Consider the following 111,751-nt stretch of genomic DNA (forward strand, 5'->3'; position numbering starts at 1 on the left):
GACATTTATGATACAAATGTCTTGGCAAGGGGCACCATATTTCTCGGAGGAATGGGGATATACCTTCTTGAAAAATCAAATCATCATCAGGTTCCCCTACACAAATTACTAAAACATGAGTGGAAATGTGAACTGCCACAGTTAAGGTGCCCCTTTGACACTAATCAATGTGGCTAAGTTATGTTCTGTATTACAATTTTTAATCACATCGTTTTGATGCCCATTTCGAGAGAGGTAGAAATCCCTCATACTTAGTAAAAACGATTCCAAATCATCTTCTAAATATATCGAAAAATATGTTTTAAAAATGCTGGAATTGTTTATTGACAACATACTTCTCCAGTGTGGCGTACGTGTTTTTCTGCAAACGATTAGAATTCCAATAGGAACAAATAGGGCTCATCTACTTGTCAGCATCATAGTCCTTCACTATCCTTGTTTCGGGAATTTTATACATCGCATCTACCCTAAATAACTTGAGATAACGGATGTTCCTATTTAAATTCGAACTTGTTCCTAATAAAATTCGACGTTGTTCTCGGTTAAATTCGGTGATGTTCCAGTTAAATTTTCACTAATTTTGTTTAAAATGTGTCATTAATTTCTTTTGAAACCTAAATTTTTCACGAGTGTAGATGGCGCCCTTCGTAAGAGAAAATGCTAATGCCCGGAGTTAATGCTTTAAAGACGCGGTAATTTGTAAAATTTGAACGTGAACAGGCTAACGTGAGTAAATATACATTAAAATTATTTTTTTCCCTTTTGATTCTTAAAATTATTTACAACAAATAACAAAAAACATTAAGTTCTTCCTATTTTGTATAGTTTCTTATAACAGTGTTTGTAAATATTTTTATTTTTATAGTTCAGTATTCAAGATGAACACACAACGTGTGTCTATAGCACAATGTTCAAGATCTTTGTTACTGTCGGTAAAATTTTATTCGTCACAGGTACTCACCTGATTAGGTAGTGAGTTGTGTTCAAAGACCATTTACTTTCATACACACTCAGTTTTTTAAGGCACTGAAGAAGGTCATTTGTTGACTGAAGATTTTGCCCATTATATACTTTATTATAGTGTGTTAACATCTTTATCGGTATCGTTGTACAATCCTTTAGACTTATATTATTATTTTTGTTTGTGCTGCATCGTCATGACTGGAATTCCGATACCCATTAAGTTTGCTGGTTGGCAGATTCCTTTAGACTTTATATATATACATATATAGGTCTGAAAAATTCCCAACGACGTTAGAACTGTCAAATTTGCGATGCAATTTTTTTGTCATTTCCTCCGCGGGACTCGAACTCGTACTGCTGTGACATCTATGGCAACATCGCCTGCACAAAGTCCAGCGCCCTAGACCACTCGGCCAGCTAGGCTATATAAAATATAGCTTTCGCTGGCCGGGTCATTCCTCCTCGTAGGATTTATCTAGGGCTGTAACTTAGTACACGATGTATGGTGGTACGGGACAGTTCATTTAGATGTTAATATGTCGGATAGAGGATCAAATTAATGATGCATGTCACAACAAATCAATATTATACAACGTCTCAGAATGTGACGACTCTATTTGCTACACTATTTTTCAGACCTTTCTATACGTTTATATATCTTCCCTGTATCAATTATCAATTTGATCCGATGGAGCAGTGTAGCAAATAGAGTCGTCACATTCTGAGACGTTATATATACGTCTAAATATGTTTAACATCACCAGAAGATGGTAAAAGTTAAATTGAAAAACTCATAAAACTATATAGTTTTATGCTGAGGAAGGATATCAGTTATTTTATTTAATTTATTGTTATGTTTCGCATCGTTTTTAACGATCCATCACCCCGTAAGGGTGATAGTTGACTATTATTTAGACGATTAATTATGTATATATATATATATATATATATGCGCCCTGGCCGTTTTGGGCGAATACGATATTTTCCGACGTTAGTAGAATTTGTTTGGTCGAAAATATTGATTAAGTTATGAGGCATTTTTTTAATATCGGAGGTTATATAATGTAATTTTTTGCTGGTCAATCGATTGGTCAGTTGTATTTTAAGTTTAATTTGATGAAAAAAAAATTCTCCCCATCAAATTTCGCCCTTATTATATAATACTCAAGTGAAAAAAGTTGTTTTGAAACATGGATATGTTGGGGGAACCAGGAAAAGAGGTTCATTTTTAGGGTAAGTGTAATACATTATCAACAGCAGCATTTTCGTTGAGATTTTACCACCATTTTAATAAAGAAAGACACTTATTCAAAGGATTGAAGAGCAAAATTTTCTCATGAAAAATTCTACGATTATTTGGGACTTGAATGTTCCACAACAGAACCTCGAACGATAGCCACACCCATATGCGTTTTTTTTTTCTGACTGTTATCCGAACATAAGTCATTCCAAACAGGTAACCATCCTTTTGCTATAAGGAATTTATCGGACCTTTTCATAATTGAGGATAATTAAGACCCGAGACGATTTGAATGTGTAATGGCAGTACAGGCAGGTAATCAAGTCAAGTAAACCTTATTTAAAGTCGATAAATCAAACAGGAAATATAAGCTCTGTACAACTTTTGAAATCGTCATAGTGTAATTTTTGCTGACTTACAAAATGTACACTGCTCTCGCAGATTCATCAGCGGTAAGACCTCACTAACCTACATTCAAAACAAGGACGTCCATTTTAAAAACATTTCAGGTCATTTTGTATTGGTCCAAATTTCCTCTGACACTGCAACCCTCTTCTTTTTATTTGGATATTGATATGTCGGGTTGGGGTCAGAATGATGTGCCATACAAAAAGTTGGAGAAACAGCGGTACCGCGGAGTACCGCCCTTCAACTGCTTGTATTTGTAACAACTTTCAAGAATCAAGTTGAAATTGTGCATGTCATATCTACCTAGTTTGATTCCAGGATCATTTTCCTGTATGCTGATACCAAATTTGCTACAAAAATTACCTTTTTTTTTGAAGTTTTGATCATTTTCCATTTGAGACCCTGTTTTGTTGACATTTAAAATGTTTTAAAATTTTTGAACCGTAAAAGAGAGCATGTTACTTTTGGAACGGAAGGGTAGTACACACGTGAGTTTTCTGTGGAATTTTGAAATATTCTGTTAGATTCCAGTCTTAAAAATCGTTTCTGCTCTGTTCCTTCCATAATGTAATTCTTGTAGTTAATTTGGTATTAGCATAGAGGAAAATGATTCCAGAATCAAAGAGTAATCAAGGGAACCAAGGTTATATTGGTAATAAAAAGAATGTAATCTAGGGACAAAGACTAGATATGGAAAACAGACATTCACAACAAAGAACATAGAGCAGTGTGGAAAACAACCGCTCGCCAAATACGAGTAGATGTGTATTTTGGCGAGTTCTCATTTGCTTACACTCGTCAATTTGGCGACCATCAATTGATTGGCAAGGTCCAAGGAAAGTTAACCAGCCAACAGGTTACTTAGTAAAACATCCCTTAACATCATACATTATAAATATGTTCCCTTCATTTTAAGAAGTTTAGCTTGAATATTTCAAGTGAATTTTGGCATGATATGCACAATTTTATTGACTTGTAAAGCATTGTTTACGATCTGCCATTTTAATTTCTGGTAAATGGGATGCGCCAAAACCTAGGCGACGGTCCTGATCTCGTATTAGTGTTTAAACGAAATTATCTTGGTAATTTAAGATTTGTTACCTTGCAAATTAGTTGTTTATTGCTAAAATAAAAATGAACAAGAAATGGAGTACTTATTTTGTTACTGTAAAGTACTTGAAAAACTTAAATGGGAGGGTATATTCGAAAATGGAAAAGTTTTTGATAAATTTAAAAACAAATGAAAAGATAGTTGCAGAAAGACAGGAGATAGTCAAATCCAAGAGAAAAAAGATGATAGTACAGAAAAAAAAAAAGAAAATGTGGGTAGTTGAATTTATATTTGACTAGCAAGATCAATATTCCACTAGCCAGAATGGCAAGTTGGGGAAAAATGGTTTCTCACACTGATAGAGTAACTAAAATCATACATACTAAGTAACAAAAGCAAGTGAAAAACTCGGACTCCACTAAAAATTGGGAGCATGGACCAGGTGCACCGGTAGGGTAAGCGTCCTCTGCTTTTCTAGAAACACCTGCGGAGTTGCTCATAAAAAGTCAAGTCTGGGTAGACAAAAGAGGAAAGGAAAACTATGACCCGTTGAATAAATCAGTTTTCATGGTGCAGATGGATACACCATAACGATCCACGAACTAGGTAGGTGTGACATGCACAATTTCAACTTGAAAGTCATTGCAAGCGGTTGAAGGGCTGTACTCTGTGGTACCGCTGAATCTCCAATTTTTTGTATAACACATCGTTCTGACCCAACCCTACATATCAATATCCAAATGAAAAAGAGGAGAGTTGCAGGGTCAGAGGAAATATGGACTAATTTTGTATGTGGACCATATTAGCTAAAGGATTGATTTAGAGATAAGCCTCTTGGTGACCTGAGGCCAAGCCCTCCAATATGGATTATGGTTATCTTAATTTCCATTGCCTCTTTTTCTCTAGGCAATATTAAAACGCAAGGGTGTTAAGATACTGATAGTGATAGGGATTTTTTGCTAAGGAGAAGAACGCTTCATTGATTTTCCAGATGTCAGAATGACAGGACAGTATTAAAGGGATGGCATTTTTTTTACAAGAAAACAATCGAATGCCATCATACTTGCATTGATATGTTGTGGTTCATACACTACATGAAATTAATTTTCAAACTACATAGGTACCCTATGGAAAATGCATGACTAATAATTGCGCTCTTGTATCCTATAGAGAATGTGTACTATCACATTCACTTTTTTTCTTCATCACTGTTTTTTGGTGCTTAGCTTTCCTGCAAACTCTGTGGTGACTTTGATCATTCTTTTTTTTTTCAAAATTGATGCTTTTTGGGCTGATATTGAGAAAAAGTTTTTCAAAAAGGCTATTTTAATGGGCAATGAGAAGGGATGCATTGAATGGATAGGGGCACGGAAGTCCAAGTCAGGTTATGGGGTCCTAGTAGTGAAATGGCCTGATCGAGAGGGCAAAAGGGAGACTGCACACAGGCTTTCCTACATGATAAGGCATAGGATCACAAGGGATGATTTTCAAAAATCTTTTAATGACAAAGAGTGCAGCCATATCTGCCATGAGAAACTGTGTGTCAAGCCAGACCACATAGCCATATAACAACATGAGTTTAACCAGGAGAGAATTCACTGCAAAAGTCAAGGCCTCTGCTCAAAATCACACAAACCATATTGTTTAATATTTCATTTTATTAATATAAAACTATTTTCTAACAGAAATTCTCCTTTTCTTTTTTTTACACTGTAGGAATGGTCTGTGTGTTTGTTTCGAGAAGAAGGTTTCTGTTCTTTTTCACTTTTCAGTAGCGAGTTTTTCTCATACGCAATAATTTCACTTAATTTTTCATACAGTTTCAGTGATGTCACTAAGTTTTTAAGTAGCTGGCTAATTAGATAAAGTAGGTGGCGAACCCGCCCATTATGGCAGGGGGTCCGGGGGCCGCAAGCGGCCCCCGTAAGCTCTGGGGTAAATGGTGCAATATCCTGCATTCTAGGGCTCTCCTGGGCCATTGTACAGGACAATAAGATTACAATTTTTATACAAGTTTCTGTTTGTTAAGCCTAAAAAATGTGATATTTTTTTAAAATTTTGAACAAATTGTTTATTATTGAAAAGTTCCCCATTGCATAGACCCTTCTTTTTTCCACTTAAGACAAGTGACAACAAAGTAATTATAAATAATTTCAGCTTTTAATTATTTTTTTTTTTCTAAATTGTTTTGCTAACTAGCATAATTAACCACTCCCATATCAATCTTTTCTCTCATTACACGCTTGAACCATCAATCGATCCAATCTTGTTGAAAATTTTGTTTTGACAAAAATGGCACTTGTCATACCCAATGACCTTGCTAGTATTTTATCGAATTAAAATAAGATATTAAATATCATCAATAATATGATTGTTAATTTATATCTACCATTGTCACTGTCAGTCTTTTTGGCCTTAGCTGGCCCTGGTGACAAAAAACTACAGATAGATGATTGTCCCTGTGTCACAGGCTTTGACCTTTTACGGCCCGACATGTTGCTTTTTGCTGACCGGAAACGAAGTATTTTAAGTTCAATAAAAATAAGAAAGTCTATATTTAGAAACAGGGAAAAAACGCGGACTATTTATTTTAGCAATCGAACAATACATTAAAGTCACACCGATGCGTCATTCAAGTGCAATCTTTAATATTTGTGGATGAATATTGTCAGTATATTATATAAAGAGGGTCTTGAAGAATATTTCATGAATTTTATTTTTGTGGGGTACGAAAGTAGCCGGCGACGTTTGAAAGAGTAGGCGGCGATTTTTGCCGGCTGCTGGCTTCTAATGACATCCCTGAGTTTGTACAGTTTTTCACGTTTTTCACCTCTATATTTCTTGTATTCCATTGTTTGCTTATGCTGCTTTTGTAAAATGTCTAATTTCTGCACACTTTTTAGAGCCTGGTAAGCTGTACTCCCAACTGGAATGTCACAGTGTAAGGCACTACACAACTCAAGGATGGATTCACCTGGACCAAGATTTACACTATGGATGGCTGAGTGTGCCCTTCCAGAATAGTTCTTTTTGTACATTACATTTGAAGGTAAGGAACGCCTTATGCTACGATTCACACCCTCGACAAAGTTAGTGTTCATATTAAGCCTGGTCTTCTCAAGTGCTTTTGGTCCGAGGCACTTATTTACTGCGATACGAATAAAATCCATGTTTTCATGGGTATGCATGATTTTGAATGTCTTTGGTAGTAGACTTCTCTTCTTGAGCCACTCACTCTTGCCACATACAAAAGAATGTTTCTTGCATAAGTCATGTTTTCCCATGTAGCACCGTATAACTGCATCAACTGTATGAGACATCTTTGATTTAACTCTTTTAAAATTTCCTCCGAATTGCTTAGTACATACCGCAACTTCAGAATTGCACCTTTCAGTTAAGTCTGTTGCAAAGTTATTCAGTAGCTTTTGGCATTGCTTTTGTGTCCGTGCTGGCATGATTTTTAGGAGACTTTTGTCTTTTTCCACACTTTTCCGCATATTTACCGACAAATGCCTGGTATCAATGAAATGCTGAGGCTCAGTTTTTGATTTTCCCTTCTCATACAAATCAACTGCAGCTCTGTAAGCTGAACTGTCTGGGTCAGTAACTAAATAGTCTACTTCTATGTTGTCTTTTAAAAGGTTTTCAAGGCACTCCCTGGCCCATGCATATTCATCACCAATGCTCTTCACCATTGGAATATTAGCACTGCATTCATCAGTACATTCAGACTGGAGTTGGCCTGAGTCAAAAATCAATATCTAGTGAAGAATGCTCTGAACAGAGCTTATTTTTGTCAACCAAATTAACAATTTTATGTTTTTTTGTTACATTTTCAGCTGATTAGCTTGTTGGAACGGTGTGCGTCCAATTCCTGGGTTGGGTCTGTTGCTGTACATGCCATCCATTTGAACACTAATACATCTTGGATTTTTCTTTCCTCGGAGGCGGTTTATTTCAACTAATTCTTCCCTTCTTCTTTTCATGTCTTTTTTACAACTTGTACAATGTTTTTATATACTTTATTTGTCCTTCTTTGCAGGCTAGAGGCTGCTGGAGTTGAGATATTGCCACTTAGAAAGATTTTGCACAAGCTTGTAGGACAAATTGGAGTCTGACTCAGGCCAACTAGTACACCAGTTGTTAGTTTTGAGGGTTTTCTACCCGGTCTGCCGGTTTCAAGTTCCTCATACTGTGTATACATCTTCGAAAAGTATTTAAACGATGCGCAAATAAGTCAAAATCTTGATGAGAAACCTCTTTTTTCTTCTTTGTCCAAATCGTATAGTAAAATACCATCACAGTCTGGACTTTTCATCATATGCTCTCTAAATGCGCAATTCCACATGTTTTCTGACTTGTAAAGGCACAGCACTCTGTGGGAATCAGAATTCAACCTGAAAATAAGAGAAGAAACCATATTTTATGTCCTACTAACACTAAAGTTATTTCTATATTCAAATGCAATTTACAGTTATCTCCCCCTTAATTTTAATATTTTTTTTTAATGGAGCATTTATGTACATTTGGCTGATATCTAGTTGATTTTTTCCTACTTTATAACTTCAATAAAGGTTAATTACTATACAAAGTGCAAGAATTTGTGTTCTTGGAAATAAATTAGCAAGTTTTAAGGAAAAACTAAATAGTTTGAAAATTGTGCACATATGGCATATATTGTTTTTTTTTTTTTTTTTAATCTACATTAATAAGCTGTTTGATTGTAAGTTAATTACGTTATTTATTATTACATGTCCTACCTTTTTTTTTTTTAGCTCCTTTCTTAGATTTCCTAGCAACAGGAACAGATTTAGATTTGGTCGCAGTAACTTGGCCACACAACTGGACTGCTCTGCCTTCTCCTCAGGATCAGTGTATGGATCATTAACAACCAGTTCATGAGTTTTCCTTGTAAGTCTAATGTATTTAGGTGTTTCTAAGTCACTTTTCACTGTTGAAAGTTTAGTCCTTGCTTTTTTGTGAGGTAAATTCCCAGATTTAAATGTGTATTTATTTCCTTTTTTGAATCCTGACATTTTATAAATTTGAAATGTTGACTCTGTTAATTTAGCATTGATAAGTGTTGATGTGCTCTGATGCAAGTTTATTTTATACACTTGTTTTGCAGTACAGGTTGATGTGAAAAGTTCAGTCTTTGCACTATTTACAGGATAAACAACAGGTGCCCCCCCTTCAAACATATAAAATTCTTCAAAGATGCCATTTGATGATCTCATGGCTCTTCTATAGTTATTATGATGACAAGCAAAATTTGTTGCTGTCATTCTGGTACCTCTTATCACCAACGATTAAAAATTACATGATAAAGTTAGAAAGTGGATCTTCATTTCACTTAATTTAGAAAGTTTTGAACCTTTTTTCCATTTTTTTTGTATTTTTACTATTAAAAGGGTAGATTCTACCCTTAATAAATTTAGATTTCAACTTGTACATGCATAAAAGGAGTATTGCTTAAAGTGTTGGAAAACATAAGTGAGAATAATTTCTAAGATATTTTAACAAGAAATTTTCCATTTTTAATTTTTGATTTTTGCTTTCTGTGGAAATTTTCAGCACTGGCCGCAAACTCGCACTCCAACCTAAAAAGGGAATATCTCGACTAAACTTTTAACGGATTTTCACCTAACTTGGTTTCTGTACTTGTGTTAAGATGTGCTTTATAAATGCGAACTTGAGTACTGATTCTTAACCGCTTCATGTTTTGATAGGATACAAATGCGCAATTATTTGTTTACATTCTACTGGGAACTTTTTTACTCCAACATGGTACTGAGTACTGAATACAAGGTGGTACCTGATTGGTTGGATATGGCTTGAAATTTATTTTCATTTCAAAACTTACCCATTTATGATTGATTTTATTTTGGTAATAATTAATAATTTGTTATAGGGTTGAAATGATTTCTCATAAATGAAATCTAGGTGCTTCATTTTTTTCCAGTGTATTTTGTGCTGAATTTTCAAGAGTCCATAACAACTGAAATTTCGATCAACTTTTGCCGCATGACCATATACTTTTTTTTGTGCAAATAAAAAGTATGCTTTTCTAGTTTTAGGAACTGAAACCCATTTTCTGCTAATTTGTGTGGTTTTGTTGAAATTAATTTTCAAACTACATAGGGACCCTATGGAAAATGCATTACGAATAATTGTGCTCTTGTATCCTATTACAGTTCTCGATGGATGATGGGAATATTTTACACATATCATGTAACATAAACAAAATTCAGACACAGCTGACAGCTGCAAATAAGACAATGATTGCCTTTCCTATCATGGAAAAGCTATGCTTTGATGTGGATAATACATTTGGAGTTATATTTTTTTAGGCGAGGTAGGTTCTTGACAACAGCAACAGTGGAACAACGGAGATACACGTACCTGTACATACATCCATGTGTTTCCTGAAGTTTTTAAAAATCACATTCACTGTTTGAAATAAATGTAAGTAAAAAAAAATAGGAAAAGGCTTGAAAACTATCAGAAAAGATGAATTTATTTTTACAAAACGTAATCTTAACCTTATTATATATATATTCATCCAATAACAGTAGAGGCTAAAAACCACTAATTCCACTTCCCATAGGCTTCTATGCTAATTTCACAATATTCAATGGCTTCTCTGGACTTTACCTTAACTTTAACCTGCAGAGGACTATATATCAGCATGATTCTACATATGCCAGCTCACAATCCTCTGAATGGCATGTGGGGTTAGCTGACTTGCAGTGCAGTACTGGTCACCGGAAGTGAAGTGTCTATAAATAGCATGGGAAATCCCAGTGTTTTCACAAGATAGGGGTATATTTAGAAATCATTATGGAGATTAGGCTTCACATCACAAGAAGCAAAATGCGCCTATAAAATGTACAGAAATGTTTTTCCTTTCAGAAACTGTTTAAATTTTTTAAATGAGATGAGAACTATTTTCACAGCACTATGAGGAACAGGGGTAATTTCTGCGTAGAACTATTTTTGCGTACGTTCCAAATGCTCATTGGTTGAATTGGTGGTCTGTAACCTAAATAGAGCAGTCTACATATGAAGATACATGTATATATATTAAATTAAACCTTGTTCAGACACATATTATGTGACAGGATAAATAGTAGTTATGCAAGGGAGAGTGTACATTTGTATTACTTGTACAGGGCACAATGACCAGTTTAGTTTATTTACATATATGTACAAATGTGTATTAATTCCTACATGTATCAATGAAAAATCATGTGGAGTAGATGTAAGATAGAAATAATGTCAATTGTTAATAAATAGACCAAGAATTAGTTTGCAATTCTAACTATTGCTTGTCTTCTCTGTTTGTCCAAACTTTAAAAGTTTTATAGAATTTTATTATCCAACATAAAATGTATAGAAATGCCCATCATTTACAACTGGTAGTTACGATTTGGAAATTCCTACAGCCGGTCACTAGGAAATCACAGCCATGCATTACTAATTTTAGTATGGGGCATTAATAGTTTTTCTTACCTTTAATAAGTGACAACTTTAAGTAAGAGTGATCTAATTCAATTACATGTAATTAGATTAGGAGATTTAAAGTTGTTGAAAGATGGTACTGGAACTGAGTATATTGAATTATTAGGTATGTTTAATCTTGTACTAGAGATTAATTATTATTTTCTTTCTTTTTTTTTTTTGGGGGGGGGTGATTATTAGAAACAACACCATCATGATTTATTTTCATAAATATTTGATTCATCGAGATACAGACTTATTTCAAATTAAGGTGAAATCATATGTTTCAGTAATAGATATAAAGTTGGTTAAAAAAAGTATCAATGCAAAGCTTTTTCCATATTGGCCCTGTAATATGCCCTTTTTATTAATAGCCTCGGATGGCTGTAATGGCCATTATTAGTACCTCGGGCATGTAACAGGGCCAATACAGAAAAAGCCATACATTAATACTATATTAACATGATGCCCTTATTGTTTGCCTTGTGCAGTCAAATATGGTAAGATGCCCTTATTGTTTGCCTTGTGCAGTCAAATATGGTAAATACATGTAGATTTGTGATATTAAATATCTGAAATCTACACATTTCATCTTCAGTGCTCTTAGTAATAACACAAATTGTATGTCTTTAAATGACATGAAATGTAAATACTTAATATGAGTTTGAATTAAAAAAAAATATGATAATATCTTGAAAACTATAATAGATAGAATGAAACTTTTGATTGACGAAATGATCCTCATGATATGCCCTAACAAAGTCTTCATGGAGTCATACTTGTCCAACACCATTTTGTTACAGTTATTGCCTTTGAAAGCAAAAATTTAAACAGATGAGGAATTTTGGCTCCTGGGAGCCTCTTGTTTATATGTTCCAGGCTCATCCATTATTGAGTCATAAGTTGTAAAATTCCTGATTGTAGAAACAATTCTTAACTTTTTTTCATTTTTTGTGTCTTTTGTTTATCATATTCATATTTCTCATTTTGTCTTTTCAGCTTGGTGACTGGATACAAATTTGTCGGAAGTGGCAAGATTCCCCTGGTCCATGATTAATCCTGCTTGCACTTGTAGTCAGACAGTAGTTTGAATTAATAGGAGCAGAACAGATCCTCAGGTGAGTGGATTCTTTTGGATCTGACTTTCCATAGCCTCGGTTTACAGCCTCACACTTAAGTGTCACTGTCCCAAAACGAGTCTTAACGAAGTTTGTCCGACCAAATCTAATGTTGATTATATTACACCCAAGTCTCTTATCATCCTCTGTCATGTACAAGCATTTTGCTTCCACATCTGGCATAAAGTCTTTGCCCCAGTGATCTTGCTCAGTACCTTTACATACATAGGAGTATGATTTGTACTTTTCTAAACAATGTCTTGTATAACACGCAATGATACTATCTGTTGCATAGCTAAATCTGTTTACAAGTTTGTTCATATCTCTTGCAAACTCCCTAAGACTAAGAGCGAAGTTGAACCCTTTGTGCAGCTGTTGCTTAAGTCAAAAGCGAATCGTTTTTTTTTTTTAGCATTGTGCAATCTGTTTTAGTTACAAACTGTAGCATCATTTCATTAAATTTAGCATTGTCACAGTCTCGCATTTGTGATTTGGCTAAGTATCTGGTGTCGCGACGGTTCTCAGGTATGATAATTAAATTTTCTTCTTGTTTCCGGCTAAATCCTCTGAACGTATGACTATCACCATCTGTTGTTAATTGTCCAAATATAAATGGTCATTTAGCATATCACCCAGTATTTCAAAATACCTCTCTTCATTGCCTATTGTAGCACTCCATTTCATGTTGGCTGAACAGTTACCAGGATAGCCTGGGCACTCTGGATCTCGTCCAAGTGATCTTAGATTGCTTGCTGTCTTACAAAGTATGTTTGCATCATGAAACTATAAGTTTCTTCTTTACTGTTACATTTCGGCTAGTGAGCTTCTAGCTTGGGTAGAAGGCTGAAACTGTGTTGTTCTATGGTGACAAGAATTTTTTTTGTATTGTGTGTCAGTTTCAGCTAGTATAGGTGTGTTTTCTGGGAACCCATATCTTCAAAGTGCCATTTTTAGCTCGCCTGGCCAAAGACCATATGTGCTATTGCCATCACTTGGAGGCATCATGAAACTATAAGTTTCTTCTTTACTGTTACATTTCTGCTAGTGAGCTTCTAGCTTGGGTAGAAGGCTGAAACTGTGTTGTTCTATGGTGACAAGAATTTTTTTGTATTGTGTGTCAGTTTCAGCTAGTATAGGTGTGTTTTTAGGGAACCCATATCTTCAAAGTGCCATTTTTAGCTCGCCTGGCCAAAGGCCATATGTGCTATTGCCATCACTTGGAGTCCGTCGTACTTGTCCGTCGTCGTTAAACAATTTTTCAAAACTCTTCTCCTCTCACACTACTTGACCAATTGGTACCAAACTTTGTATGAATATTCTTTGGGGTATCCTGCATAGAATTGAAGTGGGGATTTTTGATCCATCAAAAAAAAAGGCCTCCGTTACTAAAAATAGAACATAGGGGTCAGACAGTAGTTTTTTGCAAATATCTCCAAAACTGTAGGTTTAGCTGATTTAAAACATTTTCATTTTCATATGATAAGCCATGTTGGAGTTATTGCTCTTTTTCAATGTTTTTTTCTATTTTTAATGTTATTTCTTTAAAAAATCTTCTCCTTTGACACTGCTTGACCAATTGGTACCCAACTTCTAATGAGTGTTCTTTGGGGTATCCTGCATAGAACTGATGTGGGGATTTTTGATCCATAAAAAAAATGGTCCACGTTAATAAAAATAGAACAAAGGGGTTAGACAGTAGTTTTTCACATATATCTCCAAAACCATTAGGTTTAGCCAAATTCTTTCAAAATATGATACGATCCTTATTTGTAGGACTACAAAAGTCTTCAGGCATAAGAGTTGTTAGATGCCTCCTTATAAGAGTTATTGCCCTTGACAGGGGAAAATGACAGGTTTTTATTTTTTCAGTTTTCAGCCAATGTCTTGAAAACTATGATAGATTTTAACTTTCATTTGCTGAAATGATACTTATGATAAGTCCTATCAAAGTTTTCTTGAGTCAAAATTGTTGGGGAATTTCTTGTTTAATTTATTGCCCTTGAAAGGCAAAATTCAACCAGGTGAGCGATTCAGGCTCCTAGGAGCCTCTGGTTTTCAGTGACTTGGCCACTGTTGACCCTGATTTGATCAGACTACACACAGTCTGATGATAGAGTTGCCAGTGCCCTTGTTGACTTTATGGATTGGTCGTATGGATTCAACTGGAAAAATTTCTCGCATAGTTTATATTTGCTGGTACAGTACTTCTAATAGCGTGATTAAGGGGCTCAACTTATATGTAGCAAGCATCACTTTATCTAGGCGGTAGTTTATAATTTGTTGTAAAACATGTTTGGACTTCTCATTTGATTCAATTTCAAAATTTCCCTGCTTTAAGTAAGCATTTTTTTCAATCCAAGTCTTAGATTTCTTAATTTTTGAACATGCAAATAAATAAAGTTAACATTTTGAATGGTTACCACAGGAACAGTTCACTATGATACTATGGCATCAGTAACATATGATAGTTTTGATAGAGCCCCATCAGGAATTTTGTAGTGTCATGTATTCTGCTTGTCACCTTGCTGCTATGTCAGAAGCAAACAGCCCATGGAGGTGTTTTTTTTGGGGGGTTTTCAAGCGAGCTGGCATTATATCACACACACTTGACAGATTTGTCACATACTTCCTATGGTTGGCTGACATGGGTCTTTTGTTGAGGTAATGTACTGGTTCAGTTGAAGTAAGACCTTTGTTGACCATGCTTTCTGCAGCATTATATGCACTACTGTCTGGATCTGTGGTTACTTCATTAAGCTCAAACCCATCTCGCAGTTCTTGCCCAGGCTTGTTCATTTCCAATACTGTCTTGCATGTTAATTTAGTTTTTAGCTCACTTGGCCAAAGGCCATGTGAGCTTTTGCCATCACTTGGCGTCCGTCGTCCGTCGTCCGTCCGTCCGTCGTCCGTCCGTCCGTCGTCCGTCCGTCGTCCGTCCGTCGTTCGTCCGTAAACTTTTACATTTCAATCTTCTTCTCTGAAACCACAGGGCCAAATAAAACCAAACTTGACACAAATGTTCACTGGTATGAGGGCATGAAAGTTTGTGATTTTGGTGCCGATCGGAAATTCAAGATGGCCGCCACCGAGGATCTTAGTTTAACATTGGACCCTATGGGAAAAACATGTAAACATCTTCTTCTCGGAAACCACTTGACCAAATTAAACAAAACTTGACACTATTAAATGTTCACTGGTATGAGGGGATGAAAGTTTGTGATTTTGGTGGCGATCAGAAATTCAAGATGGCCGCCACCGAGGATCTTAGTTTAACATTGGACCCTATGGGAAAAACATGTAAAAATCTTCTTCTCGGAAACCGCTTGACCAAATTAAACAAAACTTGACACAAATGTTCACTTTTATGAAGGGATGTAAGTTTGTGATTTTGGTGCCAATCGGAAATTCAAAATGGCCGCCACTGAGGATCTTACTTTAACATTGGACCCTATGAGAAAAACATGTAAAAATCTTTTTCTCGGAAACCGCTTGACCAAATGAAACAAAACTGGAAACAAATGATCGTTGGCATGAGGAGATGAAAGCTTGTGATTCTTTTGCCATTTCAAAATGGCTGCCACTGTGGATCTTAACTTAACCAAAGTTTCCGCTCGAGAAAATATACATCTAGAGGTCGCCACATGATCTTCAACAAGTGGGAAATTTCCTCCATGTAGCAAGCTCTAAATTGCCCCAATAAAAACAAAGTGGATAAATCAGTGAACACAATACTGAGGGGGGGCTGGAGGGAGTCTGATCCCGGAATCCCGACTTTATTTTTACTAAATCCCGAAATCCCGAACAACAATGGAACTTAAAAACTGCTAAAATCCCGATTCCCGGTGGATCTATTTCCGGAAATCCCGGGCTTAATTCTCAGAAATCCCGAAATCCTGAGCTTAAAAACCTCTGATCCCAGCATCCCGAAAAAGGTCCGGCCCTTCCTCAATACTATATCAGTTTATCATTTATGGTAAGAAACTAAAATGTTTTAAAAAAAGACAACTACATGCCAGTGACTATATTTCCTGCCTTGGGACAGGCGCAAACAATATGTAGCGGGGTTAAACTAGTTTTGTTGGATCCAAACCCTCCCCCTCTATATGGTCAAAGGCTAAAATAAATACAAAGTTAGACACACAGTAAAAATCAACCTGAAATACATCCAATTCATTAGAAAAGTACCTCAACAATTATTAACAATAACATAGAAGACAAACAAATGAGGTATAAACAATGAATGCTTGCAGTTACTGAAAGCAAGCTCAGGACACAAATAAGGATGACAAATCTTCAAGCCTCCCAACACAAAAAATATCAGTTACAAAACTTCCAAAGGATTTAGAACTGCAACATCATAGACTATGTTGGTCTAGCAAGAAGTTGTGCAATGACTAAAATGCTAAAATATGAATGATTAAGTTATAATGTAATGATCTAATAAGAGTATCAATATTTTTTCCTACAAAGACAAGATTTAATGATCTGACAACAATGTCGAATTTATATCCTTTATGAATCAGTCTATTTAAATAATTCTTAAGATTTGATGGACATTGTTTGCATTTATGTGCCTTGTAAACTATATTTCCATACAAAACTGGATGTGAAATGCCTAGTTTAATAAGATTAGTTTTTTAGCAAAGTAATCATGTTGGAGGCTAAGAAACGCTGTGTTTTGCAGAAATTTCATGGATTCCGCAAAACAATGGCAATTTCTGCATTTTTAAAGGCCTGGTTCCGGATTTTAGTATGTTGGGGTTGCAAACTATGCATTATGTCCCCTTTCCAACCTGTCCCATGCAATAATTCCTGTTTACCAATGCTTTAAATTGCAAGAAAATCTTCATCTAAGGAAAATTCCTTGTAAATTTACGCAAAATTATATGAAATATTTAGCAAGTAATTAAACCAGATGAGCGATACAGGTTCACGTGAGCCTCTGGTTTACTGTATGCTTTTTCTTTTTTATGAGCACAGCTTTGATTTTTGATTTGTGGCTACAACATAATGTTTGAATGTTTCATTGTCAGTTACAGAGAAGTTAGACTGTGTTGCTAGTTGGAATGGCGTTTTTCCAATACCTTAATATATTCTGCTGATATAGATTCCATCGGCCTGGACATTTTTTGTCTTAGGATCCTAGCCATGTAGTCTTTTCACCCTTTTTACCTTTTCTCTCTGCATTTTCATGTCTTCATTTTTCTTTTCTGTTATTTTAGCCACTTAATTTGATCTATACTGCATACCTGATACAGATGGAGGGGGGATATTTGATGCCATACAAACTTGATGGTAACTTGATGTACTTATTGGTGTGTGTTGAAGACCCACTTGCCTGCCTACATTTACATGTATTTTGGCTGCACGACGACCGTGCTTGTTGCTTTCAACGTCTTCGTACAAGTTAAAGGTTTTTGATTTGTATTTGCACTTAGTACACTTTGCCACTTCTGTTCAAGCTGAATCCCATTTCTGTTCTTTCAATAAATCCTGTCTAAGTAACCTTTTTACTTCGGTGACATTTGTATGTGCTCCCTAAATACTTTATTCTACATGTCACTATTTTTTCCTATTGTTACAGTTCTATTTGTCTTTCTTTCAGATCTGTAGGCACAAATAAAAGTTTTTACTATAAATTTCCTTCTAATTCAATTTTAGAAAGGATTTATTTTTCGTATAATCAATCAGTTGAAAAATGGTCTATTTAATTACCTCCCTTGTTTTCATTATTTTTTTTATCATGCACCATTTACATCATATGCTCATATTTCTGTTTTCCATATCTACTTTTTATAGTAATTTCATAACTGTATTTCTTGACAGTGAATAAAAATAAAAGTTTTATGTAGATTTCTCTTGTTTTTAAGGATTTCAAAAAAAAAATGGGGGGGGGCTATTTTCATGTGCTCTACCATAGACATTTGAAAAACTCCAAAACTCTCTATTTTACATGTATTGAAAAACTTTCTTTTTTTACATGTATAAATATGGCTTTCATATATCAAAGTACTTCTGAATAACTTATTTAGTTAGATTAATGTAAAGATTTGTCTTGTGCAGTCTTAATTTTATTCTCAGCACATTTTCCACTTCAGTCTTAGCTGCCTGATTTGTACACAACAACTGCACAGATGTCATGGAGACTGGAATTTCTGTTGAATGTTTGCTTGTTGGAGATTTAGTCAAAAGATCATATTCATCCAGTGTTAGTTTCACAAAATTAGTCACTTGTATTTCATATACTTCAGAATTTGTATGTGTAAGCCCTTTATTGTGGGGTGTGTTTCCATTCCTAAACTTGTATTTTTTCAAGTGAACAGCATAGTGTCCCTTTTTTAAAATTTTGTCATGAAATTACATTGTAAAATTCTAGAAACAATATTTGATTATCATTACCAGATATTCTTGTGCCTTTTTTTTTGGTTAAGTGGTTTTCTTCAAGAAATCAACAGAATTTTTTTTATATTGAAAAGTCAGGGGTTGAAAATTCCTAAAGCCCGATGCCCAGGACTAAAAAAAATGCACCTCGGGACTTGTCGTTTTTCAATGAAATAAGTCTGTCGGGCATGGCAAATCTAAAAAAAATAGAACTAATTTTTGAAAGATTTCGTTGTCATTATTTGGACCATGTTTCTTGATCTATTCCCTGACCTTTAAATAGTAATAACTTTATTTTTAGAATGGGTATTTACTAGATCGATCTATTGATTAGTCATTCTCAAGTCTGAATCACACCTGCGCTTGATCAGACACATTTTTTGACATGCTACAAATTTTATTAATCAAGCGCTGGAATGATAAAGATCAAATTTTGTTGATAATTTTTTGAGGATAAGATCGTTGCTCAATTATAATTTCACGGTTAAAAAAAATGCAGAAATGGAAAGCTGATGACAAGGCATCAGATGTGGAGATGGAATCAATTGACACTGTGTCTTCTTCCCTGCAAACCTAGAATTATACATAAGAATATCAGATAACAAAATTGCATTTATATTGATTGGGACTTGACATAATATTGTTCAAGCTTAGTGTACAAAAGATGAAAAAGTCCAGGGCTCGGGTCTTCCCAAAAAAATGTTCAACCCCTGAAAGTTTTGCTGAATAATATAAAATTTACTCTGGCCACAAGTGGAGGCAAGATACTAAATAAAGCATAATATTTGGTCTTTGAATATAAAAATGAGTAATTTACTGAAAAATATTTAGGTTTGATGGAATTTGTTCCCTTATAGGTATAAAACCACTAAATATTCATGAGATCAACAAGCACTGCCCATTTTGGGGAGAAAAATTTGAGGTAAGGAAATGAGTGCCAGAACTTAGACCATTGAATAACACTGCTTGGTTTGAATTTTTTTCTTACAGTACTTTCATTTTTCTAGTAATTTTTATTTTTTTTTTTTTCAAGAACTGAAATATTTTTTTTCACCAAAGATCTAAAGAATAGGGATGTCCTGTATAGAAACACAGTGCTGAAATACATTGTTTACAAACAAGCCATGTGAATTGCCAAAAAGTTCTGCATGACCATATAGTTTGACAGCGGCATAAGATGAAACTATATATCTTTTTATCTAAACAATATATGAAAAATCCAGGTTTTGAATGGTAAAAAAATATGGGTGTTGATTTTGTGATGGCTAAGCATAGAAAGTAATGGGAGTTTTTTTTTTCAGAATTTATACCTATAAAGGAGAATGTTTGGTAAGGACCCTTTTTTGCCTCTTAATTTGGGCTTTTTTGAAAATTTGATTATCTGATTTCTAAGTAATAGCAGTATAGTAAAATGGTGGCAAACACTGAATTTAAGATGTTTTTGACAAGATTTATGATTTTATTCCAGAAATAACAGTGTGCATTTATGAGACTTTTACAAAAACCTTGAACATTTCTGCAATTTTTACGGTGATTTTTGTGTGGAGCGGAAGTTGCCACACATCTGTTGACTCAAGATATTTTTACACGAGTTGTAACTGACAATTATACACAAAATATATGAAGCAAGAGATTCAACATGCATGTGGCCATTGTTCAAAGAGTAATAAACTACACAAAATTTGGTGTTTTCCAGCCTTTTTAACAGATTTTTCCAATCTCGGTCAAGTTTGAAGGGCTTATATGTTCAAATTATTACCATAAACCAATCAAATCAACTATAGAACACATTAAAGAGCTTGAGAAACAATATTAGAGTTTCTTCATGTAGACTTTGTTTTTGAGGCCAAATTTTGCCCTTAACAAACCAACTTCTTTGTCGGCTACAACCTTATTTCCCATGGAAGTTATAAAAAAAACTTGTAAGGTATTTCAAAACATATCACATTTACTCAAGATTTTTTTAAAAAATTTATCGCAAACTTTGCCTGTAGTAATAGGTACAAGTATTGTATTGATATTCTTGAGCGGGTCTACGTCAAAACATGGAGGCTAATAAAATAGTCAGAGTTCCTTTTATGTTTTTTTTTTTTAAACAGCTGCATGTAATTTTTAACTTGAATTTTGGCCATATTTAAAGATGTATCCAAGTAGATAAAATGTGTGATTTTTATATACAGATTCAAAGACAGGAAAGAGGAGGTATGTCCAGTTGATAAGGAGTACTGCAGCACAACACCACCAAAGTGAAAGTAGAAAACATGTGCTTTTGACTTTAAGGTTTGACAGTTTCCCAATCTTTGTGGATTGGTCTAGGTTTTTTAAGTTAAAATCAAATTTCTTGAAACATTCTATATGCATGAAAGTTGTACATGTATCATAATTCAAGATATTGATCATTACAATATAATTACAAATTAACATATCAATGATATAATTGATACACACTTTTTATATAACATCATAAGCAACATAAAATTATGGATAAAATAATAATAAATCATCATGGATACGAGACTAACTAATTACCTCACTTATGTTACATTCCTTATGCATTTCTTCCTCTCTGATAATTTCAATAGAAGAATTTGTTTTTTCCTACCTACTGACCTAAGCTTTAAATCATTGGGTTGAGAAACAGCAAACAAACATATTTTTGTGTTTGGGCTGATATAGAATTTTTCTGTGTATGTGTGCACACTTACATTTGAAAGTAAAAATCACTCACCTAATGCATTTTTGCTATTCTTAATTGATATTTTTTCTAAAAATAATATATATTTTTGAGGATTTTGGTCACTTAATATCAAATTTATTCATGTTTGCCATGTTGTAGAACAATTTTAATGCAAATTTCTATTATGACGAATATTGTAGTTGTTGACAGGTCTGGAATATCTTCTTTTATCATACTTTAGTGATATTTCTTGCAGTAAACCATAAATTGTTCATGATTCAGTCTGAGGCCTAATTTGCATAGCATAATGCATAGAATTTCAAGTATTGTGGTATAATTTTGGCAAATTGTGTTTTATTTCATGTATTAAAAGTAATTATCTGTTTTTTATAGGATCAAGCAATCAATGATAGATGTCAGTTGCCAGGTTGTTTAGGTTAAACTGAACAACTGTGCCCTGCAGCAGCACCATAGGTTTATGTATTTGGAAACTGTTTGAAAATAACATTCTTAAGAGATTTTTGTAAGCATTTTTATTTGTTAGCATATAAAGCACAATCAAATTGTGTAGTTAAAATGTTGATTTTCTACTTTTCCAGACAAAAGAACTGCATTTTAGTAAAAAATGTGTTTTTCATTGCTTAATTTACCTAGTAGGTTAGAAAGCAAGAGATGAATAAAATAAGTAAATTTTACAGTTTTGTTTATGTATTGGGGATATGTTTTTTATAAGAAATACACTTCTTTATCAAACTAATGATGAGAGAGTTCAAGGATTATAGTGGAAACTAAAAGAATGTAATTCAGAGACAAAGACAGGCATGGATAACTGACACACAACCAAGAATAAAAAATCACTGAAATATTATACAGCAGTCCCCCTTTCTAGGGCCCCTCATTTGAAAGACCACTCCTTTCTCCTGGCCATATTTCTCTTGCATTAACTCTTTTATATACTAATTAACCCCTTTTTGAAGGCGACCTTTTTTCGGCCAAAAATATCCTTTGTCCTCTCAAAAACAACCATGCTGTTGTTTATTGACAACTTTGATAACAATGATAAACCAGAAGTTTGAGACCGGATGTTCAATAGTTTGACCTGAAAGGTTAAAGTTACACTTCTGTGATTGCACAATTGGTAAACAAAGATGACATCTGTTAAAAAAAATGAAAGTGTTGACACTCGAAAACAAAGTTAAAGTCATTAAATTAACTGAAAAGGGTCACAGTTTGAGGAAGCTGGCGGCAGATTTTAAGGTGTGTAAAATGCAAATTCAAAATATTATTTGGAAAAAGGAGAACATTTTAATTATGAAAACAGTCTGACATCAGTTCATTTTTCAAAGTAAATCTGATACAATGTACACGTTCAAGTTCTTTTAATGAATGCATCTTATGTTTAAATACATTGTTATATTTTAATGTGTCATACTTGCATTTTAAACAGATAATAAAAGGCATTTTAATATTCATAAAACATGTAACAGACATTATCTGGATTATACATAAAGGTCCTACAAAAGAAAAGCAAATCTGTTACATAAGGAACATTTTGTATATATTTTCAGCCATTTTGATTTTCAGATCAATTCCTTTATAGAGACCACCCCTTTTGTAAAGCCTCTTTTATGTTGCAAATTGGTTGTTCTCTCAAGAGTGGGACTACTGTACATGCAAGGTAAAACAGAAGTAAATAAGCATCTAAGACTCCACAAAAACTGGAAGCATAACCATAGTGCACTGATATGGTAAGCATCCTCTGTTTTTCTAGCAACACCCGCTCAGTTGCTCATAAAAAGTCAATTCAGGGAAGAAGAAAAAAGAAAGAAAAACTATTGGCATTTTGTACAAATAAGTATTCATTGTGCAGATGGATTCACTACAAGTTCATGACAGCCATAAGTAATATGGTTTTATTTTGTTCAGTTTTCATTATTTATGGATTGAACTGCATTGAATTTATTTCTTTTTTTCAGGAGGGAAAAAAGCTGTCTTCCTTGATGTGTTCAGTGATTGTAATATTCCCAGACAAGGGTCAAACTATAGTATTAGACCTTTGTAAATATTTATTTGTGTCATAAAATGGATGTATTTTTTGAAAAAAAAACACTTTTCCTATTTGTTCACCCAGGCGAATGGAGGAAAAATAGCATTTATTTTCCGGCATTAGGTTGATCAGTCACGTACCCTGTTCAAATGAAAGGAAGAAGAACTTTGGAATAACAGATTGGTATACTGACACAGTTTGTAATGAGCATTTTTCTCTCAGATTTTTAAGGATAGAAGTTTAAAAAAAATAGGTTTATTTTATTTTAGAAAATACATAGAATATGAAATTTTGATAGATTGCATATTACAAATGAGTGTGGAAAAAAAAACTGCTGAACTTCTGGTACCTTTAAACTTCTGTATGAATGGCGATTCATGTCACAATAAGGATATTTCTATAACGATGCTTTTTAGCTCACTTGGGGTCCGTCGTCGTCGTGGACAAATTTTAAAATATCTTCTCCTCTGAAACTACTAAACTGACAGGTTTTAAACTTTGCATGATTATTCCTTAGGGTGTTTTGCACAAAATGATCGTTGGGATTTTTGATCATTGAAAAAACATGGCTGCTGTTACTAAAAATAGAACATAGGGGTCAGATTGCAGTTTTTTGCAAACAACTCAAAACTCGTTGCCTTTAGCAAATATCTGGCACGAATAAAATTGTTCAGCATCATGAGATGGACCTATGCCAAAATTTTCAAAATGATTGGTCAACTGATGTAGGAGTTACAGCCCCGGAAACAGATTTTTTTTTTGAATTTTTGTATGTGCAACTTTGAAAATCTATTCAAAATCTATTGGACAGAATTCAATGAAATTTGGCATTTATGTTTCTTAGGGTATTCCACACAAAATGGTTGTTGGAATTGTTGATTCATGAAAAAACATTGCCGCCGTTACTAAAAATAGAACATAGGTTCAGATGGCAATTTTTTGCAAATAACTCAAAAATCGTTGCCTTTAGCAAATTTCTGTCTGGGTAATATTGTTTAGCATTATGAGACAGACCTATGACCAAAATTTTCAAAACGATTGCTCATACGGCCCCTGAAACAGTTTTTTTTTATATTTTCGCATATGCAACTTTGAAAATCTGCTTCTCAAAATCCATTTTACAGAATTCAATGACAGTTAGCATACATGTTCCTTAGGGTATCCCACACAAATTGACCGTTCGGATTAAGACGGGTTTTTGAGAAAAAAAAAAAATTGTTGCCTTTAGCAAAATTCTGGTTCAGGCCATGAAAATGCTATGAAAAGCATTTCCTGCATTTGACAATTTAGTTGATTTTAACTTAGCCTGTCTCATTCCTCAAGTTTTTCAAATAAGGAAATGGTTAACCAGGTGAGCGATTCAGGCTCTCTTGAGCCTCTAGTTTCTTTCGTGATAGTTTTAACTACTTACTGGAATTAACATTAAATTAATTGGTAGTAGCATTTGTTTAAAGTATTACAACACTTTGAGGGAATGGGGTTATTTATATAATTTAAAGTATGTTTCTCGCAAGTATCATGATACTTGATAATTGTGTAATGATAATAGTTGAACGTATTTGTATTCCACTTATTTTAAATAAATTGAAAAAATATATGTTGCCATTCCCCTATCTTTTACCTTTACTTTTGAACAACACTTACCAAAATCCATCCACGTTTTTTTTTAAACCCTTAGCAAAGTTACCCTATTTTCAACAAAGAAATTTGAGCAAATTGACCAATAAGTGGTCAAATACCACTGGCAGTGTTTTCAGTTAGTCCTTCGATAGGCCTCAAAGTTATTTAACTCTAATGTCTTAAAGTGAATTAATTTGTCAATCCAAATTATTTGGCCATTTCTGTTACACTAAAAAATAACATCAGAAGGAGAAAGAAGACTTTGCCTTAATTGTAGTCATACACAAATCAAAGTAGTTCTATCCCCAGGTGGCACTAAAAAGTTCAGTTAAATATCACTAGAAAATAAACAACAAAAATCTTCTAGTAATTTTGTGTGAAGCGAAGAGCTGAGAAAAGAAATAATGGTAAAAATTTCAACCATTTAAATAACTGTAATTTTAGAATCTGATCATACATCGATTTCTAACTGTAGGTCAAGGTCTGTATAATCCTTTATCTCAAAGTTTTTTTGTTTTTTTTTTTGGGGGGGGGGCATAGATGCTATGTATCAAATATTAAATTAGGAATTTTAAAGATGATACGTCACTTATATAGTGGAAACTGAAATTAAAGGTTCTAGCTAAACGATATTCTTTCTTTCGAATCAGATCAGCTATAAAGTCGGCCTCATAAGAGTGATGAAATAGGTCAGCTAGTAGAAGAGTACAATTTGTTCCCACTGGAATGCCCACCATTTGTTGAAAAAGGCGTCCACCACAGTGGACATATATGTGTTAAACTTTCATGTACCAACTTAGAAGTACCTATACAAGGGAAACTCGTATTAAATTACGGAAATCAAATTGTCTACAGACTCCAACTACACACCTTTAACATAATACATCCAAATTTGTTTTGCAGTCGTATAAAAATGGTAAGTCTAAGTATTTCACTAACTGAAAAATGGACTTAATTATGTAAAAAAAATAACCTTAATTTGTCTCCTGATCAACCAAAAAATAAGGCATGTGTAACATAATTCAGTAGGTAATCTTGAAATAATATTCAATTTCTTATTTTATGTAATATGAAGAGTAAATATTTGATACAAAATGGCTTGCTTAATGACTTAGACTGTTTTTGTTTGAAGGTTGTAGCTTATGACTATTCCTCAAATTCAAATCACTGTTTAAATCTAAGTGACGCGTAATGTCAAATATAGTTCACTTAACCTAGAAAACCTGGGAGGGAAAATGTTGTATACTTATCTAGCCATTCAAATATTGTGTTATTGTTTAAATCAGAAGGATACATCATGCGTCTGTTCTTAAGAAAGCGTTTTTTTTTTTTTTTTTTAAAGGCATATACCTAGAAAGTTGTGATATGTAATTAAAGCGGTGAAAAATTGAACAATATCAAGGATCTTGAATGGATACAAATGTTTCCCTTCTATACATCCATTAAATCATTCATTTCCCTCACACCTTTTTCGAAACCTACACTTCACATGGTCATATTACTTGGAATCATACTTCCCTTACCAAAATATGCACATCACATCTGATGCAAACTGCACTCTTTGCTTTGTTATAGTCCGTGAAATAACACTTTCCGGTCAAAACCCATTCATGCTCATAACGTCTGATGCGGATCCTGCGCTTGAAATGGCCGTTTGTCCGAAAAACTACCCAAAACCAAAATATAGCCTGGTTATGTAATCTGATGCGAATTGTATGCTTGACATGTCCAAACTCTTTTAAACAGATGATTCGAAGCCTACTCTTCACATAGCCAATACTACTAACATTGCACTTTCCTTACCAAAGTATGCTCATCATATCAGATCCCAACTGTACCTTTAACATTGCCATAGTCCGTGAAATAGCACTTTCGAGTCGGAACTCATTCATGCTCATTACATCTGATGCGGACTGTAGTCTTAACATGGCCGTATGACAGAAACACTACCCAAACAATTGCATGCTTATCACATCATATAATAATTTTACATGGCCCAACTGTTTCAAAAATTTTATTCTTGCTAAAATCATACATGCTCATCACTAAAAATGCCAACCGTTTTCTTAATAAGGCCAAAGGACTTAAAATATAATTTTCCTAACAATTACGTACACGATCATCACATCTGACGGAAACCGTACCCCTGACATGCCCGTATGACAGAAAATCTACCCAAAAATGCATGCATATCACATCATATAAGAATTGAACGCCTAACATGGCCAAACTTTCAAATAACTTATTCCTGCTAAAATCATATATGCACATAACTTTAGATGTCGACCGTTTTCTTAATATGGCCAAAGTACTTGAAATATCATTTTCCTACCCAAAATCATTAATGCTCATCACAATTCATGCGTACAGTTCTCCTTTAAATAGCCATTATACAATTCCAAAGATAACAATACTGTGTGAAATATCCCTTTCGTACCTTAATTCTCCATACTAATCACATATGATGCGAACTGAACTCTTAACATGGTCATACTATCTGAAAAAGCACATTCTTACTAGAATCATACATGCTCATCACATCTGATTTGATATGTAACCTAAGTATGACCATGCTACTTCAAATAGCATTTTCCTACTTTGATCATACATGTTCATCACATCTGATTCGTAATGTATCTGTAATATGATTTTAATACTCGATATAACATTTTCCTGCCAATAACGTACAGGTTCATCACATCTGGCGCAAACCGTACCCCTGACATCCACGTTAGACAGATAAAACTACCAAAAAATGCATGCTTATCACATCATATAAGAATTGTACGCCTGATATCGCCAAACTGTTTCAAATAACTTATTCCTGCTTAAATCATATATGCTCATAACGTAAGATACCAACATTTCCTTAATATGGCCAAAGTACTTGAAATATCATTTTCCTTCCCAAAATCATTAATGCTCATGACAATTGATTCGTACTGTCCTCACTTAAATAGCCATTTTACAATTCCAAAGATAGAAATACCATTTTTGTACCTTAATTCTCCATACCAATCACATATGATGCGAACTGAACTTTTAACATGATCATACTATTTGAAATAGCTCATTCTTAGCAGAATCATACATGCACATCACATCTGATTTGATAATGTACCCTACGTATGACCATTCTACGTGAAATAGCATTTTCCTACCTAAATCATACATGCTCATCACATCTGATTCATACAGTATTCTTTATATGACCTTATGACTCGAAATAACATTTTCCTACCAATAACGTACATGATGACCGCATGTGACGCAAACCGTACACCTGACATGCCCGTATGACAGAAAAACTACCCACAAATGCATGCTTATCACATCATATAAGAATTGTACGCCTAACATGGCCAAACTTTTTCAAAAATTATTCCTGCTTAAATCATATATGCCGATAACTTAAGATACTAAACGTTTTCTTAATATGGCCAAAGTACTTGAAATATCATTTTCTTACCCAAAATCAATATTGCTCATGACAATTGATGCATACTGTTCTCCGTTAAATAGCGATTATACAATTCCAAAGATAAAATACTGTGGTATGAAATACCCTAAATGTGACCGTACTACTTTAAATAGCACTTTCCTACCTAAATCAAATATACTCATCACATCTGATTCCTAATGTACTGTCCATATGACCTCACGACTCGAAATAACATTTGCCTACAAATAACTTACATGATCATTACATCTGACGGAAACGGTACCCCTGACATGTCCGTATAACAGACAAAGATAGCAATACTCTGTGAAATACCATTTTCGTACCTTGATTCTCCATACCAATAACATATGATGCGAACTGTACTCTTAACATGATCATACTACTTGAAATAGCACATTCGTACCAGAATCATATATGCTCATCAAATCTGATTTGATATGTGTCCTACATTTAACCATGCTACTTCAAATAGCACTTTCCTACCTAGATCATACATGCTCATCATATCTAATTCGTACTGTATTCTTGATATTCCTTACGACTCGAAATAACAATTTCCTGCAAATAACATTCATGATCATCACATCTGACGGAAACGGTACCCCTGACATGCCCGTAAGACAGAAAAACTACCGAAAAATGCATGCTTATCACATCATAAAAGAATTATACGGCTATCATGGCCAAACTGTTTCAAATATTTGATTCCTGCTAAAATCATACGTGCCCATAATTTAAGACGCCAACCGTTTTCTTAACATGGTCAAAGTAGTTGAAATATCATTTTCCTTACCAAAATCAAAAATGCTCATGACAATTGATGCGTACAGTTCTCCTTTAAATAGTCATTATACAATTCCAAAGATGGCAATACTCTGTGAAATACCATTCTCGTACCTTAATTCTCCATACCAATAACATATGATGTGAACTGTACTCTTAACACGATCATACTACTTGAAATAGCACATTCGTAACAGAATCATGCATGCTCATCAAATCTGACTTGATATGTATCCTAAATTGGACCATACTACTTCAAATAGCACTTTCCTACCTAAATCATACATGCTCATCATATATAATTCGTACTGTATTCTTAATATATCCTTACGACTCGAAATAAAATCTTACTGCCAATAACGTACATGATAGTCACTTCGGAGGGAAACCGTACCCCTAACATGGCCGTTTAACAGACAAAATATCAAAAAATGCATGCTTATCACATCATATAAGCATTGTACGCCTGACATCTCCAAACTGTTTCAAATAACTTATTCCTGCTAAGATCATATATGCCCATAACTTAACATGCGAACGTTTCCTTAATATGGCCAAAGTACTTGAAATATCATTTTCCTACCTAAAATCATTAATGCTCATGACAATTGATACGTGCAGTTCTCCTTTAAATAGACATTATACAATTCCATAGATAACAATACTCAGTGAAATACTATTTTCGTACCTTAATTCTCCATACAACTCACATATTATGCGAACTGAACTCTTAACATAATCATACTACTTGAAATAGCTCATTCTTAGCAGAATCAAACATACTTATCACATCTGATTTGATATGTAACCTCAATATGACCATACTACTTGAACTAGCACTTTCCGTCTTCAAGCACACATACTCATCATATATGATTAGTAATTTATCTGTAATTAGATTTTACGACTTGATATAACATTTTCCTGCCAATAACGTACAGGATCATCACATTTGACGTAAATCGTACCCCTGACATGCACGTATGACAGAAAAACTACCCACAAATGCATGCTTATCACATATAAGAAGTGTATGCCTAACATGGCCAAACTGTTGCAAATAACTTATTCCTACTAAAATCATATAAGCCGATAACTTAAGATGCCAAACGTTTTCTTAATACGGCCAAAGTACTTGAAATATCATTTTCCTACCCAAAAACAATAATGCTCATCACAATTGATGCATACTGTTCTCACTTAAATAGCCATTATACAATTCCAAAGATACCAATACTGTGGGAAATACCGATTTCGTACCTTAATTCTCCATACCAATAACATATGATGCGAACTGAACTCGGAACATGATCATACAATATGAAATATCACATTCGTACCAGAATCATGCATGCTCATCACATCTGATTTGATATGTATCCTAAACTGGACCATACTACTTCAAATAGCACTTTCCTACCTAATCATAAATGCTCATCATATCTAATCCGTACTTTATTCTTAATATGACCTTACGACTCGAAATAACAATGTCCTGTCAATAACATACATGATCATCACATCTGACAGAAGCGGTACCCCTGATATGCCCTTATGATAGAAAAACTATCCAAAAATGCATGCTTATCACATCATAAAAGAATTGTACGGCTATCATGGCCAAACGGTTTCAAATAAATAACTCCTGCTAAAGTCATTAGTGCCCATAATTTAAGACGCCAACCGTTTTCTTAACATGGTCAAAGGACTTGAAATATCATTTTCCTTACCAAAATCAATAATTCTCACGTCACTTGATGCGTAGAGATCTCACTAAAATAGCCATTATACAATTCCAAAAATAGCAATACTAGGTGAAATACCATTCTCGTACCTTAATTCTCCATACCAATCACATATAATGCGAACTGTACTGTTTACATGATCATACTACTTCAAATAGTACATTCTTACCAGAATAAAATAGGCTTATCACATCAGATTTCATATGTACCCTAAATATGACCATTCTACTTTAAATAGCATTTTCCTACTTAAATCATAAAGGGTCATCTTACCTGATTCGTACTATATTCTTAATATGACCTTACGACTCGAAATAACATTTTCCTACCAATAACGTACATGATGACCGCATGTGACGCACACCGTACCCCTGACATGCCCGTATGACAGAAAAACTACCCACAAATGCATGCTTATCACATCATAAAAGAATTGTACGCCTGACATCTCCAAACTGTTTCGAATAACTTATTCCTACTAAAATCATATATGCCCATAACTTAACATGCGAACGTTTCCTTAATATGGCCAAAGTACTTGAAGTATCATTTTCCTACCTAAAATCATTAATGCTCATGACAAGTGATACGTGCAGTTCTCCTTTAAATAGCCATTATACAATTCCAAAGATAACAATACTCTGTGAAATACCATTTTCGTACCTTAATTCTCAATACAAATCACATATGATGCGAACTGAACTCTTAACATAATCATACTACTTGAAATAGCTCATTCTTAGCAGAATCAAATATACTTATCACATCTGATTTGATATGTAACCTAAATATGACCATACTACCTGTACTAGCACTTTCCTACTTCAACCACACATACTCATCACATCTGATTTGTAATTTATCTGTAATTAGATTTTACGACTTGATATAACATTTTCCTGCCAATAACGTACAGGATCATCACATCTGACGCAAACCGTACCCCTGACATGCACGTATGACAGAAAAACTACCCACAAATGCATGCTTATCACATATAAAAAGTGTATGCCTAACATGGCCAAACTGTTTCAAATAACTTATTTCTACTAAAATCATATAAGCCGATAACTTAAGATGCCAAACGTTTTCTTAATGCGGCCAAAGTGCTTGAAATATCATTTTCCTACCCAAAATCAATAATGCTCATCACAATTGATGCATACTGCTCTCACTTAAATAGCCATTATACAATTCCAAAGATACCAATACTGTGGGAAATACCAATTTCGTACCTTAATTCTCCATATCAATCACATTTGATGCGAACTGAACTCTTAACACAATCATTCTACTTGAAATAGCTCATTCTTAGCAGAATCAAACATACTTATCAAATCTGATTTGATATGTATCCTATATTGGACCATACTACTTCAAATAGCACTTTCCTACCTAAATCATACATGCTCATAATATCTAATTCGTACTGTATTCTTAATATGACCTTACGACTCGAAATAAAATTTTACTGTCAATAACGTACATGATAGTCACTTCGGAGGGAAACCGTACCACTAACATGCCCGTTTAACAGACAAACTATCCAAAAATGCATGCTTATCACATCATATAAGCATTGTACGCCTGACATCTCCAAACTGTTTCAAATAACTTATTCCTGCTAAAATCATATATGCCCATAACTTAACATGCGAACGTTTCCTTAGTATAGCCAAAGTACTTGAAATATCATTTTCCTACCTAAAATCATTAATGCTCATGACAATTGATACGTGCAGTTCTCCTTTAAATAGCCATTATACAATTCCAAAGATTACAGTACTCTGTGAAATACAATTTTCGTACCTTAATTCTCCATATCAATCACATATGATGCGAACTGAACTCTTAACATAATCATACTACTTGAAATAGCTCATTCTTAGCCGAATCAAACATACTTATCAAATCTGATTTGATATGTATCCTATATTGGACCATACTACTTCAAATAGCACTTTCCTACCTAAATCATACATGCTCATAATATCTAATTCGTACTGTATTCTAAATATGACATTACGACTCGAAATAGAATTTTACTGCCAATAACGTACATGATAGTCTCTTCGGAGGGAAACTGTACCCCTAACATGCCCGTTTAACAGACAAACTACCCAAGAATGCATGCTTACCACATCATATAAGCATTGTACGCCTGACATCTCCAAACTGCTTCGAAAAACTTATTCCTGCTAAAATCATATATGCCCATAACTTAACATGCGAACGTTTCCTTAATATAGCCAAAGTACTTGAAATATCATTTTCCTACCCAAAATCATTAATGCTCATGACAATTGATACGTGCAGTTCTCCTTTAAATAGCCATTATACAATTCCAAAGATTACAATACTCTGTGAAATACAATTTTCGTACCTTAATTCTCCATATCAATCACATATGATGCGAACTGAACTCTTAACATAATCATACTACTTGAAATAGCTCATTCTTAGCAGAATCAAACATACTTATCACATCTGATTTGATATGTAACCTAAATATGACCATACTACCTGTACTAGCACTTTCCTACTTCAATCACACATACTCATCACATCTGATTAGTAATTTATCTGTAATTAGATTTTACGACAGGATATAACATTTTCCTGCCAATAACGTACAGGATCATCACATCTGATGCAAACCGTACCCCTGACATGCACGTATGACAGAAAAACTACCCACAAATGCATGCTTATCACATATAAAAAGTGTATGCCTAACATGGCCAAACTGTTTCAAATAACTTATTCCTACTAAAATCATATAAGCCGATAACTTAAGATGCCAAACGTTTTCTTAATACGGCCAAAGTGCTTGAAATATCATTTTCCTACCCAAAATCAATAATGCTCATCACAATTGATGCACACTGCTCTCACTTAAATAGCCATTATACAATTCCAAAGATACCAATACTGTGGGAAATACCAATTTCGTACCTTAATTCTCCATATCAATCACATATGATGCGAACTAAACTCTTAACACAATCATTCTACTTGAAATAGCTCATTCTTAGCAGAATCAAACATACCTATCAAATCTGATTTGATATGTATCCTATATTGGACCATACTACTTCAAATAGCACTTTCCTACCTAAATCATACATGCTCATAATATCTAATTCGTACTGTATTCTTAATATGACCTTACGACTCGAAATAAAATTTTACTGTCAATAACGTACATGATAGTCACTTCGGAGGGAAACCGTACCACTAACATGCCCGTTTAACAGACAAACTATCCAAAAATGCATGCTTATCACATCATATAAGCATTGTACGCCTGACATCTCCAAACTGTTTCAAATAACTTATTCCTGCTAAAATCATATATGCCCATAACTTAACATGCGAACGTTTCCTTAGTATAGCCAAAGTACTTGAAATATCATTTTCCTACCTAAAATCATTAATGCTCATGACAATTGATACGTGCAGTTCTCCTTTAAATAGCCATTATACAATTCCAAAGATTACAGTACTCTGTGAAATACAATTTTCGTACCTTAATTCTCCATATCAATCACATATGATGCGAACTGAACTCTTAACATAATCATACTACTTGAAATAGCTCATTCTTAGCCGAATCAAACATACTTATCAAATCTGATTTGATGTGTATCCTAAATTGGACCATACTACTTCAAATAGCACTTTCCTACCTAAATCATACATTCTCATCATATTCATTCGTACTGTATTCTTAATATGACATTACGACTCGAAATAAAATTTTACTGCCAATAACGTACATGATAGTCACTTCGGAGGGAAACCGTACCCCTAACATGCCTGTTTAACAGACAAACTACACGAGAATGCATGCTTATCACAACATATAAGCATTGTACGCCTGACATCTCCAAACTGTTTCAAATAACTTATTCCTGCTAAAATCATATATGCCCATAACTTAACATGCGAACGTTTCCTTAATATGGCCAAAATACTTGAAATAATCATTTTCCTACCTAAAATCATTAATGCTCATGACAATTGATACGTGCAGTTCTCCTTTAAATAGCCATTATACAATTCCAAAGATACTAATACTGTGGGAAATACCAATTTCGTACCTTAATTCTCCATATCAATCACATATGATGCGAACTTAACTCTTAACATAATCATTCTACTTGAAATAGCTCATTCTTAGCAGAATCAAACATACTTATCAAATCTGATTTGATATGTATCCTAAATGGGACCATACTACTTCAAATAGCACTTTCCTACCTAAATCATACATGCTCATAATATCTAATTCGTACTGTATTCTTAATATGACCTTACGACTCGAAATAAAATTTTACTGTCAATAACGTACATGATAGTCACTTCGGAGGGAAACCGTACCCCTACCATGCCCGTTTAACAGACAAACTATCCAAAAATGCATGCTTATCACATCATATAAGCATTGTACGCCTGACATCTCCAAACTGTTTCAAATAACTTATTCCTGCTAAAATCATATATGCCCATAACTTAACATGCGAACGTTTCCTTAGTATAGCCAAAGTACTTGAAATATCATTTTCCTACCCAAAATCATTAATGCTCATGACAATTGATACGTGCAGTTCTCCTTTAAATAGCCATTATACAATTCCAAAGATACTAATACTGTGGGAAATACCAATTTCGTACCTTAATTCTCCATATCAATCACATATGATGCGAACTTAACTCTTAACATAATCATTCTACTTGAAATAGCTCATTCTTAGCAGAATCAAACATACTTATCAAATCTGATTTGATATGTATCCTATATTGGACCATACTACATCAAATAGCACTTTCCTACCTAAATCATACATGCTCATAATATCTAATTCGTACTGTATTCTTAATATGACATTACGACTCGAAATAGAATTTTATTGCCAATAACGTACATGATAGTCACTTCGGAGGGAAACTGTACCCCTAACATGCCCGTTTAACAGACAAACTACCCAAGAATGCATGCTTACCACATCATATAACCATTGTTCGCCTGACATCTCCAAACTGCGTCGAAAAACTTATTCCTGATAAAGTCATATATGCCCATAACTTAACTTGCAAACGTTAACTTAATATGGCCAAAATACTTGAAATATCATTTTCCTACCTAAAATCATTAATGCTCATGACAATTGATACGTGCAGTTCTCCTTTAAATAGCCATTATACAATTCCAAAGATTACAATACTCTGTGAAATACAATTTTCGTACCTTAATTCTCCATATCAATCACATATGATGCGAACTGAACTCTTAACATAATCATACTACTTGAAATAGCTCATTCTTAGCAAAATCAAACATACTGATCAAATCTGATTTGATGTGTATCCTAAATTGGACCATACTACTTCAAATAGCACTTTCCTACCTAAATCATACATGCTCATCATATCTAATTCCTACTGTATTCTTAATATGACATTACGACTCGAAATAGAATTTTACTGCCAATAACGTACATGATAGTAACTTCGGAGGGAAACTGTTCCACTAACATGCCCGTTTAACAGACAAACTACCCAAGAATGCATGCTTACCACATCATATAAGCATTGTACGCCTGATATCTCCAAACTGCTTCGAAAAACTTATTCCTGCGAAAATCATATATCCCCATAACTTAACATGCGAACGTTTCCTTAGTATAGCCAAAGTACTTGAAATATCATTTTCCTACCTAAAATCATTAATGCTCATGACAATTGATACGTGCAGTTCTCCTTTAAATAGCCATTATACAATTCCAAAGATAACAATACTCTGTGAAATACCATTTTCGTACCTTAATTCTCCATATCAATCACATATGATGCGAACTGAACTCTTAACATAATCATACTACTTGAAATAGCTCATTCTTAGCAGAATCAAACATACTTATCAAATCTGATTTGATATGTAACCTAAATATGACCGTATTACTTGTACTAGCACTTTCCTACTTCAATCACACATACTCATCACATCTGATTAGTAATTTATCTGTAATTAGATTTTACGACTGGATATAACATTTTCCTGCCAATAACGTACAGGATCATCACATCTGACGCAAACCGTACCCCTGACATGCACGTATGACAGAAAAACTACCCACAAATGCATGCTTATCACATATAAAAAGTGTATGCCTAACATGGCCAAACTGTTTCAAATAACTTATTCCTACGAAAAACATATAAGCCGATAACTTAAGATACCAAACGTTTTCTTAATACGGCCAAAGTGCTTGAAATATCATTTTCCTACCTAAAATCAATAATGCTCATCACAATTGATGCATACTACTCTCACTAATAGCCATTGTACAATTCCAAAGATACCAATACTGTGGGAAATACAAATTTCGTACCTTAATTCTCCATATCAATCACATATGATGCGAACTTAACTCTTAACATAATCATTCTACTTGAAATAGCTCATTCTTAGCAGAATCAAACATACTTATCAAATCTGATTTGATATGTATCCTATATTGGACCATACTACTTCAAATAGCACTTTCCTACCTAAATCATACATGCTCATAATATCAAATTCGTACTGTATTCTTAATATGACATTACGACTTGAAATAGAATTTTACTGCCAATAACGTACATGATAGTCACTTCGGAGGGAAACTGTACCCCTAACATGCCCGTTTAACAGACAAACTACCCAAGAATGCATGCTTACCACATCATATAAGCATTGTACGCCTGACATCTCCAAACTGCTTCGAAAAACTTATTCCTGCTAAAATCATATATGACCATAACTTAACATGCGAACGTTTCCTTAATATAGCCAAAGTACTTGAAATATCATTTTCCTACCCAAAATCATTAATGCTCATGACAATTGATACGTGCAGTTCTCCTTTAAATAGCCATTATACAATTCCAAAGATTACAATACTCTGTGAAATACAATTTTCGTACCTTAATTCTCCATATCAATCACATATGATTCGAACTGAACTCTTAACATAATCATACCACTTGAAATAGCTCATTCTTAGCAGAATCAAACATACTTATCAAATCTGATTTGATGTGTATCCTAAATTGGACCATACTACTTCAAATAGCACTTTCCTACCTAAATCATACATGCTCATAATATCTAATTCGTACTGTATTCTTAATATGACCTTACGACTCGAAATAAAATTTTACTGCCAATAACGTACATGATAGTCACCTCGGAGGGAAACCGTACCCCTAACATGCCCGTTTAACAGACAAACTACCCAAGAATGCATGCTTATCACATCATATAAGCATTGTACGCCTGACATCTCCAAACTGTTTCCAATAACTTATTCCTGCTAAAATCATATATGCCCATAACTTAACATGCGAACGTTTCCTTAATATAGCCAAAGTACTTGAAATATCATTTTCCTACCTAAAATCATTAATGCTCATGACAATTGATACGTGCAGTTCTCCTTTAAATAGCCATTATACAATTCCAAAGATAACAATACTCTGTGAAATACCATTTTCGTACCTTAATTCTCCATATCAATCACATATGATGCGAACTGAACTCTTAACATAATCATACTACTTGAAATAGCTCATTCTTAGCAGAATCAAACATACTTATCAAATCTGATTTGATATGTAACCTAAATATGACCGTATTACTTGTACTAGCACTTTCCTACTTCAATCACACATACTCATCACATCTGATTAGTAATTTATCTGTAATTAGATTTTACGACTGGATATAACATTTTCCTGCCAATAACGTACAGGATCATCACATCTGACGCAAACCGTACCCCTGACATGCACGTATGACAGAAAAACTACCCACAAATGCATGCTTATCACATATAAAAAGTGTATGCCTAACATGGCCAAACTGTTTCAAATAACTTATTCCTACTAAAATCATATAAGCCGATAACTTAAGATGCCAAACGTTTTCTTCATACGGCCAAAGTGCTTGAAATATCATTTTCCTACCCAAAATCAATAATGCTCATCACAATTGATGCACACTGCTCTCACTTAAATAGCCATTATACAATTCCAAAGATACCAATACTGTGGGAAATACCAATTTCGTACCTTAATTCTCCATATCAATCACATATGATGCGAACTAAACTCTTAACATAATCATACTACTTGAAATAGCTCATTCTTAGCAGAATCAAACATACTTATCAAATCTGATTTGATATGTATCCTATATTGGATCATACTACTTCAAATAGCACTTTCCTACCTAAATCATACATGCTCATAATATCTAATTCGTACTGTATTCTTAATATGACATTACGACTCGAAATAAAATTTTACTGTCAATAACGTACATGATAGTCACTTCGGAGGGAAACCGTACCCCTAACATGCCCGTTTAACAGACAAACTATCCAAAAATGCATGCTTATCACATCATATAAGCATTGTACGCCTGACATCTCCAAACTGTTTCAAATAACTTATTCCTGCTAAAATCATATATGCCCATAACTTAACATGCGAACGTTTCCTTAGTATAGCCAAAGTTCTTGAAATATCATTTTCCTACCCAAAATCATTAATGCTCATGACAATTGATACGTGCAGTTCTCCTTTAAATAGCCATTATACAATTCCAAAGATTACAATACTCTGTGAAATACAATTTTCGTACCTTAATTCTCCATATCAATCACATATGATTCGAACTGAACTCTTAACATAATCATACTACTTGAAATAGCTCATTCTTAGCAGAATCAAACATACTTATCAAATCTGATTTGATATGTATCCTATATTGGACCATACTACTTCAAATAGCACTTTCCTACCTAAATCATACATGCTCATAATATCTAATTCGTACTGTATTCTTAATATGACCTTACGACTCGAAATAAAATTTTACTGTCAATAACGTACATGATAGTCACTTCGGAGGGAAACCGTACCCCTACCATGCCCGTTTAACAGACAAACTATCCAAAAATGCATGCTTATCACATCATATAAGCATTGTACGCCTGACATCTCCAAACTGTTTCAAATAACTTATTCCTGCTAAAATCATATATGCCCATAACTTAACATGCGAACGTTTCCTTAGTATAGCCAAAGTACTTGAAATATCATTTTCCTACCTAAAATCATTAATGCTCATGACAATTGATACGTGCAGTTCTCCTTTAAATAGCCATTATACAATTCCAAAGATTACAGTACTCTGTGAAATACAATTTTCGTACCTTAATTCTCCATATCAATCACATATGATGCGAACTGAACTCTTAACATAATCATACTACTTGAAATAGCTCATTCTTAGCCGAATCAAACATACTTATCAAATCTGATTTGATGTGTATCCTAAATTGGACCATACTACTTCAAATAGCACTTTCCTACCTAAATCATACATTCTCATCATATCTAATTCGTACTGTATTCTTAATATGACCTTACGACTCGAAATAAAATTTTACTGCCAATAACGTACATGATAGTCACTTCGGAGGGAAACCGTACCCCTAACATGCCTGTTTACCAGACAAACTACACGAGAATGCATGCTTATCACATCATATAAGCATTGTACGCCTGACATCTCCAAACTGTTTCAAATAACTTATTCCTGCTAAAATCATATATACCCATAACTTAACATGCGAACGTTTCCTTAATATGGCCAAAATACTTGAAATAATCATTTTCCTACCTAAAATCATTAATGCTCATGACAATTGATACGTGCAGTTCTCCTTTAAATAGCCATTATACAATTCCAAAGATACTAATACTGTGGGAAATACCAATTTCGTACCTTAATTCTCCATATCAATCACATATGATGCGAACTGAACTCTTAACACAATCATTCTACTTGAAATAGCTCATTCTTAGCAGAATCAAACATACTTATCAAATCTGATTTGATATGTATCCTAAATGGGACCATACTACTTCAAATAGCACTTTCCTACCTAAATCATACATGCTCATAATATCTAATTCGTACTGTATTCTTAATATGACCTTACGACTCGAAATAAAATTTTACTGTCAATAACGTACATGATAGTCACTTCGGAGGGAAACCGTACCCCTACCATGCCCGTTTAACAGACAAACTATCCAAAAATGCATGCTTATCACATCATATAAGCATTGTACGCCTGACATCTCCAAACTGTTTCAAATAACTTATTCCTGCTAAAATCATATATGCCCATAACTTAACATGCGAACGTTTCCTTAGTATAGCCAAAGTACTTGAAATATCATTTTCCTACCTAAAATCATTAATGCTCATGACAATTGATACGTGCAGTTCTCCTTTAAATAGCCATTATACAATTCCAAAGATTACAATACTCTGTGAAATGCAATTTTCGTACCTTAATTCTCCATATCAATCACATATGATTCGAACTGAACTCTTAACATAATCATACTACTTGAAATAGCTCATTCTTAGCAAAATCAAACATACTGATCAAATCTGATTTGATGTGTATCCTAAATTGGACCATACTACTTCAAATAGCACTTTCCTACCTAAATCATACATTCTCATCATATCTAATTCCTACTGTATTCTTAATATGACATTACGACTCGAAATAGAATTTTACTGCCAATAACGTACATGATAGTCACTTTGGAGGGAAACCGTACCCCTAACATGCCCGTTTAACAGACAAACTACCCAAGAATGCATGCTTATCACATCATATAAGCATTGTACGCCTGACATCTCCACACTGCTTCGAAAAACTTATTCCTGCTAAAATCATATATGACCATAACTTAACATGCGAACGTTTCCTTAATATAGCCAAAGTACTTGAAATATCATTTTCCTACCCAAAATCATTAATGCTCATGACAATTGATACGTGCAGTTCTCCTTTAAATAGCCATTATACAATTCCAAAGATAACAATACTCTGTGAAATACAATTTTCGTACCTTAATTCTCCATATTAATCACATATGATGCGACCTGAACTCTTAACATAATCATACTACTTGAAATAGCTCATTCTTAGCAGAATCAAACATACTTATCAAATCTGATTTGATGTGTATCCTAAATTGGACCATACTACTTCAAATAGCACTTTCCTACCTAAATCATACATGCTCATCATATCTAATTCGTACTGTATTCTTAATATGACAGTACGACTCGAAATAGAATTTTACTGCCAATAACGTACATGATAGTCACTTCGGAGGGAAACTGTACCCCTAACATGCCCGTTTAACAGACAAACTACCCAAGAATGCATGCTTACCACATCATATAAGCATTGTACGCCTGATATCTCCAAACTGCTTCGAAAAACTTATTCCTGCGAAAATCATATATACCCATAACTTAACATGCGAACGTTTCCTTAATATGGCCAAAGTACTTGAAATATCATTTTCCTACCTAAAATCATTAATGCTCATGACAATTGATACGTGCAGTTCTCCTTTAAATAGCCATTATACAATTCCAAAGATAACAATACTCTGTGAAATACAATTTTCGTACCTTAATTCTCCATATCAATCACATATGATGCGAACTGAACTCTTAACATAATCATAATACTTGAAATAGCTCATTCTTAGCAGAATCAAACATACTTATCAAATCTGATTTGATATGTAACCTAAATATGACCGTATTACTTGTACTAGCACTTTCCTACTTCAATCACACATACTCATCACATCTGATTAGTAATTTATCTGTAATTAGATTTTACGACTGGATATAACATTTTCCTGCCAATAACGTACAGGATCATCACATCTGACGCAAACCGTACCCCTGACATGCACGTATGACAGAAAAACTACCCACAAATGCATGCTTATCACATATAAAAAGTGTATGCCTAACATGGCCAAACTGTTTCAAATAACTTATTCCTACTAAAGTCATATAAGCCGATAACTTAAGATACCAAACGTTTTCTTAAAGCGGCCAAAGTGCTTGAAATATCATTTTCCTACCCAAAATCATTAATGCTCATCAAAATTGATGCATACTACTCTCACTAATAGCCATTATACAATTCCAAAGATACCAATACTGTGGAAAATACAAATTTCGTACCTTAATTCTCCATATCAATCACATATGATGCGAACTTAAGTCTTAACATAATCATTCTACTTGAAATAGCTCATTCTTAGCAGAATCAAACATACTTATCAAATCTGATTTGATATGTATCCTATATTGGACCATACTACATCAAATAGCACTTTCCTACCTAAATCATACATGCTCATAATATCAAATTCGTACTGTATTCTTAACATGACCTTACGACTCGAAATAAAATTTTACTGTCAATAACGTACATGATAGTCACTTCGGAGGGAAACCGTACCCCTTCCATGCCCGTTTAACAGACAAACTATCCAAAAATGCATGCTTATCACATCATATAAGCATTGTACTCCTGACATCTCCAAACTGTTTCAAATAACTTATTCCTGCTAAAATCATATATGCCCATAACTTAACATGCGAACGTTTCCTTAATATAGCCAAAGTACCTGAAATATCATTTTCCTACCCAAAATCATTAATGCTCATGACAATTGATACGTGCAGTTCTCTTTTAAATAGCCATTATACAATTCCAAAGATTACAAAACTCTGTGAAATACAATTTTCGTACCTTAATTCTCAATATCAATCACATATGATGCGAACTGAACTCTTAACATAATCATACTACTTGAAATAGCTCATTCTTAGCAGAATCAAACATACTGATCAAATCTGATTTGATGTGTATCCTAAATTGGACCATACTACTTCAAATAGCACTTTCCTACCTAAATCATACATGCTCATCATATCTAATTCGTACTGTATTCTTAATATACCATTACGACTCGAAATAGAATTTTACTGCCAATAACGTACATGATAGTCACTTCGGAGGGAAACTGTACCCCTTACATGCCCGTTTAACAGACAAACTACCCAAGAATGCATGCTTACCACATCATATAAGCATTGTACGCCTGACATCTACAAACTGCTTCGAAAAACTTATTCCTGCTAAAATCATATATGTCCATAATTTAACATGCGAACGTTTCCTTAATATAGCCAAAGTACCTGAAATATCATTTTCCTACCCAAAATCATTAATGCTCATGACAATTGATACGTGCAGTTCTCCTTTAAATAGCCATTATACAATTCCAAAGATTACAATACTCTGTGAAATACAATTTTCGTACCTTAATTCTCCATACAAATCACATATGATGCGAACTGAACTCTTAACATAATCATACTACTTGAAATAGCTCATTCTTAGCAGAATCAAACATACTTATCACATCTGATTTGATATGTAACCTAAATATGACCATACTACTTGTACTAGCACTTTCCTACTTCAATCACACATACTCATCACATCTGATTAGTAATTTATCTGTAATTAGATTTTACGGCTTGATATAACATTTTTCTGCCAATAACGTACAGGATCATCACATCTGACGCAAACCGTACCCCTGACATGCACGTATGACAGAAAAACTACCCACAAATGCATGCTTATCACATATAAAAAGTGTATGCCTAACATGGCCAAACTGTTTCAAATAACTTATTCCTACTAAAATCATATAAGCCGATAACTTAAGATGACAAACGTTTTCTTAATACGGCCAAAGTGCTTGAAATATCATTTTCCTACCCAAAATCAATAATGCTCATCACAATTGATGCATACTGCTCTCACTAATAGACATTATACAATTCCAAAGATACCAATACTGTGGGAAATACCAATTTCGTACCTTAATTCTCCATATCAATCACATATGATGCGAACTTAACTCTTAACATAATCATTCTACTTGAAATAGCTCATTCTTAGCAGAATCAAACATACTTATCAAATCTGATTTGATATGTATCCTATATTGGACCATACTACTTCAAATAGCACTTTCCTACCTAAATCATACATGCTCATAATATCTAATTCGTACTGTATTCTTAACATGACCTTACGACTCGAAATAACATTTTACTGTCAATAACGTACATGATAGTCACTTCGGAGGGAAACCGTACCCCTACCATCCCCGTTTAACAGACAAACTATCAAAAAATGCATGCTTATCACATCATATAAGCATTGTACGCCTGACATCTCCAAACTGTTTCAAATAACTTATTCCTGCTAAAATCATACATGCCCATAACTTAACATGCGAACGTTTCCTTAATATAGCCAAAGTACTTGAAATATCATTTTCCTACCTAAAATCATTAATGCTCATGACAATTGATACGTGCAGTTCTCCTTTAAATAGCCATTATACAATTCCAAAGATTACAATACTCTGTGAAATACAATTTTCGTACCTTAATTCTCCATATCAATCACATATGATGCGAACTGAACTCTTAACATAATCATACTACTTGAAATAGCTCATTCTTAGCAAAATCAAACATACTGATCAAATCTGATTTGATGTGTATCCTAAATTGGACCATACTACTTCAAATAGCACTTTCCTACCTAAATCATACATGCTCATCATATCTAATTCGTACTGTATTCTTAATATGACATTACGACTCGAAATCAAATTTTACTGCCAATAGCGTACATGATAGTCACTTCGGAGGGAAACCATACCCCTAACATGCCCGTTTAACAGACAAACTACCCAAGAATGCATGCTTACCACATCATATAAGCATTGTACGCCTGACAACTCCAAACTGCTTCGAAAAACTTATTCCTGCTAAAATCATATATGCTCATAACTTAACATGCGAACGTTTCCTTAATATAGCCAAAGTACTTGAAATATCATTTTCCTACCCAAAATCATTAATGCTCATGACAATTGATACGTGCAGTTCTCCTTTAAATAGCCATTATACAATTCCAAAGATTACAATACTCTGTGAAATACAATTTTCGTACCTTAATTCTCCATACAAATCACATATGGTGCGAACTGAACTCTTAACATTATCATACTACTTGAAATAGCTCATTCTTAGCCGAATCAAACATACTTATCACATCTGATTTGATATGTAACCTAAATATGACCATACTACTTGTACTAGCACTTTCCTACTTCAATCACACATACTCATCACATCTGATTAGTAATTTATCTGTAATTAGATTTTAAGGCTTGATATAACATTTTCCTGCCAATAACGTACAGGATCATCACATCTGACGCAAACCGTACCCCTGACATGCACGTATGACAGAAAAACTACCCACAAATGCATGCTTATCACATATAAAAAGTGTATGCCTAACATGGCCAAACTGTTTCAAATAACTTATTCCTACTAAAATCATATAAGCCGATAACTTAAGATGACAAACGTTTTCTTAATACGGCCAAAGTGCTTGAAATATCATTTTCCTACCTAAAATCAATAATGCTCATCACAATTGATGCATACTGCTCTCACTAATAGACATTATACAATTCCAAAGATACCAATACTGTGGGAAATACCAATTTCGTACCTTAATTCTCCATATCAATCACATATGATGCGAACTTAACTCTTAACATAATCATTCTACTTGAAATAGCTCATTCTTAGCAGAATCAAACATACTTATCAAATCTGATTTGATATGTATCCTATATTGGACCATACTACTTCAAATAGCACTTTCCTACCTAAATCATACATGCTCATAATATCTAATTCGTACTGTATTCTTAACATGACCTTACGACTCGAAATAACATTTTACTGTCAATAACGTACATGATAGTCACTTCGGAGGGAAACCGTACCCCTACCATCCCCGTTTAACAGACAAACTATCCAAAAATGCATGCTTATCACATCATATAAGCATTGTACGCCTGACATCTACAAACTGTTTCAAATAACTTATTCCTGCTAAAATCATACATGCCCATAACTTAACATGCGAACGTTTCCTTAATATAGCCAAAATACTTGAAATATCATTTTCCTACCTAAAATCATTAATGCTCATGACAATTGATACGTGCAGTTCTCCTTTAAATAGCCATTATACAATTCCAAAGATTACTATACTCTGTGAAATACAATTTTCGTACCTTAATTCTCCATATCAATCACATATGATGCGAACTGAACTCTTAACATAATCATACTAGTTGAAATAGCTCATTCTTAGCAAAACCAAACATACTGATCAAATCTGATTTGATGTGTATCCTAAATTGGACCATACTACTTCAAATAGCACTTTCCTACCTAAATCATACATGCTCATCATATCTAATTCCTACTGTATTCTTAATATGACATTACGACTCGAAATAGAATTTTACTGCCAATAACGTACATGATAGTCACTTCGGAGGGAAACTGTACCCCTGACATGCCCGTTTAACAGACAAACTATCCAAAAATGCATGCTTATCACATCATATAAGCATTGTAGGCCTTACATCTCCAAACTGTTTCATATAACTTATTCCTATTAAAATCATATATGCCCATAACTTAACATGCGAACGTTTCCTTAATATGGCCAAAGTACTTAAAGTATCATTTTCCTACCCAAAATCATTAATGCTCATGACAATTGATGTATACTGTTCTCACTTAAATAGCCATTATACAATTCCAAAGATAACAATACTCTGTGAAATACAATTTTCGTACCTTAATTCTCCATATCAATCACATATGATGCGAACTGAACTCTTAACATAATCATACTACTTGAAATAGCTCATTCTTAGCAGACTCAAACATACTTATCACATCTGATTTGATATGTAACCTAAATATGACCATACTACTTGTCCTAGCACTTTCCTACTTCAATCACACATACTCATCACATCTGATTAGTAATTTATCTGTAATTAGATTTTACGACTTGATATAACATTTTCCTGCCAATAACGTACAGGATCATCACATCTGACGCAAACCGTACCCCGGACATGCACGTATGACAGAAAAACTACCCACAAATGCATGCTTATCACATATAAAAAGTGTTTGCCTAACATGGCCAAACTGTTTCAAATAACTTATTCCTACTAAAATCATATAAGCCGATAACTTAAGATGCAAAATGTTTTCTTAATACGGCCAAAATACTTGAAATATCATTTTCCTACCCAAAATCATTAATGCTCATCACAATTGATGCATACTGTTCTCACTTAAATAGACATTATACAATTCCAAAGATACCAATACTGTGGGAAATACCAATTGCGTACCTTAATTCTCCATACCAATCACATATGATGCGAACTGAACTCTTAACATGATCATACTACTTCAAATAGCTCATTCTTAACAGAATCATACATGCTGTTCACATCAGATTTGATATGTACCCTAAATATGACCATACTACTTCAAATAGCACTTCCCTACCTAAATTATACTTGCCTATTACATCTGATTCGTACTGTATTCTTAATATGACCTTACGACTCGATATAACATTTTCCTACCATTAACGTACATGACCATCACATCGGAAGGCAAGCGTACCCCTGACATGCGCGTTTGACAGAAAAACTACCCAAAAATGCATGCCCATCACCTCATATAGGAAATGTACGCCTAACATGGCCAAGCGGTTTTAAATAACTTATTCTTGCTAAAATTATACATGCCCATAACTTAAAATGCCAACTGTTTTTTAACATGGCCAAAGTACTTGAAAAATCATTTTCCTACCCAAAGTCATTAATGATCATGACAATCAATGCGTACTGTTCACCCCTGAATTCCAAAAATGATAATACTGTGTGAAATACCCTTTCCGTATCTTAATTTTCCATACCAATCATATATGATGCGAATAGAACTCTTAACATGATCATAGTACTTGAAACATCACGTTCTTACTGGAATCGTATATGCACATCACATATGATTTGATATGAAGCGTAAATATGAAAATATTACTTGAAATAGCACTTTCCTACCTAAATCATACATGCTCATCACGTATGATTCGTACTTTAGTTTTGATATGACCTTTCGACTCGAAATAACATTTACCTACCAATAACGTATATGATCATCATATCTGACGCAAACCGTACCTCTGACATGCACGTATGACGGAGATCTACCCAAAAATGGATGCTTATCATATCATCTAAGCATTGTTAGCCTAACATGGCCAAACTGTTTCAAATCACGTATTCCTGCTAAAATCATGCACGCCCATAACTTAAGATGCTGACCGTTTTCTTAATATGGCCTAAGTACTTGAAATATCATTTTCCTACTCAAAATCATTAATGCTCATGAGAATTGATGCGTTCTGTTTCCTTTAAATAGCCATTATACAATTTGGTTGATTTTTGTGATTTTTCAAATGCTTCTCCTTTATGTAGGAAAAAATTACTTGTAATATATTCATCAGATTTGAAGGATATATAAAACCATCTAAGTGTGAACGAGTTCCATATTTTGGATTATTGTAGATGGCTGCCATTTAAAATGGCCGCCATCTAAATTAATATGCCCCACTGGAAAATAATGTAAATTTCATCTAAATTTTATAAAACGTGGTATATAGGCTTGACATTGTACATTGAATTTAATTTTTTTGATTCTGTGATCATGCGTGGAACATGAGGGAACTTGTATGTGACTTGCTTTCAAGCACAACTTAAAACTTGTTTTATTTTATTTTTAGGGGGCTTTTGTTTCTTCTTTTTTGTTTTTATTTTTATTTTGTTTTGTCTTTTATGTGGATTTTTTGTGGTTTTTTTTGTGAGAAAATTGTGTGTGGGTCCTGGCTTTACTATTTATGTACCATTAGGTAAAATCCGTGGTAATGTAAATTTGACGCTCGATCTGCAAACTCCAGTAGATTGTTTTTGAATGGCACCTTGAGGTACAATGTCAAAGAAATATATACACTTTTAATAAAATTATTGATTTGATGTCTTGAAAATGCTTGTTTTGGTCCCTTATTCCTTACAGTTAAGTAACAACCCAAACCAAAACTTATCCCAGCTTTCCTTTTGTTTTAAACTTGTACATTGTAGAACAAATTTATCGTCCAGAAAACATGTTTCTACCAACACATACTGAATGATTAAACAACACATCAATTTCAATTTCATAAAGATCTTTATTTTTTTAAGTGATTTCTTCTGTGTGTAACTTTCTATTTCTTTACGTTTGTGTATTGTAAATTTTAGTGTTCCTGATGCTATCTTGTAAAATGATTTCCCACCATTTCTACATTTGGTATCAATATTTATATCAGAAAATACTAGTTGTTTCCATTGCAAGTCATTTATAGGAAAACAATACAGAAACCCACGCTACAAAACTGTAAGTGAAATATCTTTTGTCTTTCTTTATGTATGGATTTTTTGTGAAAACATGTCTATTGCAGACCTATTCGATTTGTTTGATTAAATATGGTTTAGGTATATTATGCCATTTGGTGTATTGATTTCAACACGTCTGAGTACTAGATATCAACTTATATGACTTAATATATTAGACTGGCCGAGATGTAAAAGGAGGAAGTTTTAATTAAGGTATGGATGACAACAAACGAGTCCTTCCGTAAGTTAAGATATGAAACTACCTTACTCTACATTCAGTTTGTTTTTCTCTTTCAGAACTATTTGGTCATTTGGCCAGTATTTAATCCATAAATTGTGGAAAGTTACACCGGATATTACTCCCTGTAAGACTGAAATCAGGCTTTCAGTACTTCTTATGTTATATTTTAGATTTGTGGTATATACCGTACACGGACTTCGTCCCCTATCGATTGATATCTCTGATACATAACACGTAAACTACCACAACATGGGCTTTAAGTGGATTTTCATATAAAGGCGACGTAAGCAGGATAAGCTTAAATAAATCAGAGTGATCATTTTTTTTTATTCTAAGAACAAAATACACATATCAACTGAAGTGCGAATATTATGAAGAAGGCGAAAGTACATTGTGAACAGTTAACAAATTCAAAAACCATATTACATGTAGTAGCATATACTTCAATACATGTACATGTAATCTCTTATTACATTCCCGAAGTGGTTTTCAAATAACATTTCCATATAAACTCAACATAAGGAAAATGTTCACATGCTTTCATGACTAGTTAACATTTGCTTATGGAAATAAGACCTGCTATTAAACATGACTGCAGAAAAGATTTACAATATAGTCGTTCTATCCTTAGAACTTCGAGACAAGTCAGGCTTCGTCAGAAATCGTACGGAACAAAATATATATGAGTTTAAGACATAAAACATTATCATTATAATACTACAATTTAAATTGAACAATTGTGTAACTCATTTATTTTGTATATAAAAGTCTATATTTAGCTTTTAAGATATCCTGATATACTTGAACTAAGAATGATACAGATCGTTTGGTTATTTTAAAAACTATTACTATGGACACTTTACCAGTACTAAAGGAAGACTTTGGTACCCCTTATCAGTTAATATTATTCTACAGTTACCCAGTTCCACGTGGATTTTTAACAAATATCAGTATGAAACATTACTGGGTTGGAGCCACATGTATAAGTGACAGTAACTGGAGTCTTATAACTTCATTTGCAATTGTTATCGTACATGTACAACAGATCTGTTAAAAATGACAGGGTGTCAATAATTCTAGTGATTATTATTTATAAATGCAAATACAGGAAGATATTTTCAGATGTTAACATTTCCAACGATTTATATTTTCCTATTTCCAATTTCAGGAGCTTGACACTGAGTCCTTCAAAATGAAGTGCAGTATTTTATGACACTGAATGAGATTTAAGAATACATGGTAATTTGGATGCTACTGAAAAGCCCTTTGACTAAAAATAACATATCACAAAATAAAAGTGTCATTTGGTCTTACTGTAAAAAAAATAGTACATATACATTAGGATCGCGTCTTTTTTATTGTGCAGATGTACACTTCTGTAAAACAGAAGACGAAGGAAAGAGAGGCTGCGATTCATCAGTTGGAAAGAACAAAACTGATCACAGATTTATTTAAAGACAAAACAATTTGAATATTTTCATTCTTCTTGTAAGAGTCAACTGTCAAATAATGGGAAAGTTGGTAAAACATATGAAGATGATAAGACTAGAATATTATTCTCTATATGAAAGGGAGATGGCAAGTAGGATCATTAGCTAAATGATCTTTGTGGATTTTTTTTTTATAACTTTTTGAAAAAAAAATGTAAATATTCAAAATCATTAAAACATCTGAGTTTATGATAACAAATCAAATATAAAACCAGTATAATTCCATATATCTAGTAATTTGATAGAAGTAATGAAACTCTTATTTTCATCAGTAACAATACTTCATAAAAAATGTTGCAGTAGCGCTACAACCAAAATGAACTTAGTTTTTTCACGGAAAACTTGTTTTAGTTTAAATTATGAATTACTCCATCTTGAAAGCATGACAATTTACTCGTCGTTTGACTAATTACTTGTTGCATAATAGTTTCTTCGACAATAAGAGAAATTTGCTGTTTCAGAACTTAATTGCGGTGAAACAATGGCGTCTAGGTAAAGCAGGTCTCAAGTTTCACAATGTTCATTAGATGATAGGAGAAATGTACAGTTACAAAAGACTTGAATGGACTTAAGATGACATGTTCCACTTGAACTGTACTGCTTACAATAACAATCATAAATGAACATCCCAATTTTAACAGTACTATAATATTCTTTACATTATATTCACCACATAATAGTTCATGTATTACAAAAATAAATAAATAAATGAAAAATGCAAGTTCTGTAAAGCACAGCAGTTACTATAATGTATGTGATGGTAGTACACGGGCTACAAAGTTACATCACAGCTAATTTTACATTACAATTCTACATTTTTTTACACATTGTGATTGAAATAATGTATACAAATGCATTAATTTCAGAATTTCTGAAGAAAAAAAAACTGTTCATATAATAATCATGGCATCAGAATAGGTAGGCAGAATGTATATTTTGTATATAAAAATACTTTTAGTAATGTTATCAATACTAATATAAAATCAAATACAATTTATTGCATCATAAACTGAATAACGTATTAAATTCATTTATCCACAATCATTATTAACAATATTACAATAATTACATATAGAGTTCTTGAAGTTCATGACTTTTCCAATATCATATACTTTGAGCAGTAAATCAAAGACTACAACGATTAAATTTCTGTTTAGTCCAAATATCCTTTTTTATTATTTCAAAACATCTTTCAACACTTATTTCTTTGTAAAGCAATCCAAAATGTTCAAAAGAAAATACATATCAACCAATATTCCATCAAAGAAACTTTTTCTGTTATAAATCAAATATAATACATGTATATAAAACAACTAACATGTAAATTACTCCACTGGTTTCTCTTAAATACTTTTATTAGAAATCGCAACCCAGGGCAAAAAAATTCTGGATATAAACTTTCTCAGAACTTGGAGACAAGATAGGCTTCATGCACATTCACAAACATAAATTTCATAAAGGGACATATATCAATTGTATTCAATTATTAACTGTTCATTTCATCTTGTTTGTGGTTTGAAGAAAGATGGTCCTAAATCAAGTACAAAATCTCTCAGAACCTGGTGACAAGTCTGGCTTTGTGCACATTCATAAACAGGAACAAAAAATAATACAAAATTCACAAAAGAACATACATCAATTGCATTGAATTAAAAACTGTTCCTTTCATCTTTTTTGTGGTTTGAAAAAAAGATGATTCTGAATCACAGAACACAAACTTTCTCAGAACTTGGCGACAAGTCCGGCTTCGTGCATTTATAAATCTTCAATTATATTAGAAATTGTAGTTTACAATTATTGAGCATATTATCTGATAAAGCAATATCAAGTTTTACTATCAAGCAGTTTTACTTATAGTGGATTTAAGATAAACCCCCTTAAAGAATCCTAAGCATGTTCGCCTCTATTTGTATTTTATAATTAAGTCAGTCAGATAGATTTTCGGATTGTGGTGCTACAGTGCCATCGTACGCTAACCAGGCAATGGACATTAATGTTGTGTCACAGACTAATCAACATGGCGTTCATTCCACAGCTACTGATGTTTCTAACACTAGAAAAGAAGTTTATGTCAATGTGTCGACCTCAAGCTCTATGACAAACATAACAAGAGGCTCCCAGGAGCTTGAATCTCTCACCTGGTTAAATTTTGTCTTTCAATGGCAATACATTTATCACGAGGTTTACTAATAATTTTGGCCTATGATGACTTTGATGGAACTGATCATAAGGATCAATACAAGGCTTAACAGATGAAAATAACGAAAGGACCACAGGTAGATCTCATCATGCTGAACAGTTTTACTCGGTTATAATTTGGCTAATGGGTTTTGAGATATATTGAAAAACTACAGCTTGACCCCTGTTCTATTTTTAGTAACGGTGACAAAGTTTTTTGACGGATCAAAAATCTAAACAGAACTTTTGTGCAAGATACCCCAAGGAACATCAATACTAAGTTTGATTCCAATCGATCAAGTAGGGTAAGAGGAGAAAATTTTTTTAAAGAAATAACATTAAAAAAATGAAAGAAAAAACGTCGAAAAAAGTGCAATAACTCCTAAATGGCTTGACAGATTAAAATGAAAATATATATGCAATATATAGTCTAACCCCTATGTTCTATTTTCATTACCGGCGGCCATGTTGTTTGACGGATCAACAATCTAAACACAACTTTTGTGAAAGATGCCCAAAGGAACATCTGTGCAGTTTCATATAATTCCGCTAAGTAGTTTCTGAGAAAGGAGAAGATTTTTTAAAAAAATTGTTAACGACCACGACGACGGACGACGGCGACGGACGCCAATTGATGGCAATAGCTCACATGGCCTTTGACCAGGCAATACATCGTCGGGTGAGATCGCGGTAGTGCCGCTGAATATATCAAGTGGGACAACACCTATAGTCAATGCACACGTCAACATGACATTGCATGTATAGAATAACATTTCTGAAAGTCTCCTGCATAGTACAATTCAATTATGTCAGCAGTCTTTACAAAAGTTGAAATCCAAATCAAACGATATTCAAGTTTTTCGTTTGCAAGTCAACATAAACAGAAGGAAGCAATTTTTGTTAACAATTTTGATTTCATATAAATATATATTAGTGAATAAATGTAACAATAAAATTTATGTCGTATTATAGCAGATTCATTTAGCTTTCAATGCATGTTCATTTTGAGTAAATTAAGTACATGTACATACAGATAAATACAAAAGGAAAAACAAGAATATACAGATCTCAAGGTATCACAAGTGTTTATGACAATCAACAGATTTTAATGTTTTGATGATGTTCATCTCAATCACTTTGGTATAATATGATATTTTAACACAGTAAGGAGTGCCAAGTTGTATATGAAAGCCAGTAAAACTAATATGTATACCATTTATCAATATTTCCAACATCCAGATCTAATGACATAAATCTTACTAACTTAAAAAATATGATGGATTGAACTACAAGAGCCAAATGTTGATAATCACTCAAAATATTCATACATAAGTAACCTGACAAAATAGAATATATTAAATATAACAAGTTAGAAGACCATAACAAAATACGTATGAACTATAAGTCTTTATGGTACAGAATATGATCATTTTCTTCCGAGTTGCTCATTTACTTTTGTTACTTTGTATGTATGATTTTAGTTACTTTATATTCTTTGTTGTGTATGTCTGTTTTCCATGTCTGGTCTTTGTCCCTGGATTACGTTCTTTTGATTACCGCTATAACCTTGGTTCCCTTGATTACTCTTTATAAGTTAAGTTGTATAACTTAAAGAGTAAAAAAAATTACAAGTTACAAGCAAGTTAGAGCAATAAAGGATTCTTCAATAATATTTGTTTTTATTAATATACGGTGTATAAAAATCAATTGCACTTGGAGATAAGTACCTACATTGAATCATAATACTAAGAAAACAATATAATAAATTATGAATTAACACATCATATGACATGACATAGCATTATAAAGATGTTCACTGCTCATGTCCAGTCATTTTTATGTCAGATTGTTGTACTCCTCTACCCATTTCATTGCATTGATATTTTATACTTAGTGATCCCCACTTTTATTTTCATAATTTGATTAAACACATCTTAACATAATATTTCGACATTTTTTTATGAAATTCTTGTTATTTCTTCTGCGTATAAAGCCTTTTAAGACAAAACCTATGGAAAATCATGTGAAATTTTCCAAGGCTTATGTTTCAAAAAGAAGCACACTGACCCATCATTTTTTTTCTACATTCTAGCATAAAAAGATCTTAACAGATTTTACAACCCTCTAAAATCCTTATAATCTTTAAACACAGCAGTGAATATCCTTAAGGAAAACAAAACAAATAGATTTTTTTCTCAGATTAGCTCTAATGTTCTATGTAAGCAGTAGGTTCATGACCTTGTAAAAGGGATTACTGATAGTAATTTCTTATTAACGCATTAGGTTAACCATATGGCAATATTCCAAGTATTAAACAGGATCCAGCTTTTCAGAAGTACAAATACTCTTTCTGCAATTTAATTGTTGTAGACAAGCGATAAACTTATATTTTAAAAGTTTTCAAATTATCAAGTAAATGGAGCATTTTGGCACTTTTCAAGCTTTAAGACAAAGGAGGCACAACAGGAGAAGTTTTGTGCAGATGGGCTTCATTTAAACAGCCAGCTGTTATTACTCAGTGCTGTTTCGATTTGTTACCTTGGTAAACTATGCAAGACATATTAATAGTTTATTATAGCAAGACTTATTTGCCTAGCCAATTTCAATTTTAAGTGCAATCACTTTACTTTTGTTTTTATAACAAGTTTAAAATTAAAAGTCTTTTTGTTTTTTTTAAGTAAAAGTATATGATACTCCAATTATTAGTTAAGTAGGACAAATTGGTATAATGTAAAACAGATTTCTACCAAGAGAGCTCTATAAATCACTCACTAAGCTAGCTAGATTTGTGTTGAAATTGGAACTGGTCTATTAAGAATCAGTTACAGATTACACAGCCAACCTAAGATTTTTATTTCCATTTTGAGATAAGGTACATGAAGAGTTATCGTTCTTTATTTGCTTTGATAAAGTTGATGTTAGTTTGAGATTAATGTATTAAAAACACAGATTGCAAACTTTGCAATAAAATAAAACAAAATACTCCTACCCGTCTCTTTGAAATATATTTGTAGTTATTGATATATTAACTCAATATAAAAAAAGAGCCATTAAGCAAACAAAGACCATCCAGCTCTTGAATGGTATAAACTTGTCATTTACACCATTTACAATCTTCCCATTCCCAATTGTCCTTAAACCCACCCCGCCCCCATAGAAACCCCCCACCCTCATGAAATCCCAATTGCATATTTCTTATCAGTTATTTTATTTTTCAACATTTAAATTATCATTTGTAATTTCATATTAATGAATACTTTCCCGTTCAATTTCTCTTCCTTTCCATTCAAATTCTCCACCCCCCCCCTATATAAATACCCATCCCCAATCCGCATTCTCCATTCATCCATATGCCATTAAATGGGAAATTTTCTGTATTCTTTCAATATTTGAAATCACAAATCGATAGATTTCCAATGTACGCATACAATTACTGAAATTCTGTACACTTTGTACATTTACAAAATGGCTGACGGTAAGCTACATACCTATTGTGAAATCCTGTAGCTCGATTATTATTATTTAAAAAAAATGTTCTAATTATAATAGCTTCTATCAAATTTGTCAATAAAAAACGCTGGTATTCTACATTCTTTATACTTTTTTTCGCTAAATCTACATAGCCATTTATAATTAAGGTATACATTTTTTTTAAGTATTCCTTCTTTTCCGTTCAATATGCACAATATCCACTCCCCATCCATATTCTCCATTCATTCATATACAATAAAATGGGAAGAATTTTCTGTACTCTATCAACATTTAAAATAACAAATCGATGTGGCTGAATGTACAATTAAGACCAAAAAAAAAAAAAAATAGATTTTATGATACCACAACGAGGTTGAATTACATAAATGCATCTCGCAGCTATGACGATGATTTTGGACATATTAATGTCTATAATATGCTTCTACCGAATTATTTCTCTTCCCAGCTTTCTATGTAGGAGATAACTTATAAAATTACAATATGTCCAAAATGTTCAATAAGTTCGATTAAACATTAAATGTAAGATTCCAGAATTTTTAATTATTGAAAAAATTGATAAAAGCTATCATAAATGGAAAACGCTTATATTCGGGCTGCAAGATTTCAGACCTGGTATGTAGCTTACTCTCAGCCATTTTGTACATGTACAAGGTGTACAGGATTTCGGCATCAACGAATATATTGATTTTGGACTAGAGAATACAGCACTTCATCAATGGAGTATAGAAGAAAACACCTCTCTGAAGACAGTTAAATTGAATTATCATCCACCTGCAAGATATTTGAAGAATTGTGGTCCAAATCTAAGTTTATTAAAATGCTGTTTCGACGGGAGGAAAATATTGTATATGCCAATAATTTGAGCCTTCCTTCATTCCAATATATGTTCGATTGTATTAAGAATAATGTGTGTCGCAAATTAGACGATTTTTTGCTATAGTAGGCATTTCATGCTATTTCATGTCGGAAGAGTCAGTGCTTGACTATATTTTAGCTATGATTCCACCGTCAGAAAAGAAGTTATACTTAAAAGCAATCCATACCTTAATTAAAAAATGGCTATGTAGGTTTAGTGAAAAAAGGTATACACTTTAACCTTTGTTCAATAAACAAACTAACCCTTATTATTTAAAGCAAACTTCAATAAAACAATATGAAGTAAGTTAACAAACAAAGCCTTCTTGATGGCTTATAAAAAAACTATTTTGAACCCACAATTAGGTATTAATTAATAAATGCATCCCGCTATTAAGATTAGGATGTTGAATATTTCAATGTCAATATTATAATCATATCGAAGCATTTCCCTTCCCAGCTATCTAGGTAAGAGGTAACTTACATTATGTTCAAAATGTTCAATGATTTCTTTACAACATTATGAAAAAAAATCTTTTTACTTTGTTGATTAGAGAAAATGTCTTCTGAATACTTTAATCTGCAGAGTTCATTATTGTTTTTTTTCCAAAACTGAAGTATTCTTTGTGATCAGAATTAAATTGGTAACAAACAAAACCAAATGTATATCTCAAATAATCAATATGATCATTGAACAGAAAACTTTCGTTTATACCTAGGCAAAATCCGTGTGTTGTTCACAACTGGTGCAATGTGTGCCATCTTTCTGCTGTCTTGTGGAATAATATAAATGGAGAATTTCTATCATTATCTGTCTATACGATACAACTATCTTTGTCGTTTAATCCATTATATTAAAGATCGGGAAGGACATTTTCCAGTCATTGAGAGGACGGCACACAAACAAATCCTATGATCATCGTGCATCCTAACATAAAATAAAATATGAAACAAACAGTGTCACACTTATTCACAATTGATCTTTGACGATATACACATATATATATATGAAATCCATATCTCTCAAACCTGTGCATTGGGGACAAAATCAGAATATTTAAAATTGCGTGTATGTATTTTAATGGTTTTAAATTGTACCAGAACAAAAATGGATTGATATTCATTTTGACGAATCTGAGTTTTGTGAATACATAATTGTCAGGACATGTAATGTAGAATGTGTCGTGAAAAAGATATCACGCTTCGTAGAGACATTTATAATATCCCTGTTTACATTAACTGACATTTGTATGTAATGTGAAATTCGAATTATGATCTGACGATGCTAAAGTACATTATTGATTGTTTGATAAGAAGAAATGCTATATAGAAAAAAGCAGCCCTATTAGGGTATACAAGAACTTATGTTTTAGTGAATATTAGAAAGCAACGCCATTATGCAAATATTCTCTAGATTTCGCTCAGGACTTTAGGGAAACCTTTCCTAGAAATGTGCTAGAAACATAATTTTACAGTATATTTTAAATCAGGCCTTTATATAAAACAATAAGTATTCTTTTTTTTTAGGATATAAATATAAGTTTCTATTAGCCATTTGTCCTATCTATTCAACATTGTACTTCAATTTACCTGTTTTTTTTTAGCATAAAATGAAGTAGATAGCTATCCCAGTTGCTTCAGTTTCTTCATTTTCAATTCTTTTTTTTTAACAAATGTTCCAAATAGACAGTGTCATTTTCCTCGACTCTGCAAACAAAAAGAATTCTGTTTATGGAAGACAAATATATAATATAAATTTCATAATTTGTATTCAACAACACAAGACAGGGATTTTTGTTGAAAAAATTTATATTTTTCAAAATCAAATTCTAACCTAAAATGGGTCATTTAGGCATCGGCCCCCAAGATGAACTTTTTGAAAATTTTGATCTGATTTCGTTTTTCTAAATTCTCTTTCAAAAATTTACTTATATGAAATTTGATTTAAAAAAAACAGACAGTGATTTTCGTGCTGAGTAAGTGTTTCTATTTACAAATGATTTTCAAAATAAGACCAAAATATAAATTTAGGCTGAATAAAGCACCTCAGTGACCGTTTCGAAAAATGATAACATTCAATAGTGATTGAATTGATTAATTAATTCAGCAACGATGTTAGAATTGTAATACACAGATAGTGCTTTAATTGTACAAGTAATCAATCATTTTTTTGTGAGCGATGTACATTGTTAAAAAGTCTTTATGTTTGGTTCAATGTACAGGAGATTTTTTTTTACTTATACTTGGCATTCATGACGTTAAATTTAAATTGTAATTCGATTAATTACAATTGCAAAATATATGTAATTCATTTAATTAAATGTCCGAACTCATGTAATGGCAATAATAATTTGACTGAAATATTATTCATATATTAAGTTTTAATCAATTATTATCAACCCTTATTGACAGTTTTTTTTTTTTCGATCGAAAATAAGGTGATTTGTAACTCATATATCCTTCGATTTTACATACTCGTACGAAACAATTTATTCTTTCTATTGTGAATCTATTTTTGACGACCATACAGTTATGACATATTTCAGTCTGAAATGCGTAAATGTTCATCTTAAAAAGTCACTTTGAAATATGGCATTTTTCGCTAGATATAGAGGGCATTTTATCGATATAACTAATGTAGTAAGACAGCAAAAACAAATTTTATCTCATTGGATTTGCGATGCAATTAATGACAAGATGACGTCATTCAATAATTGTGAACAAACATTTGTTTAAAAACATTTTACCTCTATTCACAAGGCGTGATATAATGCAGACCGCAATCTTTCATGTCTATGAGATTTTATCCATGTGGTGACATGTCACTTCATTATAGAATTAAATAGTTACGCCTACAACTCTGAAATAGTTTTGTTCTTCATAGTCGTTTTATGGCATATTTATTTACATGGGTCAGATAGATAAAAGGCGCTTAACAATCTAAACCCCGTCTTGTTTGTACGCTTGTTCAAAAAAATCTAAGGACATTTTACAAAATATGAACCACATCCTTGTGTATCCTATCCATGAATAGATTTGTTTTTATCAATTAACGTGGATATTCGAGTCACACGATTGAAAGCAAATATTTAGAATTATGTATTTTCTACTTTATGTATCAAGTATTTGAAAACCCAAACTTCGACTAACTCAATTATATAGGAGATTTTGTTTTAACTGACGCACATTATTTTCATTCAAGTTTGTATCATCAATTAAATGGTTAAATTGAGATACACTAAATATTTCAAATGTCTTCTTTTCTGTACATTAATTATATATTAATGATGCCTCCTTTTTTTATTGAAATGCCTAATACCTACAATTACTCCCCAACTTGTTAGGAGGGAGACATGCATTTTGGAGAAAAAAAAATACAAACTAAATATTTTTACCGGTCATTATTTTTGCCATACAATCAACCATGTAAACGCGATATTGGCAACGTCTAAGGACCGGATGTGCAGATTTTTTTCTCCTAAATGAAGATTTTAGAGAATTAATGTGATAAAACTCAAGTTTTGGGATATTCCGACGAATAGGAGACATGGGAGCATGGACCAGGTGCACCGATAGGGTAAGCGGCCCCTGCTTTTCTAGAAACACCCGCCGAGTTGCTCATAAAAAGTCAAGTCCGGGGTAGACAAACGAGGAAAGGCAAACCATGACCCTTTGAATAAATCAGTTTTCATGGTGCTGATGGATACATCATAACAATCCACGAGTTCATGATGACGACCATAAAACTTCTGAAGTGATGACTTCAATCTTGTAGCAATATAACCCTGTTCCAGAAGCCTATTTGTCAGACTTTTAGCGCGATACAAAAAGTCTGCGTAGTTTCGGCAAGCTCTGGCATAGCGTATGAGTTGTGATATGAACACTCCATACACAGGAGCCGAAGGGATGTTGCCACAGATGAAAGGAAAGTTGACAATTCTGAATGAAAAGTAATCACATTTGTGGTAAAGTTTGGTCAATAATTTTCCTTTACCATCGATTTCGAAGTGTAGCTCAGGAAATTAGAGCTTTTCATAGAATTTTGATGGCAAGTCGAATGTTATTCTTGTAAATTAATTGATAATATACGTTTAATTTGCTCCTGGCATAATTACAAGCAATCACCATCTATACCCCCTACGTCACGTAAAGTCTACAACAATTCGTCAACGGAATCGAATTTTTTCTTAAGCCCATTAATTGCTTCTGCAACACTTGCTGCGGCTATCACTGATGGTTTGTGCATAATAAATCCCATTTCAGTAAATTGCATACGTAAATGAATTTTTGAGCATGTCTTGTCTCGCAAATTAACTGCAATTGTCATTAAATTCAAAAAATGATCAGAAAATCAGTAGGTGTAACGGATAACAATCCCCAGTTCAGTGTTCTCAAAACTGATGATTCCATTGCATACATGTCTTTCAGGGTGAAATAATTTCCTGCACATGAAATAAGTTTTTGTGGTTTTATTGGATCTGTTTTCCCTAGTTTTGATGCAACAAGTAATCCAACAGCCCCCAAAAGTTGCAGTTGTGTCCGATCAATATCTATCAATGACATGTACCTATCAATATAATTCACTGCTAGAAGTGCTACATTATCCGTTGATTCTTCTTCTTCACATAATTCAATCATCCATTCGATTGTCAATTACGTACGTACGGTTTAATGTCTGTTTGAATAATTTGAAAATAGTTTTCTTTTGGACGATACCTGCCCTCTGTGGCAAACAAAGTTGTCAACACTTTTCTTCCGACAGATGCGATATTTCGTTGACATTGTACTGAACCGTTTGAAATTCAAAGGATTTAAAGTTGGTGCATACAGGGTTATCTAATTCAGATTCATAACATTCTAAATCCATTTTCTACATTATAGTTTATAAAAATAACATCAATAAAGTCTCGTCAGCTCACGAGGTGTGCCAGTTGCAAAACCAAAATAATCCAGCCCATATTTATAGTCTATTTCCAACATTTAGAATTATTATTGTGAACAATCAACAAATCAAGAGTGCATAAATGCACTCGTAAATATCGGATATTTCCTTGCTTTTATTATGATTATATCAAAACTTTCCTATCATTCTAGGTAAAGGTGAATCAAAATTAATTGTCCATCATAAGGTACTGTATAAAATGATTTAACAAATAAAATTTAATTGGTCAAAAAGCCACTTAAAAGCGCTTTAACAGAAATCGTTCGACGTTCTCAAGGCAGCTAGCAATATAATCAGGACGCTCTTAATTATGCAAATATGATTAGCCTTACAGCTATTATCATTAAAGTAAATCATAATGTGATCTTAAAGTCAATAAGAAGCAACACTGTTGGTCCATTTTTATCTTTTTCGTAACATATGGATGTTTATATCAAATCTCTTTTTATAAGTTTAAAACAAAGTGAGATGAGTATCAATTAATGTTTGAATTGATAGATTGAAAGGCCACAATTTTATCCATTTAAGATCTCTTGCAAAGTTCTATACCTCAACATTTTTATTACACATCACACCATTCCCTATCCCAGTTTTCTACATTGAAAAAGATTAAGTACATAAGCATAATGTACATTTCAAATTAATACAATAACACAATATTTGAGTAGTCAACACACCTCAGAGAGAGCAAAACGCCCTAGAGAAAAAAAAAATTAAATATTGTTCACTGTAAAATATTATGTCATGAATACTATCTATGGATGTACCAGTATACAAAATGTCCCCTCCCCAGCTAGGTAAAGGAAACTGTACACATTAGATGTGATGTTTTCGGTGGGAAAGTGCTATTTCACATAGTATGACAATGTTATCAATAGTGTTCGAAATAGATGTGATGAGCATGTATGATTTAGGTACAAATGTATCAAATATAATGGGCATATATATTTATGTTGGAAAGTGCTGTTTGAAGAAGTTTGGCCATATATAATAGGAGTGCTGCTGGCGTCTTTTGTGATGGGCATGTACAATTTTGTGATGAAAAGGCTGTTTCAAGTAGTATGACTATGTTCAGAGTACAGTCTATTTCAGATGTGAAGAGGGTATATGTTTGATTTGGAAAGTGATACTGCAAATAGTACGGCCATATGAAGAGTACAATTCACATCAGATGGTTTCTTTTCAGAAGAAATTACTAGTCTCAGTAGTAAGCCAAATTATGCCAACATTCCGTATTATATGTGATGACTTCGTACTTGCCATTTCAAGTAGTATGGTCATGTTAAGTGTACAGTACAATCAGATGTAATGGGCATGTTTGATTTTGGTAGGAAAGTGCTTTTTCAAGTGGTATGGCTACATTAATAGTAGGGTTTGAATAACATATGATGGATATGTATGATTTTGGTTAGGAATTGCACTTTGAAGTAGTATGGCAATAGTTATAGTACAGTCCGCCTCAAATAAGATGAACATGTATATTTTAAGTAGGAAAATGCTATGATAGGTATTATGGCTATGCTAAAAATACGGTACAAATTTGATGTGGTGAGTGTAAATGTTTTGGGTAGGAAAGCGCTAGTTCAAATAGTACCGATATATTTTGAGCACATACGAAAAAGATGGAATCAACAAGTACACTTTTTGTATGAAAACCCGTTCTTACGTTGCCACTCAAGGTTTAGAGTACATTAGGTATGGTTCGCTATATCAAGAGGACGATACAAATCAGATATAAGAACATGTATAAATATGTATGAATTTAGTAGGAAAGTACTATTTTAGCTACCTGCCCATGTCAGCAGTAGACGTCAGAGAAAATGTAATGACTATGAATATTTTGGGGTAGGAAAGGGCTATTTCAAGTTCTTTGGCTATATTGAGAGAGAAGTCGGCAACTGATGCGAGAATCACATATGTGTTTGGTAGTTAAGTGCTATCTCAAGTGATTTGGCCATATGATGTGTACTGTCCACATCAGATGTGATGTTTTCGGTGGGAAAGTGCTATTTCACATAGTATGACAATGTTATCAATAGGGTTCGAAATAGATATGATGAGCATGTATGATTTAGGTACAAATGTATCAAATATAATGAACATATATATTTATGTTGGAAAGTGCTGTTTGAAGTAGTTTGGCTCTATGTATCAGGAGTGCTGCTGGCGTCTTTTGTGATGGGCATGTACAATTTTATGATGAAAATGCTGTTTCAAGTAGTATGGCTATGTTCAGAGTACAGTCTATTTCAGATGTGAAGAGGGTATATGTTTGATTTGGAAAGTGATACTGCAAGTAGTATGTCCATATGAAGAGTTCAATTCACATCAGATAGTTTCTTTTTAGTAGAAATTACTAGTCTCAGTAGTAAGCCAATTTATGCCATCACTCCGTATTATATGTGATGACTTCGTACTTGCCATTTCAAGTAGTATGGTCATGTTAAGTGTACAGTACAATCAGATGTAATGGGCATGTTTGATTTTGGTAGGAAAGTGCTTTTTCAAGTGGTATGGCTACATTAATAGTAGGGTTTGAATAACATATGATGGATATGTATGATTTTGGTTAGGAATTGCACTTTGAAGTAGTATGGCAATAGTTATAGTACAGTCCGCCTCAAATAAGATGAACATGTATATTTTGAGTAGGAAAATGCTATGATAGGTATTATGGCTATGCTAAAAATACGGTACAAATTTGATGTGGTGAGTGTAAATGTTTTGGGTAGGAAAGCGCTAGTTCAAATAGTACCGATATATTTTGAGCACATACGAAAAAGATGGAATCAACAAGTACACTTTTCGTATGAAAACCCGTTCTTACGTTGCCACTCAAGGTTTAGAGTACATTAGGTATGGTTCGCTATATCAAGAGGACGATACAAATCAGATATAAGAACATGTATGAATATGTATGAATTTAGTAGGAAAGTACTATTTTTAGCTATATGTCCATGTCAGCAGTAGAAGTCGGAGAAAATGTAATGACTATGAATATTTTGGGGTAGGAAAGTGCCATTCCTAGTTCTTTGGCTATATTGAGAGAGAAGTCGGCAACTGATGCGAGAATCACATATGTGTTTGGTAGTTAAGTGCTATCTCAAGTGATTTGGCCATATGATGTGTACTGTCCACATCAGATGTGATGTTTTCGGTGGGAAAGTGCTATTTCACATAGTATGACAATGTTATCAATAGGGTTCGAAATAGATATGATGAGCATGTATGATTTAGGTACAAATGTATCAAATATAATGAACATATATATTTATGTTGGAAAGTGCTGTTTGAAGTAGTTTGGCTCTATGTATCAGGAGTGCTGCTGGCGTCTTTTGTGATGGGCATGTACAATTTTATGATGAAAATGCTGTTTCAAGTAGTATGGCTATGTTCAGAGTACAGTCTATTTCAGATGTGAAGAGGGTATATGTTTGATTTGGAAAGTGATACTGCAAGTAGTATGTCCATATGAAGAGTTCAATTCACATCAGATAGTTTCTTTTTAGTAGAAATTACTAGTCTCAGTAGTAAGCCAATTTATGCCATCACTCCGTATTATATGTGATGACTTCGTACTTGCCATTTCAAGTAGTATGGTCATGTTAAGTGTACAGTACAATCAGATGTAATGGGCATGTTTGATTTTGGTAGGAAAGTGCTTTTTCAAGTGGTATGGCTACATTAATAGTAGGGTTTGAATAACATATGATGGATATGTATGATTTTGGTTAGGAATTGCACTTTGAAGTAGTATGGCAATAGTTATAGTACAGTCCGCCTCAAATAAGATGAACATGTATATTTTGAGTAGGAAAATGCTATGATAGGTATTATGGCTATGCTAAAAATACGGTACAAATTTGATGTGGTGAGTGTAAATGTTTTGGGTAGGAAAGCGCTAGTTCAAATAGTACCGATATATTTTGAGCACATACGAAAAAGATGGAATCAACAAGTACACTTTTCGTATGAAAACCCGTTCTTACGTTGCCACTCAAGGTTTAGAGTACATTAGGTATGGTTCGCTATATCAAGAGGACGATACAAATCAGATATAAGAACATGTATGAATATGTATGAATTTAGTAGGAAAGTACTATTTTTAGCTATATGTCCATGTCAGCAGTAGAAGTCGGAGAAAATGTAATGACTATGAATATTTTGGGGTAGGAAAGTGCCATTCCTAGTTCTTTGGCTATATTGAGAGAGAAGTCGGCAACTGATGCGAGAATCACATATGTGTTTGGTAGTTAAGTGCTATCTCAAGTGATTTGGCCATATGATGTGTACTGTCCACATCAGATGTGATGTTTTCGGTGGGAAAGTGCTATTTCACATAGTATGACAATGTTATCAATAGGGTTCGAAATAGATATGATGAGCATGTATGATTTAGGTACAAATGTATCAAATATAATGAACATATATATTTATGTTGGAAAGTGCTGTTTGAAGTAGTTTGGCTCTATGTATCAGGAGTGCTGCTGGCGTCTTTTGTGATGGGCATGTACAATTTTGTGATGAAAATGCTGTTTCAAGTAGTATGGCTATGTTCAGAGTACAGTCTATTTCAGATGTGAAGAGGGTATATGTTTGATTTGGAAAGTGATACTGCAAGTAGTATGTCCATATGAAGAGTTCAATTCACATCAGATAGTTTCTTTTTAGTAGAAATTACTAGTCTCAGTAGTAAGCCAATTTATGCCATCACTCCGTATTATATGTGATGACTTCGTACTTGCCATTTCAAGTAGTATGGTCATGTTAAGTGTACAGTACAATCAGATGTTATGGGCATGTTTGATTTTGGTAGGAAAGTGCTTTTTCAAGTGGTATGGCTACATTAATAGTAGGGTTTGAATAACATATGATGGATATGTATGATTTTGGTTAGGAATTGCACTTTGAAGTAGTATGGCAATAGTTATAGTACAGTCCGCCTCAAATAAGATGAACATGTATATTTTGAGTAGGAAAATGCTATGATAGGTATTATGGCTATGCTAAAAATACGGTACAAATTTGATGTGGTGAGTGTAAATGTTTTGGGTAGGAAAGCGCTAGTTCAAATAGTACCGATATATTTTGAGCACATACGAAAAAGATGGAATCAACAAGTACACTTTTCGTATGAAAACCCGTTCTTACGTTGCCACTCAAGGTTTAGAGTACATTAGGTATGGTTCGCTATATCAAGAGGACGATACAAATCAGATATAAGAACATGTATGAATATGTATGAATTTAGTAGGAAAGTACTATTTTTAGCTATATGTCCATGTCAGCAGTAGAAGTCGGAGAAAATGTAATGACTATGAATATTTTGGGGTAGGAAAGTGCCATTCCTAGTTCTTTGGCTATATTGAGAGAGAAGTCGGCAACTGATGCGAGAATCACATATGTGTTTGGTAGTTAAGTGCTATCTCAAGTGATTTGGCCATATGATGTGTACTGTCAACATCAGATGTGATGTTTTCGGTGGGAAAGTGCTATTTCACATAGTATGACAATGTTATCAATAGGGTTCGAAATAGATATGATGAGCATGTATGATTTAGGTACAAATGTATCAAATATAATGAACATATATATTTATGTTGGAAAGTGCTGTTTGACGTAGTTTGGCTCTATGTATCAGGAGTGCTGCTGGCGTCTTTTGTGATGGGCATGTACAATTTTATGATGAAAATGCTGTTTCAAGTAGTATGGCTATGTTCAGAGTACAGTCTATTTCAGATGTGAAGAGGGTATATGTTTGATTTGGAAAGTGATACTGCAAGTAGTATGTCCATATGAAGAGTTCAATTCACATCAGATAGTTTCTTTTTAGTAGAAATTACTAGTCTCAGTAGTAAGCCAATTTATGCCATCACTCCGTATTATATGTGATGACTTCGTACTTGCCATTTCAAGTAGTATGGTCATGTTAAGTGTACAGTACAATCAGATGTAATGGGCATGTTTGATTTTGGTAGGAAAGTGCTTTTTCAAGTGGTATGGCTACATTAATAGTAGGGTTTGAATAACATATGATGGATATGTATGATTTTGGTTAGGAATTGCACTTTGAAGTAGTATGGCAATAGTTATAGTACAGTCCGCCTCAAATAAGATGAACATGTATATTTTGAGTAGGAAAATGCTATGATAGGTATTATGGCTATGCTAAAAATACGGTACAAATTTGATGTGGTGAGTGTAAATGTTTTGGGTAGGAAAGCGCTAGTTCAAATAGTACCGATATATTTTGAGCACATACGAAAAAGATGGAATCAACAAGTACACTTTTCGTATGAAAACCCGTTCTTACGTTGCCACTCAAGGTTTAGAGTACATTAGGTATGGTTCGCTATATCAAGAGGACGATACAAATCAGATATAAGAACATGTATGAATATGTATGAATTTAGTAGGAAAGTACTATTTTTAGCTATATGTCCATGTCAGCAGTAGAAGTCGGAGAAAATGTAATGACTATGAATATTTTGGGGTAGGAAAGTGCCATTCCTAGTTCTTTGGCTATATTGAGAGAGAAGTCGGCAACTGATGCGAGAATCACATATGTGTTTGGTAGTTAAGTGCTATCTCAAGTGATTTGGCCATATGGTGTGTACTGTCCACATCAGATGTGATGTTTTCGGTGGGAAAGTGCTATTTCACATAGTATGACAATGTTATCAATAAGAGTTTATTTCAAGTGATATGGTCATGTTGAATCAGATCGGATCGAATAAACAGCTTTAAACAGGGTTATAACTTTCTTTTTTGAATTGTTAGGTCGTGTTAAGTGGATGTTCGAATTAGATTTTACGAGCATGAATAATTTGGGTAGGGAAGTACTACTCCAAGTAGTATAGCTATGTATAGAGTATATAATAAACATGTTGAATTGGATTAAATTAATATTTGAAGGAGAATGACTATGCTAAGAATGCGATTAGAATATGATGTGATGATATGGAAAGAAATGAGTTTTCAGTAGTATGGATGTGTTGAGCGATCGGTCATCATCAGATGTGATGTGATATTATGATTTTGGTAAGAAAGAGCTCTGTCAAGTAGTATGGCCATATTTAAAGTACAGCCCACATAAGATGAAATCAGGATGGATGTTTGAGTAGGAACGTGCTATTGTTATGTTAATAATACGGTATGAGCCTTATGTTTTGGGTTGAAAAGTGCTAGTTTACGGTAAAGCTATGATAAGAGAAGAGTTCAAATCAGTTTGATAAACATGAATGATTCTGAGTTAGAAAGCGCTGTTTCAAAGAGTGTTATCATGTCAGGAATATAGTTCACTTTACGTCAGATTTAATAATTATGCATGTTTTGAGTTTAAAAGTGCTATTGAAATATTTAGATTAAAGTTTTAATCTGATGCAATTACCATGTGTACAAAAACTTTATCTCACCAAGGAACGTGCTATTTAAAGTTGTTTGGCCATGTTAAGAGTAGGTTTTGAATCAGATGTAATAAGCAAGGATGCTTTTTGTAGGAAAGTGCTGCTTCAAGTAGTATGATCATGCTAAAAGTACGGTTAAAATCAGGTGATTGTTTGTGTAAACATGCTATATAATAAGGACGTGTAAAGAGTACAATACGCGACAGATGTGATAAGCATGTACATTAGGGGGTAGAAAGTTGCTTTGTCAATTAGTGTCGCTACATCAAGAGTATAGTCTGCATCAAACTTGATGAGCATATATGTTTTGGGTCGGATAGTTTTTGTTTAAGTGAAATTAACATGTTTAAAGTAATATTCGAATAAAATTTCATGAGCAGGAATAATTATGCGTATGAAACTGTTATTTTAAACGTAAGGCCATGTTAACAGTACCATATGCAATAATCATGCACATTAAGGGTATGGAATTGCTTTCCAAATAGAGTGACCATTTTAAGAGTAGCGTTTGAATCGGATCTGATGTAGGAAGGTCATATTTAAAGTATCAAATATGGTGAGCATGTATAATTTAGGTAGAAAAGCGACGTTCGTAAGTAGATTGGCCAACTTCAGAGTACATTCAATCAGATGTGATGAGCATTCATTTATTTGGTAGGAAAACGTATTTGCACATAATGTTGCCATATACCGTCATTATCAATTACCATTTATAATTTTGGGTAGGAAGTGCTATTTCACGCGAAATGGCCATGTTTATAGTAGGTTTCCAATAAGATGCGATGAACGAATATTACTTGGGCAGGAAAGTACTATGAACATTTCAGAAGTACTATCTGTAGCAGTTATGATGAAAATGTATGTTTTGGATAGGCAATTTTTTTTCAAGTAGCATTGAATGTTGCGGATACAAACCGCCTCTGATCAAAAAAGCATGTTTGTTTTCAGTGGTATTATGTTGTTTTTTTTTCATGTGGTATATGTATTTCATTGTAAAGAAAAAGGTTTTCAACATATGTCATAAGAATGCACGTTATTATGGTCATGTTAATTGTACGGTTTACAACAGCTGTGATGTTTTGGGTAAAACGCGCACTTTCATGGTAAGAGCACGGTACAAATCGAGTGTGAAGAGCATGTATGATAGGTAAACGGTACTTCATGAAGTATAGCTATCTTAAGATTGATTGATTGATTGATAGATTTAATGTTGGAGTCTAACTACTGAGCAGCGACATTTTAGGTATATCCAGGCGATGAACATGAAATGAAGAATGGGACGGGACACAAGGATGATAGAGTCGGCAAAGTTTGATAGCCCCTGGGAATAGGGAGAGGAGGGTAGGGTTGGGCAATTCATCCTCCTGTGGTGGAGCGCAATAGTTCCTACTCCGATAGAATACCATAGAAGGGTTCTTTAACATGCGAGGAACAAGGCATTTTTTCAAACACGTTGCACCACTATGGTTTGTGGCCAGGTTTTCCGTATTATTGCCTGACGACTCCAGCATGTGGCATGCCTAGGGTACACCATTCCATCATTCGGGCACCACTTTAGACTTCATACAATTATGCCTCTTGAACAAAGGTATGTTGCTAACAAAATACTCCAATGTCAGATTATTTAAAAGTAAACATTTAATAGTATAAAGATGCTAACAATGTTCCGCGTTAGTGATCATAACTTGGAACTGGAACATGGTAGATATAAAAATATACACCGTTAAAAGAGAAGTTGACAAATATGCAAAGTTTTAAATGAGTTTTCAATTGCAAAATAAATGAGGGGTTAAGGGCAAATTAAAAAAAAAGTTTCGTCAGATAAATTCCCAGATTTTCGCCAACTTGACTCTTTTGATAAACCTATTCTTATTCTAAATTAAGATATGGGTGAATTACCCATTGTTGTAGATTTAATGAAGCAGTCTTTAGAAGTGTGAAAATGAGGTCCACATTGGTTAAGTGCATACGTATTTAATCATTTTTTATTTCATTTCTATGTTTCAATAGCTTAATATGATATAGTGTTTCTTTTTATATTGTATTTGTTTCTTTACTTATCCCATAAGGGGTCAATAAAAATATTAAAAATATTAACTAAATCAATAAAATGATGACTAAAACATACATTTTATTCAGTTATATTAAACGCTCTTTTGTAGAAATTCTTTTGAATTCTGAACAAGTTTAATCTAATATTGGTCTGAATTGAAACTTGTAACATTAATATCACAGTGCAAGGCAAAATAAACTTCACTCCCCATAGTGCTTATTACCAGATACCCTCTTTTGTAACGTACTAGGTGTTTTACTAGTTTACAATTTGACCTTGATATGAATGATGAGTGATTTCATATCATTGCAAGCCTCGTTATTTTTATTTTTGGAAGGAAATGGCTGTCAATCAACATTTAAGCTTTGCATTTCAGTTCAACAATGAACGTATGTGTTTGATTTACTACAACCCTAAATAATAGTTGACTGGTGTGTCGTAATTCATAGTTGTAGGTAGAATTTTACTATCTCGTTACTACCAATACATTTGAGTTCAAAATTTGTCATTCATTCAATTGCTTGCTTTACTTGAGACTGTTAATCAAAACTTCTTATCTATTGCTTAGACATGAAAATCAGTTCAATATTTGGTCTAGTACACAAGTTACAGAAAAAATCATTTCGTAAAAAGGTTAACTGTTATTGACTCTTGAAACGCACACGAGGGCCGATTGCAGTGTAAGTTTTATAATTCAACAAGGACATCATAATTTGCAAGTATACTTGCAATCTTGGTCGGCCGAAGATTTAAACAAAACAGGCATAACGACATGTATATGCAAATGGTGTTTCAAAATGTGAAAACAAATACTATGTGTGTTAACAACAAGCGGGTTACGCAGGGTCTTGTACAAAACTTTGTATTGTACACTCAAGAAAACTACAATTTAATATTCATTGCAGGATGTTGCTACGATCAAATTTAAAATAAAAGGCAGGATTGAAATTATCAGACAATAAAAAGTCATAACAGTCATAAAATAAAGAAAGGCAGGACTGATTATTGTTAATATATATTTTTGCCTATATTTAAAAATTTATTCATTTAAGAGTCAACTTAACATGTAAGGTTGACTGTACGATTCATGAAAAATGGTATAATTTCCGTGTGCGAAATGTAATTTAGTAATCTGGTGAGAAGTATACGAAATATCGCATATTGTTCAAAAGTTTTACAATATTGTTTGATGTCAATGATTTGAACCGTTTCGTCTAACAACCACTTTCACATTGAAACAAAACATTTATTTTTATAGTTAAAGTAAAATCAAAATCAAGGCAGATATGATATATTGAAAATGTAAATATAAACAAGCTTAATATCACCTCTGTTTTGTCCCTGATGTTGGGTTAATAAAAAGTAACACGGATGGTTCGATTGATCGTAGCACAGTTCGTATGCTTGTACTACCTTATACAAAGATACATGTATTAAGATCCTTCAAAACATCATTAATAATTCTCTTAATGTTAGTGGTGCGTTTTGTTATATTAAATTGCATGATTTTATACTAAAACAAGCCGTCTGATATCTCACAAGCTGTCTTTGTCAATGGCACTTGTACATAGCTTTTTAGCAGATCGAATGCACTGACAAAATGTGCAATACCAATACTATCAGTGTGGTCGTCTTTTATAGGGAACGGATATGAGTTAAACTTTGAAAGAAAGTTAACCTCACAAAACACCCTAAAAATGCAAACGGTCTTTTAGGTTTAGGGAGCTTCATTCACTGGTACTTGGCCCAATAATATATTTTTATAGCATATATTAAATCTCTATTCTCACGACTTCCAGCTATAAAGAACAGCCAGTATAATGTTGCTGTTTTATAAAAACAACATCAACATTAAGGCAAGCAGCTATCTTAACAAAATCTGGCACACATGCATGTTTAAAAATTTCAAAGGTGGGTCTCATTCAAAATTGTAACACTTATAGTGCAGATGAGCTTTGCTATGTGCAAAAAAATAATGTCAAGTATCTAATCAAAATATGGTCTGTTGGGGAGCGTTCAGTCATCTGTCATCAGTAATTACATTAAGGTTGTATTTACAGAGACCAGTTATTCATTCCTTAAATTATAGTGTAGACATGTTGTGATTAGAATGACAAGTGAAATGTCATCAAATACTTCAGCAAGTTTGTTTTTATGTGATGTTTTTTACAGGCAGGGTGTTAAATGTTAAATTCTAACCCATTGATTTCTGATCATATCAATGGAATACCACATAGTTAGTTTTTTAGTAAATGTCAAAAAGTTCAGTCAACAAGCGAAAAATTACGATTTCAATCATTTAAATTAAACGTTACAAATTCCATGATTAAAAATTTCATTGAAAATGTTAATATCCATCGAGTCCAATGTACTATTTAACACTTAATTCAAGGTACAAATGTATGTATATAAGTCTAGTATTTAAAGAATTAAAGCACTTTTATAAAATAGCTCCCCCCCTCCCAAAAAAAAAACAAAAAAAAAACACTGATGAGTCGATTAAATTAATTTGAGTGTAAGAAATCCAGCATTTAAGTACAAAGTCAAAAATGTTCTAAAAATACTACGAAAGTTCTGGACCAATTTACATCATTGTAATGCATCATTAAAGAGTCGCGAAAAACAGTACTTGTTTGGTTATAAAGTCTAGAAAAAATCATTTATAAAAATAATATATTTACAATATTACTATTTTTGTATTTAGCAATAATAATCAAACAAGTATAATAGTAGCTAAAACATATTCACCTTGAATGTAATAAACATATATAGCATTCTAACACCCCCTAAATACAAATCAAAATGCTATAAAGCTTATAATATTGTAAAACATTCTTTTTCAATATTAATTTCTACCTAAAATATGGAATTGGTTGGTTTAGAAGATCTGGCCTCTCCTTGCACAGGACAGCTCCAACATAAACGTCGCTTGCGTCTACAAAAAGTATGAAAACATTTTCTTAATCTGGAGATATTAAAACCGGAAAACTAGTCAACAGTGATTTTATATTTTCAACAGTTATCTGGCATTTGCCATTCGACCGAAAGATGGGATTCTCACTAAAACTAAGAAGTTGTGTTAAATGTTCAACGGCAGTAGCAAAATTAGAAAACAAATTTCTATAGAAATCAAACATGACCATATACCTCATTATTTGCGTTGGAGTAACGAACTGAACAATTGCTTCAACTTTAGCAATAAGGGTTAGACATGTTCTTGACATCTGCACCATGAAAACTGATTTATTCAACGGGTCATAGTTTTCCTTTCCTCGTTTGTCCCGGACTTGGCTTTTTATGAGCAAGTAGGCAGGTGTTTCTAGAAAAGCAGAGGACGCTTACCCTACCGGTGCACCTGGTCCATGCTCCCAGTTTTTAGTGGAGTCCGAGTTGCTCATTTGCTTTTGTTACTTTACTTTGTATGTATGATTTTAGTTACTTTATGTTCTTTGTTGTGTATGTCTGTTTTCCATGTCGGGTCTTTGTCCCTGCATTACATTATTTTGATTACCGCTATAACCTTGGTTCCCTTGATTAATCCTTGACCTATAGTATGCATTAAGTAGTCAACTGTTGATTTTCAAACTTCGAGATTAACAGTGAGATTAGCAGTTGATAACTTATCAGAAGTTCCCTCTAAATATTTGATGGGATCAGACCACCTATAACCACACACAATTAATCATCAATATACATGGTAAACAAACTTACACACTGTGCATCAAACAGTCACATGTGACGTGCTATTAGTATCTAATATTTCCAACAGTCCAATGACCATAAAAGGGACGACAAAAGATTTTCTCAAACTAGTCAAAAAGGAAAGATAATAGTTGACCGACGAAGAACATAACATAGTTTTATCAGATGCTCTTGTTTCCGTTAAAAAGGTGATTTATTGTCATTAAACAGTCCTAGTTTATACATCGCATCTTCCCATAAGAACCTGAGATAAAGAATACTAACGACACTGTTGATTCGGCCTTATATCTTGACTTACACGTACAAATCGATGGTAAAGGAAACTATTGACAAAGAATACGACAAACGCGATGACTTTTCTTTCCGTATTGTCAACTTTCTTTTCAATTTCAAACTTTCTTTGCAACATTTCTTCAGTATTTGCGTATAAAGTTCACAAATCACAAATCATAAGTCAGAGCTTGCCGTTCCTACACAGACTTTTTGTATCACTCTATAATTCTTACAGTTAGACTTTTGGAACATGGTTACTGATGCTTCCAGATTGAAGTCATCACAACAAAGTACATGGTCGTCATCAGGTACTCGTGGATAGTTACTGTGTTATCTGCACCATAATAACCTATTTGTTGAACGTCTATTTTTTCTTTTTTTTCGTCGACCTCGGACTTGACTTTTTATGAGCAACCAAGTTGGTGTTTCTAGAAAAGCAGAGGATGCCCACCCTACCTGTACACCTGGTCAATGCTCACAGTTTTAATTGTAATCGATAACATTCTTTTGATTTCCGCTGGAATCCTGGTTCAGTTGATTACTCTTTCTATGCATTTAAACAGTAGAAACCGTATTTCAATTGATTACAGAAGAGCTCACTGAATGTGTATTAATCTAATACTTACAATGTTTTATACTAGCAGTTACTCAACCTTATGAAACCATAATTCAACTCAAAAAAGTATAATTTGAGGATTTCTTCCGCCAAAATCCTGCAAAAAAATTCGATATCTATATAATGTTATTCTATTCCAGAATTTATTGAAAGCGAAATTCATAATCATTCCGGTATAAGGTTTAGCACTGTGTTAACAAGATGAGTTTATGTTTAATATCTAGCTAAGAATGACATACAGTAAAAGGAAACAATGATTAACCCGAAATGACTGAAAGGTAAGATAAATATGCAGTGACAAAGTACTTTTTGTTGATAACAACACCTTGATTCTGCACATTTAGAGCAAGTACATGTTTTTATATCAGTTTCTCCCAAAAAGGTATAGTGTGAATGCAACATTTTTTTTTCAAAAGCACTAAACAATAATTTATTTACTACCCGTCATATGCTATCTTGAAATAAAAATAAGGAATGTCGGATAACTTTTATAAAATAATGTATACAGAGGAAGATGTTTACAAAATGCTGGAATTTTTAATCGACAACATATTTGTCCAGTGTGGTGGACGTGTTTTTCAACAAACAGTCGGCATTCCAATGGGAACAAAGTATGCTCCTTTTCTTGCTGACCTATTCCGTCAATCTTATGAGGCTGTCTGTATAGCTGATCTGATCAGAAAGAAAGAATATCGTTTGGCTAGATCCTTCAATCTCAGTTTCCACTATATAGATGACGTATTATCTTTAAACAATCCTAATTTCGGGGATTTGATACATCGCATCTACCCAAAAGTACTTGAGATAAAGGATACTACAAACACTGTGAAGTCAGCCTCATATCTTGACCTACACATAGAAATCGATGATAAAGGAAAACCATTGACCAAACTTTACGACAAACGTGATGACATTTCGTTCAGAATTGTCAACTTTCCTTTCATCTGTGGCAACATCCCTTCGGCTCCTGTGTATGGAGTGTTCAAATCTCAATTCATACGTTATACCAGAGCTTGCCGAAACTACGCAGACTTTTTGTTTCGCGCTAGAACTCTAACAAATAGGCTTCTGGTACAGGGTTATGTTGCTACAAGATTGAAGTTATCACTGCAGAGGTTTTATGGTCGTCATCATGAACTCGTGAATCGTTATGGTGTATCCATCAGCACCAGGAGAACTAATTTATTTGACGGGTCATAGGCTTCTTTTCCTCGTCCGTCTACCCCGGACTTGACTTTTTATGAGCAACTCGGCGGGTGTTTCTAGAAAAGCTACTCTACCGGTGCACCTGGTCCATGCTCCCAGTTTTTAGTGGAGTCCGAGTTCCTCATTTACTTTTGTAACTTTGTATGTATGATTTTAGTTTCTTTATGTTCTTTGTTGTGTATGTCTGTTTTCCATGTCTGGTCTTTGTCCCTGGATTAAATTCTTTTGATTACCGCTATAACCTTGGTTCCCTTGTATACTCCTTCATAACGAATCGTTGGCTTTAGTAGAAAACAAAGAAAATAAAAAGTCAAAGAATTGTCCCTAACTCTTAGTAATAACACTTTCAAATAAACTCATATTTGCCCATGAAGATAACATCTTTTTCGTTTTCTTATAAACTTACCATTATATAATGATATTATTACATCCAGTGCAAAACATTTTATACATATATGTTGGCGATTCAGAACATCTCAAACTGTCATGAATATGCCTATTTTCTGTTCAATAACACATCAGAATAAAGGGCTTTGTAGTTGATTTCTGCTGTAGTGCAAAGGACGGATACTTACGTTTTAACACAAGGGTTGTTGAAATTTTAATGCTTATCTTTGTTTAGCCCAAAAGAGTCTATTTTGAAGAAAGATTTCGCCCAAGTCCTTAAAAAGATACTGGATATTCATATCATGCCTTCGCTTTCCGATTATGTTTTGAAAGAAATTATTGTATACACTGATAGAACTACCCGCTGTAAAATGATTTTTTTTACCTTAATAATATGGTAACGAAAGATGATTCTCCCTATGACATGATTTAAATTTAAAGTAAATACATGTATGCAATTAACCTTACGAAACTATGTTTCGCACAAAAGAGCACAGTTTTTGAGTATTTGTTTCGTCCAAGTCTTGAGAAAAAATACAGGATATTTATATAATGCCGTTGTATTTAAGAATTTACTCAAATGAAAAATATACTAATTCTGATATAAAGTTGAGCATTGCATTAAAAAATGAGTTTGTGTTTAATATCTAGCTAAGAATGAAATACAGTAGAAAGAGTCAATAATTAACACTAAAATGGTTGAAAAGTAAGATAAATATGCTGTGACAAAATAGTTTTTGTTTACAACATCGAGATTCTGTACATATAAAGCAAGTCCATGTTGTTTTTTTAATTCAGTTTCTCTAAGAAAAAGGTATAGTGTGACTACAACATTTTATTTGAAAAAAAAAAAACAAAAACAAAAAAACAAAAAACAAAAAACAAAAAAAAAACACAAAACAAAAAAACACTAAACAGTGATTTAGTTCCTACCCGTCATATGCTATCTTGAAGTACAAATTGAGAATGTCGGATATTTTTTATAAAAAAGTGTTTTCATTACGAATCCAAAGCTTTAATAAAAAACAAAAAGAAAATAAATAGTGGAAGAATTGTCCCTAACTCTTAGAAACTAATCTATCAAAGTAACTCATATTTGCCAATGTAAAAACAGTTTTTTCGTTCTCGTATAAATTTACCATTATATAATGATGTTATTACATACAGTGCAAAAATTTTTATGCATATATGTTGGCAATTCAGAACATCTCAAACTGTCATGAACACATAAGAATTCCTTAATAAAGTGATTTGCAGTTAATTTCTGCTGTAGTGTAAAAGACGGATACTTACGTTTTAATACAAGGGTTGTTGAAGTTTTCAAGCTCATCTTTGTTTCGCCCAAAAGAGTCTATTTTGAGGAACGATTTCGCCCAAGTCCTTAAAAAATGCTGGATATTCATATCATGCCTTGGCTTTGCCATACTTGTTTTGAGAGAAATTATCGTTTACAACGATAGAGCTGCCCGTTGTAAAATGATTTTGTTACCTTAATAATACGGTAACAAACGATGATAAGATTAAAATTTAAAGTAAATACATGTATGCAATTAACCTTCGAAACTATGTTTCGCCCAAAAGTGCACCGTTTGAGTATTTGTTTCGCCCAAGTCCGGAAAAAATGCTGGATATTCATATCATGCCTTGGCTTTGCCATACTTGTTTTTTGAGAGAAATTATCGTTTACAACGATAGAGCTGCCCGTTGTAAAATGATTTTGTTACCTTAATAATACGGTAACGAAAGATGATATGATTAAAATTTAAAGTAAATACATGTATGCAATTAACCTTCGAAACTATGTTTCGCCCAAAAGTGCACAGTTTGAGTATTTGTTTCGCCCAAGTCCGGAGAAAAAATACAGGATATTCATATCATGCCTTTGCTATCCGATACCTGTTTTGAGAGAAATTTTGTATACACTGATAGAGCTGCCCGCTGTAAAATGATTTTTTTTTACCTTAAAAATATGGTAACGAACGATGATTCTCCCTACGATATGATTGAAATTTAAAGTAAATACATGTATGCAGTTAACCTTACGAAACTATGTTTCGCCCAAAAGAACAGAGTTTGAGTATTTGTTTCGCCCAAGTCCTGAGAAAAAATACAGGCTAATTTCATGATGCTATTGTATTGTAGAATTTTTTGAAATGAAAAATACACTAATTATGATATAAAACTGAGCATTGCATTAAAACATGAGTTTTCGTTTAATATCTAGCTAAGAATAAACTTTAGTAGAAAGAGACAATGATTAACCCTTCAATGGTTGAAAAGTAAGATAAATATGCATTGACAAAATACTTTTTGTGAACAAGAACATCGAGATTCTGCACATATAGAGTAAGTCCATGTTTTTTCTTTATATCAGTTTCTCTAAAGAAAAGGTATAGTGAGAATATAATATTCTATTTTCAAAAGCACTAAACAATGACTTATTTACTACCCGTCAGATGTTATCTTGAACTACAAATTAGGAATGTCGGATAACTTTTATAAAAAAGCGTTTTCATTACGAATCCAGGGCTTTAATAAAAAGAAAAAAAATAGTGCAAGAATTGTCCCTAACTCTTAGAAACTACTCTATCAAAGTAACTCATATTTGCCAATGTAAAAACAGTTTTTTCGTTTTCGTATAAACTTACCATTATATAATGATGTTATTACATACAGTGCAAACATTTTATACATATATGTTGGCGATTCAGAACATCTCAAACTGTCATGAACACATAAGAATTCCTTAATTAAGTGTTTTGCAGTTAATTTCTGCTGTAGTGTAAAAGACGGATACTTACGTTTTAATACAAGGGTTGTTGAAAGTTTCATGCTCTTCTTTGTTTCGCCCAAAAGAGTCTATTTTGAGGAAAGATTTCGCCCAAGTCCTTAATAAAATACAGGATATTTATATCATGCCTTCGATTTCCGATACTTATTTTGACAAAAATTATTGTATTTACTGATAGAGCTTCCCGCTGTAAATTGATTTTTTTCTTTGATTTTAATCAAGTAGAAATTATCATATTGTAACGAACGATGATTCTCCCTAAGATATAATTAAAATTTAAAGTATGCAATCAAGTTAAAATACTTTCATCGGCAATATTGAAATTCTATACATAGTGTATGCATTCTTGCTACTTTCATTTCAAAATTTACAAATTGTTTCGAAGCCAATAATCAATAATTACTTACTCATAACAGATGAAAGTTTGAATTCCTCATTACACACACATATCGGGATAATGTAAATAACAAGAAAATCTAATTATCTCTACGGCTAGTGATAATTCATTCCAACAAAGAAATTTAGCAATAGAATTTTCTTAAATTCTAACACATTCACCATTACATGCCCGGACAATTATTTATTCATCAACCTAATATCTTTCAGCATCCGTCAACAAATCAATTCAAAACTTCTAGTACAAGATATACTTGAAAGTTAACGCCTATTGTTTTGTTATGAAACAACCTACAAAAACTAATGCACAGATATGGGATCTTCTAAGAGAAGTCACTCGGATCAAATAAATATTTTTTTTTATCATTACATGTATGTCATCTCCAAGAATCATGAGCTCGAACGAATCGATACAAAACCAACATTTTATTGATCAAACATATTGTTGTTAACGGTTTCGGCCATTCTAAACATCTCAAAATTTGATGAGAACGCAATGTTTTTGTGCATTAAAGCATTAGAAGTCATCTAAAATAATATATGCATTGCAGTTGATCTGTGCTGAATTGTGTATATGTATCATATTTATGCTTACAATTAAAAGCTGTTCAGATATATTGTAAAAATATGTTTCGCCCGAAAGAGCTTATTTTAAGGAGAGGATTCTCCTAACTCATGAAAATGATACAATATATTTTTTTATAATTTCATGAAAACGCAATGTTTTTGTGCATTCAAGCATTAGATTCCGTCTTTAAATTTATTGCAGTTGAGTTTGACGAATGTGTAATATTAGGATACTTATAGTTTAAAACTCACAGTTCACTGGGAAGATTGTTCCATAAAGTAGCAGCTGCCTTGTCGAACCTACGATCACCGTGCGATTTCGTTTTCACTCTTGGCGTTTCAAGTGTCACAGATTTCTGGGAGCGTAGTGATCTTGATGGGCGGTATAGACTCAGAAGCTTTTGAAGATATGCTGGAGCTATACCATGCACATGATGCAGTGCTATAAAAAAGCATAAGATCAGTATGTATTGACATCGGAATTCAACAGGTAACCAGTGTAGGTCAATTAAACCAAGTGCTATTAGGTTATATTTTCTGCGCCGTAATATCAATTTGGCGGTAGCATTCTGAACTCTTTGAAGCTTGTTCAAGCTACTAGATTTCACGCCATATATAAGGGAGTTGCCGTATTCCAATCTCGATGTTAGAGTTTTGCAAGCACTGTCCGTAATGTAACAACGAATTCGGTCAATCTTTGCCCAAGTGTATCCGATAGGCTAAGAAAACATACAATGAACTCTGGACCCAAAAACAGGTCCCTGCTGAACGCCAAAGTTTAATTTGATCGAATTGGGTTGGATGGCTTCCTCGGATACTTGTTGAGTCCTTCTTTGTAAATACGAGAGAAACCATGAAAGAGCAGAATTTGCCGTAACGTCGTAATGTGCACGTAATAATTATGGGTTAATCATTGTTTCTTTTTTACTGTACGTCATCCTCAGCTAGATATTGAACATAAACTCATGTTGTTAATGCAATGCGAAACTTTATATCAGAATTAATATACTTTACATATCAGTAAATTCTGGAATACAACGGCATGATATAAACATCCTGCATTTATTTCTCAGGATAAGGGCGAAATAAATCCTCAAATTCTGCTATTTTAGTCGAAACATAGCTTCGCAGGGTTTTGTATCTGTTAGAATATGAGTTTATTGATCTATTCTATCACTGGCATTTTTAACACAGTAATGTTATGTTTTGAATTTTTATTTTTTAATGGAAACGTTTTTTATTGTTTTTAATTCTTTTTATTTCATTCAAATGATAAATATATATATATTTTCTAGATATTTTTACTTTAGCTATAATTTTTAGATTCAGTAATTCATTCTTATCTTGGTTGAGCTTTAACAGCTTGCTCGTCATGCATGAGCTGATGTCCTCAACATAAGCTTCAATTCGTGTGGATATTTCGGACCAGTTGTCAATTGGTTCAATTACTAAATATATCTGCGAATCATTAGCGTAACAATGAGCATGTCATGTTGTCTGAAAATTTCTATCTAATATGTTTATACTATTTAAATAATGTTTTAATAATTAATCATGCTTTAATTACATAATTTATAATTATGTTTTGTTTTTGTTCGTCTTTTTTTACTTTACAAATTTCTATATCTTAGATACATAATTACTGTTCTGAAAAATATTTCTCTTTTCACATTCTTTTGTATAATTGTAGGTGTTGATTACTACATACTTTGTATTGTATATCATTTGTATGCCGTAAAGCGCTTAGGGTAAATGCAGTTTAGATTGGCGCTATATAAATATTGTAAATAATAACTAAAAAAAATGGTGTTGTCATCACCAAGCTAATAGCTTAGACGAATGATTTATTTAGTATGCCTTAGAAGAAAACCCGATAATAAACAAGAAAAGTCTGATACATTTGATTACAAAGAAATAATTATATCAGTACGAATTTGTGGATAATAATGCATTACAAAACATTATTTATCCTACTTATTTCTCCATTGCATACCTCATAATTCGTTGACTTGAATTTTATATTTTTTCTGGCACAAAAGGAAGTGTAATCAAGAGAATCAAGATTCTAGCAGAAAACAAAAGAATATATACCAGGGACAAAAGCAGACATCAGTAACTGACACACACAACGAAGGACATGCAATAACCAAAATAATACTTTACCCTTAATGAAATGTTTTATTACAAATACTGCAACGACTAATGCAAGTGTAGCCTAGGTTATAGAATTTAATCAATCATAAATCGAAAAAAATAAAAATATGATAAAATTGTGTTTGCCATTGTTCAAATTGATATTATACTTGATATATTTGTGGAAAACGAATGCTTTATTCATTATACCTATCTGATCAGTATTGCATTTTATTATTCATCAAATTAAAAAGAAATAATAAGTTTGGAATGCAATAACGCGACAGATTTTTATTCTAACAAAAAAAAAACTTAATTAAACACAAATGCCCATTTACATGTGTATAGGGAGCAGCAGAAGATTTGACATTCTTTCAATCAAACTTGTGAAGGATCGTTGTCTGATACGTAGTTATCTAAAGAAGAAGCATATACTTCCCCGGGTTGTATCAACCCTAGTATTATAAATCGTTTGTTGTATTTCTTATAAGTTACAAGTAATGATAATGCGACAGTAAACGACGCCTACATGATTCAGAAATGCCTCAGTAAATCTGCTTGTAACGACACCGAGTCATCGATCTCAAGTTTTTTTTCTCCGTGGTTATTGAGTAAAGTGAGAATTTTCCTACTAAACAATGGACTCCTACAAAGCCCACAATGTAGCAATTGGTTGAATATTGCAGTTTATTTATACACCTGTCATCTCCGGTAGCCTTGATAGAGAATAATATTAATTTTCTAAGATATCTTTATCTTATATGACCGTAGTTGTTAATATTTTGACAAACATTTCTCTTTAATTACTTCTTCACATATCGACTGTACACGCTATGCAGTTTGACGACTAAATTGCTTAATGACATTCCTTTCATTATTAATTATTTCAACATTTCTTTCTGTATCTATTTGAAAGTGTAACATATCTATGACATAACATCTTGTTGTCAGAAAACAAGGACAAAAAGCAAATTATGTGTAAACAAAACACGTCAATATTTTATAAATTTGGTTTAACTAGGTCAACATAATACATTATTATAGAAAGTTTTGTTATTGATTTCTATTTCTCATTGTCCCTAACTCTCAGAAACTACTCTATCAAAGTAACTCATATTTGCCAATGTAAAAAACAGCTTTTTCGTTTTCCTATATACTTACCATTATATAATGATGTTATTTCATACAGTGCAAAAAAAATTATACATATATGTTGGCGATTCAAAACATCTCAAACTGTTATGAATACATAAGAATTCCTAAATAAAGGGCTTTGCAGTTGATTTCTGCTGTAGTGTAAAAGACGGATACTTATTATTATTATTTTTATTCTTTAATTCAGTTTCCCAAAGAAAAAGGTATAGTGTGACTACAAAATTTTATTTTCAAAAGCAATAAGCATTGATTTATTTACTACCCGTCAAATGCCATCTTCTACTAAAAAGTAGGAATGTCAGATAATTTTTATAAAGAAAGTGTTTTCATTAGGGCTTTAGTGGGGAAAAAAAGAGAATAAATAGTCGAAGAATTGTCCCTAACTCTTAGCAATTACTCTATCAAATAAACTCATATTTGCCAATGTAAAAAAAACAAAAAACAGCTTTGTCGTTATCTTATAAACTTACCATTACTTAATGATGTTATTTCATAACATCACAAAAATTTTTACACATATATGTTGGCGATTCAGAACATCTCGAACTGTCATGAACACATAAAAATTCCTTAAGAAAGTGGTTTGCAGTTGTTTTCTGTTGTAATGTAAAAGACGGATACTTACGTTTTAATACAAGGGTTGTTGAAATTTCCATGCTTATCTTTGTTTCGCCTAAAGAGTCTACTTTGAGAAAAGATTTCGCCCAAATCCTTAAAAAATAGAGGATATTCATATTATGCCTTCGCTTTCCGATACTTGTTTTGAGAGAAATTATTGTATACACTGATAGAGCAGCCCTCTGTAAAATGTTTTTTTTATGATTAAAATTTAAAGTAAATACATGTATGCAATTTAATAAAATTACTTCGTTCGGCAAAATTGATATTCTGTACATAGTGTATACATTCTTGCTACTTTCATCTCAAAATTTACAAAATGTTTTCGAAGCCGAAAAACAATAATTACTTATTCATAACAGATGAAAGTTTGGATTTCTCATTTAACACACATAACGGGATAATGTAAATAAATAGAAAGTCTAATTATCTCTACGGCTTGTGATAATTCATTCCTACAAAAAAAAATTAGCAATAGAATTATCTTAAATTTTAACACATTCATCAACCTTATATCTGTCAACATCCGTCAACAAATCAATTCATAACTTCTAGTACAAGATTTACAAGGAAGTTAGCGCCGATTGTTTTATTATGAAAACTACAAAAACTGATGCAAAGATATGGGATCATTTAAGAGCATCCATTCTGATCAAACAAAACATATTTTTATTAATGTCACCTCTGAGAATTATTAACTTGAACGTAACATTATTAAAATACAAAAAACAACAATTTAGTGATCATTTATTGATCAAACATATTGTCGCTAACGATATCGACTATACTAAAAATTACAATATTTCATGAGATCGCCATGTTTCTTTGCATTTAAGTATTAAAAGTCATTTAAAATAACAATTGCATTGCAGTTTATTTGTCCTGAATGTGTAAATGTATGAAACTTATGCTTACATTTAAAAGCTGTTCAGATATATTGTAAAAATATGTTTCACCCAAACGAGCGTATTGTGAGGAAAGGATTCGCCTGAATCCTGAAGAAGATACAATATAATTTTAAAATTTCATTAATACGCAATGTGTTTGTGCAACTAAGCATTATATACCTTCTTAAAATTTATTGCTTTTGGGTTTAACGAATATATAATATTAGGATACTTACAGTTTCATATTCTAACAGATACGATACAATACATTGCGTAACTATGTTTCACCCAAAAGAGCATAGTTTGAGTATTTGTTTCGCCCAAGTCCTGAGACAAAATAGAGGATATTTTCATAATGCCGTTGTATTCAAGAATTTACTGAAAAGAAAAATATACTAATTCTGATATAAAGTTTAGCATTGCATTAACAACATACGTTTACGTTTAGTATCAAGCTAAGATTACATACATTAAAAAGAAACAATGATTAACCCTAAAATGATTGAAAGTTAAGATAAATATGCAGTGACAAAATACGTTTCTTTTGAAAACGACATCTTAATTCTGCACATTTAGAGCAAGTACATGTTTTTATATCAGTTCGTCCCAAAAAGGAATAGTGCGAATGCAACATTTTCGTTTTCAAAAGCACTAAATAATAATTTATTTAATACCGGTCAGATGCTATCTTGAAATACAAATAGGGAATGTCGCATAACTTTTATGAAATAATGTATTCATTACGAATCCAGGGCTTTAGTAGAAAAAAAAATGAATAGTCAAAGATTGTCCCTAACTCTTAGCAATAACACTTTCAAATAAACTCATATTTGCCAATGTAAAAAACAGCTTTTTCGTTTTCGTATAAACTTACCATTATATAATGATGCTTTTACATACATTGCAAAGATTATTATATATATATTGGCGATTCAGAACATCTCAAACTTTCATGAAAACACCATGTTTCGGTTCAATAACGAATTCCTTAATAAAGTGCTTTGCAGTTGATTTCTGCTGTAGTGTAAAAGACGAATACTTACGCTTTAATACACGCGATTTTGAAATTTTCATCCTCAACTTTGTTTCGCCCAAAAGAGTCTATTTTGAGGACAGATTTCGCCTAAGTCCTAAAAAGTACAGTATATTCATATAATGCCTTCGCTTTCCGATACTTACTTCGAGAGAAATTATTGAATACACTGATAGAGCTGGTGTTAAATGAATTTTTTCTTCGATTTTATCATGTGGTTAAGAAAAATGATTCTCCCTAAGATATAAGTAAAATTTAAAGTAAATCAATAAAATTAAAATACTTTCTTCGCCAATATTGAACTTCTATACATAGTGTTTACGTTCTTGGTACTTTCATTTTAAAATGAAGCAAGTAATCAATAATTACTTTATCATAACAGATGAAAGATTGACTTTCTCATTACACATTAATTTCGGATAATGTAAATAAAAGGAAATACTAAATATCTTTATTGCTCGTGATAATTCATTCCTACAAAGAAAGTTAGTAATAGAATGATCTTAATTTCTAACACATTCACCATTACATGTCCGGACAATTATGTATTCATTACCCTCATTTCTGTCAATATTCGTCAACATATCAATTCATTACTTCTAGAGCAAGATATAAGTCAAAGTTAACGCCAATTGTTTTATGAAGAAAACCACAAAAAAACTAATGCACAGATATGAAATCTTTTCACAGAATTCATTCAGATCAAACGTAGTATAGATTTTTTATAACTACAGTTGATTTCTGCTGAATTGTGTAAATGTAAGATAATTATGCTTACATTTAAAAGTTTGATTTTCTCATCACATAAAAATGTCGGATAATGTAAAGAAAAGGAAATACTAAATATAGCTGCGGCTCATGATAATTTATTCCTACATAGAAAATTAGTAATAGAATGATCTTAATTTCTTTCTCATTCACCATTACATGCCCGGGCAATCATGTATTCATCGACCTCATATCTCTCAACATCCGTCAACAAATCAATGCATAACTTCTAGTACAAGATATACTTTAAAGCTTACGCCTATTGATTTATTATGAAAATCACAACATCTAATGCACAGGTATGGGATCTTTTAAGAAAGTCACTCGGATCAAACAAATATTTTTTTATCACTACATGTATGTCATCTCCAAGAATCATGACCTCGAACGCATCAATATTAAGATACAAACCCAACATTTTATTGATCAAAAACATATTGTCGTTAACGGTTTCAGCCATTCTAAACATCTGAAAATTTTATGAGAACGCAATGTTTCTGTGCATTAAAGCATTAAGTTATCTAAAATAATATGTGCATTGCAGTTAATCTGTGCTGAATTGTGTATATGTATGATACTTATGCTTACATTTAAAAGCTGTTCAGATATATTGTAAAAAAATATGTTTCACCCAAAGAGCGTATTTTGAGGAGAGGATTCTCCTAACTCATGAAAATGATACAATATATTTTTTTTATAATTTCATGAAAACGCAATGTTTTTGTGCAAGGACAAAAAGCAAATTATGTGTAAACAAAACACGTCAATATTTTATAAATTTTGTTTAACTAGGTCAACATAGTACATTATAGTAAATTTTGTTATTAATTTCTATGTCCAAATAAGGACTAAACGTCATTTGTCTGTTAGATATTTCCAACCAATCAATGTTTCTGTGCATTAAAGCATTAAGTTATCTAAAATAATATGTGCATTGCAGTTAATCTGTGCTGAATTGTGTATATGTATGATACTTATGCTTACATTTAAAAGCTGTTCAGATATATTGTAAAAAAATATGTTTCACCCAAAGAGCGTATTTTGAGGAGAGGATTCTCCTAACTCATGAAAATGATACAATATATTTTTTTTTATAATTTCATGAAAACGCAATGTTTTTGTGCAATCAAGCATTAGATATCGTCTTTAAATTTATTGCAGTTGAGTTTAACGAATGTGTAATAATAGAATACTGACGGTTTTAAACTCGCAGTTTACTGGGAAGATTATTCCATAAAGTGGCAGCTGCCTTGTCGAACCTACGATCACCGTACGATTTCGTTTTCACTCTTGACGTTTCACGTGTCACAGAGTTCTGGGAGCGTAGTGATCTTAATGGGCAATATAGAGTCAGAAGCTTTTGGAGATATGCTGGAGCTATACCATGCAGTGCTATAAAGCATAAAAGCATAAGATAAGTTCGTATTTTCATTGGAATTCAACAGATAACCAGTGTAGGTCAGTTAAACCAAGTGCTATATGGTCATATTTCCTGCGCCGTGACATCAATCTGGTGGTAGCATTTTGAACTCTTTAAAGCTTGTCGTATTGTGCATGTAATAATTATGGGTTAATAATTGTTACCTTTTTACTGTATGCCATTCTTAGCTAGATATTAAACATAAACTCATGTTGCTAATGCAATGCTAAACCTTATATCAGAATTAATATACTTTACATATCAGTAAATTTTGGAACACAACGGCATGATATAAACATCCTGCATTTTTTTTTCAGGATAAGGGCAAAATAAATCTTCACATTGTGCTCTTTTAGTCAAAACATCTGTTTGTTTGTTGGGGTTTAACGTCCGAGCAGCAATATTTCAGCTATATTCAGACAATGAACATGAAATGGATGATAAAATGAACATGAAATGAAAAAAAAAAGGATGGGTCACAAGGATAATAGGGTTGATTGCCACAGGAAAAAGAGGGGATGGGTAAGGTCGGGCAATTTGATATTTTTCTGGTTCAAAAGGAAGTGTGATCAAGAGAACCAAGATTCCAACAGAAAACAAAAGAATGTATACCAGGGACAAAAGCAGACATCAGTAACAGACACAAACAACGAAGGACATGCAATAACCAAAATAATACTTTACCCTTAACGAAATGTTTTATTACATATACTGCAACGACTAATGCATGTTTAGCCTTGGTTATAGAATTTTATCCTTCATAAATCGAAAAAACGATCTTATAAAATTGTGTTTGCCATTGTTCAAATTGATATCATACTTGATATATTTGTGGAAAGCGAATGCTTTATTGATTATACCTATCTGATCAGTATCACATTTTATTATTCATCAAATCAAAAAAAGAATTAAAGAAGTTTGGAATGCAATAAGTGCAATATTTTTATTCCAACAAAAAAAAACTTAATTAAATACAAATGCCCATTTACATTTATATTGGGAACGGCAGAAGATTTGAAATTCTTTCAATCAAACTTGTGAAGGATCGTTGTCTGATACGTAGTTATCTAAAGTAGAGGCATATACATCCCCGGGTTGTATCAACCCTAGTATTGTGAATCGTTTGTTGTATCTCTTATACGTTACCAGTAATGGTAATGCGACAGTAAACGACGCCCCTGTGATTCATAAATACCTCAATAAATCTGCTTATAACGACACCGAGTCATCGATCTCAAGTTTTTTTTTCTCCGTGGTTATTGAGTAAAGTGAGAATTTTCCTACTAAACAATGGACTCCTACAAAGCCCGCAATGTAGCAATTGGTTGAATATTTCAGTTTATTTATACACCTGTCATCTCCGGTAGCCTTGATAGAGAATAATATTAATTTTCTAAGATATCTTTATCTTATATGACAGAAGTAGCTAATATTTTGACAAACATTTCTCTTCAATTACTTCTTCACATATCAAAACGCTATGCAGTTTGATGATTAAACTGTTTAATGACATTCCTTTCGTTATTGATTATTTCAACATTTCTTTCTGTATCTATTAGAAGGTGTAACATATCTATGACATAACATCTTGTTGTCAGAAAACAAGGACAAAAAGCAAATTATGTGTAAACAAAACACGTCAATATTTTATAAATTTTGTTTAACTAGGTCAACATAGTACATTATAGTAAATTTTGTTATTAATTTCTATGTCCAAATAAGGACTAAACGTCATTTGTCTGTTAGATATTTCCAACCAATCAAATTGTGTTGTAATCCGATATACGCCCCAAAAAGTATATGTTACATTTTGAAACTTTATGTGTTTAATAAAATGTTATTGTTTTTGTGTTTATTTGGAAAAAATCATTACCAAAATGTGATTCTGTATTTTACATCGGTTAACAACTGTCTCTACAATATATATATATAAAATAAGAAAGAAATTAATGAATTTGTAAAGTTCGCTCAACGACGATTATTCACGTATTGACGATATAGGCAGGTATGCAGATGAAAGGGCATTAAATCGAAACGCGTGACTAAATCAGTTTCAGGTTAAGATATGTTATAAATTGGCACACTGGGTACTCACATGCAAAAGGAAAAGGCATAAAAACATGTAAAAGAACTTAAATTACACACTTGAAAATAAGGGCGACACCACTTTTTTCGCCTAAATCAAAGTTTCGCCTAAAGTCATATATTTTGAGTAAAATTTTTCTCCCAAAACGGCAAGGGCGCAAATATATATATATATATATATATATATATATATATATATATATATATATATATATTTAAGTAATTTAAAACATTTTGTTGTTATAATAATTTTTAGTCACACTTTGTGAATTCAGTATGCCTTCGTTTGATGTAGAAATAAATACTAAACTGCAACAGATCTTATTGAATACATGTAAATAATTTATCGGGTAATTGTAGATAAAAAACTTGCCAGCGACAAGATGTGCTGAACTACCTCCGAATTCTGTGTACAGTTAACTTATATTCAAAACTGACCGAAAATACATGTATATTGTATAAACATGCATCGATAAAAGTTATATTTTACCTAATTCCGAAAGAAATTTTCTGTAGAATAAAAAGCTCCAGTAAACACCCATTAACCATGTCCGTATTCTATAATGTCGCATACTTGTTTTTGATGCAGTTTTTTATAAATTCATCAAATAAAGGATTGCAAACTGCGAAATGCGTTTGCAGATAATGATAAATGCTATCCGACACCGTGCAAAAAAGCCGCACCAATCGAGTTACTTTCCCGATAAATGCAAGATGTTTATTAAACTCTCAAACATGGTACATGGAAACCACTAAAAATATAAAAGTATTACACACTTATCAGTAAGAATATCCTGTGTCAAATATTGATCTACTTTTCTCTAACAGTTGTTATAATATACTGTATACCGAACAAACCAGTCATATGTGTAATACCTCATTTATTCAAAGCATTGCAAAATCAGGAGGGGGGTCATATTACATTAAAAAGGTTGGTCCGATCCAGATTTGTTTCACTCTTCGGTACGTTGACTAACTTCAGCGTGTTAAATACTCTCAGACCCACATAGGGTACATTTGTATTAGTGTGAGCCAGGAAATTAACACAGCCGCTTGGCTGTTATATGTAGTAGGACATATCTGTCGGAGTTCTTCGGTAAGGTTTCACGAAAGCTGGCTCTGCCAATATCTACTAATCAAGATCTCCGTAAGAGACGCTCATTAAAGACCAAATAAAATGTATACATGTCAAGTAAAAACGATTCTTACCAAATGCCCATCATTTTGCTTTAAATAGATTAAATTCTCAATTATAAAGGGGATAAACACACTTAAATAAACATTAACATTACCTACATGTGTATACATGTAATAACATAATTATGTAACATATGTGACATGGTTTTAATATCTAAGTTTGAAGAATTATTTAAATGAGGAAAATAATAAATGCATTCCCCACATCATTATTAACCTAGACCTCGCTTATTTGGTATTACATTTTGAATCCTATACAATATTTCAAATTTATATGTACTGCGCGAAATTGTCTGTAAATATGTATAGTATTTAAAGACATGTAGATGTAATCGGATTGTGCGCTGTTTATATCATTTATAAAACCATAACAAGGGCCATTCCCGATTATTTTTTGTGTTCATATATCAAGTGTTTTATAAATATTTTTAAAATATTGTTTTTTTTTCTGATCTTGGGTTTTGTATACCCCGCCACGCGAAATGGCGAGGTATTATGTGCATCAGATAACTGCTTTGAAGCTATATATAGTATTTTAAGTACCATGCAATTCAGGGTAAGTTCAATATACAATGCAGGTATTATTTAAAAAGGTCAATTTTTCAGACGTTTTACAATTGTTGCCTACATGCATATGAGAGATAAATAGTACCGTTTTACCTAAATGGAACCGGCAGGGTGCAAATTCTAACACTTGCCAAGTTGTGGGGCATATTCTTCTATCCCTTTTCTTGCAGTTGGTGGTATTGTACAGAAAATTAATTTAATTCATTACAATAAAAGTGTGACTTGGTGCATTGCATGCACAATGGACCAGTATTGCAGTAACCAATCTTCAGGACTTGTAAATTAAGTAAAATCAGTTTGTTGTCATTTCACACACACACACACACACACACACACACACATATATATATATATACAACGTCTTAGAATGTGACGACTCTATTCGCTACACTGCTCCATCGGATCAAATTGATACAGGGAAGATATGTAAACGTACAGAAAGGTCTGAAAAATTCCCAACGATGTTAGAACTGTCCAATTTGCGATGCAAATTTTTGGTCATTCCCTCCGCGGGACTCGAACTCGTACCGCTGTGACATCTATGACAACACCGCCTGCACAAAGTCTGGCCAAGTGGTCTAGGGCGCTGGACTTTGTGCAGGCGGTGTTGCCATAGATGTCACAGCGGTATGAGTTCGAGTCCCGCGGAGGTAACGACAAAAATTTGCTGCGCAAATTTGACAGTTCTAACATCGTTGGGAATTTTTCAGACCTTTCTTTATATATATATATATATATATATATATATATATATATATATATATATATATATATATATATATATATATATATATATATATACACATAATGAAGCATGAACAATGTTGTCCTTAACAACTGTGCAAAATTTCAAAAGAATTCATTAAGATTCTCACTCAATTTTTCACCCGGATACAGGTGAAAAAAGGGGGAATGGTAAAGAGAGAAAATTGCATAACTTGAAAAGTGTACTTTGGTTTAAGCTGAAAATTCAACTCATGCACAGACAGACACGCAACCGCAAAATTGTTCTTAGAGTATCATATACTACCATTGCCATTACTTGTGGTGATGTATTTAAAAATATGTCCCTGTTGTTGCTCATTTTTTTTCATAATTTTAACTTTAAAGTTTGTGCGAAAATAAGCATTTTGAGAAAAACCCAGCTTGTGTAGAGTAATGAAATCAAGTGAGGATCTAAAGCTTTCTGGACATCTTAAAGCATGCATTTTGCATGCATTTTGTTTAAGTATTGCCCATATTTACATGTGAGCTCTTTACTACCAACAATCAACATCATTTAGTTTCACCTATTATTTTAAAATTTTACTAAATAAGACTGTGTTTACCTTTGTGCACCTCAATGACATCGATCTGTAAAGTGTAATATATTCCTGGGTTTATGACAAAGACCAAGATTTCAGACAAAATTCTTTATTATTGACAGACCTAATTGTCCAAGGTCAAGAAACAAAGCAGAAAATAGCAAAATCAGAAGTAAATATACAGTAAAAAACGAATCATAACGTTAAAACTTGCATTGAAAAATCAGAATTCCGATATAAAGTTAATTCAGGTCTGTCTGTATGTAGATTGGTGCATAGTATAACAATGTTTCCCAGAGCACAGCTAGCATTACAATTTAGAAATGTTTACATGTTGCATTCCTAGTTTGCAGGAAAGCATCAGTTACAGTATGGGATAAAGGTTAACTCAGTTACGGGTTAAAGGCAAATTAAGGCAAATCATTGACTGTCACATTCATACTCATAGTATTATTGTGAGTAAATGAACACTAGTCACTTTTTTTTCACAATTCTTGAAGGAGTGAGACATTGTTTGTTTGTTTTTTTGTTGGGGTTTAACGTCCGAGCAGCAATATTTCAGCTATATTCAGACGATGAACATGACATTGATGATAAAATGAACATGAAATGATGATGATGAAATGAAAAACGGATGGGACACAAGGACAATGAGGTCGACAAATTTTGATTGCCACTGAAAATAGGGAGAGGTGGGTAGGGTCGGGCAATTTAGCCTCCTGTGGCGGAGCCCTATGGTTCCTACTCCGGGAGAATACCACAGTAGGGTTCTTTAACGTGCGAGGAACGTGGCATCTTTCCCAACACGGTGCACCACTATGGTTTGCGGTCAGGTTTTCCGTATTATAGCCTGACAACCCCAGCATGTAACACACCAGGGGTACCCCATTCCACCACCTGGGGCACACATCCCAGTTGCTCTGTGGACAGAGCGCCCTAGCCCCCGGCTAGGGTTCTGAGCACTATTTAATCGCCTTTTACGACGAGCTTAGCGCTGCTGCAGGCCTGTTCTTTTAACACCCGGACCTGCACGGGGAAGGAGTGAGACAGGGTGTGCTTTTTGTCGGTCTTGTTGTATTTGTCTTTGTTAACGATCTGTTGTATGATACTGAATGTTCAAATTCTTATACCGGTGTCATATGATATTTTAAACCCCGCGAAATATTGACCCCAGGGTTAAAATATCATATGATATCTTAACTCCGGGATCAATATATCGTATGAATTATTGATCCCCAGGGTAATTTTGACATAACCCCCTTTATGATATTTTAACCCCCCTGTAGGGGGTCAATTTATCACAGACCAGTAATTAGTATAGCACAACAGGAGGTTAAAATATCATAACAGGGGGGTTAATTTATTGCGGCGGGGGGGGGGGGGGGTTAAGTATCGTAGCAGGGGGTTTAAATGTCATAAAAGTAAGGGTAATTTATCGAAGCAAGGAGGTTAAATATCGCAGCATGGGGCTAAAATATCATAACAGGGGGGTTAATTTATCGCAGTAGCGGATTGAAATGTCATTACAAAGGGGGGTCATTTATCGCAAGAGATGTTAAAATATAGCAAAAGGGGGGTTAAAATATCATAACGGGGTTAATTTATTGCAGCAGAACAGTTAAAAAGTCACAGCAGGGGGTTCAATTCATCGTAGCATGGGGGTTAAAATATCGCAGTGGAGGCGCTAAAATATCATAGCAGTGGATTAATTTATTTCAGCAGGGGGGTTAAAATATCGCAGCATGGGTCTAAATTATCATAAGGGGGGCGGTAATTTATCGCGGTAACGGATTTAAAAACAAACAGGGGGTTAAATATCTCAGCAGGGGGTAAAATATCATAACGGGGGTTAATTTATCGCAGCAGGGAGGTTAAAATATATGACTGTTTATGTTTTTTTAAGACCTGTATTTTCTGTTGATATAACTGACTCAATATTATGATACACCAATATTACAATGCATTTCTGTTTTTCTTAAATGTTACAGATTATCCCAAATGCAAATACATAGCTTTGCTAAGTGCAGCATGATAGAACTGCAACATGTTGAACTTAGAACAAGGGTGGGCACAAAATTTGTTTTTGACAAGCTTCAACATGTAGGAACCTATTTAAAAAAGATTAAGACAACATATTTGAAGTTTTTCCACACTGTTTCTAAATAGATGGTAGAGGGCAAGATAGTTTTGGTAGGTCTTTGCCCCACCAATTTTGGAAATAAAGGGCTAAAAAGGGAGAAAATTGGTGTTATCATTAGAATTGATAGGAAAGTTTATTGTTGATTGATTTTTATGATTCAGATGTCAGTCAGTTACTTTTGAAATTCTGTTAAACAGGTTACAGGTTAGGCTTATCATTAACCGATTTGGAGTCAAAGGGGTACAAAATTGGGTCACACACCCCCAAAAAATCAACTTTTTTAGATTACCTCGCCAAAGGCCAAGTAAGCTATTGCCATCACTTGGGGTCCGTTGTCGTCGTTCATCGTCGTCGTTAACAATTATACAAAACTATTCTCCTCTGAAAACTACTTGTCTAATTAAAACCAAACTTGGTATGAATGTTCCTTGGGGGTATCCTGCATAGAACTAATGAGGGGATTTTTTATTTGTCGAAAAAAAAACATGACCGTCGTTACAAAAATAGAACATAGGAGTCAGACAGTAGTTTTTCGCATGTATCTCCAAAACCATTAGGTTTAGATAAATTCTGACTTGGGTAAAAGTGTCTAGCATGATGAGATCTATCTGTGGTCAAATTTTTGTTGTAATCCTTTAGGCCATGTCAGAGTTATTGCCCTTTTACAACGAATTTTGCATTTTTAAATGTTATTTCTTTCAAAAATCTTTTCCTTTGACACTACTTGACAATTGAAACCAAACCTTGTATGAATGTTCCTTGGGGTATCCTGCATAGAACTGATGTTGGGATTTTTGATTCGTCGAGAAACATGGGCGCCATTACTAAAAATAGAACATAGGAGGCAGACAGTAGTTCTTCGTATATATCTCCAAAACCGTCAGGTTTAGTCAAATTCTTTCAAAAGCTGAAATGAACCTTATTATTAGGACTACAAGTCTTTAAGGATAAAACTGTTAGACGATTCCTTGTAAGAGTTATTGCCCTTAAAGGGGGAAAATAACTTTTTTAAACTGTTTTCGGTCAATATCCTGAAAACTGTGAGAGATTAAAAAGAAATTCTATTGTTGAAATGATCCTGATGATAAGTCCTACCAACGACTTCTTGAGTCAAAATTGTTGGACAACTTCCTGTTAATCTTATTGCCTTTGAAAGTCTAAACTCAACCAGGTGAGCGATTCAGGCTCCTAAGAGCCTCTTGTTTATTTTGGAATATATTTGTCTTTCATTCTTTATGAAAATCCCTGGATGTGTTCAGATATCTCAGGCCGTTTTCAAGTTATAGAGGGTCAATGTGCCACACCAAAAAAAATAAGTTTTTAAATTTTTGATAATTGACTTTTTTTTATTGGATTCCAGATGAAAAATTCCGCCTGGGTTTTTTAATTTTGGATATATCTCTTAGTTTTTTTAACTATAAGGGCTGCTCCCCGACCCAAAGAAATCAACTTTTTAACTTTGTTCAGATTTTGATTGTTCTTTCATTTTCAATCAGATTTCAGATATCTCTTAAATTGTTCAAATAAGGGCCAAAGGGGACCATGCCCCCAAAAACAATCATTTAAAACTTTTTGGTCAAATTTAAAAGAAAATTTAATATTATTTTCCTCTTGAAAATTCAGATATGGAGATATCACTTAAAATTCTATGAATTTTAAGGGGTCAAAGGGACCATGCCCCATAAGATTTTTGCAAATAACTAAAACAATAGCTGGGTTAAGCTTAAGTCTGGCAGGGAGTAAAATATTTCTGCATGATGGGATGGACCTTTGCCAAATAAGTAGTGCACAAATGGTCCCCAAGGGAAATCCAATAACTTGACAGTAAACAGTTTTGCCATAGCGTATGAAAACATTGTCTTACAGGTATTCGAGTGCTGTAAGCATTTCAAAAGAAGTACTTTTCATGCTTTTCGTAGCTAAAAAGATCTAAAAGTATTGGAACAAATATATTTATGAGATTATTTGGAAGTGCAGTGTCTAAAGTTGAAAAATAAAAACATTGAAAAATTGTTTACGACACACACGACGATGGACACCAAGTGATAGCAATAGCTATTAAGGTCTTTTAGGACAGGTTAGCTCAATATGTCCACTTCTCAGTAAGAGGTCTTTCAACTTTCTATACATGTTTTATTCTTAACATGTATTTGCATTCTGTGGTGAGACAGTTAACTTGAATATAAGTGAATAGTTGTACGAAAGGATTCATACCATAAAATGATGGCTATGTGTGAAGCTAGGGTCATAACTTGAACCATTTGAGAAAAGAAAACAAAAATGGGCCTGCAGAGAGCATTTTCCTGGTGTTCCCAATGTCTTGCATAAAAATTAATAGATCTATATCAGACTTTTTTGTATTGCGCTAGAACTCTAACAAATAGGCTTCTGGAACAGGGTTAGGTTGCTACAAGATTGAAGTCATCACTACAGAAGTTTTATGGTCGTCATCATGAACTTGTGGAACGTTATGGTGTATCCATCAGCACCATGAAAACTGATTTATTCAACATGTCATAGTTTTTCTTTCCTCGTTTGTCTACCCCGGACTTTTTATGAGGAACTTGGTGGGTGTTTCTAGAAAAGCAGAGGACGCTTACACCACTGGCACACCTGGTCTATGCTTCTAGTTTTTTGTGGAGTTGAGTTACTCATTTGCCTTTGTTACTTTGTATGCATGCTTTTGGTTACTTCATGTTTTCTGTTGTGTATGTCTGTTTTTCATGTCTTGTCTTTGTCCCTGGGTTACATTATTTTGATTACCGCTATAACCTTGGTTCCCTTAATTATTCTGTGCATAAGACCATTAAACCGAAAGAGTATGTTCCATTATTTATGGCCACAGAAAAGAGTCTTATCCAATAAAAATTTAAAGCACCAAACATGTATATATACCATCCTCCGTTTGAAAACAAAACAATGAAAACTAAGTGTAAATAAAATTGACATGCCAACCTTTATTGCTGTATCCACCTGATATGAACTCTTTCGTTTTCAGTGCATTATTTTCTCAAATTCTGATAATAAATTTAGTTAAAACCATCTAAAAAAGTGAGACGAGACGACCCTATGTCTGGCTTTCTTAAGTAACCATTATGTTCATTTTGTAAAATACTATTAAACCGGATCAGTTCAGCAAATTCATTTTTCCTTGAACTCTGGCAATACCTTTTTTTCTATTTATGCTTAATAAAAAATAATGAATTCCCGTTTGAAACCACATTGCTAATGACAGACATCATGAGCTCTTGAAATGTTAAAATCTGGTGTGTTTCAACATATTGTGTCATCTATTACTATACTGTTTTACTTGTTTCATGCCTTATAGGTAGTAAAGTATGGACCATTATGGCATTTGCTATTGTATAATCCTAGTAAAAAGTTTGATCCCCTTGATTTCTTGAAAACACAATCAAACAACTTAATCTCATATAGCCCAATTATTGCACCTAGCAAGGAAATGTATGCTTTCAGGCGAAGTAGATGACGTAGCATAAAGAATAATATATATGACTTGAAAACGTACACATGTCCCAGCTTTCGCTGAAATAGACGATGTAGAGGATGGTGTTGCTGATGGCCCTGCTACCTAAAGCCCAAACAATATAGATGACTTTGCCACCTCCAATACCACGGACAGTGCAGAGGCAGACCCTGTAAAGGAGGTTGTATTTATTTTAAGAAAGCAAATGAACTTAAACTTGCCATGTATCTTAATATTCAATAGGTACAAATCAGTACATTTTGTGAATATTCAGAAAAAAATATGAATGGACAAAGGGAATATGTAAAAACAACAAATTTATATCTTATGATCTATAGGTCTTCTATCAATATTGATAATAATTTTTTAGAAATATCAGCCCATATTAAAAAACCTCTAAGTATCTCTTCTAATCTCGTAAATCTAAATGCCGCATGTACCTCTGGATTATCAAATGACATATTTCTCAATATTAGTGAATGAATGGTATAAATTGTGTGACATTTTGGAAAACTACTTAACCTCAATATATTTTTTATTATTTTAGGTTGTAGTAGATGGACTGATTATCCAACCCTCTAAAGGAGTTGATGATGAAAAAGATGAGAATGAATCAGAATGTAGTGATGTGGAGGATGATGCGGTTAATAAAATGAATGATGACGAACTTGACAAACTTTTGTTTTTTTATTCTGGAGAAAAAACAAAATAAAAAAAATCAACAAAAATTTTTTTTTTTCTAATTCAAATCTCACAAAAAATGGTGTTTTTCAAAGTCTTTAAAAGTGAAAAAAAAGTGTCAGGAGAGTGCTAGAATACATGATTTGGCTTCATTTACCCCAGAGCTTCTGACTTAAGAGGCTCCCAGACCCCTGGCCGTCCACATTTGTCGGTCCACTTGAAAGTTTTCGTTCCAGTCATTTTTTTTAACTGGACCAATGTCCACTGCCTTACTATTTAATTTCTTTTACTGCACCTAACAATTTTATTCTATAGACATACGCCTTCCTGAACCTAGACCTTAATTTGAATTATCTCCCTTTAGATTCAAATTTCGTCATGCACTTGGTTTCAGAAGTGTTGTGTTTACAAGGTTTTAACATGCGAGACCCTTAGTTTGGACTATCTCCTTTTGGCGTCCTCTGACTTATTATATTCCTTCATGCACATCTACACATGATGCCGCACCTTCCCATAAAATTTCATAAAAATTTCCCATAAAATCATAAAAAAGAGGGGTTTAGGAGGAGCTGTGCTTACTTAATTTGGATAATATCCCTTTGGAGTCCTCCGACAGCAATTATATTCCTTCATGTACATCTACATATAATATGCAACGAATCCTATAAAATTTCATCAAAATGCCTTAAGCGTTTAGAAGGAGTTGTGCTTTAAAGACATGTGGAGCTGACAAAAAATGTATCTAACCTACACTTTTGCTCAATCTGGTATAAACAAGTGAATCTGCAAATTGGAAGTCACCATACCCGATGAATATATGAGTATGCTGATATGCAAATATGCATAGGGCAAAAGCATAGCTTGTGATGAAGTTAAATGTAATTAAATGAAATAGCACAAATATTAATCTAATCAAATTAATTAACCGGATATAAATAATGCCTCTAGAGAAATAAAGTACTTCTTAGGGGACAGCTTGATACGTACGTAGAGGTCAAACCCTAAACAGTTGGAGCAAGCGTGGACACATTTGACCAGAACAAGTCGCTTTTTGGCCCTTACTGCAACATGGTTCTAATTAAACCTGCAAAATCAATCCAAAAGTCCCTACATGGAAAATACATGCTTTTAGTCCCCCTTTTTGGCCTCTAATTTCTGAAAGGTTCATGTTTTATCACCACAATCAGTCCAAGTCTTGACTATAATGGTAGAAAATATAATGGAACAATATCATAGAAATTCCTATGCTTCCATTCGAACTATTCAGATTAATTCTTTGAAAGGGTAATCAAGGGAACCAAGGTAATAGCGGTAATCAAAATAATGTAATCCAAGGACAAAGACCAGACATGGAAAAGAGACATACACAACAAAGAACATAAAGTAACTAAAATCATACATACAAAGTAACAAAAGCAAAGGAGCAACTTGGACTCCATTAAAAACTGGGAGCATGGAACAGGTGCACCGGTAGGGTAAGCGTCCTCTGCTTTTCTAGAAACACCCGCCGAGTTGCTCATAAAAAGTCAAGTCAAGTCAATTAGACAAACGAGGAAAGGAAAACTATGACCCGTTGAATAAATCAGTTTTCATGGTGCTGATGGATACACCATAACGATCCACGAGTTCATGATGACGATCATAAAACATCTGTAGTGATGACTTAAAATAAGAAATAAATTTAGCTGGAAATATTATTAATGCCATCATGTCAATTCTGAAATAACTTGTATCTGAATCTATTTCGAAAGAATGACTAGTGGAATTAATCAAGTAATGAAATTGCTCGTTCTTGTTTTTCTGACCTAGTTAATATATTTTGTTAAGTACACGAAACCTAAATTTTGTATCACAAAACACCCCCTTTTTAGTAAACAGCTGTCCTCAGTTGTTTAAAAACACAAGAATCCATAAAATCATCAACGTACATGTAATAAATCTATAATAACTACATAAATGACAGCTTAAGGTATATATACATATATAAGATAAATGTTCAGAACAATTATTATTTTTTTAGTGTGAAGAAGTACAAGTTAACATGATATATACATAGAATAAACAATATTTGTAATAATGTCACATAGGCAAACACAAATATATAAATAATAACATAAATTGGATGTCGTCAATGAAATTACAACAACTGAACGAGTGTCGATGCAACTGCGTACAATACCACCTACTCGGAGCGTGTTCAGGAATGAACAGACTCCTTGTAGAAGACCGCAAGTAAGATCAGCGATGACAAGTATGCGCAAGAACGATATTCGTTGTTTGTGCATGTACAATCAATTACAAGTATATTTTGTATTATGAATATGAGTATAGGAAAAATATAACGTCTATGAATTATGTGTAGTCAAAGGCTAGCCATCCATGATGTAGTAAGGAAAGAACGTGTAGAAAGTAATTATCATCCTGGGATAAAAATCAAATCTTTAAATTTTGTTTGTTTTAGAAATTGTATATCATCTTCTTTAAAATGTAATTCACGCCGATGTGATTTCAAACAAGATGGGTAATTGCAACTCGGAAACACTGTCAGTCTGTAATTAAATAAATCTGGCGCTATGGAAGCATACCCTTTTGTTAATAGGAAATGAATGAAAGGTAAGTATTCCTTTCCATCTTTGTAGGATAGATATTTTTTTTTAAATCACCCAAAACAAACTGTAAATCCTCACTAGAAGTGCCTGAGAAACCACAAAATATGACAATGTATACACTGTTATTATTAAATTTAAAATCAAACGAAAAAAAATAATTTTAAAGCTAATTTATGTCAGAATACAAACAGAATGTAAAGATGGATAGATTGAGTACATTGGCGGACTTATCTTTCAGGACATAGTGTCATCATTATTTCCCTTTACAAAAAATATTATCACTGGAAATATCGGTCGAGTTTTTCTTTGGCTCGTTCCATTGAATCGGATATCTTATACCATTGTGAGTTGCTACTATATAGGCGAACAATGGATGGGATAGTATGGTTCTGATCTTTATAGAATTAAAATATGAAATGTTTTTTTATTGATGGAACACGTATCGAACGACTGGATGTTCTGTCAATAACTGTAAAATTTGCCCATTCTACACTAGGTCTCGGGGGAAACGATAATATTAACTGAAAATTGTCGACTGAATCAGGTAGATTAAAATGATAAGAAGTTATACAAACCGGAAATGTTAGGAATGACACTAAAGCACATTGTTTTCCATCTATAATTTCGAAACAAGTCATGGTCTGGGAGGCAGTCATTTCGATATTATATTCACTTAAAATGCAGATTCCTAATAGTATCAAAAAGGAACCTGCGAACAGTACGTGATCCCATTCAATATTATAGCGGATTGTTTGAGCCCATTGATTTATTCATGGTGTCTCGGTGGTAGGGAAAGTGAAGATAAAAGAATCCTCTGCGCGTAACGGTTTATGAAATGTTAATGCGGCAGCGATAATATGGAATTTGTAAATGAGGTAAACTGTAGCGAGTGTGTTTAGAAAGCCCAAGAAAAAAGCTACAAGTGACAACAAATCATGAAGAGTCGGCCAACTTTTGTTATTATCAATTTGTAAGATATTGGGTTTAATTTCCTCTTGAATAAACCTAAAATCACATCTGTTTGATTGAGTCATGGTTATCGAAATAGATATCTAGGACACAATCATTAGTGGTATTATTAATCCGGTGGAAAGTAGGTTTAGAAAGACAGTGTCTAGGGATGGTATCGGTGCATTTACCAATAGTATAACTTGAGAGGTTGGCATACAATTGTTTATCTTCTGTGATTACTAAATAGTCCGGAAGATGTTTAATAATAATTGACTGTGTAGTGGTATTATGGACAGGGACATGAAAGGACGAAATGTGGAAAACATGGTATTTCATCTTAATAGTTATAACAGGGAATTGTAATGATAGGTGAAGTGTTGTTGTATTCCTGGAAGCTACAAATTTACCATATTTGTAGTAGTAAACCGGGTCCGTTGTTAAGAGTGAGTAGCCTGTAAAATTGGCTGATCTTTTGATAGATCCTTAATTGCAATACGCACATCATTGATATAGCTCTCTACAACCCGAGCGCGTTCTGTATGTTCGGTAAGTACTCTAATATAATTGGTGAAGAAGGATGAAAACTATGCTGTGACAATACCGAGCTCTTTACGAATTAAATCTGGAGGCTATTCATAGGTAAACCTTGAAATAAACGGGTAACACGCATGTCGAGTAAGGAATGAAGTCACCTCCATACCGAGCAATTATTTTATTTGTTTTGTTAATAAATCGATGTGATTGGCTAGTCTATTGAACAATAAAGCGAGTTGTAAATCTAAGGCCCCAAACTAAATAAAGTAAAACTATTCATAAAAGACGAAAACCGACCTAATCATTTAAAAATACCAAAAAAAACGCATGAAAATAAAGAAAAAAAAAACATATGTCTTTATAACACGAAATACACCCACTTTTAAATCTATTCATTTTGTCTTGTAAATATCTGTAGTTTTTATATGAGCATTCCAAATGGTGAAATTGGTTTTCAACCAAATATTAAGCCCCAGAATTGTAATTTTAGGTAGAAATTAAGACCATGTACTAACTTTCTCTTCAAACTGGCGAACGAACGGACATGATTAAACTAATATGATCCCATGTCATATTTATCATTTATAAGGCATATACACGTCTAACTTAAATATCCTGCTGTTATGATTCACTACATGAAGAGAGTGGCATTTACCTGTTTTCAGGTTTATTCCAAGATTTAGTGTCCTTCTTACAATTTTACGAACTAATATTTTATTTTATTAGTGTTCAATAACCGCAAGAAGACTTACTTCTATATTCGGCTTTGAAGGCCGATTCTTTTATGTTTTTTATCAATTCTGACAAAGGCTGCGATGCAAAAATGTTGCCCTATTATTTGGGATTTTGTTTGTATTCATTGTGTAGTTTCCTTTTTAAACGTGGCTATTTTTATTTATCATTCCCATTTATCAATGAATCACATATATAGGAGGTATGTTTGTTACCCTAAAACAACCCTGTACACGACATTTTGTTAGTTTAAACATATTTTATTTGTAATAAACAAAAAGGATTGGACAAAAGTAAAACATAAAAACATACTTACGAGGTCCTCTCCCATATACAATATTTTGTCAAACCGAGCATGCATCAATTACATTGTTCAAATACTAGATAAAAAATAAAGTGAAAAATAAGACATAGAAGAGAAGAGTTTGAGAAAAGGAAAGAAAAACATAAGAGAGTTGAGAGGAATGTGGTGATGGTGAAGAAAACACAGGAATATCACTATTTCATCAAGCAACAGGAAATCTTTTAGTTTCTTTGACATGTTTTATTAAACGAACATTTTGATCATAAGTTAAATTTGGATTTCCATGAGTCAAAAGATTTACATTCAATGGCAAATCATCGTGCAGCCAACTAATGTTATTCTTAAGGATTACTTAAGGTATTCGTGTAAGGGACAGTCAAGAAAGAACTGATGAGCATCCTCAACATCTCCGCATCTACATAAAGAACTACTTACGATATTGACTCTATATAAGTCATGGTTTAAAGAAGAAGCAGAACATCTTAATTGTGTCCACATAATATTCAATTCTCGTTCACCAATATAATAAATTAGGTACCAGTGGTTTGTGTGTATCCTTCTTTAACTTTAAAGTTGGAAATAGTGTCTAATTGTGGATACATCAAGTTTATTCCATTCTTTAATAGTAACAGGGAAAAAAGACTCGCTTGTTACAGATAATCTACAAAATGGCTGTGCTATGTCATCTCCGTTTCTAAGGGGATAATTAGTACGGGATTGTACTTTGGGTGGTATTATGTCAACCAAATAAGATGGAGCATTTTTATGTTTAATGTTGTAAATCATTTGTAACTCTCTTCTTTTGCGTCTAATATCTAGTGGTTCCCACTTAACTTCTTGATATATTTTTTTTCTATCTTTGTAACAATAGGTAAACCCGTGACAACTATCGCTGCTTCTAATTGAAGTCTTCCGAATTTGGAAGTATTACATACACCACAATTATTCCAAACTTTAGGTGCATATTCAAGTAAAGGTCTTATATATATTAAATATAACTTCTCTAAAGTGTTTCTAGTAAGTTGATACTTCAACTTCCAAAGAATATTTAGATGTCGTTTAACACTAGCAATACTATTTTCTACATGGTTGTTCCACTTGGCATTACTGCTAAATGTTACTGCTAAATGTTTATGTTGGTTTTTGATTTGAATGTCTATTCCATTCAAGAAAACGTGAAGTTGGGAGTTTCATAATTGGAGAATATCATAATTTCGGTTTTATCTGGATTAAAGGACATCAGTTACTTTTTGGACCATTCATCCAATTCACTCAGATTGTGACTGATTACAGAGAGGATCTGTTCACTGTCCGAATCTGAGTAATTGAAGGAAGTGTCGTCTGCGAAAAGTCTGCACAAGGATGTCAAGGATATACAATAAAAAGAAGATGTTCAAGTACAGATCCCTGTGGAACACCAGCTGAAAGATGGCAATCATCTGAGGATGCTGTATTCAACATTACCTTTTGACGTCTATCATCTAAGTAACTTTTAAACCAACTGAATAAATTTCCTGAAATACCATATGTTTTAATCTTTTTTAATAAACCTTTGTGCTAAACTTTATCAAACGTTTTCAAAAAATCACAAAAAAACAAAACAGTTCATTTTCTTTTCTCAAGAGAATTTAAAATGTTACTGTATATCTCAAGAAGTTGATGCACGGTAAACTATTTTGGCAGAAAACTAGATTGGTACTGATAAATTAGCTTATTACTATATAGATGATTATATACATGTTTAAATATAATTCTTTCCATGACTTTGCAACACAACTTATTAACGATATTGGTCTATAGTTTGAAGGCAAAGAGGGGTCTCCTTTCTTGAATAAAGCAGTAACATTTGCCATCTTCCAGCTAGTTGGGTATTTGCATTGTTGGATTGATTTATTAAAAAAATTTCTTTAAGGGGATAGCGACTTTTTCTGGACAAAGCTGGAGCATCCTATGACTAACAATATCTGGTCTCGATGCTTTGTTGGGTTTTAAGATCTTTAATATATCAACGATTTAGTTTTCATCTATTCTAATATTTGAAATACAACTATTTGTCCCACTTTCGAAATTTGATAACTAATGGTTTTCCTCCTCTAGTTTTGAGAAAATATTTATTCAGTTATGTACATTTTTCATCATCTGTGTATACTATGTCACTTAATGCATCATCGTTTATTATATTTTGAAGGGGCGGGATAGAATTTATACCTTTGTTTGATTTTATCAGCATTTTCACAATCTTCGAATACGCTTTAGGATTATTTACATTTTCTAAGATATAATTGTCAAGATTACTTTCAAATTTACCTATGGCAGCTTTTTTTTAAATTATTGACTCTGTTTCTCTGCTTCTTGTACCTCAGAATATCACTTTCAATTTTTGATTTCAACGCTTTTTTTCTAGAACGGTCAAGCTTTCTAATTTCCTTTCTAAGTTTGTTATTAAACCAACATTTATCATTTTTTTTCTAATGATAACTTCTTTGGTTGGAATGCACTCCTTCGCGATGGACAGAAATGTTTCCGTAAACATTTCTGTGATAACATCCACATCTGCCCATCGGGAAGGAGTATATCCCAATCCAAGGCCTCTAGTTTCTCGGCAAATTTTTGTTTGTCAGTTTGGTCGTAAAGCCGGACAAGAGACAGGATCTTTGCTTGGACATACCAAATATACAATACATGCGTCGTGGTCACTTACAGATCTGGGAATATCAAAGACATCGGCAATGGTGTACGATGCTGTGTCGCTTATAATAATAAGATCTAATAAAGATCTTCGATTATCAGTTGTTCTAGTAGGCTTGTTAATCACATTTGTAAAATTGAACAGATTTATTGTGTCAACAAGTCTATTGTTATCAATCATAAATAGATTCGAATTTAAATCACCCGTGACCACAATGTTTTCAGTGAACTGGTAGCTCAACCCTATCGCATGATTTAATCGTGTAAAAAAATCAACATCAGTTCCCAGGGCACGATAAATATTACAGAGTACAAATCTTTGACCCTTTGCGCTGATCTCAACCCAAAGTGTTTCGTCGATATCATTTTCTAAAATATTCAGTTATTTTACACGAATATCGCCTTTTGTATATATTAATATACCGCCACCAAAGTTACTACGATCTTTTCTGATGACGGATTTAGAAAAGGATTCAAGAAGTATATCTTCATCTTTTATATTTGGATCTAAGTGTGTTTCCGTTATGGTTATGATATCCAAATCCTCACAGAACATGTTTAAAACATCTAGTTTGTTCCGAATACTTTGTATACTAATGTTACATAGTGAAAGGGAGTTGTCGTTACTGGAGGAGCTAATAGAAAACTTTGAGGAGTTAATTATAGGACCTGGATTCATTTCAACATTTCCTTTAATGAGAATGAAGTGTAGTACAAAAAGCAGGAAAAAAAACTATGTCTACTTTGGGGTGTACTGATTGAAGAAATGAAAGGCCGATGACGAAAAATGTACAATTAAAATTAATGAGAAGCTGATCAAGGTAGGTTGAATTTCTATAATTTAGGGATATTGATTTAATCAGTTTTCTGTTGTTAAATAAACCAATGGCTGCTCTGTAAGATCATTACCTGCCATCTTACACAGAGACAGAAGTTGCAGATATGATGATATAACAGCTACTGTCAAAGAGTATTACACATGTCAATTCACCATCACCAACTTTAGAAACATAACATAAAACACATACATTATATACAAAGCAAATTACAAAGACTTGAAGAAAATACATATATAACATATACGTCATAGAGCCTGAGTGGGGATTGGGATTTGACTATGTAATATATTTACATATGTATTTAGGGACTATCATTGTTTTAGCTGGGAGGCCTAGGGGATAGTCATTTAGAATTGAAAGTTGGAGAAAAAAAACAAAGAACCACTCGCCTAAATATAGGGATATTTTTAGGTCCCCCTCTTCAAGCTAGGGAAAATACTTTATCCCTCTTTTTCATTTATAGTTGAAATACAGATATGTAAATTGCGGTATACCCAAAGTAAAAATTCAGCGTCAATAATATGATGGGTGGACAGATACCGAGTGTGTTTCAATATTGGTAGCCATGTCATATTTGTTGGTAGCTTCATTACAATGAGGACATGCAAATATAAGACTTTTTATATAATTATACACTGTCATGAGTCTTTTTATATA

General features: G+C 33.1%; 1 protein-coding gene and 1 long non-coding RNA gene across 40 annotated transcripts; one reads left to right on the plus strand and one right to left on the minus strand.

Annotated features, from left to right (window-relative positions):
• The first annotated feature begins 2,038 nt into the window (after positions 1-2,038).
• On the plus strand, positions 2,039-52,982 carry LOC148603958 (uncharacterized). 28 transcript variants are annotated; one of them, XR_015916524.1, is made up of 14 exons: positions 2,262-2,518; positions 6,566-6,711; positions 7,705-7,875; positions 8,438-8,573; positions 10,013-10,127; positions 11,231-11,289; positions 12,162-12,280; positions 17,503-17,693; positions 18,379-18,488; positions 20,842-20,941; positions 21,732-21,861; positions 23,315-25,921; positions 50,782-50,894; positions 51,780-51,909. It is a non-coding gene; the product is annotated as an uncharacterized LOC148603958 (long non-coding RNA). The 28 variants fall into 28 exon arrangements; XR_015916514.1 differs by lacking the exon at positions 11,231-11,289 and adding an exon at positions 52,968-52,982 and having other exon boundaries at positions 2,265-2,518; positions 51,780-51,850; XR_015916513.1 differs by lacking the exon at positions 11,231-11,289 and adding an exon at positions 52,563-52,638 and having other exon boundaries at positions 2,265-2,518; positions 51,780-51,850.
• LOC148603959 (uncharacterized) lies at positions 50,919-91,723 on the minus strand. 12 transcript variants are annotated; one of them, XM_088552340.1, is made up of 12 exons: positions 88,802-90,188; positions 87,995-88,085; positions 86,879-86,964; positions 83,218-83,407; positions 82,013-82,099; positions 80,505-80,591; positions 77,629-77,715; positions 76,739-76,836; positions 75,884-75,962; positions 61,374-61,486; positions 60,217-60,333; positions 50,919-59,554 (listed from the first exon to the last, which is right to left on the minus strand). In XM_088552340.1, exons 2-7 carry the CDS (start codon positions 88,000-88,002, stop codon positions 77,640-77,642), a joined length of 534 nt encoding a protein of 177 aa, XP_088408466.1. In that variant the 5' UTR covers positions 88,003-88,085; positions 88,802-90,188; the 3' UTR covers positions 50,919-59,554; positions 60,217-60,333; positions 61,374-61,486; positions 75,884-75,962; positions 76,739-76,836; positions 77,629-77,639. The 12 variants fall into 12 exon arrangements, with proteins under 12 accessions (XP_088408466.1, XP_088408462.1, XP_088408461.1 ...); XM_088552336.1 differs by lacking the exons at positions 61,374-61,486; positions 76,739-76,836 and adding an exon at positions 91,144-91,704 and having other exon boundaries at positions 88,802-88,888; XM_088552335.1 differs by lacking the exons at positions 61,374-61,486; positions 76,739-76,836 and adding an exon at positions 90,757-91,704 and having other exon boundaries at positions 88,802-88,888.
• Between the last annotated feature and the right edge of the window lie 20,028 nt (positions 91,724-111,751).

Source organism: Perna viridis, chromosome 11, assembly GCF_037379345.1.
Source record: "Perna viridis isolate PV_CMFRI_1.1 ecotype Kerala chromosome 11, ASM3737934v1, whole genome shotgun sequence".
Taxonomy (NCBI): domain Eukaryota; kingdom Metazoa; phylum Mollusca; class Bivalvia; order Mytilida; family Mytilidae; genus Perna; species Perna viridis.

What these genes read in the sequence shown, in the direction of transcription:
- LOC148603959 (XM_088552336.1), bottom strand. An exon ending in AACAACCCTTGTATTAAAAC is followed by an intron (nt 83,408 to 86,878) that starts GTAAGTATCCGT and finishes GCTTTTTTATAG; the next exon opens with CACTGCATCATGTGCATGGT. An exon ending in AACAACCCTTGTATTAAAAC is followed by an intron (nt 77,716 to 80,504) that starts GTAAGTATCCGT and finishes ATTTTTTTGCAG; the next exon opens with GATTTTGGCGGAAGAAATCC.